This window comes from Esox lucius, chromosome 11 (genome assembly GCF_011004845.1).
Source record: "Esox lucius isolate fEsoLuc1 chromosome 11, fEsoLuc1.pri, whole genome shotgun sequence".
NCBI classification, from domain to species: Eukaryota; Metazoa; Chordata; class Actinopteri; order Esociformes; family Esocidae; genus Esox; species Esox lucius.
In genome coordinates this window covers 6221845-6351841 of record NC_047579.1, presented here as the reverse complement: position 1 = coordinate 6351841, position 129997 = coordinate 6221845, and the positions used below count along the sequence as shown (strand labels likewise).

Genomic DNA, 129997 nt, shown 5'->3' with positions numbered 1-129997 from the left:
AAAGGGAAACAAGCTCCCATGTGAGCCACATCAGCACAGAGACCAACTCAAACAGGCAAACCTTGAGGAACTCGAAAAACCGTCTATAAATATCTAACCCTAGACAGAAACCCTAACTACACACACCAGAAGTTTAAAGTTGCAGTACAACACTGATGTTGTTCAAACTCTCCGTTAGTGCCGTTCTGCATGGGACCGGAGCTGAGGAGTGCTCTACGAAGGGAGCAGGGAGACATGGGGCCGGAGCTGAGGAGTGCTCTACGAAGGGAGCAGGGAGACATGGGGCCGGAGCTGAGGAGTGCTCTACGAAGGGAGCAGGGAGACATGGGGCCGGAGCTGAGGAGTGCTCTACGAAGGGAGCAGGGAGACATGGGGCCGGAGCTGAGGAGTGCTCTACGAAGGGAGCAGGGAGACATGGGGCCGGAGCTGAGGAGTGCTCTACGAAGGGAGCAGGGAGACATGGGGCCGGAGCTGAGGAGTGCTCTACGAAGGGAGCAGGGAGACATGGGGCCGGAGCTGAGGAGTGCTCTACGAAGGGAGCAGGGAGACATGGGGCCGGAGCTGAGGAGTGCTCTACGAAGGGAGCAGGGAGACATGGGGCCGGAGCTGAGGAGTGCTCTACGAAGGGAGCAGGGAGACATGGGGCCGGCCAGGTCACTGGAGCCTATATAAAGCCATCTTTGAATACAGCCCATCTAAGGTTCTGGGGGGCCGCTCAGGAACACCAAACTGTCTAAAATAGCTAGCTTTCATATCAATAGCACACATCCAACAGGACATGGGAGGAGCGGCAGGGACCACAGAGGACACAAGCTCAGGCCAAATGACACCCAAGTGGACAGCGAGGGAGCCTGACCATCATACCGTTCCAACAGACCACATCTAAAACCAGAAGGAGAATTCAAAAGGTCTCCCTACATTGAGACAATCAAAATACATATATTTTGCCTTTATTCTTGTGAATATGGGGGAGCATACTAACAGAACTGAAATAGTGTGTAGCTCCTGTTGATTTTAACTCTGAAAAGGGGCCAAATATGTTATATTGATTAACTAAGTGCAATATGGATGAAGCCACATGACAGCCATTGATTTTAGGGGTGGCTAGATGTAACAGGGACAGGATGATTACAGGGTTGAGAACAGCCGTGACAGAATAACCTGTCGTCCATGAACACCTGTCGTGGAAAGCGGGCCGGGCTTTGTTCTTGTCGCCACGCTGGATGACTCTGTATGGAGGCTGGGCTCCGAGGCTCCTGACACGTGCACACTGTATGAATATTCATATGCTGGAAGGGATGTGATGGATGGAGGTGCCCCAGAGGAAGAGGAATGTTGCAAGAGCCTCCACGCCCCTCCCCCGACCCCTGTCCCAGGCGACACACACCATCTGGCCAGAGAGGGAGGGGGAGAGGTGGGGAGGAAGACGAGGCGGAACGCGAGTGCGGAGGGAGAACAGAGAAAAAAAAGATGGAGAGGAGATGAAAGTGAAGAAACAGGACCATCAATGGAAGGCATAAAGGGGGAGGGGCATGAAATAGAGGGGTGTAGAGGACATGTGGTTTAAATCCACTAAGTCCCCAGGGACCCAGGTCCTCCCTCCATCCTCTCCCACTGGCAGGTCACACTCTTGTGGAGGGGCTGGAGGTCTGCTGCTGGGAATGCAGGCTGTCTCACACACACACAGCAGGAGAAACACACCCAGGAGCGGTGAAACAGCCATTCACTCAAAAACAGACACACAGTCAAGCTAGACACGCTGCGGAGGCCTGCCAGCCTGTAAATACACAAAGGTCAGTAGAACACAGGACCCTGGCTGACTGGAGAGGGTAAAGGTCAGTAGAACACAGGACCCTGGCTGACTGGAGAGGGTAAAGGTCAGTAGAACACAGGACCCTGGCTGACTGGAGAGGGTAAAGGTCAGTAGAACACAGGACCCTGGCTGACTGGAGAGGGTAAAGGTCAGTAGAACACAGGACCCTGGCTGACTGGAGAGGGTAAAAGCACTATATGGGGAAACATCAATAGTGTTGGACAGCCAGAACGGCGACTCGAGGCTATATGTTGACCTCCTTGCTTTATGGCATCGTACGTTATAGCCAATCTGACTTTGTTTCTCTGTGACCGAGTGGAAACCTGATATAATAGAAAAAGGTCTAGGATCAGAGCTGGCTGGTGGGACGATCAATACGCCAGCAGGTCACGTCCAAAAAAAAATGGTCCATGGGAAGTTGGGAATTTGGCCCAATTTCACCAGGAAACATTAATAAAAGTATACTCTGTGTTGGGAGGAATACAGAAAGGCAAATATAGGTCTTGAAGTACGGCAATCCCCATTAAAGTGTCCCATTGCATGCACAGTAAATGATCAGAATCTGTCAGATTAATGCAGTTCTATTGAGCCCACTACTAGGCTGTCTTAGGCAACAACTAGAAGCGTTCAGGTAAGCTTTGATGACCTTACCAAGGGTAAACAAGTTAGACAACATTATATTACACTTAACTAGCAGATAGTATACCGTTTCTACACGCTTTTTCTACCATGAGGGTCGAGGCTTGGTTGAGCATGCTAATTCAGGAGTGTTAAATCTATTTACATACATTTTTCATTGTATACATTATTTTGGGAAAGAGTGCTAAACAGCTTGGAACTCCTGACACCTACAGGACCCACTGCCCAGTAGGAGACAACGCCATCCTGTCTCGTGTTCAGATTCAGCTTGAAGATATGAGAAAACACCGGGCGCGCGCACGCAAACAGAACAGGCCGATGAAAACAATGGTTGAAAACTGGTGGCCGTCTGGTCAAACTTGGTCTTTTAACCTGACCCAGAGCCATCCTCAACAAGGTTGGATAGTGACACTGGAGGAGGCATCCAAGTCTGACTTTAAAGAGGGGAACACTGAGGAGGTCCAGAGAGACAGTCAGGCCATGGTGGAAGAAACCCAAACCAGAGGCTAAGCTAGAGCCTCCAGATAAGATGGCATTACATTACAGATTAATGTATGTATGATCTTTTTTGGAAGGCGATCATAGGGAATAAATTAGCAAATACATTATTTATTTCTGTTACAAAGATTTGTAATCGTCTTTGTTTCTGTGTGCATATGACATGTAAATAAAGCCTATGCAAATAAGGCCTACATTTCTATTTTATTCCCGTCAACTCCATTATTTCACACATATTACCATTAATTACCATATATTCCCACCAACACTTCAACCTTCAAATATTTCGGAAACTGCGCAACCCTGAACAGTTACGTCAGCGCCACAGATACACTGAACGTGTCTATTTGTGGTGAGCAGATGAGGGCGTGGCCTACCTCCTCCCTGCATCATCTTGTAGATCTTGCTCTCTATGTGGAGCTGTGGGTGCTTGGTCTTCACACACTCCAGCTTGATGGCCACTTCCTCTCCCACAGAGATGTCCGTGCCTACATGGAAGACAAAGCAGCATTAAATCAAACCAGACGTGGAACACAATGTACAAACGTCACTTTACGCAGAAACCTTTTGAGAGCGATAACCCAGATAAGTAAAAAAAAATAAAACGGAAGGGTGACAGACCCGTTGGGAGAGCATTACGCACTGGCTACGGCAACAACACAGGGTCAAAATCCGCACCATTAGGAGAAGTGCTTGCCTGTAAGATCGACGTCAATCCTCATCAAGTAGGATACAAATGAACCAGCCAGGGTGTCTTAATGAAACCCGTTTGGTGGAAACGCATAACCGGCAATTCCACATCTCACACTGAGCGCCGTCTGAACCCCAAAGACCAGGTTCAACCCCACCTGATCAGGTCTCGCCATCCCACTCTTTCATCCTCCCACCCGTCCCCCTTCCCTCCTCTCCATCCCTCTCACGGCACGGCTGTAATACCGTGGGATTCCTCACCTTTCGAGCCTCCCACCCGTCCCCCTTCCCTCCTCTCCATCCCTCTCACGGCACGGCTGTAATACCGTGGGATTCCTCACCTTTCGAGCCTCCCACCCGTCCCCCTTCCCTCCTCTCCATCCCTCTCACGGCACGGCTGTAATACCGTGGGATTCCTCACCTTTCATCCTCCCCCACTTGTGTTACCACGACAACGATAGCGTTCCACAAATAGCCGACCTCCGTCACTACACAGTAACGCCACTCTCGTCATTTCCTCCAGCGCAGAGTCCCATTTCCCTTATTCAGCACCATATACTTTCTGACTAGGGCATACATGCTTCTGCTGAGAATGCAAGGAGACATTAGGAATAATCGAAAATGTGTCTCCACCCGCCAGACATTTCTCACCAGGCAGAACCTATAAATGTGCCCAATAACGAACAGGTTTAAATCATGGTTTTAAAGTGAGTCCTAAAAAAACATGACCGTGGGCTTACATTTTCCTACAACAAGCCAAGCTCATTATTTTCGGGGGTGTGTTGAAAGGAGTAGCAGAGGATGCCTTGTATGTAAATCACCCTCCAAAACAAAGAGGCAAGGAAGGCAATTATACAGCGATGACATATCAAAGGATAACATTGTGTCTGCGTTTTATGTCTGTGTGTAAGTTCGTGTGTGTTTGTGTTATAGCTCCAGATCTTTCAAGATCTATGCTACATACAGCTCCGGAAAAAAATTTATAAAAAATTAATTTTTCTTTTCTTTCCAAAAAAGTTCTGTTCCTCACTCAAAACTTAATGTTCAACTTGTTTGGAAAGGAGACGGACGACATGTCAGAGACGGACGACATGTCAGAGACGGACGACATGTCAGAGACGGACGACATGTCAGAGACGGACGACATGTCAGAGACGGACGACATGTCAGAGACGGACGACATGTCAGAGACGGACGACCTGTCTGAGACGGACGACATGTCAGAGACGGACGACATGTCAGAGACGGACGACATGTCAGAGACGGACGACATGTCAGAGACGGACGACATGTCAGAGACGGACGACATGTCAGAGACGGACGACATGTCAGAGACGGACGACATGTCAGAGACAGACGACATGTCAGAGACAGACGACATGTCAGAGACAGACGACATGTCAGAGACAGACGACATGTCAGAGACAGACGACATGTCAGAGACAGACGACATGTCAGAGACAGACGCTCTTTGGAGGATGCAGCAGGATCCGTGTGACTCGACTGCAGCCTCTGGGCACAGGAACCAGGCCTGCTAGGGAAGTGTTTGAACTGGCAAATACAAATTGGCATTTTACTGGTTAAAAGTTTAAAAAGAAAGGGGAATTGGGATGTGAAGCTTGGTTCAATCACGACAGTATGAAAACACACAAGATAAGGAGGGCGAAGAGCACAGACAAAACAAGTATTGTTACAAATTAGAAATTTACCACCTAGAAATGTGATCCGATGTCATTCTGAACTGAATAAGTTGATGCTATATGGTTTACAGCTGCAGATATACACCCATTCGTTCTGGCTGAAACACTGTACTCATGTCTCAAACATCCTATCAACCTGTGCATCTGGTTCTTCCGACATCAAATAAGGAAGTGGCCTCTAAAACAGCCCTTTCTGGTAGTTATATGCAATAAACACATTACTTAACCATGACAGCTGTTCTTTTAGATTATGGCTGACATAACTTGTCGGCCATTCGCCAACCAGCATTTCTCAACAAGCTTCAAAGAACATGAATGTATCCAACTGTTAGTTATGAATTTAAAACTGGTAAATGCCTGACTCTCACAGGGTCATGAACACAACACCAGAGGGGAAGCTTGAGGAATAAAGCAGTAATCTTTTGTCATTTTCCAGCTATGCCAGCCTGAAACTGAACCTAGAACCTGACACAGCGATATGAATCCCTAATCTTTGTGCGTGTATCCTCTAAATCCCTCCCCATCCGGTGAAGACCCTGTGATTGATTAGTTCCCGTACATGTAACATTTCAATCCCTCCCCAGAGACAATGATCAACATGACTGACAGGCAGGCTACGTCCTGATGACTGACAGAGCCGCTCCCCATACGTTAGAGTTGATATCGATGCACTTGGTTGACACGATAGATTAATGGTGGATGTGCATTAGTTCAGTGAGAAACATCACCCAGTTAGGATCAATAATAGTGCACACATTCGCAGGTTGAGGCTAGCCTAGTTAATGCACACGGTCAAGCAACGCTGCGTTGGGCATCAGAGCGTTGCTATCAGGGGGAGAGCTACACACTTTCTGGCCTCACAGCAAATGAGCATAATGGTTGTGACAGGGCAAATCTAGCCACTCAGAGCCCATTCACACAAGACAAGAGAAGCCAGCTAGTTTCTCACAATGCAGAGCTACAGTAACAGCAGTCCTCTAGAGAAACAAAACCTGTTGAAGACTAGGCTGTTCTTTAAACCTTTAACAAGACAAACCCTATGACCACTAAGCTGTTCTTTTCCTATGGCTTTAACAGTATTTGTGAACAGGCCTGAGGGCAACCATGCTCGCAACTATGACGAGCAGCAACAAGACAACATCTCTTCAGTCTGCTTCTACAGCTCAATAATAAATAAATGTAATAGGAGAAATGTAGACAAAGCCCCACCATGTGAGAGTTTCAGGAGAGCTGGTGAGGGTCTGTGCGTGGGGGCTTTTATCCTCACAGGGATGTGACCCCATGACATTCACCCCATCTCAATGACAGTGGGGAAATCAACACAACACAAGGCTCCTGACGCGGTGGTCTAGGGTGGTCCAGCAGTCTGGGGATCCACCTCTGTTCTGCTGGGAGTCTGACCAACAACCATCAGCAGACATGACCCATTCACAATACTGACCTTCATGTAACATTCAGCTGCTACCTGTGTACACTGGCATAAATGATATGAAACCTTACATTTCAACAAATGCATACTCGACTGTGAAAATATAAAGATAGATAACTTTTGTATAACAGGACACCAAAAAAAAAGTCTGATAATGAATGGAAAATGTACAAATTATATTATAACACCAGTCAGTCAGAAATAACTGTCAAAAGATGTCAACAGCTTCTTGTCCAAGCATTCAATGCCTTGAGATGCACATAAAGACTAACTTGATATCATCCAACCTGAGAATGTGTCCTGAATGACATCTGTCCCAACATGAATGTGTGTTAACATCTCCTGGGTGGAGGTTGTTGTGCCTGACCGGCCCTAACCTGACCGGCCCTAACCTGACCGGCCCTAACCTGACCGGCCCTAACCTGACCGGCCCTAACCTGACCGGCCCTAACCTGACCGGCCCTAACCTGACCGGCCCTAACCTGACCGGCCCTAACCTGACCGGCCCTAACCTGACTGGATTTGGTTTGATAAGTGTCTGGGTCTGTCCCCAAAAGCACACCACTCCCTAGAGGGCATATTAGTCCAGAGCAGTGCACTACATAGGAGGCCTGTCAGCATTTGGGACGCAGCCTGTCTCTTGGCTGCAGTGTTGTGTAATGTGAAGAGTCTCTGCTTGGCTCCCTGCCTGCTGATTTGACTGGCTCTTATTGAGGGGAGGGAGGGGAAAGAGTAGTGGATGCAGTGTGTTGAGGAGAAACAATCTAAAGCCTTGGACCAGAGTTGGGAGCTGGATGGTCATTTGTATTCCTGGTGCTTCGAAACCAAATAACTTGTTTCTCAACAAGTTCCTTAATTCCAAGTAGAACGTAACCAGTGTCCTCTGGCCATTCAGATCAGCCGTTCATTTCCCTCCCGTTCTCCTCCATGTGTCCATAGCCTACAGGCAGCTGGCCCTGTCGCACCCCACCCCTCCCGCTTCTCTCCCCCCGTTCTGGGCCTCTAAAAGGGAGATGGGCCGTTTGCAACTCTGTCATCCGTGCATGAAGATAGGAAGACAGAACTCCAGCACGAGGCGATGGTCACAGCCCATAGCACGCCATGTTATACAACTGGAAGACACACACACGTGAAGTGTTATAAAACACATCCCTGCACAACTTAATTGGTCCTTGAACTGGGCTGAACCAGGTCTGAAGTGTTGTCCTGGGTATGTACGGGTCCTGTATTGGTGCACAGCACGTTGTCCTGGGTATGTACGGGTCCTGTATTGGTGCACAGCACGTTGTCCTGGGTATGTACGGGTCCTGTATTGGTGCACAGCACGTTGTCCTGGGTATGTACGGGTCCTGTATTGGTGCACAGCACGTTGTCCTGGGTATGTACGGGTCCTGTATTGGTGCACAGCACGTTGTCCTGGGTATGTACGGGTCCTGTATTGGTGCACAGCACGTTGTCCTGGGTATGTACGGGTCCTGTATTGGTGCACAGCACGTTGTCCTGGGTATGTACGGGTCCTGTATTGGTGCACAGCACGTTGTCCTGGGTATGTACGGGTCCTGTATTGGTGCACAGCACGTTGTCCTGGGTATGTACGGGTCCTGTATTGGTGCACAGCACGTTGTCCTGGGTATGTACGGGTCCTGTGTTGGTGCACAGCACGTTGTCCTGGGTATGTACGGGTCCTGTATTGGTGCACAGCACGTTGTCCTGGGTATGTACGGGTCCTGTATTGGTGCACAGCACGTTGTCCTGGGTGTCCTGTGATGTCAAACTAACTTCATCTCTATGTGCACCACACACCCAAGGAGCATTCCGTTCCGCAGAGCTCGCTCCTTCAGCTCTGGACAGACGAGAACGACACGGTGGAAACCGGGGGGAACTACAAGTGTTCTGTCCTCACTAGTCCGAGAGGCATTAAGTGGGCGAGAAGAGACCAGGCCCGGGAGGCACAGCCAACAGACGGCGCGAGCAGCCAGATGGCTGTGGTCGTCTTGGTGTGGACACTGGGCAAGGTGCGGAGAATCTCTCCCCATTCGGTTGCTAAGCCATCATTAATGAGAGGCTTGCTGGCTCGGGGAGTGTGGGAGGGCGGACAGAGATGCTGTGGGAAATGACTGGTCGGGAGATAAAACAGCCCATGCGAGAAGCCACCGGGAGTTTCTACAGGTCGATACGGTTCTATACCATAACAAGGCCAGGGTTGACACACCGGGAGTTTCTACAGGTCGATACGGTTCTATACCATAACAAGGCCAGGGTTGACACACCGGGAGTTTCTACAGGTCGATACGGTTCTATACCATAACAAGGCCAGGGTTGACACACCGGGAGTTTCTACAGGTCGATACGGTTCTATACCATAACAAGGCCAGGGTTGACACACCGGGAGTTTCTACAGGTCGATACGGTTCTATACCATAACAAGGCCAGGGTTGACACACCGGGAGTTTCTACAGGTCGATACGGTTCTATACCATAACAAGGCCAGGGTTGACACACCGGGAGTTTCTACAGGTCGATATGGTTCACCACCTGGAGGGAAACCTTGGGGACTGCGGCACGCACGCACGCACAAACACCTCTCTTAAACAACTCAGTGGCACAACCAGTCAGCATCACCAGACTGCTTGGACGTCTTTAAATAAGGCCCTGGAAGGAGAAGACACACAGCTGATTCACTGGTGCGTGTTGTTGCGTAACTTTAGTTGCTGTGGAAATTTAAACAAGAGGATTGAGAGCGACACCCAGTAACGCGGCAACATCATAAAAAGACCTGTTGCCAACACATTAACTTAGTTTTCAGAGCATCCTGGTCTAGACAGGGAGCAGAAAGTCATAAAAACTAGACAGACAGACAACATCAAGCAAATCTGCAGAGGGGAGCGGCAGGGACACAATGCGTAAAAGCTGAATTCAGCTCAGTGCCAGAGACAAGGGTTCAATACCCATCTCTACTCTTCACTGCCTGCTGTTCACCTGTCAACCGGAGTCAACCGGTCAATAAAAGCCTTAGAAAAATAACACAGAAGGTGAATGCATGTCTGAAAATAGCTGAAAGGAGCTTGGGGGCTGACAAATGCAAACAGGCAGAAAGATAGGAGAGGGAAAGGGAGGGAGAGAGAGAGAAACAAAGAGAAACTGAGATAGAGAAAGTACGACAGAAACAGAACGACAGAAATCAACAGTGTGGGTTGATTGAGTTTCTGTCAAATGAGTTTGTAAATACTGGTGTTCCCTGAGAGTCAGTCCCAAATGACCCATTTGGCTCAGGACAAAGTAGTGCACTATGGAGGGAAATGGGTGCATTTGGGATCCCACTCCTCCCTCCTCTTATCTCCAGATGCCTGACGCTGGCCAAACACGTGTAGGTTAGGACAAAACAGGGCTGGGACAACTAACTTCTGAACATAGCCAAATATTACACAACTTCATCTTCCAACTGAAAGTAAACATCACAGTATCTCAAAGTTGTTCACGACCCCCATTCATGTTTCCACAATGTAAAGACGCATGAATGGACTAAATTCTTAAAGACTTTACATTTCTTTCCTCCTAATGTTTACGTAATGATTGCGCAAGAAGCGTTATTGGATGGTCAAAATCATTACTTTTACGCTGGCTTGTTCTACAAACAACAAAATTCCAGCGCACACGCACACACAGCTTCCCCTTAAGGCCTCTAGTCCTTCCACAGCAGAGCAAGTTGAGCAAGTTGTTTGGAACATTGAATCGCAATAAAAATGTAAATGCCAAATCACCAAAAAAAATCTAGGACAGAAGACATGAAGGGGCAAAAGTTGCCTAGCGTAACCAAACGTTTGCTAAATCAAATCCTTAAGCAGCCAGTGTGAACACTGTCGTTCTGTCCCTGAGCGGGGGCCCTCAACACTAACTGTCCCTGAGCGGGGGCCCTCAACACTAACTGTCCCTGAGCGGGGGCCCTCAACACTAACTGTCCCTGAGCGGGGGCCCTCAACACTAACTGTCCCTGAGCGGGGGCCCTCAACACTAACTGTCCCTGAGCGGGGGCCCTCAACACTAACTGTCCCTGAGCGGGGGCCCTCAACACTAACTGCTCCAGGTCGTTGCTGTAAATGAGAATTTGTTCTCAGTAAACGAACCTACCTAAACCCGAGGCACCAAACGCATTAACAGGGTTGGTTAAAGCCCTCGTCCACACGTACACAGGTATTCTTTTAAAACAGGGGTAAGATATTCAGGCACTCTGCTTTCAGTGTACATGCAGCAGGATGTGATGTACGTGTGTTGTGACACCTTCCTCCTGTAGCCATCCTACACCACAGTGGACCCCCTCCCTGTTCAGATGGGATAGCCTTCCCTGCCCAGTGATGAGTCTGGAGCCCAACACCCTGTCAGTGGTTTCTCCCTCCTAGGACCACTGTCGGTAGCTACTCACCACTGCTGACCGGGAGCACCCCACAAGCCTTGCCGTTTCAGAGACGCTCTGACCCAGTCATCTGGCCATAACAATTTGGCCCTGGTCAAAGTCACTCAGGTCTGTACTCCTGAATCCAACATGTTGACTGTGAGAACTGATTGTTTGCTAACCATCTAATCTACCCAGACCTTGACAATTGCCCTTGTTAAGAGATGATCAACGTTATTTGCGTCACCTGTGAGTGGTTATAATGTTTTGGCTCATCAGTCTAATTGCAGATTCAAAGTGTTAACTTGACATTATTGTTAATGCCCTTACACACAATACCAACACGTCTGCATATCAATAGGTGAACTAGTCACCACTAACTCTGCTCATTTAAACCAAAGGCTGTCTAATACAGTGGGAATCTATTTCCCTACAGATAACCGTACTAGCCTGCATATCCTGAGTCAGTTACTGAAACACAGAGAGCAACCAAACACAACGTGCAGTAATTGTGCAGACAAAGACGAATTGCATTGCCATCAGCTTCTTGTCAATGCGACATTCTAGCGGAAAACCACTGAAAGCAACTTTTTTCCCTTCTTTACAAGACAGAATGTCTAGCCACACATATGATGGATCAGAATCAAAATTAAGAAACAGGAACAATAATACCGTAAGCCCCACGCCTATACAGCCAGTGTGTTGAGAAGAAATTCTGGTTTTAGCGAAAGCCATTGTTAATGTACTTCCTGACAAGTATTATTGAACAAAACAACCGGCCACAGCTTCATGATACTCTAGGATCATCAACAGAGGTCAATCTTCCTCCACATGGTCTTCCCTGGTCTTTCTCCACTCACCTTTGCTTACAGAAACCATGTGTGTGGTGCGTGCGACTGTTTATGTTGAAACAATTGACTTATACCGGCATACAGTTTATACCGCCAATAAATCAAGCTACAGTTTAACATTTAGCACCATAAACAGGGGCATCGTTCAAAGCACAACCACATGGGTAGGGTCAGTTCTCCATTGGAAATCCTTATTATTCTAAGCAATTCCCTCTCTAAATATTTCTTCTCTCCTGCTCCATTTAAACATAGGAGGACACAAGGTCTTGGACCACACTTGTTGGTTTCAGGCTGGGTGTTTTGTAAAAGCACTTTCTGACAACTGCTGATGTAAAAAGGGCTTCATAAATACATTTGATTGACGCAGTGGAAAGTTGAGAGCATGAATTCTACTAGTAAACCTGTGTTTGTGTTCTTGCCAATAACCACAAAGGTACAGCCCAATCATCATGTGCCAAACAAAAGGAAAACGGGTTAAAGTCAATGTTGATATGGTTTATAAGCGGGACAAAAGAAAGAGGTTTACCAGTGAGATCTGATGTAGAGACATACAGCGCTTTACCGTAATTCCCCGTTTATAACCCACACTGTGTATAAACCGCATCATTCATTTTATAGCTTTGAGTGAAAACAAACCCGCATTTGCCCGGAGAATTATGACTCGCACGTACATTGTACATAAATCTTAAACATGTCATAGGGTGCTACCAAAATTATTAAATAAAGAATAAAATGTTTTTAGAAACTATCATATTTGCTACATTTCTGAGACCTCTGAGTCGTCGGTCAATCAAGTGAAAAAGTTTAAACTAAGTGTCAAATGGAAAACACCGAACTTCAATTTAAATTGTATTCAGTTTAATAGCACATTAAGCATAATTGCAATATTTGTCAAAGAAATAGCAATTGAATATTTTATCCAAATTCTTCTGCAATGTTAATATTGCACATGTAGTGATGGACTGTGCAGCCCTTAAACTGTAGTGTCGAATACAGTGCAAAGGCTTTAATCAGCCTGTGTATCGGCCAGCAAAGCTGAACATCTGCAAACACACGGAAGCGTCCCAAATGGCTGCCCCTGGCCCATGGACCCTAGTCACAAACTAGTGTACTTTATAGGGTATAATCTGCCATTTGGGACAGACCCACTGTAAACGTTTCACCTTGTAGAACTGCACCCCCGTACTGCATTCACAGGCCAAACACTGACCTCATCCGGGTGTCTTGTTGCCAATGGCAAACACACACTCCAGCGCCCATTCACAGGCCCAGAGAACACAACGTACAGAACCCAATACGGAACACTGCGGAGACCCTTAACAGATTCCAGCTGTGCTTGAAACAATTACTGCGACACACAAAATTGTATATTGGGCCTAAAGTGAATCAGAGTAACAAAGATCCACTCCCACCCATCTCTTGGCCTACATGAAAGCAGAAAGCTACAAGGGCTGGAAGACTGTAAACACAGCATTCACAAACATCTTGTCTCCAACACCCTGTTCCACTGGTAGGGCACTTACATTGACCAGAGCCCAAGCAGCCATTAGCCAGTGGAGTCTGAAAAGGCAGCAGCTCCCCAGAGGCTCTGGGCAAAACCAGCGCGCTGAGCAATAGGGTGCTATTTAGGGCTCAGTTGTTGGTGATGGAGTAGTGGTTCAGTCTGAAGAGGGCATTGAGTGCAGCTGACTAACACCGCCCCTCAGACCCAAGGCCACTCGGCTCTCTGAACACGGTAGGGGAAGCGGCTGCCATTTGGGCCGCCGCCTGTGGCCCCAGAAGTAGTTACATCACATCAATCTCTCAACTGGGGCTTCGGCAGAGCCGAGTCAGAACATGCAGGACACACGAGAGACTGAGTGTGAAAGAGAGACTGAGTGAGAAGGCTGCATAAACGTGCAGAAAGGGGATGTAGGTGAATGAAGAGGCCAACGGCAAACAGCATACATAAGGGTATCCACTCTGAACCCAGCGTCAAGGTCATCAATAACTCCAAGTGAACAAAAGTTTTCAGGTTGAGAATAGAGAAATCTACTGAACACATGGAGACCCACTAGTGCAAAAGTCTGCCAGCTGTCCCATAATAACCAGGTTTAACAGAACTATTATTTGGACAATACTGGAATCGGTAGGGAAAAGGCTGAACATCTGGAATCCTCGGACTCGGGGGACGCCAGAATATTGCGCGTCAACTCCAGACCAGAGGAAGTGCCTTTCAGGCCCCCACACAGAAAGACAGGAGGGACACCTTGTAAACAGCACGTAACCCAACCCCTCACTGCTGCTGTCAGGGGAATGTTGCAACAGAGTTCTGCTGTACAAACACGCAATGAAGAGATCCGTCACATCGCCGCAGGTTGCATGTCACTTCCCTGATGATGGTTGCCAGCCAACCACACCTACTTATCTCGAACCTTCGCCCCTGATTAACGCCCAGGGCATTTCCCTGCCCGTGCGCCCTAATCTTTCTGTCCTCCTCCTGCGATGACTGAGGTCAACCAGTCCACCAAATTCACTTGGACAGATTTCATTTTGAAAGATACACACTGTTGTTCAACGGATTTCTTCCTTCCTCCCCTTTATGCCCTCTCTTCTGAAACCGAACGGCAGTAAGTGGGGCCTGAAAACATCCTCAGCCCAACAGAGGAAACAGAGGAAACAGAGGAAAATACATGTTTCAGGGGCAAAGGAAGCTAGATTGAAAATACAGCATGCCTGAAAACTGGATGATTTGGGTTTTTCCAACCCCTGTAAGGGTCAATCAATCAATCAAATGTATTTATAAGGCCCTTTCTACAACAGCAGAAACCTAGAGAGGACCCAGGCTGAGAGGGGTGACCAGACCTCTTCTGGCTGTGCCGGGTGAGATATTAAGAGTCCAATTGGAATAATTAATACATTTATCTGGGCTAAATCCAGAGTCTATTTAAAAGGGTGGTCTATCCAGTGATCCAAACCCGCCAGGCAAAGGTGTATGGGACAGCCGGAACAGCGAGGTGACTAAGCAACACTAGAACGGCCGCTAGTGTCCAAAAAGGCAACGCATTTTCTACAAAAGTAGTGCGCAATAAAGCCAAAAAGTGTGCCGTTTGGATTTTGGACATACTCCTTGTCGAGACTCTGTGACCGAGGCCAGAACACTAGTGTGTTCAATGAACACATATGGCTTATGCTCCTAACGTAATGGTGGTAATCCAGAACAGAGAGCAGCAGGCATGACACACATGCCAAACACAGTACAGAACATGTGTTGAAAGGAGACACCACTTCTCCCATTGGGTTTGTAGAGGGTGTCATGGCGACCATAATTGGCTAAGCCCATTCTCAGAATCAAGTCGTAAGGGTCACTGGTCTTACCATGCTGAGGTGCGCTGCGATTGTGCAGGACGCCAAATCAAAGCTACTACGACCATATAACGTTGTTTTTCAGGAAAGTGCAACAGTTTATAACTACCATAATGTTGTAGTAATGACAGCCAACTATTTAAGATATTGGCTCAAATCAATGTTCTACCTTTGGCTTTTGGAAAATAAAAATTACTACTTTTGCTGATATTGACTTCCAAAGCTTCATAAGAAGTGTTGAGATGCTGAGCCTCAGATTTTTGGAAACTTTGGTCAGCACTGAAAAATACATTTAGAGAGGCTGGACCAAAACTACAGAACCATGGTCTTGTTCAGTAAGCAGGGAAAACTATAGAGACAACACAAGCTGCTTAGCCAAACTAATGGGAAACGATACAACAGCCAGCCAGCTTAACAACACCCCAGCAGAGACAAAGGACCAGACCAAAACCAGCCATGTCCTCCGGGACCAACCCAGGAAATACAGCTCAGGCACATTCAACAGCACTTGCTGGATGATAGGGCCCAAGGCCAACGGTAAGTCTGTCCATCACAACAAGGTTGGGACGGATTTCTAATCCCACCATTAGCTTCTAAACTCCCAACACCACTGGCTGATTCCAGAAAAAAAATCTCAAAAGGTATCCCATTATAGTCACAACCGAGTTTAAATCTTATGCTAAACAGCTGTTTGTGTTCATCCTCAAACCAGAAAACTTAACACCAAATACTCAACAGAACGTATCATGATACAGAGTGGAATAAAACTAAAACCAAGCTACTTCAATTTCTACTTTATCAAAGTCACACATCACAGAAAACCTTTAATTTTCAGAGATAGGTAGACAAAATCTCTAGAGCTAGGAGTAGGGACGAAGAGTTTTCAGTCATGTGTTTAACAGTAAATAGCAATTGAATATATACATATATACACACACTACAAATCACTTGAACAGAAACAAATAAATCTACAGTCCCGGGAAAGTTGAGTTAACGCTGTCATCATGGATCCAGCATTATAATCACTCCATGCTAGGGCTGCACCATATATCGTTTCAGCATCGACATTGTGATGTACGCATCTGCAATAGTCACACCGCAGAACGTGGGATTTAGTAAGGTTTTTTTCAAATGGAAAACCAGCATTCTGTCTGATATAAGGTAATTTACTCTGATTTATGGGTTATTGGATCCAGTTTATTATTATTTTAAACATGGCTCGTTGCTGCACTTGGTTGACGTGCAGGCTCTGCTTGTGCCTGACGAAATTATGAGCAAGGAACAGGCAAAAAAGACCAAAATGGAGAATTTGGTTGCAAAAAGAAATGAATCGTCAATTATATGGAACTATTTCGGCTGCAGACAGGATGATGTTCACCAAAAACAGGTAATTTGGCAGCGTTACACCATATGAGAAAGGTTCCTAACGGCAGAGAGAAACCAAAGATTCAATAACATTTCACGTCACCAAAGACATGGTACCAATTAAGACGGTTAACAATAAGGGTTTTAAAAACATTATCCAGTCGCTTGACAAGCGCTATGTAATGTCATCATTCAACTATTTTTCTCAAGTTTCCATCCCAGAGCTGTACGACAAATGCAAGGCACAAGTTAAAAAAGAGCTGTCACAAGTGGAATATTACACAGGAACAACGGACTTGTAGTCCAGCCGGACAACGGAGCCCTACATAAGTCTGACTGTACACTTTATTAATGAGGACTTTCACCTGAAACGACGCTGTTTGCAAACAGCCTTTTCCCAGAGGATCATACAAGTGAGAACATCACAACAGGGATGAAAGAAGCTTTAGCTGATTGGGGCCTAGATGAGTCGTCTAGTCTGTATTACAACAGACAATGCTGAAAACATGGTGAAGGCTAGCACCTGAACAAGTGGACCAGATTGCAGTGCTTTGGCCACAGGCGGCATCTAGCCCAATTGCGCATTCTATTTTACTACTGTTGCTATTGCGATACTATTACTGTTACATATTACCTAGAAACCTGTTCTGAAATATAACAATTGCAATGAGTTTAATACATTTTTATTGTAGAGGATGGGCCTGGGGAAGAATGAAGGGTACATACTGTCAGGTTGATAACCAAAGCTCTTCCTGAAGACATCCTGTATTTTTTCATATCGCAATATGTAAATCGCAGAAAAACAAAACATCGCAATGTCAGTTATTTCCAATATCGTGCAACCCTACTCTGTGCCATTTTGCCCAACAACACAAAACCCTCAACATCTCAACTGATGTCCAGTTTGTGGAAACCAGAGGACTGCTCCGTTTCAAACATTGCTAACATTTTAGTATGTATTATGAAACCCCACACAGATTACTGGCCACACCCACTCTATATACAGTTGAGAATGACAGCAGCAACCAAGTTCTTTGCATAGTTTTGTTTAGTTTGCCAATGACCTCATGGCTTTACCTGCAGAGCCTGCTAGTGATCCAATGCTTTCATTACTGGCCATGTAACCCAGAGTGAAACCAGAGTATGTATGGAGGCCAGAACAGGACATTGAACACTAAAGTACACTATAAATTAACATTTCAACATTCGGGTATGTATAAATGATCCTTTCTGGGTTTCCTCTAAACTCAATGCAGCAGATACACTGGTCTCTCTGGTACTCACCTCAAAACAAGGCAGTGTATGAATACGCACCCAAAACGACCCCCATAAACACTACTCCCTTCATGCAGCCTGAGGCGGAAATAATGAAACAGGCTCTTGAGCCAATCAGCGGGCACAGTGGATGAGTCATTAGTATATGGCTATGCAAATGATCCAGCCCCTTTAGAGAATGAAGATGTGAGACAGGGCTTGAATGGTAGTCATTAATTCACACCAGAGCAGAATGCTATACAAAAGTGAACTGTTTGGGCAACTTGGGACAAGTAGAGTTAGTTCCTCCTTGATTTTACACCCGGCCAGCGTGAACCCACTAGCAGCATCAGACTAGGCTGGGTCTTGTTTGTAGGGAAAAATGTTTGGTATGGGGGGCAGGTATCAGCCCTCATCATTGTTTATGAGTTTCCACAATGCAACTTGAAGTCACTCAGACAAACACCTGCTCAGTATCTGCGTGTCAAACATGACCTTGTTGGGTTTCGTGCCCCCACATAATCAACAGAAGCTGATTAAAGGGAAATAATCAATATGATTAGGTTAGGGCAAAGAGGTTTGAATGCGGAACCAGTTGATAAGACATGATCAACTAAAACGTTTGGACCACTACCCAATGAGATCAGTAGCTATCTTTAAATCAGCTGAGAGTTTAAAGGGAAAAGCATGTTCCATTTTATCTATGCATTAGCTACATACAAAACCCTGATCCAATCCAACATCATCATAACTTGTCACAACATGCCCAAACTGACCACTAGTAGCTACCACAGTCGTGGGGGATTAGAATAGCTAGCTATAACAAATCTCCAGTGAAAATAGTGTTTGACGCCGTTTCATAGCGGTCTAAAGCAGAACTGATGTTAATATTGTAACATAGGCTACACAGCCCAGCTATATATTACGACGATGGACGAGTTGAGAGAATAGTAAATTCAAGGTGTCATGTCAGCCATTGTACTTCTCTAGATGAGACATTTACAGACTACTGTAATTTCAGCTTTGGCTATCTAAGTAGGTAACGTTAAAAGCCACAACTCCATGGAGCTTGACAAAAGGTCGACAACATTGAATTCAAAAAGCAATTCAGTGATTTTACGCAAGAGAGATTATTGTATTATCAACAAGGAGAACAAGAGTGGGTATAAAGCGTATTTCTTCATGGTTATATACACACATACATCATTAGAGCGTTGAAGGTTAGTACAAACTGTCCTGTTTTGAATTTACGTTAGCTAGCCAACGTAGCAAATCAGCTGGCTAAAACGAGAACTGCTTGAACAGCTGACGTTTGGTTGAATCTGTACGGTTGGAGAGCTAGCCAACTAGCAAATGTCATGCACACTTGCTATAAAAAGATCGCAAACTAAGTCACAGATGTGAGAAAATGTATAATAGATTGTTTTATAGGCACTTGACTTACCCAAATAAATGTCTCCAAACGAGCCACTTCCAATTTTTCTGCCCAATCTGTATCGGTTTCCCACTCTCAATTCCATAATTGCAAGCAAGCTCGCTAACTCAAAATCCAAGAAAAATGTATCAGGCGAAACTCCAGTAAAGTTTCGTTTAAAATAAAAAAAATTAAAAGGCAAAACTATTTTCTGAAAATATGAATTTCTTCTTTCTGCTTCCTATAGTCTGTCACTCTCTCTATCCGGATATAGTAACTGTCCCCTACTTACAATCCAACAATCTATCTTTCACCTCTCGTTTTAAAACAATCCTGATATCATAAAAAAGTAATACTGGGCTTGTTTAAAAGGTTAAAGTGTGTAGTTTATGCTCTTGCTATTTTCGATGTCATCCAGACTTGTTTTTACGAGGATGAAGAGGGATTTTGAAGACGTTGCCCTTCTATTCCTAGCTATTTTCTTCAAGCTCAGTCTTTGCCTTTGCCTTCTTCCATATGCGACTGCTCGCTGTTCAGCAATCTGTTGTCTTTCGGTGTCGTCACTTCCGTCAGAAATGTCTGGCCATTGCAAATATCTGGCATGGGGGAGGGGAAGCCAGGGCTGGAAAGGGCTTGCCCGCTAGGCTCGCCTGACACAATAACAACAAAAGCTATGGACTGAATCAATTTCCTTTGTCCAACACGACGTGTAAAAGCTAGTGTTAGTATAATCTATCTGTCATGTTCACAGTGTATTGTGTTGTGTTTAACCCCTACAATATGTTAAAAACATCGTTAAGATTTCGATTTAATTCCTGAACATTGTGTACTGTTGCAGGCCTATTAAACAAATTATTGAATACACTTACATATACACTTATATTTATACACGTATATATAATATATGTATATATATATACTTCCATATACACTTATATAGACGTATTAATCATGTACTATAACAGCTATTACTCCAACAACAATATCATATGACTTCCTTGTAGGCCACATCTTTGTAGGACATTGTGACCAATCAGAGTTTCAGATTGTGATTAGGGTTTGGGTGAGATACAATGAGATTGGCCTTTAAAACCAGGTGGAACTGGTTTCAGAGACCCTGTGTTTACCCCAAATATCACCCTATTCCCTTAATAGTGCACAACTTATAGATAGCACACTGCTTTAGTTCAAAAGTAATGCACTATGTAGGGAATATGGTGCCATTTGGGTCATACACCCAGTGTCTGTCAGCCTAGCTTGGTTTTTGGTTAAAAACAAAATACAAAAAAACTAACCACAGGCAAAAACACTACAGCACTAGAATAACAACATCCTGTCAGCCTTTTTCCACAAAGCAACACTTCCTGGTTAAACAGAAATGTTACAGAATATCAAACAGAACAAATGGTTTCAAAGGAAACAAATTGATTTCAGCAAGACTCACACCCACTGATATTCCCATTGGGGACGAGTACAAAAAAGTTTTAAAATGTATGCACTTACTACTTGTCACTTTGGATCAGAGCTTCTTCTTAATGGCTTAAATGTTGTGACAACACAGCTATATATAGATAATAAACTCTGCCAATCTACATTCAAGAGGGCAACCAAAAGATTTGCATCTACCCTCACCTGCCTTCTCCATCAACAGAAAAGTACAAACTATACTTATTCAATATTTACACCTCCTAGTTCATAGTAAAGCAAAACTGCCAGTCCTCTCTAACAAAATATCCTTTACTCCCCCTCGCTCAGTAATAAAACCAACAAGCTACAGATGATGATGCCATATCTAAATCTGAGCAATTTTGCTACTTCAGACAAGAATCCTGCAACAAAAGAAAATATTCATTTTTGTGTGGATTATAATGCATGCAATTTCATTAGGACTAATTAAGTCTGTATATCTAATATAACAAACCTTTAAAGTAATATTACAACTTAATATTACCTGCTGTGCATGAAAAATCCTGCAACAAAAGGATGATTAAGTTGAGATTCATCTGTCATATCTTTTATTTCACATCAACTCACAACATTTTCAAAGAGCTCATCAGTTCTATCATCTAGTAATAAACTAACACCATTTTAGAACATGTCACTGTGCATGTTATGAAGGCTTTCAGTTAGATCTGACAGGACATGATATCCTTCCATGCAAGATTTGACAGAATTAGGGGTAAACAAAATGGCAGTAAGCGACCCCAATTGTCTTATCTACTTTCTAAATACAACTAAACAGAAAATCTGAATCCTTCAACCAGGATTTCTGTTTAACTTATTTATACTAATAAGAAATGTATACTAAGTAAATAGTATGTAACATAAATCCTCATTTAATTGAATCGTCTGTCTCTGTCACTCTCTCTTGAATCCAAATAAATAAATACATTTAACCAGCGGTGATCTAGTTACTCGATGTGAAGGTATCTTTAAGCCTGGACAATGATGTGAAGGTATCTTTAAGCCTGGACAATGATGTGAAGGTATCTTTAAGCCTGGACAATGATGTGAAGATATCTTTAAGCCTGGACAATGATGTGAAGGTATCTTTAAGCCTGGACAATGATGTGAAGGTATCTTTAAGCCTGGACAATGATGTGAAGGTATCTTTAAGCCTGGACAATGATGTGAAGTTATCTTTAAGCCTGGACAATGATGTGAAGGTATCTTTAAGCCTGGACAATGATGTGAAGGTATCTTTAAGCCTGGACAATGATGTGAAGATATCTTTAAGCCTGGACAATGATGTGAAGGTATCTTTAAGCCTGGACAATGATGTGAAGGTATCTTTAAGCCTGGACAATGATGTGAAGGTATCTTTAAGCCTGGACAATGATGTGAAGGTATCTTTAAGCCTGGACAATGATGTGAAGGTATCTTTAAGCCTGGACAATGATGTGAAGGTATCTTTAAGCCTGGACAATGATGTGAAGGTATCTTTAAGCCTGGACAATGATGTGGGAATGACTGTATGCATATGTCATGTCGCTTGTCTCACAGATCAATATCTCTCTACTGTTTTTCTAGTCTCACAGACATATGTCTCTCTTGACTGTCTATTTAGTCTCACAAAACATATGTCAATGTTGACTGTTTTCTTGTCCCACAGACCTATATCTATCTTGGCTGTCTATCTAGTCTCACAGACCTATATCAATTCAATAGGTGCTTTATTGTCATGAATGGTTGGTGGCCACCGTTGCCAAAGCGAACATGCTTAAGTGTCAATAGTGATACAGTACATGAATAAATACAAATATCTATCTGGTCGTTCTATCTAGTCTCACAGACTTATGTCTTATCTTGTCGATCTTGTCTCACAGACATATGTCTATCTTGTCGGTCTATCTTGTCTCACAGACATATGTCTATCTTGTCGGTCTATCTTGTCTCACAGACATATGTCTATGTTGTCGGTCTATCTTGTCTCACGGACATATGTCTATATTCATAATTAGTACGGTAACATTAAAACTGTATAACACTATATTCCACTCCATCTGGAGTCGGAAGTAAGAATGCCATTCTTCCTGAGAGATATCGGTGAGAGAGATCACTAAGGACTAATGACGTTGCTGTGACGTCTCTTGGGCGTTGACTCAGCTCAGCCTCCAGGCTCTAACACTCTAAAGGCCAGTTCATGCTTGATAAATCAACCAATCAAAGGAGATGAGTCCAATTTGACAGTCCATTCCTAGCGTAGGGCACTACTTTTGAGCAGACCCCGTAAGGACAGGCTCAGGCTGGGAAAATTCCAACATCTCCAACAACATCGCAAGCAAGGATTCTTGCAATAAGCCAAGCATGAGTGCTAGGCAGTTATGACTCATCCCCTGGTGGAAGAAGACTGCCTGGTCCCACATCCAGTGGTGTCGTATTGTACAGCCATAAGAGAGGCGAGACATTGCAAATAGATCAATCACCAGGGTGAAGTGAAGGGGTTTTGGTCTATTTTGATCAGTATCATCTCTTCTCCAGTCCTGATCCAACGTAACTGTACAGATTAAACACAGAGGTTTGTTAACAAAATACATCCATGTCAGATCCAATACTGTTTTAAGGAATAATGTGTTATATATTCCCAAACAGGGAATTTGGCCTTTACCAAGTACCCACCACAATTTTACTCAAAGGTATACAAATATGGTTCCCTCAGGCTGTGGAAAAGAAAATTGCCCTGATCAGTCAAAGATGAGGGCTTGGGGACCTCCATAGGGGCGCTGCAGTCCAAGACGTTGCTTGGTAGCATCAGTTTGTCCACCACAGTTGGTGAGTTGCTGGGAAGCCCTGTGTTGGATGCTAATTAGCTAGCACTGGGCGTGCAGCGAGTGGGTGTCGTCAGCAGGATAGCCATCAGGTCAGGGAGCGTGCCCTCACTCCGTTCACCCAAGGACATTCTCTGTTGGAAAAGCTCCTCAAACTCTTCAGAATCCAGTGGGAGTTGTTGCAATGAGACAAGGTTGTGAAAATGAATAGGGTTAAATGGGGGTTAATAAGTGTATTTCTGTATATACCAACATTCATTTAACATCCGCTCTGGTATGCTTGGTCAGTGCCCTTGGCAGTCCTTTTCTCCTCCACGGGACATTTCTGAGGATGCATGTGGTCGCTGCTATGTCCTGGGGGGTGGGCAGAGCAGCTGCACGCATGTGTTCACTAGACAGACCGAGGTTGTCTCACCATTTACACGCCAGTGCCCTGAGGTTACATGTGTAGGAGCTTCATTTGATCACCCTTTATGGGGAAAACCTTCCTAAAATAGAAGAGTAGGAGTCATAATCCCCATAATACCTTGCGGCACAACTGGAGAAGCCTATTTTTTGGTTCTTAAACCATTCATTTCTTCCATATGGATTTTTTATACCCACTTTTATACCCAGTTCTAGTGATGTCTGTGTTTCATGTTGGCTTACACCATCTTGACATTTTCAGAATCGTTGACTTTTCAAAAAAAAAAGAATTTGTATTTCGCTAATTGAAGCAAATATGTTGACAAACTTCACCTTGTCCTGACGAGATTTACACGGTTGTCAGAGAAAGCTAGAGTAAGCCAAAATAAAACAGAGGCCTTATTTGGAAGGGATTCTAAAATGTGGAAGATTTACACAATAATTCCTCTTCACGGTTGTACCAGGACTGTTTCCTTGCTTTCTGCCTTAGATGTGGATCCCAGATCTCTACACTCCTCTCCCTGTAACCTGCCTATTGAAGCTGCCAATAACAAGACACCATATATCAGTGTCAGTTCAACACTCTTACCTCAAGGCCAACTCCTACCTGTCACTGTATCCTTGTGCATCAAGTAGAACAGATTATTTCTGGTGATATATTTCTTGTGATTTCCACAACGAGCACTCTCCCTCTCTCTCTGTCACTCTCCCTCTCTCTCTGTCACTCTCCCTCTCTCTCTGTCACTCTTCCTCTCTCTCTGTCACTTTCTCTCTCTCTCTGTCACTCTCCCTCTCTCTCTGTCACTCTCCCTCTCTCTCTGTCACTCTCCCTCTCTCTCTGTCACTCTCTCTCTCTGTCACTCTCCCTCTCTCTCTGTCACTCTCCCTCTCTCTCTGTCACTCTCTCTCTCTCTCTGTCACTCTCCCTCTCTCTCTGTCACTCTCCCTCTCTCTCTGTCACTCTCCCTCTCTCTCCGTCACTCTCCCTCTCTCTCTGTCACTCTCTCTCTCTCTCTGTCACTCTCCCTCTCTCTCTGTCACTCTCCCTCTCTCTCCGTCACTCTCCCTCTCTCTCTGTCACTCTCCCTCTCTCTCTGTCACTCTCTCTCTCTCTGTCACTCTCTCTCTCTCTGTCACTCTCTCTCTCACACACACGTTCATGTTCATGGCTTAGAGGAGGGAATTTAGAGTGATCATCCAGATCCATTCTGCTCAAACATCCCAAACAGACCCCTAGTCCCCTAGTTAGTGCACTAGAATGTCATTTGGAACCATGATGGATATATATAATCTACATAGTCTCCAGAGGGTGCAGCTGCCGCTGGTTTAATCCTGTTCTGCCAACACACACAATGGGTTAAGTCCACTGTTCTGCTATTACCACACTGATTCAATAAAAATACATCCCCAATTAAAAGGAAAGTGTGCACATGGATGTAAACACACACGGAGCAGAGGGCTGGACACACTGCATATTACATCAACACACACACACACACCAGGCACGGAGCAGAGGGCTGGACACACTGCATATTACAGCAACACACACACACCTGGCACGGAGCAGAGGGCTGGACACACTGCATATTACAGCAACACACACACACACCTGGCACGGAGCAGAGGGCTGGACACACTGCATATTACACCAACACACTATACTACACACACACACACATGCAAACATGTCGACAGATGGACACGCACACATACAGTATGTGAGTGCAAAATAGGCTTAATCTCCCATACACACACATACGAACAACCTGGAACAATGCGTTCAACAAGAGTGATATTGTTTTGAAGGATTTTATTATAATCCATTTGCAGTGTGGTAATAATTGTATGACACAAAGATGATCCTCACTTAATAATTAACTAATTCATTATTTTCTGCATTCAGACATGCAGAATTATTGTAGAAGGTGATCAGTTAGACCACATGGCTACATCACCACTACATTGTCTTACTGCATTTAGAGAACAAAGCAATAGGGACCAATTTGAACCAGAATACAAAGCGTGTTGTGTTTTGATTCTTTTTTTTTCTTTCTAAAGCAAGCACATTCATTTCACTATCATAATCTTTGGCCACATTCATTTGAATTCTACTGGATGGCCTGTTGGTTGAAAACATTGAACTGAAACTGTTCCGAAGTGTTGACATATTCTCTATGAATTCAACACTGTACTTGACTTTCATCTGCCTTCAACAGGAAATGTGCCATAAATACTTGCTTAGTGTTCTGATTTGCATATAACATGCTCACATATATTCCCAGAAAAAATGCATGCTACATAGGAACTTCGACATATGACAGTATTATGCCAAAACAAATGTATTATTTTAACTGTTTTATTCTGGCCACAGTGTGAATTTAAATTTGCTTTTCACTTCCTTCTTTTCTTAATCAAATCATGTCTATTCAAAATACTTCAAACTTTGATCATTGTAGTTGTATTTTGTTTACACATCCCGTTCCTCTACAGTGAACAGTAAAATATGTTTTGTCTGACAGAGGTTTGTAAATGTTGTTTCACCAATTAAACCAACTGCTTGGGTTTCAGCTCTTGTGATTTAGAGTCAACTTCAAGCTCAACACCTGATGCAACTCCAATGAAGGTACTGGCCTTGTAAATCTGCCTGTGTACTGTGTGAGACCATTGTTCCTGGCCCTGATCAGGCAGACCAACAAGGGCTTCGGCGTGAAATTCAATCACCTTGGTTACGGCACACCCGCAACCTAATACTCTTTGATAGCTCGTTCTGATTGGATATAGGGTACCAATTCCATTGAACGCCTGCTATACAGGTTTTAATTATATGGGTTTTGCATGGCGACTGGCCAGAGCATTCTATTGCAAATAAGACTGCATGGCTGCTAAGCTTCACAAAGAGAACACGTTACATAATACAAGGTCTCAGTCAGTCACGTTGAATCCACTGGAACCTGGAAGCCTATTAGCTCGCTGTACCGAAACAACGCGCATTAGCTTGTTAAACCGTCTGTAAGTAGCAGGGCAGAACACTGAAACGTATGCCAGGTAACTTCCTAGCCAGACTTGAACTTCATTGCCACTTGGGTTTGGTCAAATGAGAGCCTCATGTGACAAATGCTTACAGAGGCTATGAAGAGAGTAAATGGCAGTTGTTCATTTAGGAAGTGCCTTGTCAACTGCCTGTTAAACACCCGATGAAGCTGTGGACATTTTTCATGATTGTTTTTATTATTGTGTATATTCCTTGGATTACTACCATTGTGTTTTTGTGTTTACATACACTGGAAGGTCTTACTGTGTGTGTAACGTATATATGGCGCTCTGTATGTCTTTATGTTTGAACCCTAGGAAGAGTTGCTGTTGATTTGACACATAAATCCAAAGAGATACCTATTGACAGCCAGTGTCTATTTCTGAAGATTACCTGTATCACCTTATTTAACTACCTATTTAACTATATTTAATAATGTGTGTTTGTGAGCTTCAGCGTTGAGAAAGGCAAACAAAGTCAAATTGAAGAGAAAAATGTCAAGCCTGCAGGCTCTATATAATAACCTTTGCTTCTCCCTCTCTCCTGTCTGTCTGTCAGGCTCTCCCTCATTCCATTGAGCTCCACACACACACACACACACACACACACACACACACACACACACACACAAATAGATAGAACTACCAACTCAGGGTGAAAACTGCTCCCTTAGGATCACATTATCATTAATCACTACTCTAATAAACTTCCAGTATCTCACCCAAACAAGAAAACCGGCATCCCAAATGACACCCTTTACCCTCCTACTCTACATTTGACCAGAGCATCGGGTAATGAAGGGAAGAGCACTTGAAAAGTAAACAGGGAGCCATGTTTTACACAGAGAACAAGACTTGACAACAGGCTATCTCCATCTCATCATGGACTCATCAAGTCCAATAGGGTTTGTCCTCTCTAGGAGAAAATGATTTGTCCATGCATGTCTGATGCTGTAGGAAAGGGTCTGTGCTTGCATCCAAAATAACAGCCTATTCCCTATATAGTGCACTACTTTTGACCATGCAGGGTACTACTTTAAGAAAGGAACAGGGTTTTATTTAGGACTTATTCGGAGACCCTACACATTCCTGCATTCCGGGTAATTCAGTCTGCTGTCTAAATTCTTCACATTGCAAACCCAGGTTTGGCCTAGATGATATAGCCCATTAAATCCAGTTACAGTATTCCTTAGGGTGTGTTTTCTGTTTGGGTATAAGAAATGCAAGAAACCAGACTGAAATTAAATCCTTATAAAATCCTATTTGGATTAACTAAAAAGTCATGAAAAAACAACGATCTTACCACCGTGTAATAAAAAAAAAGTGGATATACGTTGTAGACAATAAGCTGACTGAGATAACATTCTGATGTTTTAGTAACAAACTGGGAGCATTTTGGGTCCCTTCAGCACTGGGATTTGATCTAGCAAGCTTACATTTAATGGTCTGATGCTCTTACACTGCAACATTTATTGCCTTTAATGGACGGTACAGCTGAAGTTAGAACTGATCGGTGAAAAGCAGACTTCTCCAGGTCACCTTTGAAAAGTTATAAAATAAAATGCAGTCAGGTTAAAACCCTGGGGAGGACAACAGACTGTTTCTGACAGTTTGTAAAAAAATCTGTGCCAAATTCTCTAAAATATTGTTGAAGATTATGGAAGAAAAATTAACATTAAAGTATCTGGCAGTAGATCAGTTGGTTGTTCCTGTAGTCAGCATGCCAAATGTAGGCTCCCTCAAAGTTGAGACATCTGTTGCATTGTTTTGTGGGAAAAAGAAATACATTTAGTAGCCTTTTATTGTCCCCAGCAAGGTGCATCTGTGTAATTACTCAGGTTCTTGATATTCCACCCGTCAGGTGGGTGGATTGTCTTGGTAAATGAGAAATTCTCTCTAACAACAAGCTCAGATAAATATGCTTTTTGTGCATCTGGACCTTTTCTGGGGTCTATTTTTTCAGCCCATGATGCTTGGATATTTTTGACATGTTGCGTTAATATTTTTGATCAGCTAAAATACAACATTGTGTATAACAACTCAATCAATCAATCAATCAAATGTATTTATAAAGCCCTTTTTACAACAGCAGTTGTCACAAAGTGCTTTTACAAAACACCCACCAGAAACGCCAAGGAGCAAACAACAGTAGTGTTGAATTTCAGTGGCTAGGAAAAACTCCAAGAATGCCAACATTTAGGGAGAAACCTAGAGAGGACTCAGGCTCAGATGGGTGACCAGTCCTCTTCTGGCTGTGCCGGGTGAACATTAAGATTACAAATGTAATAATTAATAAATGCATGTGGGCTGAGTCTAGAGTCTATTTAAACTTAGTCCAGGTCGGAAGCATGACTAGATGCACAAGGACAGGGACAACATGGGGGGGGGGTCAGCACAGTGGCAACTGAAATTGTCAGGTATCGTCTTGATCTGCAACACAACCAGGATGACTTTGGAGAGGGACAGCAACGGGTCTCTCAAGCCAGGTCCTCCGCGGGTGTTCAAAACGGGAGGAGACTGGGAAAATTCAGAAAATGCATTCCTCATATCAACAAGGATTTATAGTGAAGGAGAACTTAGTTGAAAAGGAGAACTGACCCTACTCCCCCAGCACAACTAGTTTTATAATGCCACCTACTGAACGTTATGAGGTAAAACAAGGCACCGGAAACAGGATTACACGCCAGGGGTTTTATCCAACCCGATCCAACCACATGACTAGTGATATACACGTGATCCCAAAATCTAAACTGCAATTCGTTCTCTGAAGCACATGTTAGAACGTCAACACAAAGTTAGCCAATCGTATTAACTAAGGAAATACTTAAATGGTGCATTATCTGAGTCCGGAAACAGAGATCGCCCCGGTCCCAAAACATACGATTTAATTGTGGGTCATTTTGGGACAAGGAGTGCAGACTGGTGCAGACCTGGTTGTCAATGGGAGACCAGGGAGTCAACTGTGCGCTAGGTCAAAACCCATCATTATCATCAATTACGAAAGAAACAAAATCATGGCATTATACATATTTTATTAGATCTGAGATACATAGATTGATATTTTTACCAACATATCGATTTTATACCGAGACATTGAGCATTTTCCCAACACATACCATGGTTTAAACGAAAGATTTCTTGTTTATCACACAAACGTCGTGACGCAATATGACAACCTAAACGCGATTGGTCAACCGTCTGATGGACCGGAGTATTTTTGAACTGGAATTTATATCCTGATTGATGTCATCCTTTTTTTTAAAATATCTGCTCGAACTCGATTATCTCTGTTATTCTTTCGCTTTAATTCATAAGACTTACGGTGCATAGAAACTAGAACGTAAGGAAGCTATGTCTTCGCGGAAGAGAAATAGCGAAATAGACGAGGTTACAGTCGGAAGGAAGTTAATGACATTGGAATCGAGCGGGTAATTTTTGTTAGAGCTGTCACCTACGTTAAATAGGTTCCAGGCTTGGTTTGTGCCGCGCGGGGATAGTAAGGCACATTTAAGTATACAGAGCACTCTACTGAAACCTTTCTGAATAATACACACGCTTTTTTTTACAGCAGATAGAATAATTGCAAAGGTCTGATAAGCCAAAAAAAATTTATCAAATGGAGTATACCTACAAATTACTTTTGATCTGGCTTCACAGATTGTTCACAATCTCCCCAACTGTACTGTATTGCATTTTAACTGTATTTAAAGGAATGTAGTATAGGATTTCGTGTTACCCTATTTCTTATTCTATTTCTACTTGTTTGGAGTCTAGCTTGGATGAGCCGGGCAAGGAGAGCGTTCATGAAGTAATCAAGTATGGTGCCTCATCTCTGCCAGGTTGGTACAGTGCCTTTCAAGTCTCTCTGAAAGTTAGTCTCCAAACAGTTGCTCCTGGCAACCTTCAGGTATAGGAAATGGCCGTACCCTAATTGTATTAATTGTATGAGGTGCAGGATACATTTACAGTGGACACCTGATATAACTGAAAGCTACAATCAGGCCTTCCTAGGGAGTTAAACATTAGACAATTTTCCATAAAAGAATTTATGGTGTGTCCTGCCTTAAAAATGAAGTACCTTTTTTTTTAGTCAGTCCTAGAGTTTTCCGGCTTGAATGTAACAGCTAATCAGGTTTATTATCTAGACCTCTTTTAAGTCTGTGTACAACGAACACATGGGCATTAAGTTAGGTAGTGCCAGTTAGAACCAAGGTCGACTCTACAGGGCATGACCATTTGTCATGCATCTATGTCCGGTCACTCCTGATTATTACTGATCTTTCAACAATGCCAGTGGCTTCTTGCGCCATATAGACTAGGCCTACATCAACAATTACAGAGAGATTCTGTCCCGGCCCAGAATGCAGACAACTGACAGTTTAATCAGTTGTATAATTTAATAAGTTATCAACTAAACCATGCTGCACTGCATTCTGTTGAACAATACAATGATAAAGTCTGGTTATAGCATCTACTGTATGGAATACCTAAAGCACGGAGGACCTAAGGCAGATAGGACATAAAGAATGTAATACAGTCAGTGTCCATACCTTTACAGCCAAGCACTATGACCCAGACACCACTGAGCCAATCGGCTCGGGCCTTCAGGACCTGGACGAGCTGTTGTCCTGGAACCTTAGCATGGCCAACCCCTTCAACGTGGCAAAGGTGCCCCTGGCCAATCGGGAGCCTCCACTGGCCAGCACGCCGCGCCGGACTCTGGTGAGTCACGACATGATGGGCGGATATCTGGAAGACCGGTAGGTTCTGAGCTCTCACCTTTCACCTCTAACCTCTCACAGGTGCGTTTTGAACTGTCATACCTGTTATGTTGTCATAGCAGTTAATATGTAGATTTCTGCATACATAGCTGGTAAATTAACAGTGAAAATATATAATGATTTCACTCTTTGGATGACAGAATCATTTCCCACAGTGATCATGTTCCAAACCTGTATGAACTCATTGCATTTCAAGTCACTTTGTCCAAACAACTAATCTTACTCACTGTACCGTCAGTTTCTAGGTTTCTCTAGAGAGTCTTGATGCTCAGATTGTCTTCTGCTGCCGACCACTGACCTCTTCACCCTGACCTCTGTCCCCAGGTTTCTGCAAGGGGCAGAGTCGGAAGCTCCTTATGTCTTCTACCACTGGCAGTACATTGACGTGTTCAACTACTTCAGCCACAACATGGTGACCATCCCCCCTGCTGTCTGGACCAACGCAGCACACAAACATGGAGTCATCGTCCTGGGTAAGACTGGTTAGGCACCCACACACAGACATTGTTTTTGTCCTACGTTATATTATCCGTAGCTTGGTAAGACTGGTTTTGTAGCAGCAGTTGTTCAAGGTTTGTGTGTGTGTGTGTGTGTGTGTGTGTTTGGACAGATGCAAAAAGATAAAATAAATGTACATGACACTGTTACCTGCCCACTAAATGAATTGGAAAAACATACACCGATCAGCCATAACATTATGACCACTGACAGGTGAAGTGAATAACACTGATAATCTTGTTATCATGGCACCTGTCAGTGGGTGGAATATATTAGGCAGCAAGTGAACATTCTGTCCTCAAAGTTGATGTGTTAGAAGCAGGAAAAATGGACAAGGGTAAGGATCTGAGCGACTTTGACAAGGACCAAATTGTGATGGCTAAATGACTGGGTCAGAGCATCTTCAAAATTGCAGACTGGGAAAACCCCACAAGAGCTGCAGTGGTCAGTACCTATCAAAAGTGGTCCAAGGAAGGAAAAGCGGTGAACCTGCAACAGGGTCATGGGGAGCCAAGGTTCATTGATGCACGTGGGGAGCGAAGGCTGGCACGTGTGGTCCAATCCAACAGACGAGCTACTGTAGCTCAAATTGCTGAAAGAGTTAATAATGGTACTGATAGAAAGGTGTCAGAACACACAGGGCGTTGCAGTTTGATGCGAATGGGGCTGCGTAGCTGCAGACCAGTTAAGGTACCAGGATGCACTATGGGAAGGGAAGCTGGCGGAGGCAGTGTGATGCTTTGGGCAATGTTCTGCTGGGAAGCCTTGGGTCCTGCCATTCATGTGGATGTTACTTTGACATGTACCACCTACCTAAGCATTGTAGCAGACCATGTGCACCCTTTCATGCGATGGCATTGCCTGATGGCATTGGCCTTTTTCAGCAGGATAATGCACCCTGCCATAAAGCAAAAATGGTTCAGGAATGTTTTGAGGAAGACAACGAGTTTGAGGTGTTGACTTGGCCTCCAAATTACCCAGATCTCAATCCAATCGAACATCTCTGGGATGTGCTGGACCAACAAGTCCGATCCATGGAGGCCCCACCTTGCAACTTACAGGACTTAAATGATCTGCTTGGTGCAAGATACCACAGTACACCTTTAGAGTTCTAATGGAGTCCATGCCGCAATGGGTCAGAGCTATTGGCGGCACGATATTAGGCAGGTGGTCATAATGTTATGGCTGATTGGTGTATATTGTTATGTGATCTGTGTAACATCTACAGTCTCCCAAGTTCTTTTGTTTGTGGGTTTAGAGTAGGACAGAAATTGTTAGATGTGACAGGAAGTTGCACTGAGGAAGTGAGCTGAGATGCTGTATTGCTGCCTTGGGACTTTCACTTCCTCTTGGAACTGTATAAATACAAAGTGTGTGGCCTTAAATAGTAAGACAGTATCTGACTGAGAACATTACAAGTTCACCCCTGCTACAGCTGATGTGAATTTCGAGTTTGGGCAATCTATACCCAGAATCTTTCTTGCATCTCCAAGACTGGCTGATTTTGCCGCAACCACTACAGTACACTCCTGAGCTGCTTAATCTAGACATAACACACTTTTCTCAATATTAAGTTCTATTTTGAATAAGGTTTACTTTTATTATTTTGACTGAAATAAAAATATTGTTACCAACCTAACAATGTGATTGGCCAGTCTCTGAGTCCAGCTAACTGCTGATTGGCTTGTTTAGGTTCCACAGGGACTAGTCCTGTCCAACTGGTTGGCTTGTTTAAACAGTCCTATGCACTGATTGTCTTGAGTTCTACAGTAATTTAGCCAAGGCTCTTATTGGCTTTTTTCTCCAGGAACCTTTATCACCGAGTGGACAGATGGTGGAAAGATGTGCGAGGTCTTCCTGAAAGAGGAGGAGTCTTACAGGGCTGTTGCCGATAGGCTGTTTCAGATATCCCACTACTACGGCTTCGACGGTTGGCTAATCAACATTGAGAACACATTAAGTGTGAGTTTACCAGGGCCTGTTTAAAAAGATGTATCGATGCCATTATTGGGGCAGCAGTCTAAGACTCCTTTTTAGTGTCAAGCTGTCCACCGAGTTCTAGGTTTGAGCCTTGAATTGTGCTGCTTGGGGACACGTTCCATGTGCTTGATGGCTTATTGTTCTGGGGGCGGGGCTTATGTCCTATTTACATATGCAGCAAAAACATTTTGGCCAAGATGCCTAGGAAGCAGTCATGCTGTGATCTTCAACCCTTCCGAGCGTGTTGGCAGTTACTGTAATGAGACCAGCTCATACATTTGGATGTCACAACATCAGGAAAAAGGGTTAAATCATGAGGAACACTCATATCTATTCAATTTTGTATTGTTCTTTTTTGTGTTACTGTTTAGAAAATGTTATTACAAAGTGTATGTGTATTATACAGTTTATTGGTTACAGTAAAGGGAACTATATTTTGAGCCCTATATAGAAAATTGGGTACCATTTGGGCATAGTTTCTAGGCCTCCTCACCTGGATGTGTTCTGACAGGACACATCTGTAAGGCAACCGTCTGCAGTAGCACTGTGAATGAGCACAACAACAGAAAACACTGTTGAGCCAATTGCAACCGTCTGCAGTAGCACTGTGAATGAGCACAACAACAGAAAACACTGTTGAGCCAATTGCAACCGTCTGCAGTAGCACTGTGAATGAGCACAACAACAGAAAACACTGTTGAGCCAATTGCAACCGTCTGCAGAAGCACTGTGAATGAGCACAACAACAGAAAACACTGTTGAGCCAATTGCAACCGTCTGCAGTAGCACTGTGAATGAGCACAACAACAGAAAACACTGTTGAGCCAATTGCAACCGTCTGCAGTAGCACTGTGAATGAGCACAACAACAGAAGCACTGCTGTTCCAACCAGTCAGGTTGCGTTACACGTGTTTTGGTTTTCAGTGAAGCGTGGCGTCGGTAACGATAACAGGAAACCCGTGTCCACAGGAGACGGCAGTGAAAAACACTCCCCGGTTCCTGCGCTACCTGACGGACCAGATGCATGAGAGACTCCCCGGCAGCATGGTGCTGTGGTACGACTCGGTCCTGGAGAACGGACAGCTCAACTGGCAGAACCAACTCAACAAATCCAACAGGTAGACGGAGGGAGGGAGAACCAGGGAGGGAGAACCAGGGAGGGAGAACCAGGGAGGGAGAGTGGGGGGGGACAGGGAGGGGGAGGGAGGGGGAAACAGGGAGGGGGAGGGAGGGGGACAAGGGAGGGAGAACCAGGGAGGGAGAGTGGGGGGGGACAGGGAGGGGGAAACAGGGAGGGGGAGGGAGGGGGAAACAGGGAGGGGGACAAGGGAGGGAGAACCAGGGAGGGAGAGTGGGGGGGGACAGGGAGGGGGAAACAGGGAGGGGGAGGGAGGGGGAAACAGGGAGGGGGACAAGGGAAGGGCGATGACAACAGGACAGATGCCCGACCAGCGCTCTCTCATGCATGCTTTAATGTTCTGTCTCTCTGTGCCCCTCTTGCTAAGCGTGTTTTTTTCTGCGTGTGATGGTATCTTCACCAACTATAACTGGACGGAGCAGAGCCTAGAGGACATGAAGGCCTTCTCCGGAGCCGAAGGCCGCATGGCCGACATATTTGTCGGGGTGGACGTGTTCGCCAGGGGGGAGGTGGTGGGAGGGAAGTTGGAGACCAATAAGGTAAATACAGGGGTGGGGGGGTATTGGGTGGAGTGTGTGTGTAACCGCAAGTCTCTCGTCCTGTTCAGGCCCTGGAGCTGATCCGTAAGCATGACTTCTCCACGGCCATCTTTGCCCCAGGCTGGGTGTACGAGAGCATCCCTGACAAGGCTAGCTTCAGACAGGAACAGGACAAGTAAGTGGGAACAGTGGACAATATTGATGTAGTTACATATCGGGATGTTGGTGTTTATCGATGTTTAGTATTGTTTTGGTAGCGTAGCTTATCAGAGTGGTGGGCCTGCTTGATCGAATGCCTGAGCTGGCAATGTATTGTCCTGTTCTTGAGATAGGCAGTCAACCTTAATTGCGCCATTGTCAGGACAAATATAATCACCCACCTGGCAGAACAGTGACCATGGGACCAGATCCTGGTTGCGACGGGCAGCGACTCCCGGGGGTCCAGCATAGGATGGCGTAAAATTCTGAATAACAAAATAAATTATGCATTATTCAAATCCCCATACATCCAGAACATAACATCCCCTAACAGTAATAGTACAATCATCAGTTTGTAATGTGAGTTCCCTGCCAATATACACGGATCAGCCATGACATTATGACCACTGACAAGTGAAGTGAATAACACTGATATTCTTGTTATCTAGGCACCTGTCAGTGGGTGAGATATATTAGGCAGCAAGTGAACATTCTGTCCTCAAAGTTGATGTTAGAAGTGGGAAAAATGACAAGGCCAAATTGTGATGGCTGGATGATTGGGTCAGAGCATCTCCAAAACTGCAGCCTTTGTGGAGTTTTCCCAGTATGCAGTGGTCAAAAGTGGTCCAAAGAAGGAAATGCGGTGAACCAGCGACAGGGTAATGGGCGGCCAAGGCTCATTGATGCACGTGGGGAGTGAAGGCTGACCTGTGTGGTCCGATCCAACAGACAAGCAACTGTAGCTCAAATTGCTGAAAAGGTTAATGCTGGTACTGATAGGTGTCAGAACACACAGTGCATCACAGTTTGTTGTGTATGGAGCTGTGTTGCCGCAGAGCAGTCAGGGTGCCCATGCTGACCCCTGTCCACTGACGAAAGTGCCTATAATGGGGTCATGAGCATCAGAACTGGACCACATAACAATGGAAGAAGGTGGCCTGGTCTGATGGATCAAGTTTCCTTTTACATCACATGGATGTCTGGTTGCGTGTCGCTTACCTAGAGAACACATGGTACCAGGATGCACTATGGGAAGGAGGCAAGCCAGCGGAGGCAGTGGGATGCTTTGGGCAATGTTCTGCTGGGAAACCTTGGGTCCTGCCATTCATGTGGATGTTACTTTGACACGTACCACCTACCTAAGCATTGTTGCAGACCATGTGCACCCTTTCATGGCAACGGTATTCCCTGATGACATTGGCCTCTTTCAGCAGGATAATGCGCCCTGCCACAAGGCAAAAATGGTTCAGGAATGGTTTGAGGAACATAAGTTCAAGGTGTTGATATTCCCCAGATTTCAATCTAATCGAGCATCTGTGGAATGTTCTGGAAAAACAAGTCCGATCTATGGAGGCCCCACCTCGCAATTTTGAGGACTTGCTGCTAACGTCTTGGTGCCAGATACCACAGCACACCTTCATAGGTCAAGTGGAGTCCATGGGTCAGGGCTGTTTTGGCAACAAAAGGGGGACCTACACAATATTAGGCAGGTGGTCATAATGTTATGGCTGATCAGTGTAGTCTAGTCATTAGCTGAAACTGGACCACCTTGTTCCCCATGGACTATGCTTATGGACCAGCGCTAATTTGTTTTAAGAGTGCCTCCCACTCTTATTTATCATGGTCTTAAGCCAGACCCTCGCAATGGCGTGCAGCTCTGTCCTTGATCATCCAGTATTTTCCAGTATTTATTTGTATAAGGCTCTGCTGTGTCATTTCCTGTTTCCTGTGTGCAGGTTCTGGTCTCTCCTGGCTGACTTCCTGTATATCCACCGGTACTCCTCGCCCCTCCCTTTCGTCTCATCCTTTTGCCAGGGCTTTGGGACCAACGTCTACTGGAGGGGAAAGGTAAGAACAGCTCACCAAACTAAAATACAGACGCCTCCAAAATGAAAGGGACAGTGAAGCATTTTCTTTATTTGGCTCTTTTCAAGGTTTACATTTATAAACAAAGTATTGTTATGAGGTTACAGCTTAGATTCTAAGCTTTTTCTTGGGGTTATTTTTTACATGCTTTCACCATTTAGATTTAACACATTGTAAATAGTCCCGCTATTTCAGGAAAACTTAAATATTGGGACTATTAGTTGAACAGGTGTTTAGAAACTGGGTATGTTACGTCACATGATTAGTGTTCTTACAGTATGAGACCTGTCAATATCTAGTCTTTATTCTGAGCTTTGTGTTGGCCTTTGGACTCTGCTATTAATATCTGTCAAAATAAGGACCATAGATGTGTTAATAATAAGCCATTAAGAGCTTGAAAACTCGCTGATTGATGTGAGCAGGACCGAAAATGACGAGTTAAGATTAGTTGTTGCAGTGTCAGAATTAAATACGATTTATTAAATACAGAGCATGTGGCTGTTGCACTGAAATGTCTCGCTGTTGTTGGAGCAAAATGCTAACTCAATGAAACACATACTAGGGAATCTTGGGTCCTCTAACTTTACACAACAGAATGTTGCTGTGTCCATGGGAACGCTGTCCTACGTTACAACCGGAGGAATCCTCCAGCTTGACAGTCGCTCGCCTTTTCTGGGTCCCAAAATGTTCCTCTCAGATCAGCTACACCTGGGCGTTATTTTGCCTTGTTCTCCGTGATGGGACTCCCTCTGGGTCCCCGACGCTCTATTTCTACCAGCTACTGTGTCATCATTGAAATTGGTTCTCAAATGCCATGGTCCCCGGTTGAGTAATGTCAATTTCAAAGTATAAGTATAGAGTCAAAAGACCAAAACGTATTTTTCCAATAATTATGTTTACAAGCACTGCCAAGAATGTTTTCTGGTAATGGGAAATCTTCAAATGCTTATCAACAACAATAGATGAAATTCCCATTGCGTTTTATGTTGTTCCTGTCCTGTGTGACTGTGTGACTGACTCGTCGGTCTCCTGTCCTGTGTGTGACTGACTCGTCGGTCTCCTGTCCTGTGTGTGACTGACTCGTCGGTCTCCTGTCCTGTGTGTGACTGACTCGTCGGTCTCCTGTCCTGTGTGTGACTGACTCGTCGGTCTCCTGTCCTGTGTGTGACTGACTCGTCGGTCTCCTGTCCTGTGTGTGACTGACTCGTCGGTCTCCTGTCCTGTGTCATACAGCGTGAGGCAGATGGCAGCTGGTTTAACCTGGATGCCCAGCAGCTGCAGCCTCTCTACTACAGAGACACCCTGGAGGGAGAGGGCTGGCTGAGGACCCGAGGCTGCCCCGAAGATGCCTGGAATGGGGGCAGCTCCCTGGTCGTAGAGGGCGTCATACCATCCACGCTGACCAAAGTCTGTGCCAGGTAGGGGTGGTGTATGAGTGTGTGTTGGTGAGACATGGGAGGTCGGTGTATTTATTTGAGCAAGCCTTTTTCTTTTCTAGTTCTGAGGTCTCTTGAATCTTGGTATGACCCACTCTGGGTCTCTTTCTCTTTCTTCTGTCAGTTGCTCTTGCCTTCTCTCTCTCTCTCTCTCTCTCTTTCTCTCTTTCTCTCTCTCTCTCTTTCTCTCTCTCTCTCTTTCTCTCTCTCTCTCTTTCTCTCTCTTTCTCTCTTTCTCTCTCTTTCTCTCTTTCTCTCTCTTTCTCTCTTTCTCTCTCTTTCTCTGTAATCAATGTCGGGTTCTTTGCTCTCTCTTCTGTCAGGATCTTCTCCCTCCAGGTGCCCCTCTCCACCAGGACCTTTGTGTCTCTAATCTATAAGCCGTCTCCAGGGGTCACTGTTTCTCTGGAGTTAAAGACCGCTGATGCTAATCTTTGTACCCTCACAGGTGAACATCTTAAATAACAAGCAAATACACATGCACACATACAACAAAAGAGTGGTTCCAAAACGCACACGTGCATAATCAGCTGGCTTCACATGTGAACAAACAAAAACACAGACACACAGTCTCAGAAATGGTGATGATTAAATTGTGTGTGCGTGCAGCCAGCAGTGTTCAGCCTGCTGTCTTGGGTGAGGAGCACCAGTTGGTCAGACAGTTCTCTCAGAGTTGTGGACAATGGAACCCTGATGGGTGGACGGTCAGGTAAGAAAGCATCTGTGTTTGTGTTCCCACATAGAGTACAGGCCTGTGACCTGAAGGATGTGTGTTCCCAAATAGAGTACAGGCCTGTGACCTGAAGGATGTGTGTTCCCAAATAGAGTACAGGCCTGTGACCTGAAGGATGTGTGTTCCCAAATAGAGTACAGGCCTGTGATCTGCAGGATGTTTGTTCCCAAATAGAGTACAGGCCTGTGACCTGAAGGATGTGTGTTCCCAAATAGAGTACAGGCCTGTGACCTGAAGGATGTGTGTTCCCAAATAGAGTACAGGCCTGTGATCTGCAGGATGTTTGTTCCCAAATAGAGTACAGGCCTGTGACCTGAAGGATGTGTGTTCCCAAATAGAGTACAGGCCTGTGATCTGAAGGATGTTTGTTCCCAAATAGAGTACAGGCCTGTGACCTGAAGGATGTGTGTTCCCAAATAGAGTACAGGCCTGTGACCTGAAGGATGTGTGTTCCCAAATAGAGTACAGGCCTGTGACCTGAAGGATGTGTGTTCCCAAATAGAGTACAGGCCTGTGATCTGCAGGATGTTTGTTCCCAAATAGAGTACAGGCCTGTGACCTGAAGGATGTGTGTTCCCAAATAGAGTACAGGCCTGTGACCTGAAGGATGTGTGTTCCCAAATAGAGTACAGGCCTGTGATCTGCAGGATGTTTGTTCCCAAATAGAGTACAGGCCTGTGACCTGAAGGATGTGTGTTCCCAAATAGAGTACAGGCCTGTGATCTGAAGGATGTTTGTTCCCAAATAGAGTACAGGCCTGTGACCTGAAGGATGTGTGTTCCCAAATAGAGTACAGGCCTGTGATCTGAAGGATGTGTGTTCCCAAATAGAGTACAGGCCTGTGATCTGAAGGATGTTTGTTCCCAAATAGAGTACAGGCCTGTGATCTGAAGGATGTGTGTTCCCAAATAGAGTACAGGCCTGTGATCTGAAGGATGTTTGTTCCCAAATAGAGTACAGGCCTGTGATCTGAAGGATGTGTGTTCCCAAATAGAGTACAGGCCTGTGATCTGAAGGATGTTTGTTCCCAAATAGAGTACAGGCCTGTGACCTGAAGGATGTGTGTTCCCAAATAGAGTACAGGCCTGTGATCTGAAGGATGTTTGTTCCCAAATAGAGTACAGGCCTGTGATCTGAAGGATGTTTGTTCCCAAATAGAGTACAGGCCTGTGATCTGAAGGATGTGTGTTCCCAAATAGAGTACAGGCCTGTGATCTGAAGGATGTTTGTTCCCAAATAGAGTACAGGCCTGTGATCTGAAGGATGTGTGTTCCCAAATAGAGTACAGGCCTGTGATCTGAAGGATGTTTGTTCCCAAATAGAGTACAGGCCTGTGATCTGAAGGATGTTTGTTCCCAAATAGAGTACAGGCCTGTGATCTGAAGGATGTGTGTTCCCAAATAGAGTACAGGCCTGTGATCTGAAGGATGTTTGTTCCCAAATAGAGTACAGGCCTGTGATCTGAAGGATGTTTGTTCCCAAATAGAGTACAGGCCTGTGATCTGAAGGATGTGTGTTCCCAAATAGAGTACAGGCCTGTGATCTGAAGGATGTTTGTTCCCAAATAGAGTACAGGCCTGTGATCTGAAGGATGTGTGTTCCCAAATAGAGTACAGGCCTGTGATCTGAAGGATGTTTGTTCCCAAATAGAGTACAGGCCTGTGATCTGAAGGATGTGTGTTCCCAAATAGAGTACAGGCCTGTGATCTGAAGGATGTTTGTTCCCAAATAGAGTACAGGCCTGTGACCTGAAGGATGTGTGTTCCCAAATAGAGTACAGGCCTGTGATCTGAAGGATGTTTGTTCCCAAATAGAGTACAGGCCTGTGATCTGAAGGATGTTTGTTCCCAAATAGAGTACAGGCCTGTGACCTGAAGGATGTGTGTTCCCAAATAGAGTACAGGCCTGTGATCTGAAGGATGTTTGTTCCCAAATAGAGTACAGGCCTGTGATCTGAAGGATGTGTGTTCCCAAATAGAGTACAGGCCTGTGATCTGAAGGATGTTTGTTCCCAAATAGAGTACAGGCCTGTGATCTGCAGGATGTTTGTTCCCAAATAGAGTACAGGCCTGTGACCTGAAGGATGTGTGTTCCCAAATAGAGTACAGGCCTGTGATCTGAAGGATGTTTGTTCCCAAATAGAGTACAGGCCTGTGACCTGAAGGATGTTTGTTCCCAAGTAGAGTACAGGCCTGTGATCTGAAGGATGTGTGTTCCCAAATAGAGTACAGGCCTGTGATCTGAAGGATGTTTGTTCCCAAATAGAGTACAGGCCTGTGATCTGAAGGATGTGTGTTCCCAAATAGAGTACAGGCCTGTGATCTGAAGGATGTTTGTTCCCAAATAGAGTACAGGCCTGTGATCTGAAGGATGTTTGTTCCCAAATAGAGTACAGGCCTGTGATCTGAAGGATGTGTGTTCCCAAATAGAGTACAGGCCTGTGATCTGAAGGATGTTTGTTCCCAAATAGAGTACAGGCCTGTGATCTGCAGGATGTTTGTTCCCAAATAGAGTACAGGCCTGTGATCTGAAGGATGTGTGTTCCCAAATAGAGTACAGGCCTGTGATCTGAAGGATGTGTGTTCCCAAATAGAGTACAGGCCTGTGATCTGAAGGATGTGTGTTCCCAAATAGAGTACAGGCCTGTGATCTGAAGGATGTTTGTTCCCAAATAGAGTACAGGCCTGTGATCTGAAGGATGTTTGTTCCCAAATAGAGTACAGGCCTGTGATCTGAAGGATGTGTGTTCCCAAAAAGAGTACAGGCCTGTGATCTGCAGGATGTTTGTTCCCAAAAAGAGTACAGGCCTGTGATCTGCAGGATGTTTGTTCCCAAAAAGAGTACAGGCCTGTGATCTGCAGGATGTGTGTTCCCAAATAGAGTACAGGCCTGTGATCTGAAGGATGTTTGTTCCCAAATAGAGTACAGGCCTGTGATCTGAAGGATGTGTGTTCCCAAAAAGAGTACAGGCCTGTGATCTGCAGGATGTTTGTTCCCAAAAAGAGTACAGGCCTGTGATCTGCAGGATGTTTGTTCCCAAAAAGAGTACAGGCCTGTGATCTGCAGGATGTGTGTTCCCAAATAGAGTACAGGCCTGTGATCTGCAGGATGTGTGTTCCCAAATAGAGTACAGGCCTGTGATCTGAAGGATGTGTGTTCCCAAATAGAGTACAGGCCTGTGATCTGAAGGATGTGTGTTCCCAAATAGAGTACAGGCCTGTGATCTGAAGGATGTGTGTTCCCAAATAGAGTACAGGCCTGTGATCTGAAGGATGTTTGTTCCCAAATAGAGTACAGGCCTGTGATCTGAAGGATGTGTGTTCCCAAATAGAGTACAGGCCTGTGATCTGAAGGATGTGTGTTCCCAAATAGAGTACAGGCCTGTGATCTGAAGGATGTGTGTGGCGTAATGAAACAATCATTTGTGTGTGGGCAGGTGTTCCCAGTTGGAGCTGCAAGGCTGTGCTCTGAGGGATGTGTGTGTGAGCGTTCAGCGCGACGGGGGCCATCTGGACACATCCTTCAAATGCAGAGTTGGAGAAATCATGGTGAGAGTGAATGACACCCAGACCAGGCTATTGGATGTTGGTTCTGGAAATCTAAGGAAAGGCAAACAGAATTACATTTATTTGGATTAATTACAATCATTTTGTGCAATGTGGAGGCCGAGAATACTTTAGCCTTTAAAGAAACTCATTTTGCAATCTTCTAAAATTGTATATTTCAGTACCACAGTGTTTATCATAAATGTGCATTGCTATTTCAATAAATGTTGCTCCAAGCATTTCTCCCCTTTTCAATTTCCTGGATTTTCTAGGCAGGCTTAATGTAGCCATTTACAGTTGGGTCCAGACATAATTGGACACTGACACAAGTTTTGTTATTTTGGCTGTTTACGAAAATATATTCAAGTTACAGTCAAATTTATGAATTTGGGCTTAAAGTGCAGTCTCTCAGCTTTAACATGAGGATATTCACATCCCTTCAAATTGGAGGAAGGGTTTAGGAACTACAGCTGTTTCATGGACAGGTGTGGGTTATTCCTTCATTATTTCTTCATCAATTAAGCAGGTGAAAGGTCTGGAGTTGATTCCAGGTGTGGCATTCCCATTTGGAAGTTGTTGCTGTGAACCCACAACAGGCAGTCAAAGGACCTCTCAGTGAAACAGGCCATCCTTCAGCTGCAAAAAAAAATCCATCAGAGAGATGGCAGATCAACAGTTTGGTACATTCTGAGAAAAAAATAACACTGGTGAGCTCTGCAACACAAAAAGACCTGGACGTCCACGGAAGATAACAGTAGTGGATGATTGTAGGATCCTTTCCATGGTACAGAAAAACCCCTACATAGCATCCAGCCAAGTAAAGAACACACTCCAGGAGGTAGGCATATCATTAGCCAAGTCTACCATGAAGAGAAGACTTCACAAGAGCAAATACAGAGGGTTCACCACAAGGTGCAAACCATTCATAAGCCTCAAGAATTGAAAGGCCAGATTTGCCAAAAAACATCTAAAAAAGCCAGCCCATTTCAGGAACAGCCTTCTTTGGACAGATGAAACTAAGATCAACCTGTAGCAGAATGATGGGAAGAAAAATATTAAGAAGGCTTGGAACGGCTCATGATCTGAAGCATACCACATCATCTGTAAAACACAGTGGAGGCTGTGTGATGGCATGGGCATGCATGGCTTCTAATGGCACTGGGTCACTAGTGTTTATTGATGATGTGACAGAAGACAGAAGCAGTCAGATGAATTCTGAAGTGTATTGGGATATATTGTCCAAACAGATTCAGACAAATTCAGCAAAGTTGGTTGGACGGCGCTTCACTTTACAGATGGACAATGACCCAAAACATACTGCAAAAGCAACCCAGGAGTTTTTAAGGCAAAGAAGTGGAATATTCTGCAATGGCCGAGTCAATCTGGTCTGGCAAAGCATCACAAAGGAGGAAACCCAGTGTTTGGTGATGTCCATGCATTACAGACATCAGGCATTTATTGCCTGTAAAGTATTCTCAACAAAGTATTAAAAATGAAAATTTCATTTGATTGTGTTAATTTGTCCAATTACATTTGAGCCCCTGAAATAAGGGGACTGTGTATGAAAAACCTTTCATACAATCTTTCTGTTCAACCCCTTGAGTTAAAGCTGAAAGTTTGCACTTCAATTGCATCTGTTATTTCATTTCATATCCATTGTGGTGGCATTCAGAGACAAGATTATAAATTGTGTCAGTATCCAAATATTTCCAGCCCTAATTGTATGTAAATGGGATTTGCTCATTAAAAAGTTTGGCTCATTTGAATTCTTCCAATGCAAGTTGTAGTTTTCCTGGAGGACACTTAACTAACATTATGTGAACATTACTAAGCTTAGACGTCTAGTTCACAGGCACTTCAATGTACTTTTGTCCACACTTAAATTCTCATGTAAAGTGGTCCTGAAGAAACATTGTGAGGCTGAGAATAATGCTTTACTGCTTGAGTTTGTAAACAACTGCTGTTTTATCTATGAGCTCTATCCCATATTAGAGCCTGTTCAGTTCAACCTTCCCCCGCTCTCCCTCTTCTTCCCCTGCTCTCCCTCTTCTTCCTCCGCTCTCCCTCTGTCTAGATCCTGGATGCGGAGTCTCTCTCCATTCCACTCCTCTCAGTTGAGGCTGTGCGGGTTTCTGACGTGGTTTGGCTGAGGGAAGGCGACAAGCTCCTCCTCAACGCTACCCTGACCTGGGAGTACCCGGCCCAGCTCGTACGCCACTTCCTGGTGCACTGGCGCCGCCTGCGAGGCCCTGATCCCCGGATCCCCCCGAGCAGCCTGACCCTGGTTGCTCGATCCTACGCCCCCCTGTTCCGGGTGACGGAGTTGGAGGTTCCGGAAGCTCCGGGTCTTCTAGAACTGGTGGTGCAACCAGTGTCCAGGGAGGGGTTCTATGTCCCGGAGTCCCAATGGGGGAGGCAGAGTTTAAGTTATTCGGAGGAGAGGATGGGCTAAACGCAGGAGGAGCTGCTCAATCGCTGTGCGAAGTGATGAAGGGACATTTTTGTTCTTTGCATTTCAACTTCAATTTCTTTCTCTTTTATAAACTGATAATGACACTTTTGGCATCACTCAGTAGACATCACTCAGTAGACATCACTCAGTAGACATCAATCAGTAGACATCAATCAGTAGACATCACTCAGTAGACATCACTCAGTTTTTTTGGTACACCCCCCACCCAAATGGATTGCTCCTGCATGGAGTCACATGCTGTATAAAGCAGGCAGACAGGCACTGAGGCATTTTCAGTTACTGTTCAACTGAACATTACAACTGGCAAAATGAATGGCTCAAGCGACTCTGGCAGTGGTTTAATCGCCGGCCTGAGACGTTTTGGTTCTGGTATCTCAGGAACCGATAGTGTAATGGCCTATGGAATGTTTTCCTGGCACGTGTTAGGGCACTTGACATCAACTGAACAGTGTTTGAACCCACTGCTTGTAGTGGGTTCACATAACTGCTTGTAGGCTTTCTGGCAGTTTTTTGGAGTCAGCACTGTGCATTTGTTTATCTATTGGTAATCAAAAGCTGTACCTCTCAATTTCTTGGCTTGCAGTGACTTACAGCTTCATTAATAAAGCTGCAATGAATGTATGCAAATAGACTAGGATATTCTACATCTACACAGAATTGTTAGTGCAGAATATTTGACTGAACGCAGACTTGTTAGTCCAGACGCTTATATTTTCATAATCATTAATGTCGTAATTTCTCAATGTCTTAAGAATGATCCTCTTCCTCTCTGGTTTTATTTACACAACTTTTCTTAATATTAACCCAAGTCAGTGTTGCAGTGCTCTTAATATTAATATAAATATATATATAAATATATATATAAATATATAAATATATATAAATATATAAATATATATAAATATATAAATATAAATATATATATAAATACATATTTTGTTGTACAGTTCACAGCAGCAGACATTTCCCTAATCAGTTGTCTGAAGTAGCATGGTGATACTGGCCTAAATACATTCTGCACTATAAACAAAGTCAGCACTTAGTAACTAATTGGCAATTAATGTATTTTTGAGTCTATCAGTAAAACTAGACATGGAACACTTGTACATTTGTGTGGATATTATGAAGAATGTAGATAATAACCAGATAGGTTACTAGGGGAAACCCTACCTCCCAAAAATTGTTAATGCAAAAAGCTAAGAAAATAATGCAAAGGCATTCAACGAGTTAATAAAGTTTAATCTTTATGTTGTCAATGCATGCAAAGAACTTGACTGAATGTTTAACTTTTTATAAATGTATCAACAAAAAAATGTTAAATCAGTAATACAATGTTTGTGTGTTACTTGTTTTATTAAGACTTACATTTTAGGTCAAATTTATAATACCGGTGAAAGGTTTTAGAATACCCTCATTTTCCCTGTTTTTATTAAAATTCCAGCAGTTCAAGTCCAGTGAATAACCTGAAATGGTACAAAGGTAAGCAGTCTGTATAAAAACTCTATAAAAGCAGTATTGGACCACTGTGTTACTTCAGCCTCTTAACCATTATTTGGACAGTATTGTACTGTAGGAAGTATATTGTTATCATAATGGTGAGAAAAAGGCAATTAACAAAGGAAGACAGACAGACCATTAGAACCCTTAAAGGTTTAGGTCTTTACTTCAGAGAAATTGAAAAGAGCCAAGGTGTCAGTGAGTACAGTTTCTTACACCATCAAGACAGTAGGGAACAGAAGGAAACTGACAGGTGGAGGTCTGGCAGACCCAAAGCCAAAACAGAATCAGAGAAGTTTCAGAGTCAACAGCTTCCGTGATATTCGGTTCACAGGACAACAGCTTCAAGCACAGCGTAACACTGGTTGATGTAAGCGAGTATCCGTTTTTACTGTGATGACAAGGCTTCGGGGTCATCACTACTACTGCTATTACTGGGGTGCCCACTCATGATTATGATTTCCCTTTACAGCAAATTAATCAAAACTAAGTTTTATGGTGGGGTTGAATTACTCCAGACATGTAAGCTTACTCAACAACAAAGAAAAGTATTTCAAAAAAAGGCATTTATTGTTCTCATGCTCAAATTTACATTAAAATTAACAATCAGAAATCAATTCACTCAGACAGAGGAGTATATCAATATAATCTGCTGTTCAGACGCATCTACATAAAAGATGGACATTAAAAGGTTCTTCGTGTCCACATTCACTGACAAGCTTTGTTCTGTTCAACATAACCTCTGTAGTACACTAAAAACTTCAAAAGAATAAAATCATTCAAACCTATAATTTCCCCCCTGTAATACTTAAAGCGATGCTTCATCACAGCAAACTCAAAGTCGAGATGTGTCTTCTGAAGTACATCCTATAATGTTCTGGTATTCTCGCTCAACCGGGAAGTCTATACCGGAAACCCCATGCGACCGAAGTAACACACTGACCTTCTGTCTAGATTAAACGACCGCAGACCGTCATAAAAAGGCAGCGAGGCAAGACAGCTGTATTCAAACACTAACCCCTCAAACACAGACAGTTCCATTGTGCACTTTGAGGCCCCTGGGCTTTGCATCCAAATCCTGGTCTCACAGTGACTTTCAAACCTCTGATGAGTAAAATGCTTTTGGACCTCAGGACTAAGAAGCAGTGGGGTATGATTTGAATATTCCAGTAGAGCAGTGTTTTTTACACCGGTGACACCAGGGGAATATAATGAATGACTAGGTTAAATGGAAAACCAGAAGCACTCCAGCTCCTCTTGCTCAGACTTGAGAAGACCTGTTGTAAGGAATACAGTTGACCATCCCCTGGACTAGAGCTCCCCCTGTAGGAACTGAGAGGCTTGTAGTGTGCAACATAGATGTGGATAGAGAACGCATCCTTTGTTGTTCCAGCAAGTGTCTGAACACACAGGCAGCAAGTTATGTTGAGTACTTTTAAAATGGTGGAAGCCCTCAATGGCGATGACTAGTTTGTTTTTTCCTCTAATCCACCTCTATGGTGCACTCATGCACTCAATACACATTTCCAGGGTAAGAGGTTCTAAGCCCATTCTATTCCTATGGCAGAAATTCCCTCCAGCCATGCTTGTGAGAAAGCATTGAACAAGTCAGTGCTTTCCACACACTTCTGGAGAAGGGAAGACGAGACATTACAATGGCACCCTATTCCCTTTATAGTGCCCAGTCTGAAATGGCACATTCCCCACAGTGCATAGTTGAACATAGAAGCCTTTATAGTGCACAAGTACAGAAGCCGGTTTGGTAGTAGGTAATGTAGAGTTGTCATAATGCTGGACTGAGCAGAGGCAAAAGATGATATTTGGTGATTCTCTGATTGTCTAAAATCTGGATAGCCATTCCAGCTGGCATCGTGTGTGTGTGTGTGTGTGTGTGTGTGTGCGCGTGCGCGACATGTATCAGTCCTGCTGTGTGATCATCTTCAACATCTTCAGTGCCATTGGTCCCTGGTCCGAGGGGATCTAACAACAGAGAGCAATGCATCATGGGATTGCAATGGGGGGGGGGGGGTCAATGAAAGGCTATACTGACCAAACACATTACTGCATTACACGGCATCTTCTGCGTCATGTTCCTACTGGGGTGGTCCTCAAACCTCTCCCTGGGGCCCCCACATAGCACGTCACCATAGCCCCCAACAAGCTTACATAACTCTCCAGGTTCGGTTCTGGGACCACCACACTCACACCCGAGGAGACGTTTCAGATCAAATAGACCACCCCAGCACCACGTCTAGATTTGCATTTCATTCTAAACTCAAGGTGTCTCTGCAGATTCTCCTACTACCATAATATGTGCCAAAAGGCAGAGGTAAATGAAGAGTTCAGAGGTCATCATGCCTCACCATGTGTCCAGCCTTAAGGATCCAGTAGAAGGAGAAGTTCTTGTAGGTCTTGTAAAAGGCTCCGGTCACACCCGGGTAGGCGGGGTCATCCAGGGCAGTCCATTTCAACTGGCTGAAGCTAGGCAGCCCCGCCCACTTGAGCTGCTTCACCCACTGCTCCTGACCTGAGATTGGACCATTGTACAGTGACCAGTATTCAATGACAAAAACCCATTTACAGAGATTGAGATCAATACAGTCTTGTTAGAGTCCACCAAAATCTAACTCAATACACCCAAAATGCATTCAACTTGATGCTCTTGAATATGGCTGTTGGTTACAATGTGTTGGCCACAATTTGTTCCAACTCATAATCTAAGTGTTGCATGATGATCCTGGACCTGTGCCCAGCGCCAAATGGCAAATCTGGCGAGCGGACATCACTGACCCATGGTGTCCACTATGAGGTCTAGCTGTCCGTTGTAGACGGTGACCTTGACGCCAGCATCCAGCAGCTGATCCACCACGTCCACGACCGGCTTCATGAAGTCTCCAGACATGCTGCTGAACACATCCTCAGCCTGACCTACAGGACAGAGAATGACAGGCAGGAAAGGTTGAACACATTTGGGTTTTTTTTATAACATAAAAGATGTTAAAAATGTATCTTTTTTTTTTACTTCTGCCAAGAGCAGTGGCTTACCTCCCCAGGTTACGTTCTGAGGGATGATCCCCAGCTTCTTCCTGATTGGCCCGTTCATTAGGTCCTTCAGTGATTGGTGGTGAAGGGGGCCAATGTGACGTCGCATCAGCAGGGCTGTGGGAGGGATCAGGGAAAGCACCAAGAACTTTAGCAGTAAGTGACAGTAGAACCTTAAAAAAGGTTCATATAACACAAGCATTTTCCATGCTTGTGTTATATGAAATCACATGTTGTCATATATACGTCATATATATGTCACACAGCGTTAACATCAACATGATTAAAGGTGTGTCTCGATAAACCCTGACACAGAAAAGGCATCTTACAGAGGTATCCTTCTCCAGCCACGGAGGTCATTTCATCATCGGGTTCTTGGGTGAGGATGTTGTAGAAGTTGACTCCGTTTGTGTTCTGAAGTCACATTAAAAAGCATCTGAAAGGAACCATTCCTACATGTGATGCAACATGTGAACGTGCTAGAACCCCACACCTACCTGTTCCACAACGTTCTCAGTGACAGACCACAGCTCGGTAGCTTTTAAGTACTGGCCCTGATTCACAGCCTGCTTCACAGCCTCCGCTGCCCTGCTCACCTCCCCCAGGCCGTTGTCATCCAGCAGGGACTGAGGGGAGATGGAGAGGAGGTCAAGCAACTACACTACCCAAAAATACATTGGGTTCCCCATGTGCCTATTTAAAGTACATCACAAGAAACGTCTAGGCTGGTTGGGTGTGTGTGTGTGTGTGTGTGTGGGTGTGTGTGTGTGTGTGTGTGTGTGGGTGTGTGGGTGTGTGGGTGTGTGGGTGTGTGTGTTACTCACTGTGGTGTAGAGATAGGGCCCCCATGTCATCACAGAGTCTGCAGACAAAAGGAAAGAACTTGCTGCGCAATCAGTTTATCGCACCAGTACAGTGTTCATTAGTCACGAATCAATGAAAAACTTTTTTTTTTTTTTACAGCCACCAGGTGGCACTCTAGCTAGCCCAGGAGTCTTTACACAAGGACAGGGTTTTCAAAGCCTGAGGGAGTGAGCCTCCCTTCAGAGAGCTTCAAGATAGCCACTCATGGTACATACATTTTTGATATACAACTAAAAAAAATTATAAGATACTCAGAGACTGACAAACTGAGATCAATAATATGGGCATCCTGCAAGGGCAACGAAAAAGAGTGAAGGCTCGTACGTAATAGAGTCCACATGATTTCTAGTGGCACGGACTCATCCAAAGTGCTTTTGCAACATTGCGAGGGGCATTGCCTGCTGTTCAATGACAAACACACTGAAAGCCATAACATCGATTGCTTTTATAATTACCTTGCACACGGTCACTTGGATGTGATCAGGATGTGATGAAACGAAATCAACTGCATTACAAAATAAATAAGCTATGGATCTTTGTATGCTATCGGTTGGAGTAGTAGAACATTTAACAGCAGAATAATTAACTGGCTTGTGGCAAAGAGGGTTTAGCCATGATTCTCTCCACTACTGAGTACAGCCTCAGAGCTGCAAAGAAAAAGCCATATCGCAGACTGGCCAAAGAAAAGATTAAGAAGGGCAAAAGAACACAGACACAGGACAGAGGAAGAACTCTGCCTAGAGTTACCTCTTCACTATTGACGTTGAGACTGGTGATTTGCAGGTACTACCAAATGAAGCTGCCAGTTGAGGACCTGTGAGGGGTTGGTTTCTCAAACTAGACACTCTAATGTATTTGTCCTCTTGCTCAGTTGTGGGCCCCCCACTAGTCTTTCTATTCTGGTTAGAGACAGTTTGTGCTGTTCTGTGAATGCTGTAGAACACATTGTTGTAAGAAATCTTCAGTTTCTTGGAATAGCTTTAATTTCTCACAACAAGAATAGACTGATGGGTTTCAGAAGAAAGTTATTTGTTTATAGCCATTTTGAGCCTGTAATCAAACTCACAAATGCTGATACAGAAGATGCTAAGCAAGTCTAAAGGACAGTTTTATTGCTTCTTTAATGAGCACAAAAGCAATCACAAAACAGTATTCTAATGATAAATAACTTGGATTAGCAAACCTAACGTGTCATTGGAACACAGGAGTGATGTTTGCTGATAACGGGCCTCTGTACACCTAAATAGATGTTCTATAATTCAAAATATCCTCCGTTTCCTGCTACAGGTCATTTACAACATTAACAATGTCTACACTGTATTTCTGATACATTGGATGTTCTTTTAATGGACAATTTAACAAGGTGACTTCAAAGTTTTAAACGGTAGTGTATGCCAATATGCTTGTTTTTGTTGGAATTTTTTTTGCTACGTTGTGCTCTAATGAACACACCCCTGGTGACTTTGACCTGAACAATAACCCTGTCACGTGTTCCCTAAACATTTTACAAGATGAGGGTTAAACTGCACTGGCATGTGAACCGTTCGGCCCAGAGAAACCATTCATTTTAAAGAGCTGTGTGCCATAGTTCTTTGATGGTGTTCTGACATGGTGCTGTAGTGTTCTGATACTGACCCAATGGAGAGATCCAGGAATCGCCCAGAGCCACACCAGCAAAGTTACACTTCAAGCTTCCTTTTTCCACAGCCTAGGGATGAACAGACATCAGAACAACTGACTAAATTCATCAGGAAGAATCCCATGATACAGTACAGAGCAGAATGTCTAAAGATTTGAGGAAGTACGGTATAACTTTAGCACCTGAATCTCTGTCATTTAGCTTTCACACAGTGACTCACAGTCATGTGGGCATTTTTCATACAGAACTGAACGCACATTCTTGGTGTTGCAGGTACCATTATCTAGGAGTCATTGAGGACCAGGATTGCTCAACACCAGGTTGGATGTCAATCTTCACAGTTTTACACAATGGTTCCTTATCTTAGGTCACACAGCATTGGGCTACAAGCATTAACGGTCTCTGTGAATTGATCAAGTGCTGTAACAGGTTTTTGCTAGTGATCGAGTCAAACTATGGAAGGAAGAAGATGCCATTGGTGAGGTGATTTGTGCTTACCTTATTGAGTTCCAGTGAGATAGCAGCAGCCATCTTCCCTCCATAGGACTCAGAGAAGATATAGAAAGGCACACTCTGGATAAACAAAACAAACAAAATAAGCCAATTAAGATGGGAAGATATTGAGCGAGTCAGGCACTGTAAGATTAATTTAAAATGCCTAATGTTCATTCTTTCTTTAAAAGGTGATTCATGGGTGCGTTCAGTGAGCTTCCAGGTGCGGTTTGTGCTGAATGACTAGTTTCCCCAAATCAGTGCTCACTGCTCTTCAATAGCCATTGCTCACATTTCGCAGGGACAGCTTGATCAACATGTCTGTGACCCTCATTGACAATGTTCCTCCACTGGTCTTACGGTAGTTTTCATTGAACTAAATGTTGAACACCATTCTGTGGTTCTGAACCCACCCCCCAGCGACAATGGAACCCACCTGGAACTCTTTCATCTTGTCAAAGAAGTGTTTGAGCAGCACCATCATGTCAGAGGCCACCGTAGCCACGTCAGTAGCGAAGGCCTTGTCCGTGTCAGTGTAGCTAAATCCTGTTCCCACTGGGTTATCCACAAATAGCACACTGGAATACTGGACCTGCAGGACAACACACCTTCAAACACTGACATTCAGTTTCCACTGATGAGCTGTGTGTGTATTAGGCAAGGGAGGGGTTACCCAGGAGCTTTTCCTAGGCTCCAGGTCCCTATCCAGGGGTCCGATCTCCTCAAAGTTCCCAAAGCCACAGCCGGATCCTCCAGGGCCGCCCTGGAATGGAGACAGGTACACTGTTAGACCTCCCTCGCTCCGGAAAGGAGATACATCCACCGGTCTTACATTACAGTAGCCTCGTCACACGACTCCTAAGTTACTAGGTGAACGCGTGTAGTAGTTTAAGGTTACATACCTGCAGCCACATCACAAGCGGCAGCTGGCTGAAGCTGGCCGACGAGCTGTCGGAGTAATAGAGCCACCAGAACATGTGTGCCCCTTCGCGCACGTCGACATAGCCCCAGGATTCTTTGGCTTTCAGGGGGTTGGAGAACCCTGAAAGATGGGACAATTCAGCAAAGGTAGATGGAACCGTAGGGTCGGCTTCTTATGGCAAAGTCCCAAACAGCAGTGTAGCACTGCATTTACTGTACGCGTGGACCATTTCACTGGGCAAAGCTAGAGGTTACGGGGATATGTTCTCAAAACCTCAGCATTGCCAGCTAGCTTTTACACTGAGCATTTAGCATACACAAAACCTGAGCAATTTAATAAAACATGGCTTGGATCAGTTGAATTTCCCGAATAGACCCGGTAGGCTGATGATACCATATTTGTTACAATACATTTGAATGTCGAAAAATCGCTGTGACACGATCACTTCACATAACATGCTACAGTAGGTACTTACCATCATCGAAGATTACGAAAAACAGCAAAACTAAACTGAGCGAGCGTATCAAACCCATTTTCCCGATTGGTACAAAACAACTTCGCTTCACACTTCTTTGTCAGTTAAGTCATATGACCGAGTGATCAGCTCACCTGACCTGAACATTAAAAAAGGCGAGAGGGAAACTGGATTTTAGAGCCAATCAACGAGCAGTATGAGAATACTCAGTCAGTAGCCAAGCTCACCCGCCTGGTTGAAAATGTTACGGAGTACATTATTACATTTGTTTCGGAACTTGTTTGACTCCGTTGCGTCAGTCACGAGCACTATTTGGCATGACAGTCCCGTTCAAGCTCACGAACGAATTCAGTTTAAAGGTGACATATTTGACATTAATAATTTGTTTTTAATATGTCAAAGTGACAAATTGTGATTTACAACCTGTATCCTTTACCAAATAACTTTACATGACTGAATGGCGCCGATGTGAGAAGGGCGCTACCTTTCGCCATTATTTAGCCATCTAATTTAATGTATTTGACATTTGCTGATAAACCGTTACTGCGCATCAAAACCATTTACGTCATCAAATTAGTAATCAAATTAGCTTTTGGACAACATGACCGTTGTGAGGGACCGGTGTGAGGGCACATCGGAGGGAGCGTTAATGAAATATTTGGTAATTCCCTTCCGCACCACCAAGTGGCAGTATCTAAACACGCGTCAACTATTCAAAAGCCAGCCAAATAGTTTTCTGACCTGCATGTGGGTGAGATTTCCTTCCATTCACAGCAGCAATGGCAGCCTCCTGTACCAACGCGATACGGGTGCGTTTGTATTTTGATTACCCTCCGCCCTCGGTGACCGACTGTCGCATGTGTTGGGTGCTCGTTGACTTGAACAAATGCCGGGTGGTAGCCGACCTAGAAAGCATAATACGAGAAAAGTTCGACTTCAGTCGCCGAAGCATTTTGAGTCTGTTCATTGAAGACTGCTACCTGCCACATACAGAGAGCATCTACGTAGTCCGAGACAATGATAGCATCAGGTACGAAACACACACACACACACACACACACACACACACACACACACACACACTATGCACACATTTGTTTCAATACGTCTGATTCACGTGTACTTCTAACCCGGAGCATTAGCCAGTGTCGTTCTGAAAATGTCCACGCTGTAAACGTTCCCTAGGATCCCATTCTGTTATCACACAGCCGGGATTCATTAGACAGGTTATACAAGTACTGTAGGCTCTGAGTCTAGCTATAATCGATATCTATAGATCAACATCTGTTACTTATGCATATACTAACAGCGCTACTTTGGGAGAGTCTGTACTCATCTAACCACCCCTGTTGTTGTATTCTGATCAACAGAGTGAAGGTGGAAACCATAACCCTGGTCAACGGATGTAAGGCCATCACATCTACTGTGAACGCCAAGAAGCGAGGGAGAGGTGCTCAGGAACAGGAGGAGGAGTCGACCGCACAGAATGAAGTGAGTGCCGGGTGGAAGAAGAGGAAGAAGAGGAAGAATGAGGAGAGCCTGGAGGACCATTCCATCTCAGCCACGGTTGAAGAGGAGAGTGTAGCACACCCCAAAAAGCTGAAGAAGAAAGATAAGGACAAAGGGTCTGTGAAGACTGGAGAAGGGACAGAAACCACTTCCTCGTCCACAGGACCGTCTTCCGTAGCAGCCAATCGGGACAAAGGCACCAAGAAGTCAATCACCTCTGCCAATGGTGAAACTACATCAAAGGCACAGAGCCGGACAAAAAACTCTCCTGTTTCCAGCAGTAGTGAGGATGCAGAAGATTCCAGAAAAAAAAAGAAACAGAAACCTCCCCCCAAAACACCATCAGCTAACTCCGCACCCCCTGTTGCCCCAAAAGTCACCCCTATCGTCAAAACTCCAGCGGCAAACAAAAAACCACGCCCGCCTCCGTCATCATCATCATCCGATTCGGACTCGTCCGACTCATTGGATGACGATGGCACCAGCAAAGTAACCACAGGCCAACCTGCTGTTAAAACCAAAACCTGTCTCCCCAAGCCTGCAACCAACACATCCACGCTCTCCAAAACCCCTCCTAGGGACAAAGACGCCCTCTCACCCCCCAGACTTGGCCTCCCACTCTCCAGCCCCACAAACTCGCCATCCACCGGCCCCAAAGCACCAGAGGCACATAAGACCCAGACGGGGCCCGGGAGCTCGGATTCTAGCGACACTAGCAGCGAGGAGGAGATCAAGCTGGTCATCAAACGGCCCGTCCCGGGACTGGGACTGGTGGCGGCACCTGCTCCGGAAGCGTTGCCTGCTCAGAGGGGCCGGGGACTCCCCAGGGGTTGGGAGAGGGGGCGAGGTGGCGGTGTGGGGGTACGAGGCGGGGGTTGGGACATGGGTCCAGGGGGTAGGGGTCGGGGAGGCCGAGGGGAGGGCAGAGGGCCAGGGGGCGGAGCGCGGGCGGAGGTTGGTTTTGACTACGGTGGTGGACAACCAGCTCGGCAGCAGAATCCCCCGGAGCAGTTGCCTTCACACCGAGGCGACTCGCTGACCAACAACTCCGTGGTGTTCAACGTAAGTCAGCCCACCAGGCGCCCGTATTCCTGTGTTTGGGCTTTATTGAATTTGTTTTCGGTCGTCTGAATTAATTGGATCTCTCCGTGTTGAAAAGTTCTGTGTGCAGAATGTTCACATTTCTATTCAGTTCCTGAGCTGATTGGAATTGACCCCATTGACCCTATTCTGTAGCTTCCCCTTGCTGTTGACTGGAACGTGGGATGGATTACTCTTACTGTGTGTGTGTGTGTGTGTTGTAGAACCCACCAGAGAGTGCCCCTAAGCGGGACTACAGCACCATGCCCCTGCTAGCGGCTCCTCCTCAGGTGGGACAGAAGATTGCCTTCAAGGTAACCCGCGGCTACATATGGACCGCATCCCAAGCTCTCCAAGTGTGCCCTTTCTCTCGTTCCCTTCCCCGACTAGAGAGGGCTGACTGGTACAAGGAATGCAGATGCTGTTAGACCGTGCTGTGTGGAAGTGAAGGAGTGCACACTCCAGGGGAATGCAGATGCTGTTAGACCGTGCTGTGTGGAAGTGAAGGAGTGCACACTCCAGGGGAATGCAGATGCTGTTAGACCGTGCTGTGTGGAAGTGAAGGAGTGCACACTCCAGGGGAATGCAGATGCTGTTAGACCGTGCTGTGTGGAAGTGAAGGAGTGCACACTCCAGGGGAATGCAGATGCTGTTAGACCGTGCTGTGTGGAAGTGAAGGAGTGCACACTCCAGGGGAATGCAGATGCTGTTAGACCGTGCTGTGTGGAAGTGAAGGAGTGCACACTCCAGGGGAATGCAGATGCTGTTAGACCGTGCTGTGTGGAAGTGAAGGAGTGCACACTCCAGGGGAATGCAGATGCTGTTAGACCGTGCTGTGTGGAAGTGAAGGAGTGCACACTCCAGGGGAACGCAGATGCTGTTAGACCGTGCTGTGTGGAAGTGGAGTGCACACTCCAGGGGAATGCAGATGCTGTTAGACCGTGCTGTGTGGAAGTGAAGCCCGCTTGCATTCGTAGTACAATACACTTCCCACTGAAGTGCAGTATATACTCTTCATGTGTTCAGCTCAATCAGCTGTGGCTGTTCCCTTTGTCCTGCTGTTGTTCAGTAGCGGCTCTAATAGTTGCAGTATGGAGTCTCTACATTCAGACAGGCTTTCCTGCTCAGTCTGCGCTCAGAGAAAAATGCGCCCTTTCAACTAACATTTTAAGAAAGTTGTTTGTGTGAATCCGCTAGTGAAAATTCGGTCCTAAATTTAGGTAGCGACAGATTAGATTTGGACTGTATGTTAAGGCGCTGCACGACTCATCGTGTGTGTGTGTGTGTGTGTGTGTGTGTGTGTGTGTGTGTTCACAGTTGCTGGAGCTGACAGAGAACTACACACCGGAGGTGTCTGAGTATAAAGTGAGTAAAAATAGACTTTCTCTGCCCACTCATCTGGTTAAAGAGATCTACCTGGTTAGGATTTTGTTTCATTTCTTCATGTATTGTCTTATGTTGTATACTAGGACTACATACCCATAGTAACACATGAATATATTCAACATGTTTCATTCAATGGAGAATGGTCAGCTTGTTACTTCACAGGAAATGTCTGTATTAGAATACTGTTTCATATCTGTATTTTTGATAAAATATGACATATTTATTCTAAAGGTATAGTCCTTATGTGTATGTATTGTTTTATTTGCTGTCTCTGGTTTTCTCAGGAAGGGAGGATCATTAGTTTTGACTACAGCACCAAACAGATTGAGCTGGAGCTGCTCTCAGGTTATCGAGGTAGGGCCAAATGCACTGCAGGATCCCAAACAGAGCAACACATCTCAAATGGGGGGGAAAAAGGAAAGAGATGCTTTATTTGGATTTTTTGTTAAACCACGATTTGGATTCAGACAATTTTTCCTCTAGCTATTTCTAAAACTTTTACTGTCACCACCTGGTGTTGCTGTGCCTAACCAAGATGTCTGCCCCCTAGTGGACAGATGGATAACCACCTTCACCTGCCTCTCTCCCATCTGTGTCAGGTGCTCTCTGTCTCTTAACTGTTTGCCTGTGTGTCCCTCAGCCCCAGCGGAGCCAGGGAAGTTCGACCTGGTCTATCAGAACGCAGACGGTTCAGAAGATGTTGAGTACGCTGTGACCCGTGGCTCCAGGGTGAGATTGGGTTCTGCAGCTCTACTAGAACAGTTCCTGTGTGTGTTGTGCTGGTTTGTGGTTCTCAAACCATTTCTCCTGGATCACTAGACATTCACATAAGAAATGTTGTTCAAAGCCAAAACTAGCTCACCTGATTGACCTTGTCAAGGGTTTGATGATAAGGTGATGAGTTAAACGTGCTAGCTCTGGAATAGATCAAATGAATGAAAAAGCTCTGGGGTGGGGTGGGGTGGGGTTAAATATGAACCAATGTCAGTGGCACCCAGAGGAGAGGTTTGGGAGTCCGTCACATCGGTTTATATTTAAGAAATCCAATTGACCCTGGGAATGTGGACTGCGCTGGGTCACGTTACCCTCGCGCGAAAGACATAAAATATTATCCAACAATGTTGTTTTAACAGGCCCCGTCAAAACAAAGTCATGCAGGACAATCGAAAATGCGCCCATTATTTGTTAAACAGGTACTATATCTACAGTACTGTCACATCAAAGCTGATGAGTCAAAGCCAGTTTATTGGCTGAAGTGTTGAATGTTGTTTTGGTCATATTGTCCTCCACCTCCACTAAGCCTGCCACTTCTCTCAGTAACATCAGTGTAGCTCTGTTTGGACGAGCTAAACCCAACCCATTGTCCCCAGCTGCATTTTAACCACATCACCCTAACATCGAGGGAAGCCGTTCATTGTCCAGTTATTCACACTTATAAAGGCTTAGTTGAAAAACAGAACCGACGGGCTACTTTAAACCTGGCTTTAGGGAGGGTTAAACATTGAAATAAAACAGCTGTATGCGCAGAATTCAGTGTGTTTTTTCCTGTTACCGTAGGGATGTCTTTGTGACATCACTGCCGTAGAATGAATGGAATCCTTTCTCAGTGTTTTTCCTCTGTATCTCTCTGCAGGTGACTGAGCGGTGGGAATCGCTGTTGGAGCCCAGGCTGGTTATGGTGAATATAGGCTGAGAAAATGATTGGACATTCTTGGTCAACAAGGGTCAGAGCAGGGACAGAATGGTAGTAGAATCGGTGCATCGATTTCTAACACACTGGCCCATTTTATTTGACACTCGAAGCTCCCATTAGTAGGTGAATTATAATAATTTGGCACAAAACTCAAAACAATTTAAACTGTCCCTGTGGACTTAAGGGTGTCCAGTACAGATCTGGCATTTGCCAGATGTTGGACTGGGGCTAGTTTTGACATTGAGAAAGGTTAATCTGGGTCCAGATTAACCTTAGTCCTGGATAAAATGTCACATTTGACTGAGGATTCTTTAATTAAGAATTATTTAGATATTCCTTTGAAGAACTTAGTAATTTTAGCAAACATTACCTCTTAACAAAACCCACAACTCTTAATTTACCCCTGTCTCTCCAGTCTTTTTGAGCTTTAAGGCAGGCTTTTGTTCCGGCCCGGCAGTAAAAAAATTGGTAATTCCCCTGTCATTCTGTCAATTCAGGAAATTAACTAATACAAAATGTTTTAAGATGTTTTTAAATGTACTAATTGGTTAAGTTCAGTTGAACTCGTAACTAAAAAGAGTTCAGCTGGAATTGACCAGAAACATATATTCAGCTAATCCAAGTCTGAATTTAAGATGATGATAATTAGTCTGTTAGTGGTTTAGTTGTGGGTATGATGAACACCTCTTAATGCCAGCAACTTATTTTAGGGAAGGTTTCTCAGATACAGATTACTAAAAAGCAACCTCATTGGAGATTTGCCTAACCCTAATCTTTGTCTGGAATGAAAAAGTACTGGTGTTGAGATATTGCTGCAGGTTGACCAAGTAATGTTAAAGATTTTCTTCAGTCTTTGATCTCTTTTTACTTGTCTTTATTTTAGACAATGGTTGTATTGTTTTGTTACACGTTACACATTGATATAACTGTGAATGTTGCTTTCTGAATAAAACCATTACTTTTTGTAAGAAAACCATAAGAATTGTGGTGTTTATTGACAATAGGTCTATTAGTTATTTGCATCTGCAGCTTTATCCAACCTTCCCACTGAACTAGGTTGTGTGGAGATGGACACGTGCTTTTAAATGTTTGATTATGAGCATTTTTTAAATATAAATGATATTTAATAATGAAATGAATGAGCAATGTACATGGTCATTTATTAACGTCTTCAGTAATCGTGGTTTAACAAAAAATCAACGAAACCGATACTGTACTAAGTTATCTTGACATACACACAATTGTGTCTCAATACTATACAATTAAATGTCTGACACTTTAAAAAACACGTTCATTCTCGGATGTTTACGCAATTACATTTTTTTCATGATCGTGAATCATCGTCATTTATCGTCTCTACCCTCCACGTGTCGATCAGTGCTACTTCCCATTCGGTAACGGGATGCTGCTGATGTCACAGCGCCAACCGAGGTGCCAGCCAGCAGCCGAGAGCAGCAACCGGAATGATGGCGACAACAGAACGAATTCAAACGGAGTCCGTTTAACAACGACGGTAACTGACAAATCAAACTCTAAAATGGAAGTCTTCCCTGATCAAGAACAGCTTCTGTCATTCCTAAAAAAGCTCAAGGAGGTATTCGACGTGTGTGATGAAGATGCTGATGGTTTCATTCGGGTGGAACATTTCGTGGATCTGGGGCTACAGTTCGGGCAAGGAGACAGGGATGAGGTAGGTTTTGGCTCTTCGTATGTAAGTTTGCGACATCCACGAATAATGATGAGAATGAATGAGAATTTGGAGTATGTAGAATCTCATGTCTGTGGGAATATGTTTGAAAACCAAAATATTAGGCCGTATGTGTGCGTTGGTTTGTTGGGATATTAATTAATCACAATGGTATGACAGGCAAACAGGTTGCCAGACCGGAATGTCATGAAGAAGGTGACCGTTAGACTTAGTTTCTGATTGATTATTTGGTTTGGTATAATGGAAAACCTTTTGATGATCGTTATGCTGAGTTTATTTTGGTTTCCATTGCCTATACATTTTCTCAATGACGTAAATCTGTATTTGTACGGGCGCCAACCACTGATAGCCATCCATATTTATCCTGAAGGATAGGTCATTTATTAATGGCTAGGCCTGTCATAGTGGAAATAATGATTAAGATAGATAGGCCAGAGTGATATTGAGCTTCTTTATCAGCACACTAATTCCAATGAAAACATTTATGGTTCTCAAAAACAGAAAATCTCCATTCATTAGGCCTGTAAACATGGGAGAATTGGTTTACCATCTTGCCTAGACCTTTGACAGATTGTGTATTCTATCACCATCCTTTAACTGATGTGTTTAGTGTGTACTCTGGCAACCCTCCACCAAACATGCTTTTTGAGAACCAGCGGAGGTGCAGTAAACGACCTGTCTGTTTAAGGTCAACATCACACTATGGTTCTCTGCTTTCCTGACAAATGGTCTGGGTATCTTTCCCCCTGAGACAACTAAGGATCCATCTGTCTGTCTGTCTCTCTGTGGTCTGTCTGGTCTAAGCTGCTGCCTCCAGTGAACACGTAACTGCTGCAGTGTGGGTTTGAGTCCAACTTACTGCTATTTCAGCAAAACCTTTTCCCACACATTTCATTTCTTAACATTTGTCAAAATATATCTTAGATTTTCTTCAAAAGAAATCAAACCTTTAATTGACGTAAACATGAAAAAGATTATCCTAATATTTTGTCCCAATTATTAATTAACACATAATTAATCAAGAAACGAAGATTTTTCTCCAAAACATATAGATATTGTTACCTCTAGAAAATCTTATGAACCAAGTCTAGTAGCCATGTTTGTCCTCCCATTGATACATACAGTATATTTTTCATGTTCATTTGATTCAATAGGAAAACCTGGTTTACTCTTGGCTTTACCAAACTACAATAGATGGCACCTCTGTGCAAACCAACGATTTGGGAAAAGCTGCTCACATCAAGGCATACAGTGCCCTCCACTAATATTAGCACCCTTGGAAAATATGAGCAAAACAGGCTGTGAAAAAAAATGTAGTTGCTGTTTATCCTCTTGGAAATGTATTTTATATGTTCACAAAAAATGTAATGATTGAAAAAAAAAAAATCTATTGTGAAATAAATATTTTTCTCAAAAACATGTGCCACAATTATTGGCAGCCATAGAAATTCTCATGAGAATGCGATATAAATATGAGGTGACTCACAGGCCACTCATCGTCCTCCATCACTATGGGAAAGACCCAACATTAAAGATGTGCGACAAAAGATTGTTGAGCTATTTCCACTATCAGAGCAACAGTTGAGAAAATCATCCAGGAAGAGGACATTTGTCTATATAGACCACATGCACAGTGAGGAGGTTGGTTCGAGAATCTCCAAGGACCACAGCTGGAGGATTGTAGATGTTATTTGGGTCTCAAAAACTATAATCAATAGCCACCTACATTATCACATATTGTTTGCGAGAGTTGGCAAAAAAAAAAGCATTTGTTGTCTTCAAACACAAAACTCAAACACCTACATGTTACTGGAGCTTTTGATGGGTCCCGGGTTTTATGGTCGGGTCAGACCACAATTCAGCATTTTGTAAATAAACACCAGAGTTGTGTTTATCGAAGACAGAATGATGCCATGCAGAAATGTACCTCATTACCGCTGTGAAGTATGGTGGTGGATCTTTGATGTCTTTCCAAAGGCCCTGGACAACTTGTTAGGAAACATGGTAACATGGACTCCATCAAGTGCCTCTGCCAGGAAGCTTAAACTGGGTCGTGGTTGGATCTTCCAGCAGGACTATAATCCAAAGCTAACCTCAAAATCAACACAGAAATGGTACACTGACCACAGAATCAAGGTTTTTCCTTGGCAGTCCCAGTTCCCTGACATAAACCCATATAAAACCAGTGTCATGAGCTCAAGAGGGGAGTCCACAAGTGTGGACATCAGAATCTGAAGGATCTGGAGAGATACTGTATGGAGGAGAGGATTCTGTATGGAGGAGAGGATTCTGTATGGAGGAGAGGATTCTGTATGGAGGAGTGGATTCTGTATGGAGGAGAGGATTCTGTATGGAGGAGAGGATTCTGTATGGAGGAGTGGATTCTGTATGGAGGAGAGGATTCTGTATGGAGGAGAGGATTCTGTATGGAGGAGAGGATTCTGTATGGAGGAGAGGATTCTGTATGGAGGAGCGGATTCTGTATGGGGGAGTGGATTCTGTATGGAGGAGTGGATTCTGTATGGAGGAGAGGATTCTGTATGGGGGAGTGGATTCTGTATGGAGGAGCGCATTTTTAGCCAGAAATACCAAAGGTGGGTTTAAACTAAAAAGAATTGTCATGCAGATAAAACTCTATTCCATACTTTGAAGGACGGTGGTGGATCTGTGATGCTGTGGGCCTGCTTTGCTTCCATAGGTCCTGGGAAACTTGTTAAACTGGGTCATCATTACATCTTCCAGCTGAGCAGTGATTCAAAGCATCTATCAGTTTATTTATCTATCACGTATCTATTTCTGTCTGTCTGTCTCTTCATAAACAGGCACACACAAAACGTCTGATTACACCAGGTGATAGGAAAATACATTTGTAATGTAAACAGGGTAAAAAGCCAGCATGCCCCCACACACACACACACACACACACACACACACACACACACCCACACACACAAGCCGAAAGGTCTACAAATGGCGGCCTAATTGTTGGCATGGAATGTGCTCCGCGATACACAGGCTGTATCAAACAAATGACCTGTACATCTCCCCATTGATGGACACAGCTTAATGAGCCAGCGTTGCTCCACACGGTCACTTGCCTAATTGGTGTCCTTCACATCCTGGCCAATTCCTCCTGTGAACAACGTCCTCTTTCAAACCGCCGTTTTGCGTGTGTGTACGCAGCTGCCGTCTTTGTCTTCTTGGTTTTGCCTCAGCCATTACGAATCATGTTTTTGTTAATGAGCGATAATAGCTAACTCTGTACATGGCTAAATATGATGTAATGAGGATATACACAAAACATCCAGCAGAGTGCTTCCCAAATGGGACCCTCAGTCGGCACTGAGGGTCCCAAAAAGTAGTGCATCGCAATTTGGTCAAAAGTAGTGCATCGCAATTCTTCACAGTTTATTAGGTTTAGATAGACTGGGTGGTTGTTTTAGATTTGTTTCCTCCAAGCTTGATGATGTTGACGAAGGCCTCGCTGGGGCCATGAATAGCCCGCAACACACCAGGTCAAGCGCCAGTAAAGGAGCCATCTGGAGCATGAGAACAAACCCAGCTCATCGTTCGTTCACCTCTTTCTCTGTTCCTCTCCGTGTCCGTATCTCCCACTGTCTGTCTCTGGTTCTCTCTTTTTTAATTCTTTCATTCAGCCTCCCTTTTTCTCCCTTAATTTCTCTTTCTTTCCCTTCCCCTCTTTCTTCCACTCCTTTTTCCATAAACAGCCTGTCCCTCATTCTCTCCCATTAGTGCAGGGTTATAAACTGGGTCGGCCACTGTTTGCCAGGCCTGATGACCCTATTCAACAGGTCACCCATCATCAGGACCACCGTGATCCGTTCCAAATGCACACTGTGCCCTACTTTTGACCCGCGGCCCATCGGACTAAAGAGAGAACCTAGTGCACTTTGTCGGCAATACGGTGCCATTTGACACACACATTTTATCAGTAATTGCTTTCTCTGGTTGAGACTTGCCTGGTAAACAGTTAGGACCTGGGGTGATTTTTCAGATCATTAAGCTTGTATGAAGACATACAATCTCCGCTAATACTAAAAATAACACAGCGAGCAATGCTAAGCTGAAGTGTGTGTGTGTGTGTGTGTGTGTGCGCGTGCTCTACCTCCATCTCCCAGCTTTGTAAAAAAGCAGCTCCATTGCTCCTCTCCGTCTCCACTCTCTGTCGCCATGGTAATCGTGGTACTGCTTCAGGACCGTAGAGGTGGAATGAATGACAGGCTGGTGCTTGTACAGTATGTCCCACTTTCTTCCCTGTGAGTAAAGCCAAAGATGTTGTATGTTTTAAGTCAAGGCAGGTACATTTCATATCAGTGAGAACTGCCATCATGGTGTCTGTGAAACCATTTTGAAGTAGTCCACTTTTCACGATTGCATTGTCAGCTAATTATGTTTGAACCCTTTGTACTACTTTAAAACAGTGGAAGCCATTGGCAACACAGGCCTTGCTAACGTTTCACGTTTGGCGACTTGTGGCCTCTATTTGTGGTTGTATCAGGATGGTCCACCTCCTTCTGAAGCACTGAAGAGAGAAGGAGAGCCAGTTGGCTTAATGGAGGGAGGTCTGATAAACCCTTCTAACAGGTGATGTTGTTCCTCTGTTTAGATGTTAATGAAAAACCAGGAGAGCAGAAGAGAAGTAACAGAGACCTTTCATCTGTCTCATTGCCTCCGTCTCCTCTCCGTGCGACAAATGGATGATCATACAACCACTTTCCTCTCTCTTCTCTCCTTCTTCCTCTCTTCCATCTCTCATCTCCCTCCCTCTCTCCAACCCCACCCACCAACACCACTTCTCAGTCTCTCCCTCCCTCTCTCCAACCCCACCCACCAACACCACTTTTCAGTCTCTCCCTCCCTCTCTCCAACCCCACCCACCAACACCACTTTTCAGTCTCTCCCTCCCTCTCTCCAACCCCACCCACCAACACCACTTTTCAGTCTCTCCCTCCCTCTCTCCAACCCCACCCACCAACACCACTTTTCAGTCTCTCCCTCCCTCTCTCCAACCCCACCCACCAACACCACTTTTCAGTCTCTCCCTCCCTCTCTCCAACCCCACCCACCAACACCACTTCTCAGTCTCTCCCTCCCTCTCGCCAGCCCCACCCACCAACACCACTTCTCAGTCTTTCCCTCCCTCTCTCCAACCCCACCCACCAACACCACTTCTCAGTCTCTCCCTCCCTCTCTCCAACCCCACCCATCAACACCACTTCTCAGTCTCTCCCTCCCTCTCTCCAACCCCACCCACCAACACCACTTCTCAGTCTTTCCCTCCCTCTCTCCAACCCCACCCACCAACACCACTTCTCAGTCTCTCCCTCCCTCTCTCCAACCCCACCCACCAACACCACTTCTCAGTCTCTCCCTCCCTCTCTCCAACCCCACCCACCAACACCACTTCTCAGCCTCTTCCAGTACTGTCAGCATTCTAATTAACGTCCAGCCATTGGTTCGTTGATTAATTTCACACAGATCATTAGGGCTTCTTATTTGCTTTTTCTACATCTAATGAGTTTGTGTATGTGTGTGTATGTTTGCGTGTTGTGTTGGTGTGGCCCTGTTGTGTACTTAATCTGGTAACAAGGCGTTTAGGTGGATCCATTTGCCGGCGGTGGCAGTAAGACTATGACATCAGATGTGAATCATCTGACTGGTTCCACCTAGATATGTCATATTCCCATATTGGAGGTGTCTGATGTGAGTGTGTGTCTGATGTGTGTGTGTCTGATGTGTGTGTGTCTGGTGTGAGTGTGTGTGTGTGTCTGGTGTGTGTGTGTGTGTGTGTGTGTCTGATGTGTGTGTGTGTGTGTCTGATGTGTGTGTGTGCGTTTTATATTAATGCATAAAAAGAAAAGTACTAAGTCTCATCACAGCTTTTTTTCATCTTCCCTGAAATTGACTGTCACCAAGGACTAGCTGTGTGTGTGTGTGTGTGTGTTATTCAGGTCCATGTGGAAGTTCCCTCAAAATTAGTAAAACCTTAAAAATTGTTTAAGATAAAAAATCTGCAACGTTTTCTAGTAGGGAAACTGCAAATTCTTGCTCAAGGGTTGGGGTGAGGGTTGGGCATTATGGGTTGGGGTGAGGTTGGGCATTATGGGTTAGGGTGAGGGTTGGGCATTATGGGTTGGGGTGAGGGTTGGGCATTATGGGTTAGGGTGAGGGTTGGGCATTATGGGTTGGGGTGAGGGTTGGGCATTATGGGTTGGGGTGAGGGTTGGGCATTATGGGTTAGGGTGAGGGTTGGGCATTATGGGTTAGGGTGAGGGTTGGGCATTATGGGTTGGGGTGAGGGTTGGGCATTATGGGTTGGGGTGAGGGTTGGGCATTATGGGTTGGGGTGAGGGTTGGGCATTATGGGTTGGGGTGAGGGTTGGGGTTAGGTAAAGATGTACTGTTCAGCATAGTGGTGGAGTCAGGGTTACGTTTAGGTTTAGGCATTATGGGTTAGGGCTTTGATCAGATTAAGCAAATTTGGTAATTGAGTTTAAGGTTAGGTTAAGGTTTGGATAGGGACTGGGAATGTGTATTGCTGGGTGGGGGTTAGGTTTGGGTTAAGTCCCTACAAGGATAGAAAGGCTAATGTTTGTGCATGTTGGCAGGGATTTTCAAACTTGGGTCCATTATGCTATGTTGATATGCTATGCGAGTAAGACCCACCTTAGCCTTTAGGGTCCCTAGGAGACAGCAACAAACCTGCAGTCAGATATAATAATTGGGCTGGGGGGTCCCTGGAAGTTGGGACCCCAAAATCAATAATAAGGGTTGTACAGGCAACTGTAAAGGATATTTGCATATTGATGAATAGGATTGCCATTGGGGTGACATTGGGGTGACAAGGAAAGATGGGGACATTGATCTAGAGTAAAATAAATGTTTACAAAATTATAAAAAATAATGAAAGATTGTTTTTATTATACCTACAGAACATGTTTGGTTGCACCCCTAACCATATTTTCCATCAATAGGCAAATATCCTTTGCATTTGCCTGTCCGACTCTGTCCGCCAGTGACATTCAGGGCCTTATTACTTAACATAAGCCATAAGCCATCTAGATTGTCAGGACACTTTCTATTAATAAAGAAAACATTTTCTCTCAGCCTCATGGTCAAATTTGTAGAGTAGCCTGATAACCGCTTATAGCCGAGCTAGCAAAACTGAATGCAACATTTAGGAACTTGGTTGCTCACGAAGAGATGTTTCCTGGGGTTCCTCGCCGATAACCCTTGAGGGTTATTTTGGGGGTACTTGACATACAAACTTTTTGAACCCCCTGTGTGTGTGCAAGTCCCTGAATGTGTGTATGTGAGTGTGTAGGACAGAGGGAATGTAAACACACAGTGACATATCCCCATTTCCCCTCCAGTTTCAGAAGGTGTCCTTCTTTAACCAAAGGTCATAAAGAAACTGTGGCGTCCATGTTGGCTCTCATCTGCCCTCACGGAGCCCTGATGGGGAAATCAAAATGTCACTATCAGCAGATCTGCAACATAAACCACAATAGGCAAGGTGGGGTCTGTGGCAGAGGAGAACGGGTCTGTCTCTCCCCATGTCTCTCCCTCTTTATCTCAATCACGGTGTTAATTGAGTTGTCCCTGGCCCTGCTGTTTTCTGCTCTGGCTGGCATACAAACTCACCCCACTCTCCTCCTGATCTTCGTCATTCACACCTTCCCTGTCTTCCGCCCTCTCCCTCCTTTAACACTTATTCTTGCTCTATCCCCCGCGTTCTCCTCCTCACATCTTCGTCATTGGCCAGCCCCCTCCCTTCTTCCTTCCTCTCCATCACTGGTCACGTGTTGTTAGCATGTCACGGTGTGAAGCCCCGTATATCTCCACGGTTGGTATTCATGGACAGCCTCTGAACTGTCTGGAACACGTGTATGTGCAATGTGCCCTGTAGCCTCCTCTGTCTCTCCTCCCTTGGCTCCCCTCCCTCGGGGCTCTGCTCCTGGTAGTCTTGGCCTAAAGCATTGTGGGTAAAATCCAGCTCATTTCAATGCGTCGTGTTCCCTCTTCATTCGATATCTGTTCTCTCATTTCATTGCCTATGTTCTCTTATTTGGTTCGCACAGTTTTTTCACTTTATTCTCAGTACTCTCACACTTCGTGTTCTCTGTTTGCTTTCTTCGCTATCACTTTGTTCTCTGTCTTCTCTCTGTTTTCTCTCTCTATTCCTTCCGTTTTCTCTGTCCATACTCTTTCTGTTCCCTCGGTTCTCCCATTGTTCAGCTTTGATCCCTCTAAAGTAGCTCAACAGTTTCAATGATGCGCCCTCTTGTTCACGGCCTCTCTGCCTCTCTGCCTCTCCTCTATCTGCTTTCTCTCTGCTCTCTCACTGTTTAGTGGAGTTCAGTGGCGTACAGTGTAGTCCCAAACTGCCCTCTGTTCCCTATTTCCTGTACCTCAGAGCCCCAGGTCCGAGGTAGTGCACTATACAGGTAATAGGTGCAGTTTGGGATGAAACCAAAAACAATAGCCCACTCACATTTACTATTCAACAATCAATAAAAACACTTGAATGAGTAAAGAGAGTCAATTTGTATTCTTCAAGAGCTGTTTTGAGAGAATGACACAGCATCATTTCCATTGCTGTTAATGGTAATACCCTGGTTTCAATGTCCCTCATTTGACTGATTCCAATGCCATGCTTCTCCAGTGTACTCTATTTGACTGATTCCAATGCCAGGCTTCTCCTATGTACTCTATTTGACTGATTCCAATGCCAGGCTTCTCCTGTGTACTCTATTTGACTGATTCCAATGCCAGGCTTTTCCTGTGTACTCTATTTGACTGATTCCAATGCCAGGCTTCTCCTGTGTACTACATTTGACTGATTCCAATGCCAGGCTTTTCCTGTGTACTCTATTAGACTGATTCCAATGCCAGGCTTCTCCTGTGTACTCTATTTGACTGATTTCAATGCCAGGTTTCTCCTGTGTACTGTATTTGTGGGAAATGGAGGTCCATACGCTTCTGCTAATGTCACACAAATTATGTGAGGACTCAAATGGATTTAAGATCTGACACACATGGAGTTGTTTAGCTGAAATAGGATTTGGTGCGTAATACGGGCACAGGTGTCGTCTTTACAGTCTTTTGGCTGAAACTGTTACGGTGTAAAAATTAATATGCCTCTGGAGTTGTACAGTGATGTGTAACAATAAATACAGCTCTGGAGTTGTACAGTGATGTGTAACAATAAATACAGCTCTGGAGTTATACAGTGATGTGTAACAATAAATACAGCTCTGGAGTTATACAGTGATGTGTAACAATAAATACAGCTCTGGAGTTGTACAGTGATGTGTAACAATAAATACAGCTCTGGAGTTGTACAGTGATGTTTAACGATAAATAATAATCTGGAGTTGTACAGTACAGTTTTGCAGTGTAGCATCTCTGAAATTGTAAAGTTTGTGTCTCCGTGTGTGTTGTGCTTCAAGTTGCCCTCCATTTCTTATTGTCAGCTGCAAGAGAGCAGAAGTAAATATTTCATGCCTCTTACATAACTTCTATATGTTTTATTAGTACTGAGGTGATGTGTGGGTTTGTGTGTGAGCTGGCTTCCTGACGCACCAAATATTCCTCTGTCACTCATCACCGTGACAACAGAGAGTCCGGCTTCTCTTATCTTTTCAGCCGGTGTCAGCTCGGCTACAAGCTGACGTGGGCTGACGTGGACAGCTTGCATTCTTGCAACTGCTTTGACCAGTAAGCGACTGACACCTAGCGTTCTAGATGTCTTTGATGGATGAATGACAGCTAGTGTTGTAAAGCAAAAGTGACACCAAAGGTCTGAGATGGGCGACATTTCCAGCACACATGAAGTGTCAGGAGTCTCAGGACACCTATTAGCTATTCCACATGCAGTTAATAAGCTTCCCAGGGTCCAACAAACATGAAATGCATTACAGAGAACAGTTTTAGATTTAAAATTATAGATTTACATATAAAAAGTCGAAAACACCCCTTTTAAAATGCCAGGTTTATGTGATGTAAAGGAATGAGCCAAAGATAAATAATATCAGAAATGTTTCCACTTTTAATGTGACCTATAATGTGAACAATTCAATTGAGAAACAAACTGAAATCTTCGAGGGGGGAAAATTAGGGTGTGCACACCCTCTTATAACTGGGGATGTGGCTGTGTTCAGAATTACATTCAAACTCATGATAAATAGAAGTCATTACACACCTGCCATCATTTAAAGTGACTCTGATTAATCACAAATAAAGTTCAGCTGTTCTAGTAGGATTTTCTTATTGGCATCTCAGAGCAAAAGCCATGGTCTGCAGAGAACTTCGAAAGCATCAGAGGGATCTCATTGTTGAAAGATATCAGTCAGGAGAAGGTTACAAAATAATTTCCAAAGCATTAGATATACCATGGAACACAGTGAAGACAGTCATCATCAAGTGGAGATCATGCTTTGAAGCTGTTTGTCTTCTGCTGGAACCGGGCCTTAGTCAGGGTGGATGGAATTATGAACAGTTCCAAATACCTGGCAATTTTGCCACAAAAGCTTTAGGAGGAAGTTCACTTTTCAGCACGACAATGACCCAAAGCACATATCCAAATCCACAAAAGCATGGCTTCACCAGAAGAAGATATACGTTTTCGAATGGCTCAGCCAGAGCCCAGACCTGAATCCAATTGAACATCTGTGTGGTGATCTGAAGAAGCCTGTGCACAGGAGATGCCCTCGCAATCTGACAGATTTGGAGCGCTTTTGCAAAGAAGAGTGGGCAAATATTGCCACGTCAAGATGTGCCATGCTAATAGACTCCTACCCAAAATGACTGAGTGCTGTAATAAAATCAAAAGGTGCTTCAACAAAGTTTTAGTTTGAGGGTGTGCACACTTATGCAACCAGGTTATTGTGAGTTTTTTTAATGTATTTTTTCCCCTTAAAGATTTCAGTTTGTTTTTCAATTTAATTGTTCATGTTATAGGTCACATTAAAGGTGGAAAAAGTTCTGACATGATTTATCTTTGTCTCATTCTTTTACATCACAAGAACCTGGCATTTTAACAGGGGTGTGTAGACTTAATATATCCACTGTAGATACCTATGTACGGTGTATATACATGTAAACATAAAAAATAACAAAGTATACAGATGGGTGACTTACAGATAGTAAAATAAATTGGTCACTGGATGTATTGATGCATATGAAAATGATGTGAATCAAATGCTATGGCCTTCACTGTCACCAGATCTCAACTTAACACATATGGGAAATTTTGGACCGACACGTTGGATAGCGCTCTCCACCACCTTTATGAAAAACACCAAATGAGGGAATATCTTTTGGGAAAGACACGTAGAATCAATTCCAAGTTGCACTGAAGCTGTTCTGGTGGCTCATAGTGGCCCAACACCTTACTGAGACCTTTGATTTGCCCCCCGTCTATATAAAGGACACAAACAAAAGCATGATCTATTTTCATTATTTAACTTAATTTAAGTGGTTTATTTAACAAAAACTTAGATTTCATGTGTGCAAAAATATGTGACCCGTTCATTAAGTAGCTTGTGGCACCTCCATTAGTAGTAATAATTTGGAGTAAATAACTCCGATAACCACTAATCAGTCTCTGACATATTTTTAGGGGGATTTTTTGCCCAGTCCTCCTTATAGAACTCATGTAGTGCCCTCTTCAAGTTCTAACCAGAGCATCTCGATTGGATTAAGGTAAGGACTTTGACTTGGCCCATTCAAAACACAACTCTTTCTACTGAGCCATTCTTTGGTAGATTATCCTAAATGCTTCGGGTTGTTGTCTTGTTGGAAAACCCATTTTCTGCCCAGCTTTAGTCGTTGACTGATTTATTGACATTCTGTTCAAGAACCTCCTGGTATTCCTCAGAAATCATGGTTCCCTTGATTATGTGCAGTCGACCAGGTCAAGAGGAGGAAACGCAGCACCAGATCTTGACACTCCCACCACCATCCTTGACTGTTGGGATGAAGTTCTTTTGGTGGCTGTGTTGGCTTTTGCAGTTTTCATTGTGGACTAAACGGTAAATTTCAGACTCATCTGTCCAGAGAATGGACTTCCAGAAACCTTCAGGTTTGTCCAGGTGGTCTCTGGCAATGAAGATAGTTTCATGTTTTTTTTGGCAGCAGAGGCTCCTTCCTAGCAACTCTTCCATGGATGCCATTTCAATTCTGTGTTTTTATTGTTGAATCAGGCACTGTAACCTGAGATGCAGCAAGGGAGGTCTACAAATGTCCAGATGCAATTTTTCTGGTGGATCTTTGGGATTTTATGGAGGGGCATCCACTGTTAAATGCTCTCCATTTCTTTATTATTTGCCTCACAGGGGACTGATGGGTTAGGGTTAATCATCTTTTTGAGATGGTTGTATAGCCTTCCCCAGATTGATGTGCTCTCACTACCCTTGTCTTGATGTCCTGTGAGTTTTCCTTACCTTCTCTGGTGTGTTTTGTATTATATTGTATGGGTAAGACCAAACTGACCAAACAGGTTTCTTGTCTCAATTTATCAGAGTCCCGCTAAAACTCTTTCATACAGATATCTCCTTTGATTGGGTACTTTGGTACCCATTTATTTACCCATCTGATTTTACTCATCCTGCTTGATTTGACCAATGCAACTTGGGGTTGATTCATATCTGCAACTGCTCAGCTTTTATACTGGAGACATGATTTCCTGTAAACCAACATATGCAGTTGGTAACCATGTAAACACATTTACAGTATGTATGTTTGTATTTGGTTGAGTTTGATGTCCCTATGATGTGGCATGTTTTTTCAATTTCAAACGTTTTTTTAAAGCTGAACTTTCTGGCTAGGGTAACCTTTTGTAGCGTATCATCCCACAAAGACACGGCTCTTAGTGCACATTTAACCGATGACGCGGCTCTTACTGCACATTTAGCTGCAGGGAAACCAAAATAATATTATTCAAATCACGTCACATCGATCTAGCAGCGGGTCTCAGGTGGATTTCTTTGCGTATACTGCCAGGGTGAAATGTTTCACATGTATAATCCTGTTCTTTGGTGTGAAAAAATATTTTCACACCAATATTTGATATTCTTTAATACTGTGTGAAACATTCTAATAGATGAAATGAGTGTGACATCCAAGCATTTTTCCTCACACTTTGCCACATACGACCAACTATTATAAAAACCATATAATATCTACTATTATTGACTGGGTAGGTTGTTTCTTGGAGGATGGTTGACTGGAAGCTGTGGTATAAACCACAAACTCTGCTTTTTGTTTGATTACATAAAGGGTACGTTTTCTCCATGAGGATGATTTGCTGAAAGCCGTGGTTTATCAGACAGTGCAGGGCACCAAAGGTATGACAGCTTCATTTTTACTGTTTTAATTACATTGCATAAAGACTGCTCTGAGGTTTGTGGTATAGTGCCACTAAAACATATCTATGGACTGTATCCAGACACACACATAGTTGTGTTTTGTTTAAGAACAGTGTTCTATGGACAATATATACAGTCCCTTTGGGTCTTATTCCTTAAATATATCTCCCACTTTGTGTAGCTATTAGCATATAGGCCAATGTGATAACTGTCATTTGGTTGAGAGAAAGGCTTCTTCTTCAACCTTCCCAATTAAACTCCAAATTAGCATATGGCTTTCGGACAAAATTACGTCATAATTACATCCATCATGTGCCGATTAATTTAAAAAACATTGAAATCACATGCAAGTTTGTTTTTATCTACAACCCTGTAACATTTCTCAGTTTAAACATTTGATATGTTGTCTTTGTCCAATTTTCAATTAAACATAGGATAAATGATTTGCAGATGATTGCATTCTGTTTTATTTGCATTTTACGCAGCATCACAACTTTTTTGGGAACAGGGTTGTATATAAAAAGTACAACTGAAAGATAAACTCTGGAATGTACTGGGGAAAAACTGAATGTTGCCTAAACTAAATGAATGGAACCAGACAAAAAAATGTTCTTATTTGTCCATGGCCAGTTGCTCTTTTATAACACAACACTACACTAGGATTAGGAATGTCCTCTCACGTCTTCCCAGATATGCTGTCTCCTTTTGAATATTTAACTCTTCTTTACGGATTCTGTCCTGTCACCTTAATGAACGTTATTCTTTACAGATTCAATCCAGTCTCTTTAGTTAATACTAGACTTTACAGATTATGTACTGTCTCTTTAGTTAATACTAGACTTTGGTCTCTTTGGTGAATCTTAGAATACAGATTCTGTCCTGTCTCCTTAGTTAATACTAGACTTTACAGATTATGTCCTGTCTCCTTAGTTAATACTAGACTTTACAGATTCTGTCCTGTCTCTTTAGTTAATACTAGACTTTACAGATTCTGTCCTGTCTCTTTAGTTAATACTAGACTTTACAGATTCTGTCCTGTCTCCTTAGTTAATACTAGACTTTACAGATTCTGTCCTGTCCCCTTAGTTAATACTAGACTTTACAGATTCTGTCCTGTCTCTTTAGTTAATACTAGACTTTACAGATTCTGTCCTGTCTCCTTAGTTAATACTAGACTTTACAGATTCTGTCCTGTCTCCTTAGTTAATACTAGACTTTACAGATTCTGTCCTGTCTCTTTAGTTAATACTAGACTTTACAGATTCTGTCCTGTCTCTTTAGTTAATACTAGACTTTACAGATTCTGTCCTGTCTCTTTAGTTAATACTAGACTTTACAGATTCTGTCCTGTCTCCTTAGTTAATACTAGACTTTACAGATTCTGTCCTGTCTCTTTAGTTAATACTAGACTTTACAGATTCTGTCCTGTCTCTTTAGTTAATACTAGACTTTACAGATTCTGTCCTGTCTCCTTAGTTAATACTAGACTTTACAGATTATGTCCTGTCTCTTTAGTTAATACTAGACTTTGGTCTCTGTAGTGAATCTTAAAGATTCTGTCCTGTACACCGAAGCGAGGGATAAAAAGAGCTGTGTCAACTCACTCCTTGCCGTGTCCTCATTGAATCTCAGACATGTAACTTGAACAAGCCCCCGTCCCACTCATCACACCTCGGCTAAGGGTGGGAGAAATACAGACTGTCACCCGCCCGTCATCAACTAAATCTCTCCAGATCCTCCCAGTACACCTCAACTGCCTTCTTAACAACCCTTATCACAGCCAGAGACAGACGGTTGTGTTGTACGGTGGATTAAAGCCGTGACGTTTTAAGTGTTGAGAGTCATAGGAAATTCAAAGGTGTTAGGATCAGCCTTTCAGGGTTAATCTTTGTAGAGGCAGTTGCTTCCAGTAATTGATGATGTGTTTTTGGGGGATCTGTAACAGCATATTTACTATATTTCTTTCTCCCCTTATACGTAAGGGATTGGGGTTCCTGTGTGTTTGTGTGCGTGTGTGTGTGCGCGTGTGTGCGTGTGCTTGTGTGTATGTATGTGTGTGTGCGTGTGCTTGTGTGAGAGAGAGAGAGACGGGCCCTCAGGAGAATAGACTGCTATGAATCACACTTAATCTCTGTAGGGAAAGGAGTGTCTGGCAGAGAGGACGCTGTAACTGCCCGCTCACTCATGGTAGTGTGTGTGTGTGTGTGTGTGTGTTATGCTTGTCCATAGCTCTACCCTGTAACAGTGTGCTCTGCAGCAGGAAGGTCAAGCTTTCTGTCCTGAGTAACAGATGAGGATTAGGGCATGTCTGGGGTGAATGTGTGTGTGTGTGTGTGTGTGTGTGTGTGTGTGTGTGTGTGTGTGTGTGGTGCTGACATGGCGTTGCTGGTGTTTGGGAGTCTAGGCAACATGGACAGGTTGACTGTAAGGGGTCTGTAGATTGCAGGTGTTGCACTGTTTGGTTATCTTAGAGGTAACCAGAGGTTACCATGGTGATTCAGCAGTATAAGCCAAATCAGGGCTGATTGCCTGAAAGCCAGGGACCATATACATTGCGTTGGTAACCAGTTTTCTAACAGCAATGCAGGCATCTCGGGGGTAGTGGTGTGTTGCCAGTATATTACGGCTAAATGCTATACCCTGGAAATGTTGATGTGTTGTGCTGAAGAAAATCTCTTAGTCGTGGTATATTGGCCACACACCTCACCTCCTCATGCACTATTTCTTAGTTATACCTACTACTACAATACATGATTATAACATCCCGTAATGTTTATATGTAAAGCATTTTTTGTTATGATGTCACAAAGAGGTCATTGAGAAGTTTGGAGGTTTATCGAAACATAACACTGGTCTACTAAAGACCAAAACAAATACAGTAGCCAGGCACTGCTCAGGGTCAGGGGTCATGAAAAGCATTCCTGGGTGGAGGACACGGGGCTGTTGGGATCCTTCAGGGTCAGGGGTCATGAAAAGCATTCCTGGGTGGAGGACACGGGGCTGTTGGGATCCTTCAGGGTCAGGGGTCATGAAAAGCATTCCTGGGTGGAGGACACGGGGCTGTTGGGATCCTTCAGGGTCAGGGGTCATGAAAAGCATTCCTGGGTGGAGGACACGGGGCTGTTGGGATCCTTCAGGGTCAGGGGTCATGAAAAGCATTCCTGGGTGGAGGACACGGGGCTGTTGGGATCCTTCAGTGTCAGTGCATTGCACTCAACCTTTGCTCGTAACTGAGTGTCATTTTAATTTGAAGCATTTTACTGTGTATGTTTGTGTAATGCATGTGTGTGAAAGATGATGACTGGGGAATTTCTGCCTATTTTCATGTGCGGAAGTGGGAAATTTCATGGTCAATGTTTACAAAGTATGTATTTTACAAAGTATGTATTTTACAAAGTATGTATTTTACAAAGTATGTATTTTACAGAGTATGTATTTTACAAAGTATGTATTTTACAAAGTATGCGATTTGTATTTATTCATGAACTTAAAGGCCATCGAGGCTCTAAAGTTAACATGTCCACTATCTGAACCTCTAAATCTAATTGTCCTAACTATTGGCTCAATTTTCATGAGGTGGAGGAAACCCAAAACACTTGATTGCCAAATTACACTGTATTCTCTGTATAGCGCTCTGTATAACAGGCCATCCTAAGGCTGCAAAAAAAATAAAATTCCATCAGAGAGATAGCAGGAACATTAGTAGTGGCCAAATCAACAGTTTGGTACATTCAGAGAAAAAAATCTCGGCAACACAAAAAGTCCTGGACGTCCACTGAAAATAACAGTGGTGGATGATCATAGAATCCTTTCCACGGTAAAGAAAAACCCCTTCACAACATCCAGCCAAGTGAAGAACACTCTCCAAGAGGAAGGCATATCATTAGCCAAGTCAACCATAAAGAGAAGACTTCACGAGAGCAAATACAGAGGGTTCACCACAAGGTGCAAACCATTCATAAGCCTCAAGAATTGAAAGGCCAGATTTGCCAAAAAACATCTCAAAAAAGCCAGCCCAGTTCTGGAACAGCCTTCTTTGGACAGATGAAACTAAGATCAACCTGTACCAGAATGATGGGAAGAAAAAAGTATGAAGAAGGTTTGGAACGGCTCATGATCCGAAGAATACCACATCATCTGTAAAACACAGTGGAGGCAGTGTGATGGTATAGACATGCATGGCTTCTAATGGCACTGGGTCACTAGTGTTTATTGATGATGTGCCAGAAGACAGAAGCAGCCGGATGAATTCTGAAGTGTACAGGGATATAATGTCTGCTCAGATTCAGCCAAATTCAGGAAAGTTGGTTGGACGGCGCCTACTTTACAGATGAACAATTACCCAAAACATACTGCGAAATCAACCTGAGGGTTTTTTAAGGCAGAGAAGTGGAATATTCTGCAATGGCTGAGTCAATCACCTGATCTCAACCCAATTGAGCATGCATTTCACTTGCTGAAGGCAACTTAAGGCAGAAAGACATACAAACAAACAGCAACTGAAGACAGCTGAAGTAAAGGCCTGGCAAAGCATCACAAAGGAGGAAACCCAGCGTTTGGTGATGTCCATGCATTCCAGACATCAAGCAGTCATTGCCTGCAAAGTATTTTCGACAAAGTATTAAAAATTAACATTTTATTGTGTTAATTTGTCCAATTACATTTGAGCCCCTGAAATAAGGTGACTGTGTATGAAAATGGTTGCAATTCCTAAACGTTCCATATAATCTTTCTGTTCAACCCCTTGAATTGAAACTGAAAGTCTGCACTTCAATTGCATCTCGGTTGTTTCCTTTCAAATCCATTGTGGTGGCTTTCAGAGCCAAAGTTATGAAACATGTCAGTGTACAAATATTTCCAGACCTAAATGTATATACGCAGAAGAAACAAACTTATCTAAATGGATTTATTATAAATGCATTCTTTCACTTATCGTTCAACTTTTCATTGAACGGCCATTTTGTGGTGTGTGAATATATTACGTAGTTGTAGTGTACCTTCAATCCCCTTTGCGCTCATCTCTCTCTTCTTTACTCTGTCAGTCTCTCTTGCTTTAACCTGGTCTCTCTGTTCTCTGCGTTTCTCTAACATGGTCTCTCCAACTCTCTCTCCCCATCAGGTGAAGAAGTTGACTAAGTACCTGGATCCCAATGCTCACGGCAGGATCAACTTCAAAGATTTCTGCTATGGAGTGTTTGCCATCAAAGGTAGTAACTGGAGACAATGTGTCTCCTCTTTACCCTATAGCTGGTCCTTTTACAGCATTCCAATTGTGTGTGTGTGTGTGTGTGTGTGTGTGTGCTTTCGTCCGTTCATCCGCTCAGAGATGGCATAATGTTCCCAGTCAGCAAAGCAGCGTTCCAACAATAGGAGTGGAAGAAAGGGAGGACAGTGACGGACAGAGGGACGATATAGAGGAGAGAAAGGCAGCCTGTCACAACCTAACAAAGCCCCAGTATACAGTATGAATGTCTGTCCCTCTTATGCTCAGCCTGTCACAACCTAACACAGCCCCAGTATACAGTATGAATGTCTGTCCCTCTTATGCTCAGCCTGTCACAACCTAACACAGCCCCAGTATACAGTATGAATGTCTGTCCCTCTTATGCTCAGCCTGTCACAACCTAACACAGCCCCAGTATACAGTATGAATGTCTGTCCCTCTTATGCTCAGCCTGTCACAACCTAACACAGCCCCAGTATACAGTATGAATGTCTGTCCCTCTTATGCTCAGCCTGTCACAACCTAACACAGCCCCAGTATACAGTGTGAATGTCTGTCCCTCTTATGCTCAGCCTGTCACAACCTAACACAACCCCAGTATACAGTATGAATGTCTGTCCCTCTTATGCTCAGCCTGTCACAACCTAACACAGCCCCAGTATACAGTATGAATGTCTGTCCCTCTTATGCTCAGCCTTAAATTATTTAACCTGCATTTTTGCAGTTGTGTTTGTGTGTGGCCCATATAGGGTATATGTATTTTTTTCTTTGTGTATAAATAGCTGGCATTGTGGAGCACAGAGAGACAATACCCATGCTCACAGGACGCCCTCTTAAAGGGATAGTTCACCCTAGAATACACACAGAACACCGAGCACATGCCTCCCTTCTAAGCAAAAAGGAAAGGAAGGTATTGGGTTCTTGGGAATCACCAGTGGGTGTGCGCCAACCCGGGCTGCATGCCCATGGGATGGTGCCCTGCTTGGCGACATGTTGCCCCTTCAATGACAGAGAGCGTGTGTGTGGGATGTTTTTTTACTGAGGCCCGGAGCCCTCCTAATGAGCTGAGCTCTCCATCTCTTCCCTGTCCTCCCTCATCCCGCTCTGAGATCAGCCCTCTGTGAAGAGATGAGGCTAGCACTGAGTAAATCGGGCTGCTGTCGGACGGATGAGACTGGAGTCAGTTGGATGGGGTTGCTGCTGGAAGTATGTGGTTTTGTCATGTGTTATTAGGGGGTATTCGATGGAGAAGGCAGCATCAAACGGATGAGGCTAGTGGAAACTGAATTGGGCTTGTGTCAGGGGATGTGTTACGAGATGGATGAGGCTAGTGTCAGATTGATGAGGCTAGCGTCAGATTGATGAGGCTAGCATCAGATTGATGAGGCTAGCGTCAGATGGATGGAGTGATTTTCAAGGGTAATAGATGAATGAGGCTAATGTCAGATGGATAAGCGTGGCATCATATGAATTGGGGTCATCAGATGGAGGAGGCTAGCGGAAAATGGGTAAGACTAGCATAAAATGGAAGAGGCTAGTGTCAGGGTAGGAGATGGAGGATGCTAGTGTCAGATGGATGAGGCTAGTGTCAGATGGATGAGGCTAGTGTGGGGTAGAAGCAGAGTGAGTATGTGATCTTCATCTCTCAGCTGGGTTTCTATTCATTCGTGCGTTTCCCCTGTCTTCTCTGGCCATTCTTTAATGTGTGTGTGTGCCTCGGTGTCACTGCGCTCTTCTGTGTGTGGGATTGAAAGTGGAATAGCCTTTTAAATGATTCAAAAGAAGCAGCATTTATCCACTGGAGTGGAGAGAGAAGAAGAAAGTGTTTGACCCTATGAGACAATGACCAGGAAATAGCTAAATGAATGCGGTCTACCGCAGCGCTCACAGAACACAGAGGGTTATCCATCCTCATCTACAACTGACTCAAAACATTAAAGAAAGGCCAGAGTGGACATTCAACATCCAATTCCAGGAGAAAACTGAGCCAGGTTGAAGATGACTGGATCCCCGGAAAACAGGTTGTTTGCATTTCATGGGGACTCCGCGGAGGGAGGGCTGGGGGGAAACACCTGTAACTAAACCTGGAGCTGTTGGGCCATTTACCTCAGTTGTATTGTTTGAGACTGTCAGCGTCCAAATAAAGACATCAGCGCCTACAAAGCTCCCTGATTGGTCAAATGGTGTTTCCCTGGATGTGCACTCTGTGGTGTCCCAAATTGCACCCTGTTCCATTTGCTGCTCCCTACTTGCACCTCCAGAGGTGTGTTTATATATCCAGGGAATAGGGCACCGTTAGGGATGTGCCCATAGGTAAGTGCCTCCATACACTGAGCCATACATCACAACTCCAGCCTTGGGTAGAAGTATGAAAGGCGAGGAGGATAAAATAGGACAGACCACCTGAGGAAAATATGGCCTGGTTATTACTCAACTTGTCATTCGTTTACTTTCTTCTTTCTCTCCTTCTTTCTCTCTCTCTCTCTCTCTCTTTCTCTCTTTCTCTCACACACTCTGTGTTCCAATCTCCCTGTTAGGGTGTGAGGAGATTCTCAAGACAGCTCTCGGCCCTCGTAGTGTTACTATTCAGACGGACAATGGATACATCTACCAGGTAAGATACTTTTACAGGACATCTACCAGGTGACATAGTTTACCGGACATCTACCAGGTGACATAGTTTACCGGACATCTACCAGGTGACATAGTTTACCGGACATCTACCAGGTGACATAGTTTACCGGACATCTACCAGGTGACATAGTTTACCGGACATCTACCAGGTGACATAGTTTACTGGACATCTACCAGGTGACATAGTTTACCGGACATCTACCAGGTGACATAGTTTACCGGACATCTACCAGGTGACATAGTTTACCGGACATCTACCAGGTGACATAGTTTACTGGACATCTACCAGGTGACATAGTTTACCGGACATCTACCAGGTGACATAGTTTACTGGACATCTACCAGGTGACATAGTTTACCGGACATCTACCAGGTGACATAGTTTACAGGACATCTACCAGGTGACATAGTTTACAGGACATCTACCAGGTGACATAGTTTACCGGACATCTACCAGGTGACATAGTTTACTGGACATCTACCAGGTGACATAGTTTACCGGACATCTACCAGGTGACATAGTTTACAGGACATCTACCAGGTGACATAGTTTACCGGACATCTACCAGGTGACATAGTTTACCGGACATCTACCAGGTGACATAGTTTACCGGACATCTACCAGGTGACATAGTTTACAGGACATCTACCAGGTGACATAGTTTACAGGACATCTCCCAGGTGACATAATTTACAGGACATCTACCAGGTGACATTTTTACTGGACATCTAACTAATACATTTACATGATGTCTGTCAAGTGTCATGACTTTACATCACATTTTGCGATTAATATACACTAACATTACATAGCATATCCTAACAAATCTACCAAGAGGCTTAACTTTACAGCACATCTATCGGGTACCATAACTTATCATGACATCTACCAGGTAACAAAATGTTCTACAAGTTCAACATGACTTTAAATTACAAGACGAAAGGCTACAGCACAGAACCGATTCTTATTTACAACAACAACCTTGGAGAAATTAGGGTTAACTGTCTTGCTTGGGGACGGAATGACACATGGTTATTTTCTTCACCATCTTTTCAAACAGTATCAGAGTGATGGTACTTTTTGAGTTACTGTTTCTTTCTTACCACTCTCCCATAACGGCCATTGTTATACGCTGCTCTTGATATGGTTGACTGGTACACCATTACTCCACTCCCAGGTACTGAACTCTGTAGCTCCTTCAAAGTGATTGTTGGTATCCCTATGGCTTCTTCAGTTTTCTTTGTAGTGCCTGGTTGTTGTGATGCAGCTTCCATGTCCTGATTATTGAACCAACTCTGCTCACTGGGATATCCAAACACTTGGATATTATTTTGTACCCTTTTTGGAATCTTTACATAAAAAAAATATATATATATATACTTTGAGAATGTGATTGCAACTTTAACGGTTTACATTTTGAAGCCAGTGGTAAGGTAATTGAATCCTTATTAGGGACATTTCTTTCATCTAAGCGAACAGTGTGCTTGCATATAACAGGTTTAATACACATGTAAGCAACGTACAGGATTTGAGAGGTGCGAGAAACAGGATACGAAACCCCTCGGATTTGGCTCAGTATGTTCCACGGATCCGGTACCTGTCACAAATGTTTAGTATTTTTCTTTACTCTGTGCTCTTTGCACTGTAAACATTCTACTAAAAGCAATGAGCAATCATCAAGTTGCCTTTTCCTGCTGCCCCTTGTTGTAACCTCTGCACCGCCTGACAAGACTGGGAAAGTTGAAGCTTTTTGTTGTCCACTTTTAATGCCACTGATGTGCTTCATTCGTGACAATTGGCTCTCTTTGCTGAGTCAAGCTTGAAGCAACTGAATTTGTTATTCTGTCTTTATTTACTATCCTTATTTATTTCCCATTGAATTATTCCTCATTATGTAGTATTTCCATTCAGATGTATGTCATGTAATATATCATATACATTCTATGACATGCACTGTATGTCCAAGTCTTTTATCAGATGCACCAAACAACATAGCGTCATTCTGAACAATGAAATTCTTGTGACATGCCGTTATAGGATGTCATTTGAAAAAGTAGTTGCTACTGTTCTGTTTACACACGGCTTTCTGTTTCTGGGTTTCTGTGACCGAATATAATCCATTAGTTGTTAAGGCTTGGTAGATGATTTAAACATTACCCGGGAAGGCATAGATTGGAATGTGTCCACAGAAAAGGTAATGGGCTAAGTGCTCATAAAACATCCCCCATATCCACATTTTGGGTTATAACAGAGAGTTTTCCAAAATTTACTTTTGTTGCTTTTTCTCACTGCATGGCTCCTTGCCCATGCAACCTCATATCTCCAGAGAACTGCTGTATTTGACGGTCAGCCCAGCTTTGCACACCCCCCTATCCCTGCCAGGCCAATAGGACTGGATCCATTCCAGTCTTGTGCCCCAATGTATTATGGGACCACACAATTTATAAATGATGTACCACATACGCTAACATAACTTTACATCCACCTGGTAGCATATACCATTTTACATCTACCAGGTAACTTATTCATATCTGTAGGTGTAAGCGCTGTATGGAATTTATTGGGTTACGTCAGTGGTCAATGCTTTATACAGTTACGATAACAGGCAGCATTTCTCTGATGCCCTGTTCTCTGTCATATCCAGTTAGATCTGATATAAGCCAGGGTACCGTTCTGTTTCCTTTGGCCTGTTGTCTGTTTCCGTTCAGGGTGTATGGGAACTAAATCTCACAGACCGATAAATAGACAGAAGGACAGATGGAGAGAAATAATGTGAGTTTGTGTTTATTTGTGCCTCTGCATTTCCATCCTACTCAGAAGTGAAGGAATATTAGGTCTTTTCTGCAGCCAAGCTCCTCCTCCCTTTAAATATCCAACCCCCCATCCCACTCCGCCTCCTTTCTCCCCCCTCTCCTCTCCTCCTCCCTGACATCCCTCTCTACCACACCATGTTCCCTCTTTCTACCAGTTGTTGTATTCTGACATTGCCTCAGCAAATGTCATTTTTAACCTTTCCTGTCTGTCAGAGGTTACTATTTAATTTGTGTATGCACACACTTGTTTGTGTGTGTGCACATATGAGAGATTTCTTCTTTGAGCCTCCTAGTGTCAAGTGTTTTCGGAAAATACAATTGGTTTCCTTCCTCCTTGTCAGTATATCACAATGTCTGGTGAGATTACAGGGGTGCTGGCACACAAACAGTACTTCCTGTTGGCACCGTCAGTCCTCAACCACAGGACCAGTCTGTCAGGTAACACACAGACCAGCTAGACTGATTACCCTCCCAGGGAGGAGACAGATGGACAGACAGACAGGCACACAGTCAGATGGTGCAGAGACAGACAGACAGGCAGAGGATGAGGAAGAGAGAGAAAAAGAGTCTCCTTGACCCTGCTTTGGATCCCAGTGGTGATGAGATTTATCTTCATCCGAACATCACTTCTCCAGCTGGAACCTTCCGGATGTTTTATGGGCGATGGAGACGCTCTGCGCGTAGTCATAACGCCACAGGGAATATCCTAACTGCACCCATCAAAGCTGATGGGAATGTGATTAACTGGGATGGAGACAAAGCCGCTGAGGATGTTTCATCTCTGTCACTAGAGGGCACTGTGGTATAGGGGATGGGGGCAATTATGAGAGAGAGAGTGGGGTGGCTGGATCCCAAATGAACCCCTTCCCCTTTCCTGTTGGACCTCGTTTGTGAGTTCACATGGGCCCCTGCCCTTTCTTGTTGGACCTCGTTTGTGAGTTCACGTGGGCCCCTGCCCTTTGCGGTCCCAAAGCTGAGGGAGTGAAATGTACTGTGGGCGGATGGGCTAATTAGCCCCTTCAGTGGCCCCTTCCAGCAAGTGTGCAACGATGCAGATTCCAGTGGGGAAGTGGAATCCCAGAAGGCACCACGTTATTTGGAAGTTTGGGTTTCATATCTTAAAAAAAAAAGGATTTCTTCCTTTTAATTTCATCCTTGTTCTTATTATTTCAAACTGAGTTTGACCCAAAGTTGATCTCAGAAATTCTCTTTATTCACCTTTCCACGCTCTGGAAGTGACCTTTCGAGACTTGGCAGGCAGTCCAGGATAGTCGGTAGGGTCACCCTGGACCTGTATGAAATTCACTGGGAAAGAAAGGATGGAGGGAAAGAGAGAAAGATTAAGAGAAACAGAGTGTGCCACATGTCATTACCATAACAACGGTTCCATAATAAGAACTTTGCAAAAATGCATTTTATTTTCATATAAAACTGCTTGGGCAGTTTGTTTTTCCTGTCTGTCTTCTGAGTGATCATCACACTGACCTGTTAGGCTACGTCCCCTATTCCCTTCGTTACCTCATGGGCCTGGTTCAGCAGTAGTGTGCTGTAAAGGGGATAGGGGACGGTTATGGACACTGCCATACCGGGGTGTTAATATTGCTAGCATTACTTCCCATAACAAACTGATTCACCGTGACAGCACTGCTGTGTAATCACAGTTCTCCTTCACTGCTGACATCATAGAAACACACAGGGGGGCAGATTAGGGCATATAAACAGTTAGAGAGTGAGTTAGAGAGTTAGTAAGCATGCGAGCCAGATCAGAGAGACGAGAGATCTCTCACACACACACGTGTACCCACACACACATGCCTATAGGATTTACTGTCAAAACTAACCGACTGAAAATCCTCTGACTGTTCACCTGACTGAGTTCATGCATGTGAGTCGTGGTGTGTGTGTGTGTGTGTGTGTGTGAGTCGTGGTGTGTGTGTGTTGAGAACACTTAATGGTGTAATCGGATGAGTGGCTGGTTTGTGAGGTTTCATCTCTGTCTTTTCCTTCACACACCAGCTCTTACTTGGCCACTGGACTCTCAATTAACAGTGTAGGTTTGTGTATGTGTGTGTGCCTTATGCAGCACTTAACAACGCATTTCAGCAATAACTAAGTAAAGTCTGTCAGATCTTAGTGAAGTAGGTTGAGGGTATGAACCTTTTTTGTTTTAAGAAACAGTTATTTTGACTGACTGTGTAATTACATAAAGAGGCCATAGGGGGCGCCTGTGTGTCTCTTCCATATGGTCACATCCTCTTAACACAACAAAGAAACAGACAGGTGTAGGAAGTAGCAGGGCCATTAGCCATTTGATCTCCAACACAGCCACAAACACGACAGTACCTATAGTGACTTGGTAACAACTTTGATTCCTATAGCCACTTCAGACCAGGGACAGTGGTCACCACACGCATTAAAACAAAATAATTTAGGATTGTACAAGTCATGAATTAAACATCTATCGAATAGGTTCATAAAGATAAACCGTAATCGAAATCAGACAAAAGAAAGAGTTGCAAATGTCAGTTCGCTTAGTGCATTTAAAATGTTGGTTGACGTCAGTCTGGCGTTTGTTTGCTTTGTGTTTGTGGATTGTGGTGGAAAACTGTGTCACTTCCCTGGTCCTTGCCCCGCCCACGTAGTCCAGAGTCCAGTCCAAAATGAATGCTTCTAAGCATAAGGCTAGGCATTCCCATAATTAACAAAAGTAATAATAATATTTCCTTTTTATGAACAATAACTGTGAGGCTTTTCATATATGGCTCCAACAGTACACTTAAGAATGTCTTCACTTAGACCAAGTCATTATCCTTTCTGAACGAATTCTCCTTCAGTTGAAAGAAACCCAGGGTTGTTTTCAAATTAAAGCAAATGCGCCAGAATGGATAGGGGGGGTCTACTCGAAAGTGTCTGTCAAGAAAATCGTGTTTTTCCTTTACTGTTGCGAAAGGCTTTGAAACTGCGTGCCACAATGAACACGGGCTGCGTATAAAAAGGCTGCCGTTCTTCCCTCAGTCTCGATGCTCGTCCCTGTTCTCTCACGTGTGCCCCACAGCAGCCACATGCTTCACCTCCACGTCGAGGTGTGGATGATACCCCTGGAACCTAACCCGGGTGTCTTCACAGGACCGGGTGTCAGCGCCTGTAGACTACACATGTGGCTGTAGCGTGTGGCTGTAGCGTGTTGCTGTAGCGTATGGCTTTAGCGTATGGCTTTAGCGTGTGGCTGTAACGTGTGGCTGTAGCGTGTGGCTGTAGCGTGTGGCTGTCCTGTTAAAACCTTATGTTCTCTCCCTCGCCCTCCATTTACTTCTCTTTCTCTCATCACTCTGGGCAGCAGCCTTTGATGGTTTGATGTTTCGGTCGAGCGTAGTGAGCCCTGGAAGCCGACAGTCATTTGTGTTTCTTTGCGCTGAGCGGTGCGCAGTGTGTGTGTGTGTGTGTGTGGAGGGGGCATTGATTTTTACTTGTATTGTACCACCATACAAAACCACACGTACACTGAGCCCTCCGTTAACAGCCTTCCTATCAGTTCTTGCGATCTGGTTAGAGGGATGCAGAGAGGAGACACGGATAAAGACAAACATGTTGCCTTAGTGTGTGTGTGTGTGTGTGTTTGGGGAGTGGGAGGGATAACAGGAACAGGGTGGAGGTAGGGTAACACAGTGTGTTAATCGCTCCATCAGTTCCATCAACAAGGCTGTCTCTCTGCCTTTTCCATTCGTTTCTCGACATGAGGCCGTCAATGAGATGACACTCAACACAGCTCAAACGTGGCCTAGTAATAAGACCCGGGAACAGCTATGTACAACCCTGTTTCCCGAAAACGTTGGGATACTGCGTTAAAGGCAAATAAAAACAGAATACAATCATTTATCCTATATTTAATTGAAAATAGTACAAAGACAACATATCAAATGTTGAAACTGAGAAATGTTATTGTTTTTGGAAAAATACTTTTTGAATTTGATGCCCTCCTTAGTCATTTTTTTTGTTTCATAATGCGCCTAAATGTTTTCAATGAGTGAAAGGTCTAGACTGCAGACAGGCCAGTTTAGCACCTGGACTCTTACTATAGACCCATGCTGTTGTAACACGTGCAGAATGTGGTTTGTCTTGCTGAAATAAGCAAGGCCTTCCCTGAAAAAGATGTTGTCTGGATGGCAGCAAATGTTGCTCCGAAACCTGTATATTTTGTTCAGCATTAATGGAGTCACCCATGCCATGTGCACTAATGCACCCCCATACCATCAGGCATGGGGATGCATTAGGACGCAGCGTCCATGGTTCCTAAAAATAATTTCAAATATGGATTTTCCTTAAATGAGCTCGGGCCCAGAGAAGGCGGTGGTGGTTCTGGATCTTGTTTATATGTGATTTCTGCCCATGCAGTGATGTCCACTACAGAATCTTGTCTGTTTTTAATGCAGTGCCGTCTGAGGGCCCTAAGATCACGGCCATCCAGTATTGGTTGTCGGCCTTGTCTCTTGCATACAGAGATTTCTCCAGATTATCTGAATCTTTTAATGATATTATGTACCGTAGATGATGAGAACCCCAATCTCGTAGCAATTATACATTGAGAAACGTTATTCTTAAATTGTTGCACTATTTGCTATTTGTCTTTCACACAGTGGTGAACCCCTCCTCATCCTCACTTGTGACAGTCCCATCCTCTCTGGGAGGCTCTTTTAATACCCAATCAAGGTTTATTTTTTTAGCATTACACAACTTTTCCAGTCTTTTGTTGTCTCTGTCTCAACTTTTTTTAAACTTGTTGCTGGCATCAAATTGAAAGTGGGCATATATTTTTCAAGAAACAAAGAAATTGGCTCAGTTTTAACATTTGTTATGTTGTCTTGGTACTGATGTCTATTGAATAGTTTTATTTTACGCTGTGTCCCAACTTATTTGGGAGCGGGGTTGTAGTTCTGTGCCCCAGCACATGCCTGTCACCAGGGTTGTTAGTGTAACCGTACGGTGCCCCGACAAAGTGTTTTCATCCGGTTGTTTGACACAGTTACTCCTAACGGATGTCTGTGTTCACTCATAAACCATCTGTTCCATTTCTTGTCTCCAGGGGCATCCTGTAGACGGGTTTGATTGGACAGGTTTTGATCGATGAGCAAGACACAACAGCCCCCTACGTGTTTGATTTGGAGGCGGCTGATGATGTTGAGCAGTTGGATTTCATGCTTTCATGTTTCCTTCAGCTTCCTTCCAGAAACGATCGTGGTTCCACCCAAACCGTGTTTACTGTCAATACAGTTTCCAACGTCCAAATGGAATGGGTCTTCCAGACGCAGTGACCTACCAAGGGATTGAACTCTTCTAACTGTGGATTAGACAGCAAGCTTAGCAGAGAGACTGTGTAGCAGCAGTGTTGGGTTTTATCCCGGGTAAGCCTGGGAAATGTGTGTTTCAGAGTGTGTGTATCATGTACGTGTCTGTGGCTTTATCCAGCCAAACTCCTTTCTCACATGCCTCTTCACTTCATTCTTCCCTCTCCTCTCCCGTCCCCCCAAAACTCCCCCCTCTCGTTCTCTTCCTGTCTGGAGTCATTTAAAGTCAGTTGCAAAGTGTTCATGTCCATTTGGTATCCAACGGGGGGCAACGAAGCAGCCTTGCGTCTTGTTTCATGTCTAATTCACTTTAAGCATGAAACCAGACAGACAGGTAGACAGACAGACCGACAGGTAGACAGACATATAGACAGACAGGTAGACAGACATATAGACAGACAGGTAGACAGACAGACAGACAGGTAGACAGACAGACCAACAGACAGACAGACAGGTAGACAGACAGACCGACAGACAGACAGGTAGACAGACAGACAGACAGACATGTAGACAGACAGGTAGATAGACAGACAGACCAACAGACAGATAGACAGACAGACATAAGGCACAAGCAGTTTGTCTAAACCTTTAAACACAGATATCGGTTGAAGATATTAGACATAGTCTCTCATTTTGGTAAAATTATCTTTGTTAAATGATCTTTCCCTGAGAATTTTATTTGAAACTAACCAATCCGTTTTAAGGTATGGTTTTATTTGTTGCGTGTTCGAGGTATGGGTAATCTGAAAGGGATATCTGGTGATTTCTAAAGGAAAACATGTAAGTCTATTAGTAGATGATGTTAGCCAGAACGACTTACAGGAGCGAGTATGTACATTTTAATGCTGGACCCACGAGGGAAATCACCCTGGGGACATGCTCTATTAACTGAGCTAGACAGGACCCTAAATATTGTCCATGAACACATTCATGCTCAGATGAAGATTGTATACCCTCTTCTGTAGACTGGCAGCTTAGAGGTTCTGTGTGTTCATTTTATTTGTGTTTTACCCATAATGTCCTAAGAAATGCTTATACAATGGTTGAGCGTATACATGAGTATGTTCTAGAGTGTTCTGCCTGCCTGCCTTCCTGTTCAGAGTCAGAATGGACTGTACACATGACCTTCATGTTGGTACCAAGGTCTAAAGACAGATGGACTGTCTCAAAGTCCTACCTGAAACCTCCAAGGAGCTGCTAAGCTGTGAGACTTAACTTCCTTGTTCAGGAATGACCCATTCCTGATTCCTTTTTTGTCACTGATTCTCTTCTGTTTCCTTGATAATAACTAATTCACTTAATTCTCAAAATCTTGGGAAAAGCCGCTGTCCCTGATCTATATTTATTTATAACACACACACACACACACACTTTCTCTAACCCAGTGATGAAATGCTGGAGTCGTGACAGAAGGACAGATATGGGGAGAGAGATTGCTGTGTGTTGCAATGTGTGACTCTCATTCTCGCTGATGTCACCTTATGTGGCCGGCCCAGCTGAATTGTTGCCTAGCAACAACCTGGGGAGAGAGAGGGAGCAGAGAGGGGGAGAGAGAGAGGGAGGGAGAGAGAGAGAGAAGGAAGAGTAAGAGAGAAAGGAGGGAGGGAGAGAAAGATAGTGGGTGTGGCTTCATCCCGGCAACTGTTGCCAAAGCGTCAGTTTGGGTGTTCAAATTCAAACCAGAAAGCTGCAGTGACAGTGTGTGTTTGTGTGTGTGTGTGTGTGTGTGTATGTGGGAACATGACAGTGCCGAGCTGGAGTACTGGTCTACAGCCTTCTTTGCTTCTGTTTTATTGAAATCTCTGTGGATTGTGGCCGGGATAATACTCTTCATGCTGGATCTGTTCTCCTGTGTGGGTGTGTGTGTTCGGACCTGGCAAACACACGTGTGTGTGTGAACGATCTCTACTGTGACCGAATAGCACGCGGACTCTGCATTTGGAAGACAGCCTGGTTTGGATTACCCTCTTGTTTGAAACGCGGCGTGTGTCTGTGTGTTTGGGTGTGTGTAAATGGCTGTGGCGGTTGAATCGGCAATTGACAGCACGCTTTGGTGGGGAGGGGGGGAGAGCCCCCCTGCAATGGACTGCACGGTAAGAGTGTGTGTGTGTGTGTATGTGTGTCTGTGTCTGTCTGTGTCTGTGTGTGTGTGTATACTGAGAGAACGGGTGAATGCTGCAGAGCTTGTCTATTGTTCCAACTGTGTGTCTGCTGTCTCTCTCTCTCTTTCTCCCTCCCTCTCACTCTCTCTCCCCCTTTCTATCTCCCTGCCTCCCTCCCTCTCACTCCTTCTCTCCCCCTTTCTATCTCCCTGCCTCCCTCCCTCTCACTCCTTCTCTCCCCCTTTCTATCTCCCTGCCTCCCTCCTTCTCACTCCCTTTCTCCCCCTTTCTATCTCCCTGCTTCCCTCCCTCTCACTCCCTCTCTCCCCCTTTCTATCTCCCTGCCTCCCTCCCTCTCACTCCCTTTCTCCCCCTTTCTCCCCCTTTCTATCACCCTGCCTCCCCCCTCTCACTCTCTCTCTCCCCCTTTCTATCTCCCTGCCTCCCTCCCTCTCACTCCTTCTCTCCCCCTTTCTATCTCCCTGCCTCCCTCCCTCTCACTCCCTTTCTCCCCCTTTCTCCCCCTTCCTATCTCCCTGCCTCCCTCCCTCTCACTCCCTCTCTCCCCCTTTCTGTCTCCCTGCCTCCCTCCCTCTCACTCCCTTTCTCCCCCTTTCTCCCCCTTTCTATCTCCCTGCCCCCCCCTCACTCTCTCTCCCCCTTTCTATCTCCCTGCCTCCCTCCCTCTCACACTCTCTCTCCCCCTTTCTATCTTCCTGCCTCCCTCCCTTTCACTCTCTCTCTCCCCCTTTCTATCTCCCTGCCTCCCTCCCTTTCACTCTCCCTGCCTTCCTCCCTCTCACTCCCTTTCTCCCCCTTTCTCCCCCTTCCTATCTCCCTGCCTCCCTCCCGTTTGCTAGTAGTCATGTATCGTTCTGTCTTCAGCGTGCGACGTCTCGTGTCCTGGGACCCGTTGACTGTGAACTTTCCAATCAAGTCGACGTCCTTGGTCCCAAACGGCGTCTCATTGCTTTTCCCTGCACTGCTCACTCATGAACATTAACCATGTAAAGAGCAGTGACCAGAACCCCATAAACGCTCTTTAAAGCCATCGCCTCATTAAAGGAATAAGGAGTCATGTGGGACGCAGATCTGTTTAAGCGACACGGCCAGCGGTGGTTTATGGAGGCAACACTTAGCCGCGGTATATTAGTCGTATACCACACACCCCCAGGGACGCCTTATTGCTATTATAAACCCTTAACCAACATGATTCCAACCGTGTTTTCTGTGTCACACTGGTGGAACATGGTCCCATATACCACGGCATTCAGCATTCAAGGTTTTAACCACCCGGTTTATGAATGTTCATAAGAGGTACATTAATGTATATGTAGCCCATAACGGCTATATATAAATCTATGTATGTATAAATAGGAAAGCTTAGTGCGGTGCCTGGCATTATGTTAGACTACAGTTACTTTGAATTTAAAGCTGATGCATACAACTGTAAGCTTTCCTATTCACAGCCATTTGGTGTGTCTAGTCACTCACCTGAAATAGAATAACTCTATTATCCGTTCCACTTTCTGGGTTGTTTCCAGTTTATTCTCAAACAGCTAAAGGGGTCACTCCTTTCAAAATGTGTGAGTGGATGTGTGTGTTAATGGCTGGTTAAGCATGTAGGTAACAGGCGACAGTAGCATAAGACTGCCGTGGGTCAAACTGGTCAATGGCCTCAGTTTACACACACACAGACACACGCACACACACACGCAGACACACACAACCATATTGGGTCTGTATGAAGGGGGCTGTTGTGTGTGTGTGTGGAGGGGGGCGGTAGCTGTTTGGAGGTGAAAATGAGAGAGGGAGAAAGAGATGGGGGTGAAAGACGATAGGACAGGTGTGTGTGGCAGGGGGTTCTGGGAAATGAACCATTTGAGAAGGTTTATGGGATGGAGAGAAAGGAGGATTTAGGGAGAGACAAAAGGAGATATAGAGGGGAAAATGGAAGGAGGAACAAAGATACAGAGAAGGAGAGGGAGACAGAAGGCCAGCTTACCAAGATTGACTTTTCATCTCCTGATAATACCTCAAATTGAGACAGTCTGGATCGACACGTGTGTGTGTTAGGTTTAGGGAAAGATGTGAAACAATGTTAGCATTGGGGTTATTTTAGGTTTAGGTATTAGTGGTTAGATTTAAGGATAAGCATTAGGACGAGGTTAAGGTAGGGCATACAAGTTAGGTTACTGAAGTTCTGGTTAGGATTTCGGTTTGAAGATCGGAAACATGGATTTCAAAGTTTCAGTCTCCTGCAAGAATAGAAAAGCAAACCTTTGTGTGTGCACAATAGAAAGAGCAAGGCATGCTTTTCAGGCCATAAAACTATGTAGAGAAACACTCCTCTTTCCTTTGAAAGAAACACACCCACATTGTCCTTTGCTGTCATTTTCCCCTCTGTCTCTGCCCTTGGTTCAGACATAAATGTGTGTATAATTGATGTAGTTAAGAAGAAGTGCACACACTCATACACACACTCTCACTAATGCTTTGAACTTCTGCATTAGAATGCCAGACTCACTTCTAGTGCATGGTCCAAATAGCATTATGAAGTGCATTACAAATGGTGAGGTGGACACAACGTAGGAAATAGGATGGCATTTGGGAAACACTTCCAGACAAAGACCAGGAGAGAGACAGAGACGGCAATGTCTCTCCTACAGACACACTCAAACTAAATGGGTTTAATACTGACAGCACATTAGCAAGAGCAGGTGTTTTGAAGTTATATGTCTTAGTTTGATGTGTACAAATCAAACAGTGGACAATAGAAGTCTCAGCTTCTTAATTTTTTTGTATTCTTGGTAGAGAGATGTTTTTATGTTGACGGAGCAACTCTTAATCCTCACTCCTTTGTGTGTTCGGTACGTGTGTGTGTGTCTGTGTGTGTGTGTGTGTGTGTGTGTGTGTGTGTGTGTGTGTGTGTGTGTGTGTGTGTGTGTGTGTGTGTGTGTGTGTGTGAGTGTGTGTATGTGTGTGTGTGTGTATGTGTGTGTGTATGTTTATGTGTATGTGTGTGTGCTTGTATGTGTATGTGTATGTGTGTGTGTGGGTATGTGTGTCTGTCTGCCAGACAGTTGTATTGTAGCCTGGTGCGGCCAGTAGACATATATGTATTATTTACACACAGTCACTCACAGATCGAGGCCACATCTGATTTTCTCCTCCTGCTCCCTATAACTCTGCTTCCATGTTCCTCATTTTAATAACCCACCTCCTTTTTGCATATTTCCATAACCCCGCCTCCTTGTTGCCACTATGACCTCCCCTTCATGTCTCCCATTACACTGCCATATTAAATCCCGTTCTCCCTCGACGTACTCAGTTCACCAGCTATTAAAGGTGCGGTGAAATTCTTGTCCAGTGGTACTAAGTCAGCCATTATTACATCAAAAATATAATTGAATAGGAGTATGGCCATAAAAGCATTTCATTAATCAGTCATTCCCCAATCTACAGTGGATATGTGTTTGGGTTCCAGGTAGTGGTGCAGTGTTTTGGGTGTCCGGGGTTTGGATAGAACATCTTCAAAGATCAGAAACAATCTGTCTGAAAGGATCGAGTGAAAAGAACCTCTTTATATGCATCCCTCTCTTCCTCTATGGACTCTTAACTGTGTTTCTACAGTTCTAAAGATTTGGCTTCACTGTACCTCATAACCCATCCTATGGGGTGAGATGCCTCCCGAATTCTTCCAAAATACACAAAATGTTTTCTCTGGTTGTCGCTATGCTTGTGATACTGAAAATATATTTTATTTAAAAAAAATATTGATGTAAGTTTATCAAATGTTTTGTTATTTACAAGATGTCAAACATGTTATTTCTATTCATAGATGTAGGGAAGCCTTAAGAAAATTAATCCACTTGTTTAGGGAGAAACATTTTAATAGTTTTTGAGTATAATAGCAATATGTAAAGTTTGTATGTTTGGGGCAAGATACAACCCTCCATCCCTTTATGACTGATAACCTCTGATAATCTCTTACTGTACTTTAAACACAGCCAGTCCCCTAGACAATAAAAAAAAAAAAACTCCATTCCAGTCTTCCCCCTAGATAACCTTACAAATACACTGTGAACTTCTAAACCCAAATGACCTGTAAGTGACATAAGATGACTTAGATAAGAAAGGAGATCCAATGGGCTATAAATAAATACTGTAACACCATAATCTCATCTGCCCTCCCATGACATGAGTCATGGGTAACTGCTTGATATGTTGTCGTTGACAATAAATGCGTGTTCTGCTGCGCGGCGTTGGCCATGAAGGCTTTGTATTTTGTGTCTAGTGCTTAAAGACGGCACACGGATCGATGTGGAGAAACAACTGAAGGAGGGAGAAGGAGGGAGATGGAGGGAGGGGGAGGGAGGGAGAAGGAGGGAGAGAGGGAGATGGAGGGAGATGGAGGTATGATTGAAGGACAGGATCAAAACACAGCCCTCTGTACACGTCTCCTTGACCGTCTGTCTTTGGGAGACTCAGCAGGATTAACTAATAAAGTTCATGGCCTCTCTCCCTCTCCCCTTTTCTCTCTTTGCTCCGCTCTCTCTCTCCATGCTCACTGATGTGTTAATGAGACAGGTTATTATGTGGAGGGAGGGCAGAGTCGGGGAGGATGGGCAGAGTCGGGGAGGATGGGCAGAGTCGGGGAGGATGGACAAAGAGGTGCGAGGATGGTCAGAGCAGTGGGAGGATGGACAGAGAGGTGGGAGGATGGACAAAGAGGTGGGAAGATGGACAGAGAGGTGGGAGGATGGACAGAGAGGTGGGAGGATGGACAGAGAGGTGGGAGGATGGAAAAAGAGGTGGGAGGATGGACAGAGAGGTGGGAGGATGGACAGAGAGGTGGGAGGATGGACAGAGAGGTGGGAGGATGGACAAAGAGGTGGGAGGATGGACAGAGAGGTGGGAGGATGGGCAGAGAGGTGGGAGGATGGGCAGAGAGGTGGGAGGATGGACAGAGAGGTGGGAGGATGGACAAAGAGGTGGGAGGATGGACAGAGAGGTGGGAGGATGGGCAGAGAGGTGGGAGGATGGACAAAGAGGTGGGAGGATGGACGAAGAGGTGGGGGCCAGCCAACGGGTGGAGAGGGTGTAGGGACGTCTGTCTCCCTGCATTGCAGTAACACTGCTGACCGAGACACCTCCTGTTCCTAAAGGCTCCAAAAGGCGTGTCATATAGTGACTTGGTGCGTGATGTAAGAACGTGTGTGTGTGATGTCAGAACGTGTGTGATGTAAGAACGTGTGTGTGTGTGATGTCAGAACATGTGTGATGTAAGAACGTGTGTGTGTGATGTACAACCCCGTCTCCAAACAAGTTGCATTGCTGCATCCAATGTAAATAAAAACAGAATGCAATGCATTTATGTGCAAATCATTTAAACCCTATATTCAATAGAAAATAGTACAAAGACAACATATCAATTGCTGAAACTGAGACATTTTAGATGCTCACTTTGCCAGCAATACGTTTCAAAAAAGTTGGACAGAGGCAACAAAAGACTGGAAAGGTTGTGTAATGCTATAAATGTTAACCTGGTGGAATATCACACAACTAATTAGGTCAATTGGCAACAGGTCAGTAACATGACTGGGTATTAAAAGATCCTTCCAGAGAGGATGGGTCTGTCAGAAGTGAGGATGGGGAGGGGTTCACCACTGTGTGAAAGACTGCGTGGGCAAATAGAGCAACATTTAAGAATAACGTTACAATTGCAAAGAGTTTGGGCATATAATATAATTAAAAGATTCATAGAATCCGGAGAAATCTGTATGCAAGGGACAAGGCAGATTACCAATATTGGATGGCCATGATCTTCTGGCCCTCAGACGACACTGCATTAAAAACAGACACGATTCTGTAGTGGAAATCACTGCATGGACTCAGGAACACTTCCGAAAACCATTGTCTGTGAACACAGTACGTCGCTGCATCCACAAATGCATGTTACAACTCTACCATACAAAGAAACCAGATATAAACAAGATCCAGAAACGCTGCCGCATTCTCTGGTCCCAAGCTCATTTGTTATGGACTGAGGTGATGTGGAAAACTGTCCTGTGGTCTGACTAATTAAAATGTTTAATTCTTTTTGGGAATTATGGCTGCTGCATCCTCCGGACTTAAGAGGAGAGGGACCATCCAGCTTGTTATCAGCACACAGTTCAAAATCCAGCATCCGTGATGGTATGGGGATGTATTAGTGCACATGGCATGGGTGACTTGCACATCTGTGAAGGCACCATTAATGCTGAACTATATTTACGAGTTTTGGAGCAACTATGCTGCCATCTTTTTCAGGGAAGGCCTTGTTTATTTCAGCAAGACAATTAAAAACAACATTCTAAATGTATTATAACAGCATAGCTCCGTAGTAAAATTGTCTGGGTGCTAAACGGACCTGCCTGCAGTCCAGACCTGTCACCCACTGTTAACATTTGTCGCATTATGAAACGAAAAATATTACAAAGGAGACCCTGAACTGTTGAGCAGCTGAAATCCTGTATCAAGCAACGAAACTACAGCAATTGGTCTCTTCAGTTCCCAAACGCTAACAGAGTATTGTGAAAAGAAGAGGACATGTCCCAACTTGAAACATGTTGCTAGCATCAAATTCAAAATGGGCATGTATTTATCCAAAATCCATTAAATTTCTCAGTTTGTCTTTGTACTATTTTCAATTAAATATAGGGATACATGATTTGCACATCATTGCATTCTGTTTTTATTTGCATATAGCAGGGTCTCACATTTTTTGGAAATGGATTTGTAATACCTTGTATGTGATACAATGGCATGGCATGGCATCATCTACCGCTTATCCGGGGCCGGGTCGCGGGGGCAGCAGTCTAAACAGGGATGCCCAGACCTCCCTCTCCCCAGACACTTCCTCCAGCTCTTCCGGGGGGACACCAAGGCGTTCCCAGGCCAGCCAGGAGACATAGTCCCTCCAGCGTGTCCTAGGTCTTCCCCGGGGTCTCCTCCCGGTGGGACGGCACCGGAACACCTTCCCAGGAAGGCGTTCCGGAGGCATCCGAAACAGATGCCCAAGCCACCTCAGCTGACCCCTCTCGATGTGGAGGAGCAGCGGCTCTACTCTGAGCTCCTCCCGGGTGACCGAGCTTCTCACCCTATCTCTAAGGGATCGCCCAGCCACCCTGCGGAGAAAGCTCATTTCGGCCGCCTGTATCCGGGATCTTGTCCTTTCGGTCATGACCCAAAGCTCATGACCATAGGTGAGAGTAGGAACGTAGATTGACCGGTCTTTCTTCACCACGACAGACCGATACATCGACCGCATTACTGCAGAAGCTGCACCGATCCGTCTGTCAATCTCCCGTTCCATCCTTCCCTCACTTGTGAACAAGACCCCTAGATACTTAAACTCCTCCACTTGAGGCAGGTACTCTCCACCAACCTGAAGTGGGCAAGCCACCCTTTTCCGACTGAGGACCATGGCCTCGGATTTGGAGGTACTGATTTTCATCCCCACTGCTTCACACTCGGCTGCAAACCGTCCAAGTGCATGCTGAAGGTCCTGGCTTGAAGGGGCCAACACGACAACATCATCCGCAAAGAGCAGAGACGAAATCGTGTGGTCCTCAAACCTGACACCCTCCGGCCCCTGGCTGCGCCTAGAAATTCTGTCCATAAAAATTACGAACAGAACCGGCGACCAAGGGCAACCCTGCCGGAGTCCAACATGCACAGGGAACAAGTCTGACTTACTGCCGGCAATGCGGACCAATCTCCTGCTTCGGTCGTACAGGGACCTGACAGCCCTTAGCAAAGGACCCAGGACCCCATATTCTCGAAGCACCCTCCACAGGATGCCTAGAGGGACACAGTCGAATGCCTTCTCCAAATCCACAAAACACATGTGGATTGGTTGGGCAAACTCCCATAAACCTTCCATCACCCTGTAGAGGGTATAGAGCTGGTCCAGTGTTCCACGGCCTGGACGAAAACCACACTGTTCCTCCTGAATCCGAGGTTCTACTATCGGCCGTATTCTCCTCTCTAGAACCCTGGCATAGACTTTCCCAGGGAGGCAGAACAGTGTGATCCCCCTATAGTTGGAACACACCCTCCGGTCCCCCTTCTTAAAAAGAGGGACCACCACCCCGGTCTGCCATCCCAGAGGCACTGTCCCTGACTGCCACGCGATGTTGCACAGGCGTGTCAGCCAAGACAACCCCACAACATCCAGAGACTTGAGGTACTCAGGGCGGATCTCATCCACCCCCTGGTGCCTTGCCACCGAGAAGTTTCTTGACCACCTCTGTGACTTCAGCCCGGGTGATGGACGAGTCCACCTCTGAGCCCTCAACCTCTGCTTCCTCAATGGAAGACGTGACGGCGGGATTGAGGAGATCCTCGAAGTACTCCTTCCACCGCCCGACGACATCCCCAGTTGAGGTCAACAGCTGCCCACCTCTACTGTAAACAGCGTTGGTAGGGCACTGTTTCCCTCTCCTGAGGCGCCGGATGGTTTGCAAGAATCTCTTCGAGGCCAGCCGATAGTCCTTCTCCATGGCCTCACCAAACTCCTCCCAGGCCCGAGTTTTTGCCTCCACAACCACCCGGGCTGCAGTCCGCTTGGCCTGTCGGTACCCGTCAGCTGCCTCAGGAGTCCCACAAGCCAACCAGGCCTGATAGGACTCCTTCTTCAGCTTGACAGCATCCCTTACTTACGGTGTCCACCACCGGGTTCTGGGATTGCCGCCTCGACAGGCACCGGAGACCTTACGGCCACAGCTCAGAGCGGCTGCTTCAACAATGGCGGTGGAGAACATGGTCCACTCGGACTCAATATCTCCAGCCTCCATCGGGATCCTGTCGAAGTTCTGCCGGAGGTGGGAGTTAAAAATCTCTCTGACAGGAGACTCGGCCAGACGTTCCCAGCAGACCCTTACAGTATGCTTGGGCCTGCCGAGTCTGTCCAGCTTCCTCCTCCCCCATCGGATCCAACTCACCACCAGGTGGTGATCAGTTGACAGCTCCGCCCCTCTCTTCACCCGAGTGTCCAAGACATATGGCCGCAGGTCAGATGAAACGACAACAAAGTCGATCATCGACCTGCGGCCTAGGGTGTCCTGGTGCCACGTGCACTGATGGACACCCTTATGCTTGAACATGGTGTTCGTTATGGACAAACTGTGACTAGCACAGAAGTCCAATAACTGAACACCGCTCGGGTTCAGATCAGGGGGGCCGTTCCTCCCAATCACGCCCCTCCAGGTGTCACTGTCGTTGCCCACGTGGGCGTTGAAGTCCCCCAGTAGAACGATAGAGTCCTCCCAGAGACTCCAAGAAGGTTGGGTACTCTGCACTGCCGTTCGGCCCGTAGGCACAAACAACAGTGAGAGACCTATCCCCAACCCGTAGGCGCAGGGAAACGACCCTCTCGTTCACCGGGGTAAACAACACATGGCGGCAGAGCTGGGGAGCTATAAGCAAACCCACACCAGCCTGCCGCCTCTCACCATGGGCAACTCCAGAGTGGTGAAGAGTCCATCCTCTCTCAAGGAGTGTGGTTCCAGAGCCCAAGCCGTGCGTAGAGGTGATCCCGACTACCTCTAGTCGGAATCTCTCAACCTCACGCACCCAGGCTCCTTCCCCGCCAGCGAGGTGACATTCCACGTCCCTAGAGCTAGTTTCCGTGTCCAGAGATCGGGTTGTCTAGGCCCCCGCCTTCGACTGCCGCCCGATCCTCTCTGCACCGACCCCTTATGGTCCCTCCTGTGGGGTGTGAGCCCACGGGAGGGCGGCCCCATGTCGCTCGTTCGGGCTGAGCCCGGCCGGGCCCCATGGGGGAAGGCCCGGCCACCAGGCGCTTGCAAACGAGCCCCAACCCCGGGCCTGGCTCCAGGGTGGGGCCCCGGCTGCGCCATGCCGGGCGACGTCACAGGACACAAAATCTTTTTCATCAAAAATTTGTGATACAATGACTCTGTGAAATGAATGTCTGAAAAAAGGAATGGTTCGACTTGAGGTGGGGATGGGACTTGGTGTCACGTGTGTTTTCGTAGCGTGTTTGATGATATGACCATGGGTGGAGTGTGGATCCGGTCAGTAGCCAGGCCGTGTGAAGGGTTCCTCCTCTCAGGTCAAACGTAACTTCCTCCCCAGACACACCGTTACAGACCAGCTGAATAACATCCACTTATCATAAATCTCTTGAAATGCTGTGACGAGGGAGAGCACACTGAGGTGCACGTGTGTTATTTAGTTGTTAGTCCTTCAGACAGGCATGAAGAAGATCAACGAGGAATGATTAAATCACACCTACATTGAATATGCTATAAATATCCCTCAATGCCACAGATACAAAGAGAGGTTTCTATGAACACCACTTTTGCCTGACTCTAAACACACCAAACAGCCTTCCCTTCCCACTTAGAGGGTCCATGAATAGGCTGAATGGATCTATTACTGTTTGAAGACAGCCCAGTTGGTTATGGACTGGATGCACGTTTCAGGTTAAATGCAGTGGTGACATAATAACTACATGTTGCTGATCAATGGTCATCGGTTTCTTTCTTTTTATCTGTAAAAACTGTCATTTTTTTGTTGACTAATTTCTTATTCGTCTGTCTTCCCCCTCACCCCTGCAGAACGGTGAAGCCAGACTAGGCCCTCCCATCATCATGCGTACCCGCCCCTACCCAGATTGCAGTGCAGAGCAGGGGGAGTGTTGTGACATGGACAGCACCAATGAGAGTGGGGGGCGAGGCAATGAGAAGGAGGGATTTGGAGGACTTTTCCTACCTGGCAACAAGTAAGTGTTAAGTTAGGATGTCAATGATTTTCTGTTTCTGTCAAATGTCTAAATCCTGTCCCAAAAAGCCCCTTGAGGCACTTCTTGCAAACGTGTAAATCATAGACAATGTTGAAAAAGAATTGGTCACATGGAATTGGGCCCTTCACAAGCTCGGTTGTATTGTGAAGCTATCCCAATGTTTTAGGTGTCCAGGGACCGCATCCACAAAGCGTCCCAGAGAAAAAGGGCCTATATACAGTATCAGTTGAAAGATTGGACACAACTACTCATTCAAGGGTATTTTTCATTAAGCTGGTTGAGAGAATCCAAAGAGTGTGCAAAACCATAATTAAAGGAAATGGTGGCTACTCTGAATAATCTACAATGTGGAATGTATTTGTTTAACACTTTTGGGTTTCTACATGATTCCATGTGTGTTTCTTCAGAGTTTTGATGTCTTCACTATATCTACAATGTGGAAAATAGCACTAACTAAAGAAATACCCTTGAATAAGTGTGTCCAAACCTTTTCCTGGTACTGTGGGTACTGTCCATATAATAGTAATCATTATGATCAATAATGTATAACTGATCTTATGGGCTTGAGTGTCTGGCCAATTGGAGGGGACGGAAAATAGTGGCCTTGTTTGGTCCGTCTGGTCTGGGCTGCCTCCTGCTATGAACGTGTATTGCTGCAGAGTAGGTTTGAATCCAGCCCACTTCTGTTTCTATCTTTCAGCACTTTCCCTGTCCAATCAAGCATAAAAGGCCTAAACAAATAAGGTAAAAAAAAAGCAGAGCAGATGGAAATTTGTGTCCTAGGAATCACTCATGTTATTACTTTTCCCATTGGTCGCAGTTCTGGCCAGCTGATCGGCTCTGCCTCCGTCATCTTGGGGGAGGAGCAGTTTGAGGACTATGGAGAGGGGGAGGATGTGGACTACACTCCCAGCAGCCCCTGCCCCGATGATGAAACACGCACGAACGGCTTCTCAGACCTCGGTTCTTCTCTGCCATCAAGGTTAGCGACACACGGAGGACAACCAGGACACAGACATTATGAATACATTCCATTCACCAACGACCTTTGGAATACATTCCATTCACCATTCACCATATTCATTGTAGCTCCCAAATCCCTTCTAGAATTTCACCCACATACCGCGTTACGCCAACACACACTCCTCACAGGGACCGCGTTACGCCAACACACACTCCTCACAGGGACCGCGTTACGCCAACACACACTCCTCACAGGGACCGCGTTACGCCAACACACACTCCTCACAGGGACCGCGTTACGCCAACACACACTCCTCACAGGGACCGCGTTACGCCAACACACACTCCTCACGGGGACCGCGTTACGCCAACACACACTCCTCACGGGGACCGCGTTACGCCAACACACACTCCTCACGGGGACCGCGTAACGCCAACACACACTCCTCACGGGGACCGCGTAACGCCAACACACACTCCTCACGGGGACCGCGTAACGCCAACACACACTCCTCACGGGGACCGCGTTACGCCAACACACACTCCTCACGGGGACCGCGTTACGCCAACACACACTCCTCACGGGGACCGCGTTACGCCAACACACACTCCTCACAGGGACCGCGTAACGCCAACACACACTCCTCACAGGGACCGCGTTACGCCAACACACACTCCTCACAGGGACCGCGTAACGCCAACACACACTCCTCACAGGGACCGCGTAACGCCAACACACTCCTCACAGGGACCGCGTAACGCCAACACACACTCCTTACAGGGACCGCGTAACGCCAACACACACTCCTCACGGGGACCGCGTAACGCCAACACACACTCCTCACGGGGACCACGTTACGCCAACACACACTCCTCACGGGGACCGCGTTACGCCAACACACACTCCTCACGGGGACCGCGTTACGCCAACACACACTCCTCACGGGGACCGCGTTACGCCAACACACACTCCTCACAGGGACCGCGTTACGCCAACACACACTCCTCACGGGGACCGCGTTACGCCAACACACACTCCTCACGGGGACCGCGTAACGCCAACACACACTCCTCAGAGGGATGGGTGGGGAAACTGACTGTTCTGTGGTGACGATGGACATTGTGTTTGTGTAGTGCCGGTCAGACCCCACAGAAGATGCGTCACCTCTATAACAGTGAACTGTTGGACGTCTACTGCTCCCAGTGCTGCAAGAAGGTCAACCTGCTCAATGACCTGGAGGCCAGACTCAAGAACCTCAAAGCCAACAGGTAACACACACACATGCCCGTATGCACATTTACAAGCAATTTTACTGGCGTATACGCGGATTTTGAAAACATTTTCAGCCACAGCGGTTAATACGTGGGTGCAGCTAATACACAAATGTACATTTTTAAAACCGTTTCCACCAGTGAACATTTTCATGGGTGATTGATTGATGATGTAGAGGTCTCAGAAACTCATGCAAATATGATACAACTGGCATTACAGGGTTCTCAAAAACATATTTTATTCGTCAACAAATTAATTTTGGTGCCACCCTATGACAGATGTTTAATATTAATGCACATTAATGTACGAGTATTAATTGACCTTTCACAAAAGCCCATCTTAGTTACTGTTGCTACGCCCGTCAAGCTGCGCTTCTTTGAAAGTTGTTACTGTAAACTGCCAAGCACAGAAGGGAAAAGTAATAGATTACCAGCCAGTGTAAGTGATTATTTTTGGAGTAATATCTCCGGGATATCCTCCAGATCAAGGCATTGCAATATGCAGTGGAAGGATATGTTCACAATATTCAGATAAACAAGGAAGTGGACACACTAATGAATGAGCCTATGATTGCACCGATGTAACAAGCAAATGTTAGAGGTAGCTAGTTATCAAGCTAACGTAGTGGCATGTAAGTCATATTAATGGTCACATTAGCACAAATTGTTGTCTAATGAATAATGATGTTGACTAAAGCATTTCACAACACAAGAGAAGTCACTGTAAATGACTCCGCCCTCTAAACTTCTCAGGTATCTGCTGTCTGATTTGCAGCAGGTGCCATAGCGAAGCCACACCGTTTTGCCATTTTGAGCCTTAACTACGAAAGCTTGACAGACATTCGTCATGTAGTGACCAGCTGCTAGGTTAGGATTGGACGAGGACCGTTTGGGGAGGGGTTTAGCAAAAGGTACATTTTCCATGCAAATGTGGTTTATATATGGGTACGGTTAAAATTCGGGTTTGTATACATAAAAAGCAAAAAAAAATTATTGGTGCGGTTTATACACAGTGCAGGTTATAAACAGAGAATGACGGTATATACCCACACAGTAACACAGTGCAGGTTATAAACAGAGAATGACGGTATATACCCACACAGTAACACAGTGCAGGTTATAAACAGAGAATGATGTTATATACCCATATAGTAACACAGTGCAGGTTATAAACAGAGAATGACGGTATATACCCACACAGTAACACAGTGCAGGTTATAAACCGAGAATGATGTTATATACCCATACAGTAACACAGTGCAGGTTATAAACAGAGAATGACGGTATATACCCATACAGTAACACAGTGCAGGTTATAAACAGAGAATGACGGTATATACCCATACAGTAACACAGTGCAGGTTATAAACAGAGAATGACGGTATATACCCATACAGTAACACAGTGCAGGTTATAAACAGAGAATGACGGTATATACCCATACAGTAACACAGTGCAGGTTATAAACAGAGAATGACGGTATATACACATACAGTAACACAGTGCAGGTTATAAACAGAGAATGACGGTATATACCCATACAGTAACACAGTGCAGGTTATAAACAGAGAATGACGGTATATACCCATACAGTAACACAGTGCAGGTTATAAACAGAGAATGACGGTATATACCCATACAGTAACACAGTGCAGGTTATAAACAGAGAATGACGGTATATACCCAAACAGTAACACAGTGCAAATATGTGTGCACAACTGTTTCTCTCTGTCTCTTCATGGCCATCTTTCTTCCTCTGTCTCTCTTTCAGTCTCCCTGTCTTTTAATATCGCTTAGTATCTTCTATCAGTCTGTCTCTTTATCTAATTCATCAAACAACGGTTTTTCCTTCTTGAAATTAACAAGAGATGATGCTGCTCTCTTGCAAATTACAGCACTAGCCATTTCAGTGAAGTGGGCACACATACATTGTCTCACAAAAGTGAGTACCCCCCTCACATTTTTGCAAATATTTGATTATATCTTTTCATGTGACAACACTGAAGAAATTAAACTTTGCTACAATGTAAAGTTATGAATGTACAGGTATGTGTCTCACACTCCCTCATACTGGTCACTGGAAGTTCAACATGGCTCCTCATGACAAAGAACTCTCTGAGGATCTGAAAGTAGTGAGTGTACAGCTTGTATAACAGTGTAAATTTGCTGTCCCCTCAAAATAACTCAACACACTGCCATTCATGTCTAAACCGCTGGCAACAAAAGTGAGTACACCGCTAAGTGAACATTTCTAAATTGGGCCCAAAGTGTCAATATTTTGTGTGGCCACCATTATTTTCCAGCACTGCCTTAACCCTCTTGGGCATGGAGTTCACCAGAGCTTCACAGGTTGCCACTGGAGTCCTCTTCCACTCATCCATGACGACATCACAGAGCTGGTGGATGTTAGAGACCTTGCGCTCCTCCACCTTCCGTTTGAGGATGCCCCACAGATGCTCAATAGGGTTTAGGTCTGGAGACATGCTTGGCCAGTCCATCACCTTTACTCTCCGCTTCTTTAGCAAGGCATCGGTCATCTTGGAGGTGTGTTTGGGGTCGTTATCATGTTACTGCCCTGCGGCCCAGTTTCCGAAGGGAGGGGATCATGCTCTGCTTCAGTATGTCACAGTACATGTTGGCATTCATGGTTCCCTCAATGAACTGTAGCTCCCCAGTGCCGGCAGCACTCATGCAGCCCCAGACCATGACACTCCCACCACCATGCTTGACTGTAGGCAAGACACACTTGTCTTTGTACTCCTCACCTGGTTGCTGCCACACACGTTTGACAACATCTTGACCAAATATGTTTATCTTGGTCGCATCAGACCACAGGACATGGTTCCAGTAATCCATGTCCTTAGTCTGCTTGTCTTCAGCAAACTGTTTGTGGGCTTTCTTGTGCATCATATTTAGAAGAGGCTTCCTTCTGGGATGACAGCCATGCAGACTAATTTGATGCAGTGTGTGGCGTATGGTCTGAGCACTGACAGGCTGACCCCCCCACCCCTTCAACCTCTGCAGCAATGCTGGCAGCACTCATACGTCTATTTCCCAAAGACAACCTCTGGATATGAAACTGAGCACGTGCACTCAAGTTCTGTTAAACCCTGTCCTGTAGAGCAACAATTCTTTTTTTCAGATCCTCAGAGAGTTCTTTGTCATGAGGAGCCATGTTGAACTTCCAGTAACCAGTATGAGGGAGTGTGAGACACATACCTGTACATTCACAACTTTACATTGTAGCAAAGTGTCATTTCCTCAGTGTTGGCACATGAAAATATATAATCAAATATTAGCAAAAATGTGAGGGGTGTACTCACTTTTGTGAGATACTGTACATACTAGGGACCTAGGGACGGTTTACTAATCCTAACCCTAAACTTTACATTAACCTCAACCTAACCCTGACCTTAAACTCAATAATAAAACATGTATGTGTAAATTCAATCTAGCCTAAACCTAAACCAAACCAGTAATGCCTTATGCTAACCCTAATTCTAAACCTACCCCTATTTGTAACTTTTACTCTAAAAGCAAGCAAGCAAGATTATTTATATAGCACAATTCATACATAGAAGCAATTGAATGTGTTGTACAATGAAAATAAAAATACAGAATGCAATGGAATAAAACAGTTAGGGCTAGTTTCACTGACACAGATTAAGCCTAGTCTGGGACTAAAGAAACAAACTCAATGGAGTTTTCTATTGAACTTGATGTTTTAGTCCTAGACTAGGCTTAATCCACGTCTGCGAAACCAGCCCTTAGATTGTTCCAATACTCTAGCTCAGCTGTCTCCAGGGGGACGGCCTGAACTTCAACACCCCGGTATCTCAATCCTCACATTCCAATGCTGGGATGAACTCGTCAGTCCCTTTGTGAGATAATCATTGCATCAATGTCTAACTTGGCTCTCTGCAGGGGGACATTTATGCCATGTCTGTACATGCATTTAATATTCATCCTCAATGAGTTACAGTTACCTTAACTGTTTACTGTACCACCCTGGTATCTCAATCCTCACGCTACAGCGCTTGGATAAACTCGTCAGTCCTTTTGTCAGATAATACCCTCCATCTATGCATTATCCGTCATCAGCAGATTGTACATTTACACAGAGGTTATTCCTCTGATAGCACCAGAACCTGCATTATCCGTCATCAGCAGATTGTACATTTACACAGAGGTTATTCCTCTGATAGCACCAGAACCTGCATTATCCGTCATCAGCAGACTGTTACATTTACACAGAGGTTATTCCTCTGATAGCACCAGAACTTGCATTACGATTGGTAAAATATATCAGAATAGAAATGTAAAAACAAAATAAATCAAAGAAAGAGAGATATAAAATAACAGCATTATGATAAAACATAGAATTATAAAATAGAAATAGAATAAAAAAGTGGTAAAAACATAGGAAGCTATAAAAGCTATAAGCTATAAGTGTGATTAAGTTTAAGTGCTCAGTCATAGACATGTGAAAAGAGAAGTGTTTTTAACCTGGATTTTAAAATTGATATGTTTGGGGCACATCTAAGATCTTCTGGTAGTTTATTCCAGTTTTGTATAGCATAAGTGCTTCTCCATGTTTAGTTTGAACTCTGGGCTCTACTAGCTGACCTGTGTTCATGGATCTAAGAGCCCTGCTCGGTTTATATTCTTCAAACATATCAGAAATGTATTCAGGTCCTAAACCATTCAGAGATTTATAAACTAAAAGCACCACTTTAAAATCTATTCTGTAACTGACTGGAAGCCAATGCAAAGATTAAAAAAAATGGAGTGATGTGCTCTGTTTTCTTGGTCCTGGTTAACATTCTAGCAGCAGCATTCTGAATGAGCTGCAGCTGTTTTATAGTCTTTTTGGGGAGCTCATTACAGTAGTCAACCCTACTAAAGATAAAAGCATGGATTAGCTTCTCTTGGTCTTTTTGGGACACCAAGCCTTTGATTCTGGCTATATTTTTTAGATGATAGAATGCTGTTCTGGTGACTGATTTGATATGACTGTTAAATGTGAGGTCTGAGTCTATCAGAAAAACCAAAAATATTTCATGATTGGGACAGAAGAAAAAACATTCCTCAAATGTTTCCTCGTTTAGTCACAGTTTGGTGAAGTTTTTGTGCCTAGAATATTGTTAGGTTATATACACCCCTACAAACTCATTTTAGTGGATCCCTACCCTGTCATGTTACAGCAGAGATTAACTTTTGCTGACAGGTTGTTTAGGCTGATAAAAGGAGGATTTCTTTCTTTCTTTTTTGCAGATTCCTACTTCTCTCCTTCTGTAACTTGCCTTGTCCCTCTTTCTCTCTCTCCTCTTGCCATCTCTATTTCTCTTTGATAGAGAAATACATTGTTACCATAGCAACTGCATCTCAGTTGGAGACAGGCTAGGCTAAGTAAGGGTGTGTGTGTTTGTGTAGAAGGGTGTGGACTGAAGATATTTTCTTGGGGGGGAGAAGAATGACGTACACATTTCCTCTATGGTTTGCTAAGAGAGACTATGCAGTTCGGTTGCTATTTTTCTGAGAAACAGTCATAGAAATATAATTTAAAGAATACTTAAATAACAGGTTAGACTAGATCACAAGCATGGGTAGCCATATAGCTTCTGGAGAATGGGCGAGTGGGAGTGACGAAAGATGTCAGGAGTGTGTGGGTGTCTCGAAAGAGGAATCAACTAACTGTGAAGATGGGATGGGTCTGTTTAACGTGGCTGATGGGAGTGCGTGACGAGCCCCCACGGATGACTAATTGTTCAGAGGTGCTTGAGTTGCGGCCTATGAGAAAAACCCTCATGTTAGCTATGGGCTACAATGTGAGACAGAAGAGATCTTCCCTAGGAAGCAGCTGAAGTCTGTACAAATCACTAATGAATTGCGACTCCAGGACATAGTATCCTTTGCTTAAAGTTTGAGAAGAGCGCTTTCTCAGACACAGCCATTCCTGTCAACTAGGTCAGTGTTCTTGGAGCACTCAAGCTTTCCATTTATCATAGTGGTTGAAATAATGGTTGAAACAGTTAAGATACATCAGTCAAGCTGTCCATTTATCATAGTGGTTGAAATAATGGTTGAAACAGTTAAGATACATCAGTCAAGCTTTCCATTCATCATAGTGGTTGAAATAATGGTTGAAAAGGCCAATATACTTCAGTCAGGCTTCCCATTGATCATAATAGTTGAAACAGCCACGATACTTCAGTCAAGCTTTACTTAAGGATGGGCCAAAGTTGACTTCATTAATATCCCTCACATTGGTTTGCTTACCATAGCAACAATCAGTCATGGACTCTTGTCCTTAGTTACGGTGCCTGGCTAAACAGTCCAGTCGGTGTAACACATCCATTCATTATACTGTAAGACATTAATGTGACATGGGGTAATCACTGACGGTGTCCCAAACTGCACCCACTTCTCTATAGGGCACTACTTTTCACCAAGGCCCATAGGGTTGCCATCTGGGACTCCTAGTCACACCATGTTTATTAGCCAGGTAAATGTCAGCTGACGTTCACTATTGTGACCTTGCTGTTCTGTAATAATTCTATGGCTTGGTGAAAGTCCATCTGAGGCGTGGTAATACTCTTCTTAGTTACCAGTTAGATATGATTAGAGGTGACACACAGAAACTGTTGTGTCAGAGTTGAGGGTGAAATAACTGATGATTTTAGAAGTGACGTGTGTGTCTCTGTGTGTGTGTGTTGTACATAATCTGTCTCAGCATGGTGTGTGTGATATCCCTATGTGCTCATCTTTTTGTGTGTGTGTGTGTACATCAGAGTGTGTCATTTGAAAGCAGGTCAGAATATAATTGGATCCTACCCCAGGACATTACATCTGCTCTATATATAGACTGGATCTCCCTGATGTCACAATCTCCTCATTAGCTAATCCCTCTCTAATGCTTCTATGACCATAACGACCACTGGGCCTCTGCCTGATCCCATTCACCTCTCTTTCCTCTAACTACTCCAAACCACTATTTCTTAAAATCCTTCTAACTCAGAGCTGCCCTTCCTTGTTTCTGGAGATCTTTTGTCCATCTCTCCAAACCCAGTTGTGACTAATCCGATTGACCTTTTTCACAGAGCTTATTACATTCAGGTGTGCTTGATTAAGGTTGGAGAGTAAACCTACAGGAGGGTAGTTCTCCAGGAACAGGGTTGGGCACACTAATGAATCCCTCCCTGGCCGAATTCTCGTGTAGCCACACTTCCAAAATCCTGTTTGTCTCACCTCAATCTGAGATCTGGATAATGTAGTACACAGTCAGAACAGTTTGAATGGACCCTGGTAGCTTGTGTTTGGAAGGGCAGCCATTAAAGTTAGATTGCATACTGCATTAACATAGTAGTCTGCTTTTGCTTTTCTTATATTCTTTATACCAAACGTTCTCAGCATCTCATGTCGGCCAGTCCAACGTCATTTTTTCTTCTAGCCTTATTTATTTAATCATTTAGTTAACGCGTTATGTCCATTTTTAGATTGGGTTGGACACCAGAAAGTTTCAAACCTGAGGGAAAAAAAGAACATGTCAGTTCTAATTGAAGCTGTGTTTTATTATGATGATAATATACATGCACGTTTGGCGGGATAGGAATGTGGGCTCTAAAGATCATCCTCTTTTTGTTCTCAGCCCGAACAGAAAGATTTCCAGCACTGCGTTCGGACGGTGAGTTACTAACCTCCAAGCATGCAGCCAGTCCTGGCAGTGACGTCCCTAGGTGTTTAGGAGGACAGTATTTGAGCTGATGACAGTAGTCTTCGTTTTCTGTCCTCTCCTCTGCAGCCAGTTGTTCCAGCACAACCATAGTGCATTTAGCAGCAGTCAGGGGAGCACGGAGGACCTGTTCAGAGACTCCATCGATTCCTGTGATGTGGACATTACAGAGAAGGTACGCGCACTTTACACTAATACACACGAAAGATTTAGCGAAACCACAGATATTTTAATTCACTTGTGTTCTTACTACTGTCAGGGTTTTATTTCAATGAAATGTGTGATGTGATGTTTGTACTAGCATACAAACACCCTCTGAAAGGGTCACAGGTCTGTGGCAAGGCCTTACGCCACATCCATCTACTCTACTGAGTGTAACATAGAGGCGTCAGGTCCATGTCTCTGGACTCAGCTTTACATGTCTGTGTTCCTTGTCTCTTTCTTGTCCCTCTGTGTCTGCCTGTTTGTCACTCTGTGTCTGCCTGTCTGTCCCTCTGTGTCTGCCTGTTTGTCCCTCTGTGTCTGCCTGTTTGTCCCTCTGGGTCTGCCTATTTGTCCCTCTGTGTCTGCCTGTTTGTCCCTCTGTGTCTGCCTGTTTGTCCCTCTGTGTCTGGCTGTTTGTCCCTCTGGGTCTGCCTGTCTGTCCCTCCGTCCGTCTCATCTCAGGTGAGTTACCTGGAGAAGAAGGTGACAGAGCTGGAGAACGACAGTCTGGCCAACGGAGACCTCAAGTCGAAGCTCAAACAGGAGAACACCCAGCTGGTGCACAGGTCAGAAGAGACAGGCACACACACACACACACACAAACACACACACACATTAATACACCTGTTATGACCCACTTCTGTTCATGTGGTGTTGATATTGCCTCCTTCCCCCAGGGTTCATGAGTTGGAGGAGCAGCTGAAGGACCAGGAGACCCGAGCGGAGCAGAATCTAGAAGAGGAGCTCCGCAGACACAGGGAGACCTACAGCAAGATGGAGAGGGACAAGAACACGGACATAGAACTACTGAGCAACAGGCATGGACCACACACACTACAGACACACACACACACTACAGACACACACAAACAAACACTACAGACACACACACTACAGACACACACACACAAACTCTACAGACACAAACACTACAGACACACACTACAGACACACACTACAGACACACACACACACACTACAGACACACACAAACACTACAGACACACACAAACACTACAGACACACACACTACAGACACACACAAACACTACAGACACACACAAACACTACAAACACACACACTACAGACACACACTACAGACACACACACACACTACAGACACACATACACACTATAGACACACATACACACTATAGACACACACACTACAGACACACACACACACAGACACTACAGACACACACTCACACACAGACACACACACACTACAGACAGACACACACACTACATACAGACACACACACTACAGACAGACACACACACACTATAGACACACACACACACACTATAGACACACACACTACAGACACACACACACAGACACTACAGACACACACACACACACTACAGACACACACACACACACACACACACTAAAGACACAAATACACACTACACACACACACACACACATTCCCCTGCATGTGTCTTCTTGGGTGGCACCCTTTGTGCCCAAGGGGTGTAAATGTCATATCCCACTAGCGACATGCAGTACACTGATATGTAATGCACATGTTACTGGGTCCCAGGAGAATGTGTTCACAAAAACACACACACAGACACATCTGAAGAGTGTCGGTTCATGTGTCCCAATAGAGTTCAGCAGCTGGAGGAGGAGAATGGAGAGATGAAGATCAACGTGTGCAGACTGAAGTCCCAGACTGAGAAACTAGACCAGGTGATTAACAGACTGTAACTAGACCAGGTATTTAATAGACTGAAACTAGACCAGGTGAGTAACAGACTGTAACTAGACCAGGTATTTAATAGACTGAAACTAGACCAGGTGAGTAACAGACTGTAACTAGACCAGGTATTTAATAGACTGAAACTAGACCAGGTGATTAACAGACTGTAACTAGACCAGGTATTTAATAGACTGTAACTAGACCAGGTGAGTAACAGACTGTAACTAGACCAGGTATTTAATAGACTGAAACTAGACCAGGTGATTAACAGACTGTAACTAGACCAGGTATTTAATAGACTGAAACTAGACCAGGTGAGTAACAGACTGTAACTAGACCAGGTATTTAATAGACTGAAACTAGACCAGGTGAGTAACAGACTGTAACTAGACCAGGTATTTAATAGACTGAAACTAGACCAGGTGAGAAACAGACTGTAACTAGACCAGGTATTTAATAGACTGAAACTAGACCAGGTGAGTAACAGACTGTAACTAGACCAGGTATTTAATAGACTGAAACTAGACCAGGTGGTTAACAGACTGTAACTAGACCAGGTATTTAATAGACTGAAACTAGACCAGGTGAGTAACAGACTGTAACTAGACCAGGTATTTAATAGACTGAAACTAGACCAGGTGAGTAACAGACTGTAACTAGACCAGGTATTTAATAGACTGAAACTAGACCAGGTGAGTAACAGACTGTAACTAGACCAGGTATTTAATAGACTGAAACTAGACCAGGTGAGTAACAGACTATAACTAAACCAGAAAGTAGACCGAATAGACCGAAAGTAGACCAGTTGAGTAACTGTCTGAAACTGTACCAGGTATGTAACAGATGGAAATGAAACCAAGTGTGATAGAAACTGAAACTAGATGTGTGTAACTATTTTAACACTAGACCTGTCCAATCTGTCTGAACAGAGAATCTAATGATGCCAAAACGCATCAGTCCCTGGTTCAAATCTTTAAGATGAGAGGGCATCGGTCCGTAGCAACCGTAACCGATGCAGATAATAAGAGCATTAATCAATCAGTAAATCGGTCCAAATGTGACAAACCAATGATTCACTAACATTTTGAAGTACTTTAAGGATGACTGAACTACTCTCTGCAACCCTGGAATGAAAAAAGATCTGCCCCTTTAGTGACACGCCATGGTATCTTTATGTGACTGAAGTTGCACATTTGTTTGTCTGTTAGTGTTGAAGCAGGATATCATTGGTCATTTCAGAAACCTATGGTCAAAGAAAAGCATTGTTTTATAACAGGTTGATTTTAATTTAAGGCTGATCAAATCGTTCCACTAAACAAATCTAATCACATCAAACAATTTTAAACTAAATGTATCATTCCTCTATCACATTGGACCCCATGTACCTAGATGCGTGTCAAACCGTGCTTGAAAGGACAGATGGGCTGATCCCTAGTCAACATACTGAACATCAAATACTATGAAAAATACCCTTTTCATCCTTGCCATTTAACTTGGTTTAGCTAATAGTAAGTGACAGTTGGCCTTTTTAAAGCATTGCCTAAACTGTTCAACAAGGTTCTGGCAGGGTTCCCATGTGGATAACAACCCCCCCTTCCCCACCCACCCACAGGAGAAGCAGCGGATGACAGATAAACTGGAGGACACCAGTTTGAGACTGAAGGATGAGATGGACCTATACAGGAAGATGATGGACAAGCTTTGGCAGAACCGACATGAGTTTCAGAAGGAGAGAGAGGCCATGCAGGAGGTATGGATATACAGACACACACATTAACACACATCATGTATACAGACAGAGTAGGTTTACTCTTGTGATGGTAATTCCATGTATCGACACTCGGAGTAAGGGACACAGAGAGAAAGTTCTCTTTGTACATTATAACCGTTTTATTAATTATTATGCACAGAGACTATTATGAGAGACGCGTCAACCGCTTACACAAACATAATCGTCTGAGGAGCCTCTAACTAATGTAGCTCATTCAACCGTATATATCACATAGGAAAAAGGGGTGTGGTAAGATGCTGCCATCTGTCTAAACACCTTTCCCTTTGTTCTATCACACAAGTCAAATGCTATCTTCCCCCACCTTATCCTTCCTGCCATAATGTTTACTGTAGTGTTTACCCAAAGGGGCCAACTGGCCTTACTGCCCCCTGTTGTATCTTCTCCTATCCTGACCTAAAACCCATTGATCTGCATCTGGACAGACAATAGATGCCCCCTGTGCAAATACCAGATCCCACACATTCCTATACCTATCTTAACAGTGGGACTCAGTCCTTTATACAATGTATTCTCACTGAGTAAAGAAATTTCCACTACACTCTCCAGTCAGACAGAGTAATATATACAGACAGACCGACAGACACAGAGTCATGTATACAGACAGACCGCCAGACACATAGTCATGTATACAGACAGACCGACAGACACAGAGTTATATATACAGACAGACCGACAGACACAGAGTCATGTATACAGACAGACCGCCAGACACAGAGTCATATATACAGACAGACCGACAGACACGTAGTCATGTATACAGACAGACCGACAGACACAGAGTCATGTATACAGACAGACGGTCAGACACAGAGTCATATATACAGACAGACCGACAGACACAGAGTAATATATACAGACAGACCGACAGACACAGAGTCATACATACAGACAGACCGCCAGACACAGAGTCATGTATACAGACAGACCGACAGACACAGAGTCATGTATACAGACAGACGGTCAGACACAGAGTCATGTATACAGACAGACCGACAGACACAGAGTCATGTATACAGACAGACGGTCAGACACAGTCATATATACAGACAGACCGACAGACACATAGTCATGTATACAGACAGACCGACAGTCACAGACTCATGTATACAGACCGACAGACACAGAGTCATGTATACAGACAGACCGACAGTCACGGACTCATGTATACAGACCGACAGACACAGAGTCATGTATACAGACAGACCGACAGACACAGAGTCATGTATACAGACAGACTGACAGACACAGTGATACGGATAAACACAGATCTGTGAATGGACACAACCAGATGGACAAGACCCGCACTTTTCCTTTGATCCCTTTTCTTCCATTAATGAAATAGCACTCAAAGGCATTATTAACCAATTCGGTCATCTACCATATCGTAACAGAAGAATTCTATATTATGTCAAACTAATATTCAGTACCACTCAGAAGTTTGGATGCTCTTATCCATTCATTTGACTGGTACTGTAAATATATACAATATCTTACATAACAACAATGTAACTCTATCTTTGCCCCCCCTTCTTCATTCCTTCCTCCCTTGTGGGCTCTCCCCCCCCGTCCGTGCAGCTGATCGAGGACCTGCGTCGGGAGCTGGAGCACCTGCAGCTGTTCAAACTGGGTTCGGAGAAGGGCCTGGGCTCGGGAGCGGGGCTGTCAGAATACAACGCCAAGACCCGAGAGATAGAAATGGAGCACGAGGTCAAGAGACTCAAACACGTGAGACCCGCGCACGCCCACACACCCACACACCCACACACACACACACATCCACACACACACACACCCGCACACACCCGCTCACACACACACACCCGCTCACACACACACACCCGCACACACCCGCTCACACACACACACCCGCTCACACACACACCCACCCGCACACACCCGCTCACACACACACACCCGCTCACACACACACCCACCCGCACACACCCGCTCACACACACACTCCCGCACACACCCGCTCACACACACACACGAAAAGGTTACATCCAACAGTCCCTTTTAAATTCAAACAGTTTCCACCCTCCCATTCGTTGCTTCCGTAGGAGAACTTTAAACTGCGGGACCAGAACGACGACTTGAACAATCAGATCCTCACCCTGAGTCTGTATGAAGCTAAGAACCTGTTCGCCTGCCACACCAAGGCCCAGTCTCTGGCTGCGGAGATAGACAACGCCTCCAGAGATGAGGTGAGAGGGCTGTCCGGTAGAGCTCACCCAAATGTACACCTTCCTCGCTGTAAGAGAATCCCAGACCTCCTGACCAACTGAAGTGATCCATCTGTTCGGACATTGATTCAGCTCAGGAGGCCTGGTCATTCTGGCCAGTTCAGTCCAGTGTACCCTGCAACTCAGGGGACAGGGATGCCCACTCCTAAACAGCAGGTTTAGGCCCGGTTTGAGTCGTATTATGGCTTGCTTTTTCGTGGCTTAGCCGAATGCTTTTCGGCAGATGCTCTACACTTGTAATTGACGTTTCAATGGCTGGATCCTTATTTCAGATGTCTCTGGCCTCCCTGCTGTTTGAACCCCACCCGTCCTCTCTTCTCTTTCTTCTGTTTTAGCTGGTGGACGCCCTGAAGGAGCAGGAGGGTGTTAACTTCCGTCTCAGACAGTACATGGATAAGATCATCCTCGCCATCCTGGACCACAACCCCTCCATCCTCGAGATCAAGAGTAGCAATTAAACGCACACACACACACACACACATCGATGCAAAGAAACGCAGGCACACGCACGCAAACACACGTCCATGCCAAGTAATGGTACAGGAAAAAAATATTCTAAAAAAACAGCCAGTCAAAAGGCCACCATCGCCTCTGTCTTTCAATCAAAAACAAAACAAGAAAAATAAACTGTCATAATGACAGACAATACCCAGAGAATAGTAGTATTATGATGGTTGCTTTATGATAATAAATAGTAGTATTATGATGGTTGCTTTATGATAATAAATAGTAGTATCGTTTCATTCAGTTCTATAGACTTACTACCTCGCTAGCTCCAGTATTTCAGTCCGTTACCTTACAATCATTTAGACCTGATGACAAATGTGACTTCATGCAAAAACAGTCTCATATCTAATTGGCAGAGCTGTCAGTCACAGAGGGGATTCAAATGGAAGCTATGGAAAGGCCACACACAGGCTCACTGATTGGTTAATTCACAGGCTTCAGATGTCTAAGCCCAGCATGTGAGAACGTTGGCTCAGCTGGGAGGATTCTGTGCTTGAGGTTTCAAGATACAGTGTTCAGACAAAAGGCATTCAAATACACGCATCACTCCTCACATCACTTTCCATCAAGGGACCAGTTTCCAAGTTGGCAGCGATTGGGCACAGAAAGTCTGCCACTGAAAGTGAAAAATTCAATGAATTCTAGTGAATATCTATGAACTAGTCACATTTCCGATGGTTGTCCTTTAGAGTCCAGCTTCTGTGTCGCTCCCCTGAATTTGTTTAATTTCACCTATAATTTTAACTTTCCATACCTTGTTTTGTCGCGTGAACGCGGAGACAGTTAAGGACAGAGTGTGTGTTTCAACGGTCCCATGTAGCTTCCTCACCTTGTCTTCTCTCCAGACTGATGAAGATGAAGGAAGGGAGATAAACAAAAAGACAAAGGAGACGAGGAGAGGAAGCCACCTCAGCACCCCGGGATTAGCCTCCCTTCTGATTCCATCGTCTCAGTTATTCTCTAGGTGGGGACGCAGGGTTATAACATCCTATGAGGTGTCGTGACCTCTTAAATGCAGTTAAGGTGTTTTACAGGGGTTGTAGCATCGGGTAAGGCTTAATGATGTGTAGTGAGCAAGGTGTTATTTTACGATTGTGCTTGCGTCCCAAATGTCAGCATATTCCCTTTGTAGAGCATCTGGCTATGGTTAAAATAGTGCACTAAATAGGGAATAGGGTAGGAACTACTAGGTGTCTAACCACCTTGTTGTGCGATGTTCTATTGTATAATCATCTTGCATGAAGTCATGTGTTGATGTTAATGTAGAATCACAAATGGATACAAGGATTGGGGTCAACTTGAATTTAAGTCCGTCAATTCAGCAAATCATGTCAAAATGAAATGTTCACATGGGAAATTGTCACAGCAGACTAAGGTCAATGATTAGATTTGAGTTTTAGTTAACTTCCTAATTGGCCTCGTCATTAGCAGATTATCCTGTGACCAAATATTTGAATTACCAGATTGATAACTTTGAGAAAACGGAATGCAAACTTGAAAGGATTCTGGATGGTTCTACCGGTTATGAATTGACTGACTTCAATAAAGATGTGCCCTAACCATGATGAGCATAGTAGTGAAACTCACTGTAATAGGTCTTCATGTAATTCAAAGGTCATATTCAGTTGGTATGAAAAGTTTTGACGTTAAATGGAAAAGAGGTCATGAACTTGTCCTATAAGAAGAAAGGTTTTCCTATTTGCATTGCAAAGAGTTTTGCTACGGTGTGCCGTACTGAACACATCCCATCTCAGTTCAATTGTGGTATTTATGTAGAGAAGTGTTAGGAGGATGTGTATAAAGGTAAATGTTTATTTTTACATACGGATCTATATACTTATAAATGTTTTGAACTTTAAAGTGCATAATCTCTTTTGATCAGATGGGAACCACGTTAAGGAGATATCTGAGCATTGAGAGGAATAAAAACATGGTAGTCAGAATTGGTTAATTACCATGATGATAACACTGGATATGGGATGTATGTAGGGCAATGGTGGGGTCATATAAAGTGCATATAGATTGTATAGGTTTTTCAGAATTATACCTATAGATTGAGAAAGTTTTTTTCTCTGTACGTGTACTTTGTCCCCCATTTATACACACACACACACACAAACATCACTGTACTGTAGATGGATAGTTGATAGCCACGACTTCAGGTGCATTAATTTTGCCTCATAATTATCTAATTGTGTTGCTAAAAATAAACTGTAAAGGCAGTCAGTGTATTGTCACACTCAAGGCTAGTTTTGCTTGATTGCACAAATTGTATCAATTAACTGTTATTGTAGGTTTTTTCTTTGCCTGTTCTCATGTCTTATTTAGTATCTTTCTTGTCTTTGTGCCTTTGTCTGTGAGCAAGGAGGTGTCACAATTACATTTTATTTTTCTAGTTGTATATTAATTTCTTTTTTTGTAGCCATGCTTTCGAGTTTGTCCGTAGTTCTCTTACATGTCTATTTGCTTCTCAACGCGTCGTCGTAGCATTTTTCATACATTGTAAATGTTGTACAGGATCTAGCTAAAATTTGTATTTACGTGTGCGCCACTGACTCATTGAAACATAGTAAAAAAACAAGGCCCTTTTATACAGTTTTATGATGAAAAAAAGGAGTTCTGTCCTAGAGATTATATACTTTGTGACGTGAAAGTGTATAGCAACGTTAATGACGCTGTCGTAGCTTCTGTATTTACTTAGGATGAGGTCCTGGACCGGTACTGCAACAACAACAGACTAGAAGCATTTCAATCAGGAAATCATTGCAATTCTTGGTCTTCAAAACAGCCAACGACTTAAGATGTCTCAAGGCCGAATTCAGCAAATCTTAGGACCTGTTTGAATACTTACAAAATGCACCCTTAATAACTTTCTTGAAGTTATCTATTATCCAATCACGTATCTATCTGTTCGTGATTGGATAAGTGAAAGTTTGTTGACCATCATGCTTTCATCAGTCTTGCTTGGAGAGGTCAGTGTTGTCTTCAAGGAAGGAAGGAGGGAAATGTGCATCTGGAATGTTTTGTAACGGGGCCGTCAGTCTTTAGATACAGATATAGTGATGTGTTCACCTAACAAATATCACTGATGTTATTCTGCTTATGTAGGTCAGACAGTGAGTCAAATGATGTTGAACAAACTTGAAAATGTAAATAAAATGAATTTGATTTGGCATGACCAAGAACTGAATGGCTGTTTTTCTTTGTTTTTGTTATACTGCACACATTTCCAATGGCATAAAAGGGAAGAAGGCCTATGTTAAGCACGTGAATTGGATGCTGAATGTATGACATTAGAATAGGGTACCTTTTCTTTGAACCAAAGAGTAAGTGTGTTCCCCTAATACCAATTTACAGTGTTAATATATTACAAAAGACCTACCACGCACACTCCCACCACATACAAAAGACCTACCACGCACACTCCCACCATATACAAAAGACCTACCACGCACACTCCCATCACATACAAAAGACCTACCACGCACACTCCCATCACATACAAAAGACCTACCACGCACACTCCCATCACATACAAAAGACCTACCATGCACACTCCCATCACATACAAAAGACCTACCACGCACACTCCCACCATATACAAAAGACCTACCACGCACACTCCCATCACATACAAAAGACCTACCACGCACACTCCCATCACATACAAAAGACCTACCACGCACACTCCCATCACATACAAAAGACCTACCACGCACACTCCCATCACATACAAAAGACCTACCACGCACACTCCCATCACATACAAAAGACCTACCACGTACACTCCCATCACATACAAAAGACCTACCACGCACACTCCCATCACATACAAAAGACCTACCAAGCACACTCCTATCACAAACAAAAGACCTACCACGCACACTCCCATCACATACTAAAGACCTACCAAGCACACTCCTATCACAAACAAAAGACCTACCACGCACACTCCCATCACATACAAAAGACCTACCACGCACACTCCCATCACATACTAAAGACCTACCAAGCACACTCCCATCACAAACAAAAGACCTACCACGCACACTCCCATCACATACAAAAGAACTAACAAGCACAGTCCCATCACATACAAAATACCTACCAGGCGCACTCCCATCACATACAGTTAACAGTCAGTCATCTGTGGTACTGATACCACAGACAATTTCATTAAAAAAGTTTGTAAAATGCTAAGTACCTTCCTGGGGGCAGGGGCACAGGATCCACCATTCTGTTTGCAAAGGCTTGTTATGTGGGGAGACGCGAGGGGGCCCAAGCACGACACCAGACACAATCAGAGAAACAAAAAGGGTGTTTTAATGGTGGCGGGGATGGAAGGACTGAGGCCAGGCTGGAGGGGTTGGGGCTGGGCAGGTAGGTAGGTAGGGCGAGGCAGACAGGACAGCGGGTAGGCAGAGCAGGTGGCTGACAGGCGGGCAGGTGGAGGTGTTTGGAGGCTGGGTAAGGTGGGTCTTGGTAACGGAATAAACAGGGTTAGTAGGAAGGAACAACTAAAATGTGTGCTCAAACTATGGTTTGGTTTGGCGCGGCTGTGAACGTTACTACCTAGTAGTGAATAACAACAATCTAGCGCCTGACAGACGGAAACCAGGGTTTATATAGGCAGGCTGATGAGGGAATGAATAGCAGGTGTGGAGATTTGAGGGGCAGTGGGGGAAAGCAGGAACTGGAGTGCAGGAGGCCAGATTCGGGGCCCAACACAGACAGACAGGAGAGAGAGAAAGCCTGGCCGGACTGCGAGGAGGTGGAAGTAGAGGGCGTGACAAGGCTGAACATGATACATTAAGGCCGTTGCAAACCGCAGCCATTGTAGACCCTGCAATCAGCATGTCGTTCAGATTCATTAAGATTTTATTTTCCAACATATCTACAACCTACAGCTCTTTTACCGAATAAATATAGAAAATTAAATATAGAAAATGACTACCAATACTTGGCGGAAGCACCATGTCAGAATGATACAACAATAAAAAGGTGCAAACATGTCCTAACCAGAGACTTGGATACACACTGCATCCCTGTATCTGTCTCACTGTACAGTCACAGTCCGATCCAGAGACTTGGATACACACTGCATCCCTGTATCTTTCTCACTGTACAGTCACAGTCCTAACCAGAGACTTGGATACACACTGCATCCCTGTATCTGTCTCACTGTACAGTCACAGTCCGATCCAGAGACTTGGATACACACTGCATCCCTGTATCTTTCTCACTGTACAGTCACAGTCCTAACCAGAGACTTGGATACACACTGCATCCCTGTATCTGTCTCACTGTACAGTCACAGTCCTAACCAGAGACTTGGATACACACTGCATCCCTGTATCTGTCTCACTGTACAGTCACAGTCCTATCCAGAGACTTGGATACACACTGCATCCCTGTATCTTTCTCACTGTACAGTCACAGTCCTAACCAGAGACTTGAATACACACTGCATCCCTGTATCTGTCTCACTGTACAGTCACAGTCCTAACCAGAGACTTGGATACACACTGCATCCCTGTATCTGTCTCACTGTACAGTCACAGTCCTATCCAGAGACTTAGATACATACTGCATCCCTGTATCTGTCTCACTGTACAGTTACAGTCCTAACCAGAGACTTGGATACAGACTGCATCCCTGTATCTGTCTGACTGTACTGTGGAAAATGTTCGCAATTTATACAAGTAAAAACTTCTCAGAGTCTGGTGTAACAGTTGATTATTTTAAGTTTAATTACGTGGATCCACGGGAACAATCGCTTTCACAAAAAAGTACAGAGACAGGGCATGCTGACCTAGGTCTTCTTCTATAGGGCTTCTTCTATAGGTCTTCTTCTGGCAACCATGAACAGTCGAAAGCAAATTCAGGCCTAGTCTAAAACAGTCCATTTATTATAGTTAATTTGCAGAATAATGGATAAATAAGAATAGGGTAATACATTTATATTTTATAATTCCTCCCTTTTGTCCCAACAGGGACAATATAAACAATAATTAATTTATTAAAAGAATGCATATCGAAATACATCCTGGATCTTAAGGATCAGGAGGCCACAGATAATTTAAATAAGTTACATCTGAATCAAACACTGACAATCAAGAAAGTTGTTATGGTTATAGAAATTATACATTATACAAGGAACTGAAACAGGAGTATCTGGCTCTTCTTCTCCAATGGGAGGGTCCATCATCATAGTCGTCCTGTGGTTCACCACACTGGGCCAAGGCCCCTTCTGGGTTTGATGTATACCATCGTGACAACTCCAGGTTAACTATGTGAATATTTACCTAAGAGTGGACTTGTGAGGCAGTCAGTATATGTGAGCATCAGTAGATCAGTATCAGTAAATCAGTATCAGTAGATCAGTATCAGTAGGTCAGTATCAGTAGATCAGTATCAGTAGGTCAGTATCAGTAGATCAGTATCAGTAGATCAGTATCAGTAGGTCAGTATCAGTAGATCAGTATCAGTAGGTCAGTATCAGTAGGTCAGTATCAGTAGATCAGTATCAGTAAATCAGTATCAGTAGGTCAGTATCAGTAGGTCAGTATCAGTAGATCAATATCAGTAAATCAGTATCAGTATGTCAGTATCAGTAGGTCAGTATCAGTAGGTCAGTATCAGTAGATCAGTATCAGTAGGTCAGTATCAGTAGATCAGTATCAGTAGGTCAGTATCAGTAGATCAATATCAGTAAACCAGTATCAGTAGATCAGTATCAGTAGGTCAGTATCAGTAGATCAGTATCAGTAGGTCAGTATCAGTAGGTCAGTATCAGTAGATCAGTATCAGTAGGTCAGTATCAGTAGGTCAGTATCAGTAGATCAGTATCAGTAGATCAGTTTCAGTAGATCAGTATCAGTAGGTCCATTTAAACATTGGGATGTCTTAGACTAATGCATGTCTTTTAGCTCTATGCCAAATTGATTATTATTGGAACACAATACATTCAGGGCCACTCGACAACTGGCACGTAGGAGGAGTACTAACAGACCTATGGCCACTATGACTATAATTACCATACCAATCCATTCAAAGACTACCCAGTAATATTGACCCCACAATTCAGCCATGCAGGAAAGTGGTCCTTTGATGTTATCATTGTGGGCCTGGTGGGAAACTTGAATCATTTCATTAACTAGGTCAGAAACAGTGGAGTTGTAATTACCGGTAGGTACAAATGTACAACATTCCTGTCCTATCAGAGCACAGGTTCCTCCCTGGGAGGCCAATGAACCAGCAAGCGTACAGCTCCCAGCTCCTCAGTGATCACCCGGTTCTCTTGTTTTGGAGCTCTTTCAGGGGTGGATAAAGTACAGTAAAACACAGTACCAGTGGTTAATGTGGATGGGTCAATCACAAAGAATACAATTCTAACTTTGTATCTTACGGGCACATAGGTTATCATTACTCTCTTCGGGCAATCGTTGCCTATAACTGCTTCCTTCTTTTCCTGGTCCCACAAAGCTGTTTTACACATTTGGGCAGAAGATTTTGGTGAAGCAGATAAGATACTTACTACAGTTGCAGGGGACCCTGGGGTAAACGGACATTCTATATGGGCTAATCTGTCTTCCCCTGCAAACAGCATGGTTCACTAATGGAGGAGAGATAGTTCGTCTGCTTCTTACCTCTGAATTGGGTCCTGAATTGGGGCAAAGGCAGGACGAGAGTTGGTAATGTGTAGGAGAGAGAGCCTCCATTTTCTCTAATGATTGGATTGGAAAATATATATGAGTGTAAGGTGTATTGACAAAGACCTGCTTCAGAGGAAACCCCCTGTGGGAGCCATTCCTGGTTAGTAGCTAACTTCAGTCCTGCTATACAGTTTGCCCCTGTTGGAAACCCAGGGTCAGACACTCTGCCTTCATGCCTGGAATGTTCTTCAGGTGTACCTCCGTTCCAGGACATTGTCATATCCTCCCACTAAGGTCCCTGCTATGTCTTTTCTTCCCCCTTTGGACTTTGTGTTCCCCAAATGTGTTGCTGGAGTGTGTGGGTGAGTGGTGGGAGTGTTGAGGTGCAGTGGAAGTGCAGTTACGTGTGGTGGCATCTGGTTTCTTTGATCGTTCGGTTCGGCAGTCAGAGTCAATTCTCCACCTGATTTTCCTGCTCTCATGTTTATCTGCCAACTTTGTCTTTCTTTGATGCCAGGCTGGACTCCTGATGTTTGTCCTCCTGTGCTGGAGGGTTGTGGTCTGGTCAACAGTGGTTAGCCTGGATCCATGTGTCATTTCCTAAGATGTTGAGCTGTCGTGTTGTTCATTGGTTAGCCTGGATCCATGTGACCTTTCCTAAGATGTTGAGCTGTCGTGTTGTTCATTGGTTAGCCTGGATCCATGTGTCCTTTCCTAAGATGTTGAGCTGTCGTGTTGTTCATTGGTTAGCCTGGATCCATGTGTCCTTTCCTAAGATGTTGAGCTGTCATGTTGTTCATTGGTTAGCCTGGATCCATGTGTCCTTTCCTAAGATGTTGAGCTGTCGTGTTGTTCATTGGTTAGCCTGGATCCATGTGTCCTTTCCTAAGATGTTGAGCTGTCGTGTTGTTCATTGGTTAGCCTGGATCCATGTGTCCTTTCCTAAGATGTTGAGCTGTCGTGTTGTTCATTGGTTAGCCTGGATCCATGTGTCCTTTCCTAAGATGTTGAGCT

At 44.4% G+C, this 129997-nt stretch overlaps 5 protein-coding genes across 8 annotated transcripts in view; 3 read left to right on the top strand and 2 right to left on the bottom strand.

The window, feature by feature from the left end:
- The window catches only part of csnk1da (casein kinase 1, delta a), a 35630-nt gene extending 15676 nt beyond the window's left edge, over positions 1-19954 (bottom strand). The window contains exons 1-2 of the mRNA XM_010905669.4: positions 19419-19954; positions 3328-3438 (exon numbers count right to left, since the gene is read on the bottom strand). Coding sequence (XP_010903971.1) covers positions 3328-3438; positions 19419-19494 — 187 coding nt within the window. The 5' untranslated portion in view covers positions 19495-19954. The remainder of the gene's footprint in view (positions 1-3327; positions 3439-19418) is intronic.
- A 10006-nt stretch (positions 19955-29960) lies between these two features.
- On the top strand, positions 29961-47123 carry engase (endo-beta-N-acetylglucosaminidase). Of its 2 annotated transcripts, none has more exons than XM_010905668.4 (14): positions 29961-30519; positions 30866-30930; positions 31650-31851; positions 32197-32345; positions 34178-34332; positions 35320-35468; positions 35856-36027; positions 36096-36202; positions 37962-38073; positions 39325-39509; positions 39851-39975; positions 40137-40236; positions 43697-43808; positions 45880-47123. In XM_010905668.4, exons 1-14 carry the CDS (start codon positions 30443-30445, stop codon positions 46255-46257), a joined length of 2088 nt encoding a protein of 695 aa, XP_010903970.1. In that variant the 5' UTR covers positions 29961-30442; the 3' UTR covers positions 46258-47123. The 2 variants fall into 2 exon arrangements, with proteins under 2 accessions (XP_010903970.1, XP_034151055.1); XM_034295164.1 differs by having other exon boundaries at positions 30506-30587.
- Positions 47124-48324: 1201 nt separating this feature from the next.
- On the bottom strand, positions 48325-55352 carry scpep1 (serine carboxypeptidase 1). The gene is made up of 13 exons (XM_010905667.4): positions 55210-55352; positions 54715-54854; positions 54486-54575; positions 54249-54404; positions 53819-53893; positions 53317-53389; positions 51642-51679; positions 51315-51443; positions 51147-51231; positions 50821-50934; positions 50566-50703; positions 50139-50302; positions 48325-49755 (listed from the first exon to the last, which is right to left on the bottom strand). Exons 1-13 carry the CDS (start codon positions 55265-55267, stop codon positions 49693-49695), a joined length of 1323 nt encoding a protein of 440 aa, XP_010903969.2. The 5' UTR covers positions 55268-55352; the 3' UTR covers positions 48325-49692.
- Positions 55353-55719: 367 nt separating this feature from the next.
- On the top strand, positions 55720-61847 carry coil (coilin p80). Its single transcript, XM_013131324.4, has 7 exons — positions 55720-56239; positions 56580-57780; positions 58023-58112; positions 59116-59163; positions 59469-59538; positions 59825-59913; positions 60818-61847. The coding sequence occupies exons 1-7, from the start codon at positions 55989-55991 to the stop codon at positions 60875-60877; spliced, it is 1809 nt and encodes a 602-aa protein (XP_012986778.2). The 5' UTR covers positions 55720-55988; the 3' UTR covers positions 60878-61847.
- Positions 61848-62281: 434 nt separating this feature from the next.
- rab11fip4a (RAB11 family interacting protein 4 (class II) a) lies at positions 62282-124518 on the top strand. Of its 3 annotated transcripts, XM_029123786.2 has the most exons (15): positions 62282-62567; positions 81096-81183; positions 83738-83814; positions 104721-104884; positions 105726-105887; positions 107003-107137; positions 114789-114824; positions 114942-115047; positions 115539-115642; positions 115754-115894; positions 116695-116776; positions 118399-118536; positions 120154-120303; positions 120639-120782; positions 121157-124518. In XM_029123786.2, the coding sequence occupies exons 1-15, from the start codon at positions 62289-62291 to the stop codon at positions 121277-121279; spliced, it is 1929 nt and encodes a 642-aa protein (XP_028979619.1). In that variant the 5' UTR covers positions 62282-62288; the 3' UTR covers positions 121280-124518. The 3 variants fall into 3 exon arrangements, with proteins under 3 accessions (XP_028979619.1, XP_034151244.1, XP_028979620.1); XM_034295353.1 differs by lacking the exons at positions 62282-62567; positions 81096-81183; positions 83738-83814 and adding an exon at positions 86346-86351; XM_029123787.2 differs by lacking the exons at positions 62282-62567; positions 81096-81183; positions 83738-83814 and adding an exon at positions 93647-94083.
- Positions 124519-129997: the final 5479 nt, after the last annotated feature.

Coding starts and splice junctions, on each gene's coding strand:
- engase (XM_010905668.4), top strand. CDS start 30,443: ATGTCTTCGCGGAAGAGAAATAGCGAAATAGACGAGGTTACAGTCGGA. Junction 34,333..35,319: donor ACATTGAGAACACATTAAGT/GTGAGTTTACCA, acceptor CCGTGTCCACAG/GAGACGGCAGTGAAAAACAC. Junction 43,809..45,879: donor GCAGAGTTGGAGAAATCATG/GTGAGAGTGAAT, acceptor CCCTCTGTCTAG/ATCCTGGATGCGGAGTCTCT.
- scpep1 (XM_010905667.4), bottom strand. CDS start 55,267: ATGGGTTTGATACGCTCGCTCAGTTTAGTTTTGCTGTTTTTCGTAATC. Junction 54,405..54,485: donor AGCCTAGGAAAAGCTCCTGG/GTAACCCCTCCC, acceptor GTTGTCCTGCAG/GTCCAGTATTCCAGTGTGCT. Junction 53,894..54,248: donor ACAAGATGAAAGAGTTCCAG/GTGGGTTCCATT, acceptor TTGTTTATCCAG/AGTGTGCCTTTCTATATCTT.
- coil (XM_013131324.4), top strand. CDS start 55,989: ATGGCAGCCTCCTGTACCAACGCGATACGGGTGCGTTTGTATTTTGAT. Junction 57,781..58,022: donor ACAACTCCGTGGTGTTCAAC/GTAAGTCAGCCC, acceptor TGTGTGTTGTAG/AACCCACCAGAGAGTGCCCC. Junction 58,113..59,115: donor GACAGAAGATTGCCTTCAAG/GTAACCCGCGGC, acceptor GTGTGTTCACAG/TTGCTGGAGCTGACAGAGAA.
- rab11fip4a (XM_029123786.2), top strand. CDS start 62,289: ATGTCACAGCGCCAACCGAGGTGCCAGCCAGCAGCCGAGAGCAGCAAC. Junction 62,568..81,095: donor GGCAAGGAGACAGGGATGAG/GTAGGTTTTGGC, acceptor TCTCCCCATCAG/GTGAAGAAGTTGACTAAGTA. Junction 114,825..114,941: donor TCCAGCACTGCGTTCGGACG/GTGAGTTACTAA, acceptor TCTCCTCTGCAG/CCAGTTGTTCCAGCACAACC.